At 34.7% G+C, this 106,602-nt stretch overlaps 9 protein-coding genes and 6 pseudogenes across 11 annotated transcripts; 8 read left to right on the forward strand and 7 right to left on the reverse strand.

Annotated features, from left to right (window-relative positions):
- Positions 1 to 9,709: 9,709 nt before the first annotated feature.
- LOC120181757 lies at positions 9,710 to 11,631 on the forward strand (annotated as a pseudogene).
- Positions 11,632 to 14,577: 2,946 nt separating this feature from the next.
- On the forward strand, positions 14,578 to 15,519 carry LOC120181649 (transcription factor bHLH131-like). The gene is made up of 2 exons (XM_039186735.1): positions 14,578 to 14,917; positions 15,041 to 15,519. The coding sequence occupies exons 1-2, from the start codon at positions 14,723 to 14,725 to the stop codon at positions 15,443 to 15,445; spliced, it is 600 nt and encodes a 199-aa protein (XP_039042666.1). The 5' UTR covers positions 14,578 to 14,722; the 3' UTR covers positions 15,446 to 15,519.
- Positions 15,520 to 16,937: 1,418 nt separating this feature from the next.
- On the reverse strand, positions 16,938 to 18,072 carry LOC120181758 (annotated as a pseudogene).
- Positions 18,073 to 20,562: 2,490 nt separating this feature from the next.
- Positions 20,563 to 21,078, forward strand: LOC120181759. Its single transcript, XM_039186827.1, has one exon. It carries the CDS (start codon positions 20,563 to 20,565, stop codon positions 21,076 to 21,078), a length of 516 nt encoding a protein of 171 aa, XP_039042758.1.
- A 2,193-nt stretch (positions 21,079 to 23,271) lies between these two features.
- Positions 23,272 to 25,406, forward strand: LOC120181650 (centromere-associated protein E-like). Its single transcript, XM_039186736.1, has 2 exons — positions 23,272 to 23,359; positions 23,482 to 25,406. Exon 2 carries the CDS (start codon positions 23,485 to 23,487, stop codon positions 25,384 to 25,386), a length of 1,902 nt encoding a protein of 633 aa, XP_039042667.1. The 5' UTR covers positions 23,272 to 23,359; positions 23,482 to 23,484; the 3' UTR covers positions 25,387 to 25,406.
- Positions 25,407 to 25,519: 113 nt separating this feature from the next.
- LOC120181760 (submandibular gland secretory Glx-rich protein CA-like) lies at positions 25,520 to 26,116 on the forward strand. The gene has a single exon (XM_039186828.1). It carries the CDS (start codon positions 25,520 to 25,522, stop codon positions 26,114 to 26,116), a length of 597 nt encoding a protein of 198 aa, XP_039042759.1.
- A 32,680-nt stretch (positions 26,117 to 58,796) lies between these two features.
- Positions 58,797 to 74,830, reverse strand: LOC120181780 (F-box protein FBW2-like). 3 transcript variants are annotated; one of them, XM_039186841.1, is made up of 5 exons: positions 74,827 to 74,830; positions 64,347 to 64,349; positions 60,954 to 61,069; positions 60,064 to 60,405; positions 58,797 to 59,727 (listed from the first exon to the last, which is right to left on the reverse strand). In XM_039186841.1, exons 4-5 carry the CDS (start codon positions 60,369 to 60,371, stop codon positions 59,073 to 59,075), a joined length of 963 nt encoding a protein of 320 aa, XP_039042772.1. In that variant the 5' UTR covers positions 60,372 to 60,405; positions 60,954 to 61,069; positions 64,347 to 64,349; positions 74,827 to 74,830; the 3' UTR covers positions 58,797 to 59,072. The 3 variants fall into 3 exon arrangements, with proteins under 3 accessions (XP_039042772.1, XP_039042771.1, XP_039042773.1); XM_039186840.1 differs by having other exon boundaries at positions 60,064 to 60,417; XM_039186842.1 differs by lacking the exon at positions 74,827 to 74,830 and having other exon boundaries at positions 60,064 to 60,394.
- On the forward strand, positions 72,278 to 73,995 carry LOC120181779 (linamarin synthase 1-like). Its single transcript, XM_039186839.1, has 2 exons — positions 72,278 to 72,857; positions 72,964 to 73,995. The coding sequence occupies exons 1-2, from the start codon at positions 72,353 to 72,355 to the stop codon at positions 73,896 to 73,898; spliced, it is 1,440 nt and encodes a 479-aa protein (XP_039042770.1). The 5' UTR covers positions 72,278 to 72,352; the 3' UTR covers positions 73,899 to 73,995.
- Positions 74,030 to 75,568, reverse strand: LOC120181783 (annotated as a pseudogene).
- A 372-nt stretch (positions 75,569 to 75,940) lies between these two features.
- On the reverse strand, positions 75,941 to 78,320 carry LOC120181777 (annotated as a pseudogene).
- A 4,763-nt stretch (positions 78,321 to 83,083) lies between these two features.
- On the forward strand, positions 83,084 to 87,862 carry LOC120181778 (probable LRR receptor-like serine/threonine-protein kinase At5g10290). The gene is made up of 11 exons (XM_039186838.1): positions 83,084 to 83,399; positions 84,564 to 84,704; positions 84,864 to 84,996; positions 85,145 to 85,216; positions 85,428 to 85,571; positions 85,668 to 85,739; positions 85,928 to 85,993; positions 86,140 to 86,210; positions 86,337 to 86,822; positions 86,992 to 87,386; positions 87,479 to 87,862. Exons 2-11 carry the CDS (start codon positions 84,638 to 84,640, stop codon positions 87,791 to 87,793), a joined length of 1,821 nt encoding a protein of 606 aa, XP_039042769.1. The 5' UTR covers positions 83,084 to 83,399; positions 84,564 to 84,637; the 3' UTR covers positions 87,794 to 87,862.
- Positions 87,863 to 88,050: 188 nt separating this feature from the next.
- LOC120181761 (protein SENSITIVE TO PROTON RHIZOTOXICITY 1-like) lies at positions 88,051 to 89,094 on the reverse strand. Its single transcript, XM_039186829.1, has one exon. The coding sequence runs from the start codon at positions 89,092 to 89,094 to the stop codon at positions 88,051 to 88,053; it is 1,044 nt and encodes a 347-aa protein (XP_039042760.1).
- Positions 89,095 to 91,311: 2,217 nt separating this feature from the next.
- LOC120181781 lies at positions 91,312 to 93,457 on the reverse strand (annotated as a pseudogene).
- Positions 93,458 to 94,725: 1,268 nt separating this feature from the next.
- On the reverse strand, positions 94,726 to 102,789 carry LOC120181782 (UDP-N-acetylglucosamine transporter ROCK1-like). The gene is made up of 7 exons (XM_039186843.1): positions 102,510 to 102,789; positions 101,844 to 101,892; positions 101,543 to 101,769; positions 101,034 to 101,232; positions 100,800 to 100,943; positions 95,504 to 95,578; positions 94,726 to 95,063 (listed from the first exon to the last, which is right to left on the reverse strand). The coding sequence occupies exons 1-7, from the start codon at positions 102,635 to 102,637 to the stop codon at positions 94,902 to 94,904; spliced, it is 984 nt and encodes a 327-aa protein (XP_039042774.1). The 5' UTR covers positions 102,638 to 102,789; the 3' UTR covers positions 94,726 to 94,901.
- A 2,616-nt stretch (positions 102,790 to 105,405) lies between these two features.
- The window catches only part of LOC120181634, a 1,304-nt pseudogene continuing 107 nt past the window's right edge, over positions 105,406 to 106,602 (forward strand).

The raw sequence follows: 106,602 nt of genomic DNA on the forward strand, positions 1-106,602 counted from the left end.
GTTCATTGATAACATGTTTATCTTCTTCTATCTGTACATCAAATTTTTTCCCCTTATCAACTGCAACCTTCTTCAAGACTCTTTAGGTGGATTAAGAGAATAACACCTACCACTTCTGGTAAAGTGTCCCACCTCATCTACTTCCTCATTCTTTTTTATTACATCTCTCATCTGGAAATCATATCTCCAAGGCACTTGTTTATTATCCCGATATGGGAATAGAGATGGAGGTGTAATAACCACTTTTGGAGCTACCTTTTCAGTCAATCGATCCTTGGGAGTAATGATTAGGGGATAACTAGCATTGTAAACCCCTTTAGATGATCCTTCTGAAGCGCAAACTTCCACTTCCTCTTCTTCAGCAATCTCTTTAAAGAACTCAATTTGTTTACTGTCCATCATGTCTTGTACCAAAGATAGGAAGTCGGGACATTGCTGAATACTGTGTCCTTCACTGTTATGATACTGACATACCTCTCCACTGTTAAACTGTTCACCCATCAAACTGGGCTTCAACAATCCTACCTTGACCATCTGGCACCACACCCAACTCATGGGTGATACCAACTCACTAATATTCCTTACAATTCTCTTTCATTTCTCTTTAGTAATCACGTTAACTCCTGCCCCTGCATGGCTTGGCAACGGATTCTGAGTTATATTTGGCTGCTCACTGTCACCAAAGTTGATGACATTCCTCGTTCTCAAAGCTTGGACAACCTTCTTAAAAGTAGTACAATTCTCAATGGAATGCCCAAGGTTCCCTGCATGGTATTCACACTCAGCACTAGTATCATACCATTTGGGAAAATGAGGTTGCATTGGTGTCACGTGATACGGCGAAACCACATGCCGATCATACAAAATCTGAAACAATTCCTTATAAGTCATCGGGATGGGGTCAAATTGAGGCCTCTCTCTCCTCTGGTCCCTTGCCCCTTGTCTATTATCATTTTGTGTTGACGACCCTGCTCCTTGAGGATGAGAAACAGTGATGTTATTAGAATCGTACTGCCTCACATTACTGACTTCGTTTTCCTTTTTCCTCGTTGGTGGCCTCTTACTAGACTCTCTTCCCTCGAGCTTCCCACTCTTAACAGCCATTTCAATCATTTCTCCCGCCGTAACTATATCAGCAAAACTTCGATAAGGATTACCGATAAGATGCGAGAAAAAAAGGAGCCCTTAAGGTATTGACAAAAAGCATATTTGTTTCATCCTCTTCCAATTGTAGGTGGACTTGCACTGCTACATCTCTCCATCTTTGAGCATATTGTCTAAAACTCTCGTTAGACTTCTTTTCCATTCCTTGCAACATCATCCTGTTGGGCCTAACATCTTTTGCATGTTTGTATTGCTCAAGAAAGGACTTAGCCAAGTCTTTCCATGATTTAATATTAGCTCTACTCAGCTGGTTATACCACCGGATTACCGAGCCAGTTAAGCTTTCCTGAAAGCAGTGTATCACAATTTATGTATTCGGTCATCTTCCTAAAAAACATTGTGATATGCACAGAGGGACACTTGGTACCATCAAACTTCTCAAAGTCAGGAACTTTGAACTTTGGAGGTAAAACCAAATCCAGAACTAGACTTAATTCCTTTGCGTCGAATCCATAGACACTAGTATCTTCCTTTATGGCTCTGACTTCTCTTTCTAGCTGTTTCCATTTCTCTTCCAACGGATTGTTTTGGTCCTTCTTGGCTTCTTCATCAAGGTCCGGAACTTGATGATATTTATGTTCTTCCTGATATGAACTAGATCCAGGCTGTACGTTAATAGAAACACCGACTGGATTAATGTGTACCTTCCCGATATGAACAGGGGTCACTTGAACGTTCTGAGATTGTTCTGGGGTTAACCCTGGATGATGAAGTGGGTCCTCAGTTACACCTTCTGGCATAGGGCTTTTCCCATGTTCTGGATTTCTTCCTTCCAACATACTCGTAAACTTGGCAAGCATCTCCTTTTGGGCATTCATCATATCTTCTTGCCTTTTCCTGATATTATCTTATAACTCCAACTGAGCCTTCTCAATTTGGGCAAGTTTATCCTCCATAACTTTCTTCCTGGTTCTGTAGATATGCTTGGGATTTTCCAGTATTACTCTGTCACAGAGTCATTTTGTTATCACTGATATTTATTAATGAATATGAAATATATGATTATGAATGAATAAAATGCGATGCAAAAATTTAAATGTATTAAAAATGCATATGTAAAATGTAGGGTGTTGATCCTGGAACGACTCCTTAGAACAACTCTTTATATTAGAACGACGTTCAATTACAAAGTTGAAACATATCACAAATAAATCTGCAACATCTCTCCTATTTACTGTACATGTGCTAGCAACTCCACGATCTTCTGGTTTTCTTCAGCCTCGGGATCCAGTTCTTTAGTCACATCAGCAGCTTCCTCGGATAAAATGATCAAATATTGAGCTATTCTCCGCGCGTGTCCTAGGTAACAAGCAATAAGATCTTCTCTTTGCTTAACTCTCGCCTGAGCTCGCTCCCATCGAAAACGCCATTGTATATCCCCCTCATAAGGAACTATCGATAGCTTACTTGTTTGCCTCTGAAAATCTTGAACCATGGCTTCAAGCTCACTCACTTGTTTTTTCAAACTCTCAACTTCCCCACGGCTTGAGCTACATTCCCTGTTTCGGTATTGTCGTAATGTAGTCTCTAAACTTGAAATCCTCTCATTCAAATTCTAATTATGGGCTTGACTCTCTTGTAACTGCTGCTCTAAAGAATCCTTTTCTTTTAATAAAATCTTCACTTGGTGCCTGCTTTATTTGAGCTCTTCTTGACTCTCTCCGGCTACTCTCTTGAGGCTCGTCACCTCTTGCCTCAATTCGAAAGACTTACTCGAGCTAGAACCTACCTGAGCTTTTACCATTCGCTGATAAGTTGATCGAAGATCGTCAAAATCTAGCCGAAGTTGCTTCTCTACTTTTTCAATTCGATCTGCTCTACTCTTCTGAATGTCAATCTCCAATCCCTTTTGATACACTTCATCTTCCAGCTTCTGCAAAGTCATTCTCCATTGTCTCTGTTCTGCTTCAAAATCGCGCTTAGCTAACTCTAATGGAGATGACACCACTCTCAACTGTTCCTCCACCGGCTGAATATTTTCAGGATTCACTATCGGGATGTTGTCATTTACTCGACCGCTTCTCCACTTCTCGTACTCTTGAGATAACTCGAGATCATAAGTGAACATATTCACACGACGAGTTTGCTTCCAGGCCTCAGCAACCCCTTTAACTTTACCCTTATATTGATCTCCTTTGAATGCAAAATCCGACCCTACCAAGTCCCATGTGGCTGGAATGAACTGTCTTGACCCATACTGTCTGGAAACTAATAGCGGTGCATACCCAACAGAACCCCATATACCTGGTAAAGGAACCCAATCTCGCTCTCCATATCGGTAAAGTATAGCCGAAGAGACATTCCACGAAGCTCGCCACAAAATATCACCGTCTCTGATATCCTTGAAGATGACCATCCATTTTTCTTCGGTGAAGCCCCCAGGCCATTCTTTAGAAAGAAAATCCTTCAAAGGCGAAAACCCCTCTAGAAACACTCATCCTGGTGCTCTTTCAACATGTTTGAAATGACTCAGAATCCACACTAGCAGCAAAGGCGCACATCCTATAAAGCATCATTCTCCCTCATGCCTACAAGAACTCAAAGACCGGAACGTCTCAACTAAAATGGTTGGAACATGATCCACGTGCTTGTCTAATCTTTCAAACATGTCAACGACTGATACGTCTGCATATCCTAGCACCTTTGGAAAAATAACAAGCCCATAAATCCCTAAAGCAAACAAGTCAAGCTTCTTTCTCTTATCAGGGTGATGATCAATTACTTCTTTCAAAGCAGCCCAAGAGATACACTCACTGTCTCCCTTCTTCTTAATGTTTCTGATTACCCAATCTTCACTCATTCCGGTCATCAATAGTAATTTCTTCTTAAACGAATGAGTGACTGGCAGCTTGGTATATACTCTATCCATCTGGGACCTCGAACAACAGACCAAAGCTTGATACTCCTCTATTGTTGGTGTTAGATCCACTCTACCAAATGTGAAACAGCTGTAAGCCGGATTCCAGAATTGCGCCAACGCTCTAAACATATTTCGGTCAATAGGAACATCCAGAAGATAAGGAATATCGTCGTACAATTGATAAAACATCTCCTTATCGGCTACTGTCCATCTTCCCCATATCTCCTTTAGCTCACTTAGATCATTCTGACGCACGTTGATGTGAGTATAACCAAATAACTCCGAAACATATCCAGGCATCACGTTGTCCCCATTGGTCAGTTGAGACTGTTCCGACCACCTCAAAACATCGGCATTGTCCTCAACCTCTTTCTAAACCGTTCATTCCATATTACTGGTCTTCTATATGGACATCGATCCCAAATCAACACCATGTAATGGATAGTGAAATACAAAACAGAAAAGAAACAAAGCAAAGATAACAAGAGATCGGTTAGCAAACATAAAGCAATTAAGTCGAGATAATAATTTGTTCAAGAATCCTACCCACACATGCTGGCTACCTAATCATGCTTTATCAGATCCTACCCAACATGATATCTACCCCCATGCTTTGTTATTCACAAAAATAAATCCTAACCGCATGATATCTAATTCGCATGCTTATTTAAAAAATAAACCTAACCGCATAATATCTAGTTTGCATGCTTATTCAAAAAACGAAAATAAATGACTCAAAAAATATTTTCCTTGTGTACCATCCTCACGGGATTCTTAAGGTTCGGGTTTGGCTCAACCTAAGTTTGGGCTCTATGTTCACTATATGATGGGTTCGGTTCTAAAGTAATAGGTTCTCGAATTGTCCTTACCGGTGCCCCCTTGGCTGCCGAACCCTCAATCCTGGCCCATCACAGGCTTTAGGGGATCGAGTTCAATTTCGAGGGAACACACCTCCTTATGTCCATGCGGAGGTGATTACCATCACGAGGACCATAAGGTGTGAGCTCCAGGAACGATCCACTATCCCATGCGGAGGTGAAAACCACACGAGGGCATAGTCTCTCACTCTTACTTAATTAGGACGGAGCGATGTTTTAGCTCATGTCATGAAAATGCAACTATGCAGTGTGTGAGGAAAAGCGAAAAAACACAATAAAAATACTCAAAATTTCCTAAATTCACACAATTAATCTGAAACCATTAGCAAACAAATTAGTACAACTATTTAATTGTTAATTGAATTAAAAAAAATCAAATTACAAGCAAAACTTATTAAAAACCAAACAATGGATCAAAAACCAAATTAAAACGAATTTGTAACTTTCAATTGCAAAAACACTTAATTAATCGACTATCGGCCTGACTCTCTAAAAAAAGTCCTCAGCGGAGTCGCCAAGCTGTCGAAACGATTTTTTTCTAAAAGGTGAAAAAGGTGAGATTTTGAAAACCACATTAATTCTTAATTATCTCTTTTTATTTTAAAAACATATGCGATTTAAAAGACCTCTCGTTTCAAAAAATTTTGAGTTTCCTTTACGATCGAAAAATACGGTTCGAAGAGTCGCCACCAATCTTTGATTAGGGTGTGATTAGGCACCCAAAAATGCTTTGTCATTTTAAATAAAAATTAATTTTAATTAAAACAACAAATTGAGGTCTGCGTTACCAAAATCCGAGTTCGGGAGTCGGTTACATGTGGGAAAGGATTAGCACCCCCACAACGCCCTAAATCGGTACCTAGTCGATTAATTAACGTCTTTGCAATGAACTTTACAAATTCGAATTTATTTTGATTTTTGATCCCATAAAATAAAATTGTAAATTTAAAACATTCAAAAACACTCAAACAAATTAAATTAAAATTACCAAGTCGTTTTAGAAAGATAAAGAATGTTCGATTATTTACAAATATCGAGACCAGATCTTAAAGATATAACAACATTTTCTCGATATATTTAAATAAGCGAACATTTCTTTTTCTCTCGTTCCCAAATTTTAGGTGACGAATAAATTTTTTTGTTTCACTTTCGGGATATACTTTTATTTTAAAATCATTAAAAGCGGACCTCAAATCAGTTATGACTGCCCACTTAAAACAATTTTAAATTAAAAATATATTACCCTTAATCCAATTATGAATATGTCGAGTTATGCAAGTGAGGCTATTATGCATATTATGCAAAATAATGTCATGTAAAACCTAATTAAATAATATCCTATATTCAAATGAACACCTAAGTCTAAAATAAAGTATGGTGATATGGTATATACATGCATACAACGACACTGGCATACATTAGCATAAAACAATATATACAATAAAACATACTATTAGTAACTCGATTTCATATTCAAAATTACCATGAAGGACCAGAATAAAATAAAATTAAACTAAGCATGCAAAGTAGGAATTAACCATTAAATTAAAAAAACATGCTAAGTGACTAAATTGTCAAACAACCAAAATTACAAATTACATTTCAAAAATAAAACATAAAAACATTTAAGGACTAACATGAAAAGTGTTCATAAATATGAAGACCAAATTAAGAAGGCGCAAAAGATTCGTTCAAGGACCAAAATGAAAGTTCCGTAAATTACACAACCAATGTAAAAACAGTGCAAAAATGGCCCTAACATGATTCTAGGCTAAGATATAAAACGCTTAAAATTAAGATACGAAATCAAAAACCCAATAAAATTCAATTTAAGGACCATAAAGAAGCAGGCCGAAAACGGAATGACCTATCACGCAATTAACCCACTATCCTAGAACACATAAGGTTCTAGCCTGATGAAACACCGCCGTTTTGGACCTGGCTAAACGACGCCGTTTGGACGTTCTGATATATGGGATTTTAGGGTAACATTTCTAACCCTAAATCATTCTCATCCTCTCCTAACATTCCCCAGCACCGTTCTCTCTACCCATTTCCCATCTACCTTCTTCTTCTACTTCTCTCCCTCAACACGACTGTGGCCCTTAACTCTTAATCCCGACCACTATAAACGGTGGTCCAATGACCTAAACCAATGATCTCGAACCCCTCACAGCTCTTGCCTCACCTTGCTAACCTCCAATCTAAAGTCTAAAACGCAAAAAACAAACTCTTTACAAACACAAATTGGCATTTCGACTTCACTTTCTCTTCAACGTCGTTCTCACCAACCCTCTTCATCTTTCGACCTCTAAGGCTTTCTACGCACCAGACGAACGCTGCTCAACCAACGAGTAAGGTAATAACAATAACTCATCTTCTCTATCTCTGCTTTGGTTTCAAAAAAATGTGAAGAAAAGTTGGCTATGGTCCGAAAGAAAATAAAAAAACTTTAGAAACTTTTGATGCTTGCACTACTTCACATGGATTCTATTTTTTAAAAGAATATTGTTTAACTTCCTCTAATTGTAACACAACACAAATGCACACGAAAAGAGATATATATATATATATAGAAAAATCGAAAAGAAAACCCAAAAAGAATACCTCGAAATTCCTCGTATTTCTTTTGCTTTCTCTGGTTTCGAATTATGAAGTTACACTATCGTTTCTTTTTGTATTCTTTTACAGTGTGAAATTGTTAATGACTAGTAGGGTTCTCGGCTGATAGTCCCTGATTATTGCTTCCTTCGTTTTTGGTTACCTTCTTCCTTTATTTCTGTGTTTTTCGTTCATTTTCTTTTCAATGGTTCTCTGATTCTTTTTTTTTTTCTCTGTATCTGGTCGTTTTTTGTGTTGATTGTGTTGCTCTCCCTTTTGTTTCTGGACCCCCCTTTTTTGTTCTCGTGTCCCCCTCTTTTAGCAATGATAATGGTTAATAAACCCCCCACTTACAAAACAGTTTACTAATGCAGTTTTCCTAATTAATTAAAAAACTGACCCGATAACTGCTTTTAGTCTTCTAGGGAGTATTCACGTGGACTTGAGTTGGGCCTTCAATTGCTCAGCTTTGGGTCTGTTCCGATCTGGCCCCGGACAAAACCGAGCATCTACAGTAAAAATCTCAAATTATACCCAAAAAAAAAATTATTTAACCCATCATTCTTATCAATCTTTTACATTGAAAGGTTTAACACAAATCATTTAACTAGTTATTGAGACAATCTCCTTGCAACCAAGTTTATAACAAGGAATAAGCACCGCGAAACCATCATCTTCATCACCACGAAAGCCGGCACCGTGAGGTTCTTCCCAACCAGTGCACCATTCTTGACCGTCCGATGGAACCACCACTATATCGAATTCTTCATCGATGGCACTCCTCTCTTCACTGCGTTCCCTCGTTCCTGTTCCATCGGTAACAGGCTGTTTCTCCTTATTTCCACCTCCCCAAAACCTCCATGGAAAAGGAACTTCCATCTCATTTTAGTGAACTTTTTGAAGTCAAGAATTGAACTTTAATAACGTAATTAGGTGGTAGTCCGTCGAGTTTACAGTCAATAGAAAAAGCCCTAAAGCTTATAGTCTCTCACTCAAACTCTATTTATTTCTTTACTTTGCAAGAGTTGGTCTCCTTGTGGAATGTATAGAACTATTCTTTAAAGAAGAAGAAAATAACAAGAAGTATTTTTTAAGCAGGAGTAAATGATTAAAGGGTTCTTCAGTTTGAATTTGACATGAAAACAAGTAGTCTTTAGGGCTATTTTTATTACAGGGTGTTTAATGTGGAGTCAAATTAGTCTATCTTGCTCTTTTAGCAGTTGTCGTTGACGCGTTCATATGGTAATTTATGATTTATAAATTATAATTCTTTAAAAAAAATAAGGGTAAACTACATAAACGATCATTAATGTTTGAGTAAATTTTCGTTTTCCTCGTCGAAGTTTTAAAAGTAATAAGATGATCACTAATGTTATAGTCTTATAACAAAAACGTTATCTTTTTAGAACAAAAAAGTCATTTGACTGTTAACCGTCGTCATCTATAATGTCACTATTTGTTCAGACATAAAAGCTTGAGACTAAAGCTGCTCTAAAATTTTAAATGGTACATATTTAAAAAAGTTTCAAATTTATTTCCAGTTTCTTTTATTCCTCGTTCAGAACGCTAGGTAGATGTCCAGGAAATAGGAGTTTTAGACCCCGAAGGAGATAAAGAAGTCAATGAAACCAATTTTCAAGCTCTCATTTAAAGCATAGACAGCTGCTTAATTGGTCATGTTCATCAGCTACTCATGTATATAGTTTATGTGAAGAGGCCATCCATGACATTTGATTTTAAACAACCATCTCCTTGTTAGTTTTTGGTGTTTTTTGTGCTTTTACCATTCTCAGCCAGTGCTCGAAGTTAGAGAAATAAAATTTTTGGGTTCATCCCTCATTGCACAGCAAGATAACTCTGGGTGGAAATCATCAGTTCAGCACCTAAACGTGCTAAATCAAATTTCTGTTACAGAGATAACAGACAAGTGACCGATTTGTTATAAAATGATAACATTAGTGACCAATTCGTTATGAAATGATAATATTAGTGACCATTTGTTACTTTTGAAAATTCAATGAGAAAAATGAAAATTTACTCAAGTATTAGTGATCATTTGTGTAGTTTATTATTTTTTATTTTTTAAAATTATTATCAATATTATATGGTTATTTAAATATTTTATGAACATTTTCACTTCTAAAATATTTGCACTTTGGTTACAAATAGGTGGAATTTGTTAACTGTATTATCGGGGGGGGGGGGAATGGGAAAGGAGAAGATTCCTGAAGAGGTAGAAGGAGTCGAAGTTGAGAATGAAAAGTTGAGGGAAGATTTCATGAGCAAAGTTGAATCATGTGAGCAATTGAAGAAAGTGCAGAATGAGCAGGTAACGAAGATCCGAGAAGCGACTTCGAAAATCGAGATGCTGATGCAACAACTTCTTGAAAAAGAAGAGGAAATCGCGTCAGTGAATCGATCAAATGAAGATCTGAAATGCAACCTGAATGAAAAAGAATGTAGTGTCAGGCATTTGAATGCAGCGAACGCTAAGCTGAGAGCTGAGCATGACGAGAGAAATCGGAACTCGGAGCAGGAAATTCGAAGGTTGGTCTTGGCTTTAGATGAGGCAAATGAGCTGAGTATAGATCAAGAACAAAATATCAATGTGCTCAAGGCAGAGATTGAAGGTCTCAAAGGGGACCCATCTGTTTCAAAGAAGAAGTGTTTAGAAGCCGAGAAGGCGGTAAAAAATCCAAGGGAGCTGAGGGAAAGAGATGATTTGTTGGTTCAGGTAGAGGAAGGTTGAATATCAGCTAAAATGGAAGAAAGAGCAGTTCAAACATTTAGAAGAAGCCCATGAGAAGCTTCGGGACTGGTTGAAGGCGAGTAAGAAGGAATGGGAGCAAGAAAAGTCTACATTGCTTGCTGAGATTTCTTTGCTGCAGACAACGTTAGATTCACAGATCCAAGTTGCTGGAGATCTTCAAAACCGGTTACAGATTTGCAATCAAGTCTTGGCTCACGAAGAAAACCAAAGTAAGTACCTAGAACTTGAAATTTTGGAGTTCAAACACTCTATGAAACCATTTTTTCTGAATGCCAGGATGCAAAATCACAACTGGACTGCTTGAATTCCCAGAGGGACAAAGAAGTTGCTTCTCTGAGACATAAATTGGGCACAAAGGAGTCAATTTATAGGGAAATGGAATATCGAGCTCTCAGTTACAGCGTAAAGATGCCGCTCTCAAAGTTCTCAAGATGGAACTTAGAGAAGTTTGTGATGCTTTAGAAACTGCAAAATCTGAACTGACTGAAGAACAAGAGAGAACAGATTCGCTGATGAGAAGGTCGAGTCTTTAGATCAGATAGAAGAGCGGTGGCTCCTGACACAGAAAGAGCGCGAGAGGCATCAAGAAAATGAATTCGGAGATAAACTTCATGAAGTTTGTGATGCTTTAGAAACTGCAAACGTTGAATTGGCTGAAGCACGAAAGAGAACAGCTACTTTAACGAAGAAGATTGAATCATCGGATCACTTGGAAGTTGGAAGAACAGTTAGCCCTGAGGCAGAAAGAACTTGAGAAATACAAGGGAACTGAAAGAAGTCCACAAAGCCCTGGAGAAAGCAAATTCTGAATTGGTTGAGAAAACTTGTGAAGGACATGAACTTGAATATGAATTGTGGATACGGGAATCTATCGCCGGCGGTTAAAAGTCGACCTCAGAGAAAGTCAGTCACTGCGTAAAGAATTAGAAGCTTCTCTTCTTGTGCAAGCGGAGGTTGAGGAAACTATCAATAAAGAGAAACATGAACTTGTCCGTGTAACCGAAGAGAAAGATGGGATAATTGTTAATCTCCGGCAGCAGGTAGCGTCACTAGTGCAAGAGCTCAAAGCAATGGAACTAGAAGCAGTGAATTCAGCAGAGGAAAACATTCATCAACTCACAAAAGAGCACGACAAGATCATAGAGGAGAAACTACTACTGGTGTCCGATTCGGAAGCAAGGCAGAGAACATCAGAGGCTTTGGTCGAAAACAACACGAAGTTGTCAACAGATCGGGAAAATCTGCTCGGATTCTTTATGAGCTTAGGTGACCGGACCAAAGAGCTGTCCAGCGAAGACAGTAAACTGATGGGAATCTTGGGGAGGATTGTGCAGTCTTTTGACAATGACACGACATGAAAGGTAAAGACGAACTCCATGACACAAGGAAAACAAGAAGAGACTTGTTTCTTCTCCAGCAACTAGAAACCCTTATTATCTTATTGAAGAAAGATCACCATTTAGAGAGCTCAACTTTAAATCAACCAAGTTTTTTTTCTGGAAAAAAATCCAGCTTTTGTATCCAAAAGCATGGATTTTATTTTCCTTTTCAGACTTTGTATGTGATAAATTCATGTGTACAGTTTTAGATACGGATATATATTTTTTCTTAAAAATATCATTTTTATGAAAATCCAGCTTAATTATGATTATTAATCAATAGCATTATTATTAAATCGTTACTTTTAAAAGATTAACAGGGAAAAGTAAAATTTACTCAAACACCAGTGATCATTTATCAAATTTCCCCAAATCATAAAGCATTGTATTTTAGGGTAAATTTGCGTTTAGTACCTAAATTATCAATTTTAGTTCATTTTAATCCCTGAACATTCTTTTTCCCCCAAAAATCATGCATAACGTTTAGTACCTAAATTATCAAATTTACCAGTCGTCCCGTTACAGTCGTCGACCGTCGCATCCATCGGTCGATGAAACCCAAACTTTTCAGCCCGCACCTTTTTGGCCCCCTGAGTGTGATTCTAACATCTGGTGCACCAAAAAATACCTCAATCTCCCCAAATCGATATGGATTCTTCGTCATTCTTTCATGGTCCACCGTTCGTTTGTACTTTAAGTTTTTAACGGTATGATACTAAAATGAAACAAAAATTATATGTCATCTATGGTTTTTAAAAAAATTTAAAGTTTAAGGACTAAAACTACGGTTTAGGTACTAAAACTATAGTTTATGTACTAAATATATAGTTTACGCTATATTTTAACCTCGGAAAGCAATTCTTCAGTATATCGGTTTCCCCTGTTTCTTTCTACTTCTCTCTCGCCGGCCGCGAAGAATCCGATCCGAATCATTCGAGATTTACCAAATCCTGGGCCCGCCGGTCGACCTTTTCTACGCTCCAGAGACTCTATTTCCAAAACCCGAGCCCTAATCCTAACTCAAATCCTCCATTATCTAAAAGCCTTAAACCCCAATGAGCGATAAATTCAATTTTAGTCAAAAAGTTGCTAACTCTGGTTTCAAATCACGGCAAAGTAATGGTCAAACCATCCGAAAAAAAGATTGCAGGCAACCAAAGGCGGGAAACCCATTATTTTAACATGGGCACAATTTGGACTGCATGTTCCTACTGCTATTACAAGTTCGAGTATGAGAAGAGGTATGAAGAGTGCCACTTGCGTTGCCGGAACTGTAGAAAAGGGTTTCATGCGGTGGCCGTGGCCGCGCCACCGGAACATTTATGGGTGAAATACGATTCCGGGAATAGTTCAATGGGTGATAAGAAAGGGTTCGGACGGCGAGATACTACGAAAAGACATGTTGTGGAGATTTCTGATAGTGATGATGAGAAGGAAATGGAAGTGAAAAATGAGGCTGGTGAAGTGAAAGCAGAAGGTTTCAACAATGGTGAAGCAAGGGTCTTGATGAAGAGAGTAAAATCTGTGGCAAGGAGTGCTAAGAAAATTGCAGGGAGAGGGGTGAAGATCAAGACAGTTTAGACTGGAAAAAATCAGTTGTGTTAAGGGATTTCCTCATTGTGCTTGTATGATTTTCAACAGTACAGGTTAACATGAAGCAAAAATTTTGTGTGTAGATGCTGGTGTGGCTGACATTGTGTTTTCTAGCCTCGCTGGTGGTAAAAAGATGCAGTAGTTATGGTACAGGTTCTTGAATCTTGATCAGCTTCTTGTTGTTTTGTTGTTATTATCAATGGAAACTGTGTTATGGTTCTTAATTGTGTGTTTTGATGTTATGTTCTTAATCGATAGTGTCGATCTCTGGTTCTTAAACCGGCTTTTGTAGGATTTAGTGGACATTTTATATTCACTCGTGTTTCAAGCTCTTCAAGTGCAAGCACAGTGTTGGCTCCTTTTGTTTTAGATGAAGATCAACCCTTTGATTAAAACTAAGACTATTCATTTTCCATGAAGTACACATATATGGCACATTTTCGATAAGAGTATGCAGAAAGGAAAAAAGAAAATAGAGCATACCAATGATGAACATGTACCTTTGTCCAACACTCACATTTGAATATTAGGATTGAATTGTCTATTGGTCAAAATAGAATGAATTCGTGGATACTTGGGAGTGATGACCTAGACACTGTTATTGTTGTCTCACAGACATTTCTTACGAGCTTCGGACACTGTCTTCCGGGGGGGGGGGTATAGAGTTTGATATTCCTAGGTGGTGAAATTATCATTTTGCCATGTTAAGCTCTTCTGCATTTATCTATGGTCTGTCTCTTTCTGAAGCTAACCTTGATTCTAGCTTATCTTGCTAATGTTGTCAGGGCTGCGAGAACGTAAACATTTTTATAATTTTTTGCCTGCTTATAATTTTGTATAAATTTTTGCTAGTTCTGTCAAACGAAGCACATTCAGTCAGGCCCATGTTTGATGTGTCTAGGTGCTCTTTCAAGGGTATACAACCAAAAAGAACCCGCCTAATTTAAGTTCTCTTCAATATCTTTAATTTGTAACCTTTATTATTAGCTATTCCTTTGCTAGTAAGAGGATGGGGATAATGGCAAATTCTCCACGTTCAACTACAAGACATGAAATCATAAGAAAATCATGCATATCATAATCAACATTCAACAATCCCAGTCCCAGTATCTCGAGAAGTTAATGTTTAGATTGTATCGAATATTTCATGAAATCAGCCCATGCTTCATACATTAACTCTCATTTATTAGCTTTGATATCTCTTGTTCTTCACCTCTTTACTGCATGCATATGCCATTTATTAATAAACTTTAAAAGGATATTACCTTGGTCAAAGATCATTTAATCTTCGATCAAAATCACTTTCCTACTCTATGATCTATCTCTCTACGGAACAAGTTCTACCGGAGAAAACCGAAGCTCCCCCAATGGTTCGTCTGAAAAAGGTAACAGTTCACTGTTTTCACTATATTCTTATTCCTTGATCGAGCATTCTTCCTATAAATCATCTGCTTTGTACCTGTGGTTAGAACAGGATATGCAACAACATGTTCACTACGGTTCAGTTTCAGCGATTGATTTCAGCTTCCAAAGTCTGACAAAGAAGTCTAAATCAAAGGCTGAGGCCAAGGTAGCCAATGCCCTGAAACACAGAATTGCTGAGAGGGATCGAAGAAAGCGGATCAGTCAACAGTTTGACATGCTCCGAACCATCCTACCGAACTTGATCAAAGTAAGTGAAGATAAATTTAATTACCATTACATTTCAATGGTAACATAATTGATGATCCTAAGTTGAGGCCTCCTTTATAAAGAAAAAGGGTACTCGGTTAAACTTTTCATTTCAAGTGAACAGATGGACAAGGCATCGGTGTTAGGCGAGACAGTGAGGCTGGTAAAGGAGCTGAAAAAGAGAGTAAGAGAAATGAAAGGAGGTTGTAATGGAAGCTTGGAGCGTGTGCTCCCTGGCGAGTCAAACAACTTGAGTTTGGGTTATCATCAAAAGGATGGGAGTATGGTGAAGGCAACATTCAGTTGTGACGACAGGCCGGAGCTGATACATGATCTCACACGAGAAATTAGGAAGGCAAACGGGACGGTCGTGAGGGCGGAGATGGTGTTTATAGGGGGGAGGAATAAAAGCGTGTTGTGGATCAAAGGGTTAAGTGGAAATGAAGGGATAGGTATGCTTAAGAGAGCTTTGAAAATGGCGATAGCTAGACCCAAGAAGAAAATTGAGAAGCCTCGTGTCACTCTCTGAACAGTTATTCACGTGTCAGAATTATGTACTTTAAATACAATCATGATTATCGTTTCAATTGATTCAAATCATAGAATCTGTAATTTTTTTTTCTCAAGATGGAGATTGAGCCGGCGACGGCGATGAATTTGCTCTTCTTTATTTTATTAATCAATTCAATTCAACTTTTTCTTTTTTAATTTTATTTAACCGATAGCGACATCGATTTTGATGTTGGTTGTCGTACACTAATTGCCTTTATTTTAGTTTTTTTAATAAAAATATTTATATCTTTGTGACATGTTCTTTTTGTGGCACGTTTTTCTCTACCTTTTGGTAGTTTACGATCTTTTGTTGTTGTCTTCGTTTATCCTTTTTCTCAGGGTTAGATTTGATATCGTCACGACTGATCACACTTATTTGTTATCATGATCTTTCCTGCTTTGGACCCTGGATTGATTTAAATACGCGTTTTACGTTCGTAGATAGTTTTCTCACGTCGCTTGACTGTGATTTGCGATTTGTAGGTGGTCTTCAGTAATTTCATTCCCTTTTGTGATTCGTTTGTTAATGCAGTTAGATTTATTCGTATCTTTATTTTGTTCGAGCATTAATTTTTTTAATCTTTTTTTTTTTTCTTTGATCATTGTGTGATCTAGGTGACTAGTTTTTGTGTTAATATTTATAGGAAAATGTCCTAATTATAATTTAGTTTATGTTTATGTGTATGCTTGAAAATATTCATTGAAATTCTGTATATTTTATATTTTAAATAAAAACTAACGGCTTTTTATTAAAAAAACTATTAATCATTAATAAAATTAGTGGGTTTCAATAAAAAAAATATCAATCATTAATCTTAAGAGGGTGTATATTTTTTTGATTCCGATCGGATCAGGTGAATGATGTATAATTTTCGACTCGGGTCTGATTAACCGAAACAAACCCGTGCCCATCCCTAGAATGTTGTATCTAATATCTGTATTTTACTAAAATATTTTAATAATAAAATAATATATGTTTAAAATTTTATTTTAATTGATTGATAATATACATAATATGGTTACACAATTATTTGAACTTTAGATTCTTTACTATGAGTGACATCTTAACTTAAAATTTTAGGATTAACGAATTATTTTAAACATTATATTAATATTTTTAGTGTTAAGAGGATATTAATATTTTTTTAGTGTTTTTTTTAAAATCTGAAAAGAGGATTACAGTTGCAAATGGGAGCTTCCCACTTCAGAACAGCATGTGTTTGGGTTTTGTTGAGAGTGAAGGTGGAGTATTTCAGCACATTGCACCTTTTGGCCGACACGTCATTTGAAAATTCGGTGCCATCTGCTGCTTCTTTGTTACTTGTTAATTACACACGATTCCATCATAACGCAAAACGTATTAAAGAAATAAATCTAAATTTTCCATTGATCCAAACACTTTATGAGTTAATAGTATATCAAACAATAATCTTATGTATATATCGCAAGTAAAAAATTAATCCTGAAGCTTAGAAAGAAAACCTTGTTGAAGAGAACTTGACTGAGTCAGCAAGCTTCAGAACTCGCTCCCCATACCGGAATGACTAGCTAACCCTGTTCTTACTGCTCCCCACACTCAACCGTCTTCCTCCTCCGCAAACTTTATCGTTCCCAATTTGATCCTTGATTTCACTTATCGAATGCCAAACGGTCTCAAACGACACATTCTTCATCTGCGAAAGTGCTGACAATCTCTCTTTACAATCTTCCGATCTCTCCAAAGCAAGCACCAACTCAACCGAGTCAAAAAAGCTCAAACGACTCGGTCTCTCTCTAATCTCACCGACTCGGATTGAAACCTCGTTGATCGATGAGAGATAATCCTCACCCACCAACCTCGAAACCTCTTCCACCAACAAGTTACCGTCGGCGTGAAAAGAATGGGGCATTCTCGAAATCTGTTCGAGCAAATTCACCAGAGTTTGTTTCATTAAGCAACTGGCTATTTATAAGCGATGACACTTTCTCTTCTTGTTCTTCATCTTTATCTACACTGTTTGAAGTAGAACTTAGAAAGAAGCACAGAATCCTTGACGTTTGTAACAGATTTTCAAGGTATAAAGCATACCTGCAAATTGTTTCCGTTGAATATTTGCTCTAAATTAGATATTGGAACCACATATTTTCCCCGGGGGGAATAATGGTCGAAAACATACCATCTAACCCACGAGGAAAGTTCCCAGGTTAACGACGTGGTGTTATCTCTGAAATTGGAAAGTTTAATGTGGTTCCGGCCGCCATTGGAAGGTAAACGGAGAGCTGATCTTGAAGAATGAAGCTGCCGCGTTTAACGATGTGATGGGCTGTGATGAGGCACTTGAGGGCAACGGAGGCGTCACGGGTAGTCTGGAGACGGTCCATGAGGGCCTCGACGACGGTGGAAACGGTGGCCCGTGAGGTATAACCGGAGCCGAGTAAAGCGTCCAAGTGTTTCGGGTCGGGTGGAGTGAAAGGGTCGTCGGTCGTGGCTCTTAGTAAGGCTAAGTGGAGGGATAGGGTTTTGGTATCGGAAAGCATAGCTGCCTTGCTTTGAGAAGCACTGTCTTTGATGAATCCGATGATGTCCATGAGGATTGGAATCTGCCCCATTGAAGAACAAATGAAAATGGAAATGAAAAATCGAAAAAGGTAAAGTGTGCATTTATTGTGAAAATATCATATACCAATTTGAGTAAAATACAAAGTTAAGGGACTAAATAAAAAAGAGTACATTTTTAGTAAAAAAAAGTATGAATCAAAGTTATATAGATATTCTAGTATGGTATATGAGCACATAATTCAAATTTGATAAAAAATAGACTTAAGATAAATGATGAATTGGCAAAATAAGGATAAAAAATTAATGTGTTAAATTGAAAAATATAAAATTTGTTATCAAAAAGAGGAATTGAAAGCCTGAGTTTCAAATTTGGTAAAATTAAACTTAAAATGAATAATGGATTGAAAGAATAATGAAAGCAGTGACTAAATCGTAAAATTATCAAAATAATTTGTTAAATTTTTTATTTTTTGAGTAACTCGAAATTTCAAAATTTCAATTCGACTCGAACTCCAAAACCAAATTAATAATTTGGATTGACTCGAATAACTCGACTTGAATAATTTGAAATTGAAAAAAATATATTTGATTTTTTGAGTCGAGTCGAGATTTGTTCACCCCTAATATAAAATATAATCAAAATTAAGTTTGTATACGTGTTCATATGCTTGATAATTTCAATTCGTGTCGGAAAATTGTATAATATAGTACTTAATTTATGGAACGAGCATTTGACTAGCATATTATTTGATAAGGTATGTATTTATGTATTTTGTTAAAAAATTATAATACTATGATATATTCAAGCATGCTAGCATATGTATTTGTTACACATGTTACTAAATCGATTTTCGATTAGAATTGATTAAAAAATGAAACACGTGTTATTAGTAACATGTGTCGTCGTATGATTGAAGGATTAAATTTATTAAATTATATTAAATTTATGATCAAATTGATATAATATATAAATAATGAATCTCAATTGTTAATTATATCAAATTTGTTAACCATCAAATCAACTGGAAAGTTAAATGTTGTCGATAGATGATTGATTCGCATTATTTACATTTTTAAATTGTCTAATTGATATGTAATGACACATGTCACTATATTATTTAGAGGATTAAATTTATTAAATTAGATTCAAATTAAGATCAAATTGTTAAAATATGTAAGTAATGAAAAACATGTGTACGATTATACCATTTTTATTATCTATTACATTAACTCCATCAAATGTTATTGAACAGATGATTTGATTAATATCATTTAAATAATTAAGGGTATGTTTGTTTCACTGAATTTTTTTTTTGAAAAATATTTTCGTAAAATGAATTACATTTTCTGAAAAACGTTTTTCAAAAAATATTTTACGATGTTTGGAATAGGTTGTGTAAATCATTTTTCACTAGATGATGAATAATTTAGAAATTATTAAAATAAAAATATATTGTTTTATATTATATTATTATAATATTAATACTATTATATTATTAAATATATTTTAAATATTTTAGTAAATAACATTTTGATCAAAATTATATTAATATTAAATATCTAAAATAAAATTATTTGATTATTTATTATTTAAAGTAAAAAGTTTAAAAAATAACTTTCAGAGAATCATACCGTAAGTCATTTTTCAAAAAATGTAAAAGAAATTATGTTCATCAAAAAAATGTTTTATATTGACCAATAAGTTTTCCTCCAACCAAATACTGAAGAATGAGGAAAACGTTTTACAAAAAAAAAATATTTTACGCAAAACAAACATATCGTAAGTAAATTGATTGATAAAATTAAAAAAAACTATTATTAAATTATAATAACTCATAGTTAAATGGTCACGGTTGTGATATACCCATTTATTTTTAAGTTTAAATGGTGTTCAGAATTTGGTGGGCCCACTGCACGTGAGAGTGCGAAAGCTTAAGTCGCTGTCTTAATTTTGAAAATATTTCATCAAATATCATGATCTCTTAAATGATCCAACGGCGATGACCACCACATTGATCTAAAAGATCCTAACTCAAAGATACGTTCTTGCACATATTACATTACGCGTTTAATATTTAAATTATTATTTTTTATTCATTTTAGTATTTAGATTTTTTAAAATATTTAATATCATATATAAAATTTATTTATTTTTGTTTTATTTCGGTACTTCATCGATAGAAACTTTAGTTTCTGTTTTATTTTAGTACAATGATCAAAATTTAATATTAAATTTTAAAAAAATTAAAAGTTTAATTTTAAAATAGATTAAAACTAATAATTTAAATATTAAACACGTTAAGTTTTTCATCGCTGAGTGTTAAAATGATATAAAAAATAAACGTTATATATAATTTTGAAGAAAATTAAAAATTTAAGTATTAAATATACTAAATCTGAGAATTTAAGTATTAAACGCATAGATTACACTTTTGCATACGACCATGTGCGCTGAACGTTCTAGGAAGCATAGTGCGTGTATATACACACATACACAGAGCAACAAAGAGATCGAACAGTTTGAGTTTGATTTTATTTTATTTTTTAATTCTGGGATGGGTTTCCCTGAAAGATGTAAGAACCACCAAAATCACAATGAAAAGCAAGGGGTTTGCGCTTCGTGTTTAAGAGAGAGATTATCTCTTCTTTCTTCCGCTTCATACAATGAAGTTAATTCCATACTTTTCGCTTCTTCCTCTCCGTCGCCGTATTTTTCTCCCGCCGACGACTCTTCTCTTCCGACTTCGACCACCGCTTCCTCCGCCGTCTCTCAACATCGCAAGCGGGATGGTTTCGGCGGGACGGGAATAAAGGGGCTGTTTCCATCGTCTTCATTGTCAACGACTTCGTCGTCGTCGATCATGGTGAAGCTCGGTAGTATTAAGGGTTTGAAGAAGAGCAGATCGGTTGTGTTGGTGACAAGGAACGCGGAGGAAGAAGATGCTCTGAACGAGAAGAACAAGAGAAAAGGGTTTTGGTCTAAGCTGCTGAGTTTCAAAGGGAAGAAGAATCCTCTCACGCATTCAAGGAGTATGAGATTAATGATTGGTAGAGTTAATCAAATTTTCTAGGGTTTCATTTTCAACGATGAATTTACTCTTCTTCTTTCTTATATAATTGTTGTATGGGAACGAAAGTTTTCACTCTTAATATCAGCTCAAATCCTTACTTATATACAATATATAAATCGTAGTAATTGTTTTAAATTTGATTTTATCGAATATCATTTATCAAATATAATTAAAACTAATAAGATTGGTTTTAATGATAAATAACTTAATATTGTTTAAGCAATATTTCATGTTCCAGTCCTTTTATATATAGAAAACTCATATTAAAAGATTTATCTATTAAAATCAGATGTACGACCCGAATCGATCATCTTTTGTAATTATTTTTCAAATAAGAAAGGGTGTGGTTCAAGATTCCTAGTATAACAAGTAATTGGACGTTGAATTAGGTTTAGGTCATTCAATCTTTTTCCTAAGCTTATGACATCGCTATTGTTCATGCATATCAAGAATGTTGACTTTTGATCATAAATATCACTGCCCAAAAATAGAATTATATTACTTTAAGTTCAAAGAGTCGTGATTTGTCTTACTGCACCATTTTATGGTGCATCACATTTTTTTCCAGTCCGATTTTATGATTTCGTCATAATTAATTCGGATCGATTTATATTGAATGTCTAATTTAATGGGTGACAGAGTGAGTGTTCAACATAAATTTTCTACATATAGAAAAAATCAAAATCGAGATCTGTTTAAGTAATATCAATCTGTTTACCATTTGAACCAATATATGGATTACCCGTTAAATCTTTTTTATTCTAAACTTGGTTCTAAAAGTCCCATTGTTTTCAATATAAAAATTGAAGTAAATTTGAAAGTAGAAGATTCGTGTGAGATTTCAAAGTGTAGTGGACCGCAAGAATCAGATAGATGTAAATGAAATTAATGGAAGTCGTATAAATATGGATCCCATAGAACCCGTGATCCTGATCCCCCGTTTCCTTCTCATCGTTCTCATATTGTATCCTCCATCATTATGGTCCGATATAAACAGTGATTATAATGTGACATAGATTTTGTCTCTTGAGTGGAGATCCGTTGGGTTATTAATTGTTGGATTTTATTTTATTTTATTTTATTTTATTTTCGATTTTTTCCCTTATTTTGGTTTAGAATTTATTATATGAAATTTGATTCATATGAGTTAATTTAATTGGATTGAATCCTTCTATTGAGCGACCTCAGTGATAGATGAGAGTGTTATTATTTTTAGAGGGTTTGAATTTAAATAAATTGAGTTTGTACATAGAGTGTGTATGGTGTAATCTACTAATGTGTTTTATTTAGGGTTGAATCAAAACATTTTGAATTATATAAATTAAATTAAACACGTATGAATCAAGCAACCTCGATGGTAAATGAATTATTATTATTCCTTGAAGTCTTAGGTTGAGCTTCAGTTTTGGTCTATTTTAATACATAAACTACCAGTTTTGATCTATTTTATTACCTAAACTTTTGTTATTTTTTTAAAATCATATATGAGGTTTAGTTTTGTTTCATTTTAGTAACACTGGTTTTATAGTCTTTGATCGTCGCATCCCATCAATTGTTGAAGCCTAAACTTACACCTTCTCAACCCCTTAACGCGATTTCGACCTTTATTTCATCGGAAAACGCCTCAATGTCCCCAAATCAAAGATGAACTCTTCGATTTCTTAATCCTTCGATCTATACGGTCCATCGTTTGATGGGCCTGAAACTGGAGTATGTTGGTTGACTCGTCATTCTCTAGTGGTCTACCATTCGAATTAGTTGTACAACCACCGGAGCTATGCCACATCAACCATTCCATTAAATTTTTAACGATGATGTACTAAAATAAAACAAAAACTAAATATTATGTATGATTTAAAAAAAACAAAAATTTATATATCAAAATAGACTAGACCTGATAGTTTAGATACTATTTACCCTAAATTTTATCCATTAGAGGTGTACTTATCCTATTTTAACCTTCTATTTACACGTGTATATAGATTTATTAAATTATCCAATTTACTTAATTCGGCTTCGTATTTTTCTCCTGCTTATATCTTTTAATTAGATTTTGTGGCCATATTTTTCTCCAACATGACTTTTCTTGCTTCTATTTCTACATGTCATTAGAAAATATAGTTAATATTTATCCCCATCATTAAATCTTTATTATTTTTAGAACCCATTGCTTGTTAATTAATTGTGTTTTTCTTATTTTCCGTCAAACGTTTGTCAAGGCTAAGGAAATCTCCCCACATTATCGCGGAAATCAATCCCAAGTCTTTCCAATCCAATCAAGGTATAACATCTTCTTAGCATTTCATGTTTTCCGATTCAATTTAGGGTTCAACACGACGAATTTCTATGTAATTTCCCCATCGGATCTTGACCTAGTTTTCGTGGGATTGAATTTTGCGGCAGAAAATGAGTTTGCTAAGCATCTGGCAGTACGAGGAAGATTCGAACAAGGAATCCATCGAATCGTTGAAAAAGGAGCTCGAAGAATCCAAAGAATCCGAGAGGAAACTGCAGGATTTGTTGTTGGTTCAGACCAAAGAGTTGGAGAAAACCAAGGTTTCGCTCGAGGAATCGAGGATAGAAATCAAGTCCTTGCTGGAGAAACACGAGAGCTCGTCCGAGATCGCCTCCCAGGGCTCCACCAGCGATGATCACTCTCCGGTCGAATCCCTCGAACACGAGCTTCGAGTCACGAAATCAAACTTGGCTAAAACGCAGGAGAAGGCCAAGAGTCTGGCCGAAGAGGTGATGATGTGGAAGAACGAGCTGCGACGCACAATCGAAGCCGAGGATAACAACAAGAAAGCCATGGACGGTTTGGCTTCGGCATTGCAGGAAGTGATAATCGAATCGAATCAAACCAAGGACAAGCTCTCTTCAACAGAGGAAGAGCTGAAGAAGACCAAAAAGGAAGTGGAGGAATTGAAGGTGATGCTGAAGAAAGTCAAGGATCAATGCGTGGACGAACGAAGAGAAGCCGATCGACAAAAGAACATCGCCGAGAGATTAAGGGCAGAAGCCGAAGAATCGATCATCGCATGGAGTGAACAACAGAAAGGGTTCGTCGAATGCATTAAAAAGGGTGAATTCGAAAAGAATGCTGCACGAGAAGAGTGCAAAACATTGAAGGATTCACTCAAAGAAGCAGAGGAAGCCAACAATAAATCCAGGGATGAGATTCATAAACTAAGGGACATAATGAGACAGGCTTTAACTGAAGCAAATGTAGCCAAAGAAGCGGCTATTGCTGCTAAGGAAGAAATTTCCAAACTCAAAGACGCACTTGCTCAAAAGGAAGAAGCTTTGAAATTGCTTAACCAAGAAAACGAAAGGCGTGCGAGAAGCAAAGCAAGCGCGCGGTCGAAATCACCGGCGAGAAGGACCGCGTTGATGACGATGAAGCAATACTCCGAAATGGACGATTCCGAGCAGTGTAAGGAACATATCGATCATGATAAAGGAAGCGAACAACCTACACTAAGACCAAGAAGATCGCCATCACCGTTACCGGTGCTGAGGAGGACTGCATTGTTAACAGTGAGGCAGTGCTCGGAAATGGATAATTCCGAGCACGGTAAGGAACATAATGATCATGATCACGAAGGCGAACATCCAACACTACCAAAAAGACCACCATCACCGTCGGTTGCGAGGAGGACCGCATTGTTAACGATTAAGCAGTACCCTGAAATGGAGAATTTCGAGCAGGGTAAGGAACATAACGATCATGATAAAGAGGTCGAGCAGCCCACACTAGGACCAAAAAGACCACCATCACCGATACGGACGATGAGAAAGGCCATGTTGATGACGATGAAGCATTACAAGGAACATAATGACCATGACAAAGAAAACGAACAATCTGCACCAAGGCCATCGAGATCAACATTAGTGTTACCAACGGCAACGCCGAAGGTGAGAATGAGCGTGTCGATGACGAATTTGAAGTTGTGCTCGGAATTGGAGGATTCCGAACATGGTAAGAAACAAAAACCAACGGATTCAACACAGGAACATAGTGATCATGATAAAGAAATCGATCAATCCACACCAAGACTATCAAGATCAATACCAGCATTACCAGCAACAATGACGGCGGTGAGAATGAGCACGTCGATGACGAATTTGAAGTTGTGCTCGGAAATGGAGGATTCTGAGCAAGGTAAGAAACAGAAACCAATGGATTCAACACGTCATGACAAGGAACGTAAAGACCATGATAAAAGAAAGCAAACAATGTGCACCCGGATCACCACCGTTACCAGCAACAAAGACAACAATGAAATGTTCAGAAATGGAGGATTCTGACCAAGGTGAGGAAAAGGAACCAACGGATTCAACACATGATTACAACGAACATAAAGATGATGATAAAGAAAGTGAAAAACCCGAGCCAAGGCCATCAGGATCACCATCACCGTTACCAGCGACAACGACAACAATGGAATGTTCAGAAATGGAGGATTCCAATCAAGGTGAGAAAAAGGAACCAACGGATTCAACACATTATGAAAAGGAACATAAAGATGATCATGAAGAAAGTGAACAACCCGCACCAGGATCACCATCACCGCTATCAGCAACAACGAGCTCGGAAATGGAGGATAATGAGCAAGGTAAGAAACAGGAACCAACGGATTCAACACATGATAAAGAAAGTGAACAACCGGCGCCAGGATCACCATCTCCGTTACCGGAAACAACGAAGATAGAGGAGAGCTTGGAAAAGGAGGACCATGAGCAAGGTAAGAAACAGGAAGCAACGGATTCAGCACATGATAAAGAAAGTGAACAACCGGCGCCAAGATCACCATCAACGTTACGGGCAACAACGACGATATACGAGTGCTTGGAAACGGAGGACCATGAGCAAGGTAAGAAACAGGAACCGACGGATTCAACACAACATTACAAGGAGCATAAAGATCAAGATAAAGAAAAGCGAGCAACCCGCGCCAAGATCATTAAGATCGCTATCAGTATCACCGTTACCAACAATGAGGAGGTTGAGGAAGGCGATATCGATGACGATGCATGAGTTCTTGAAAATGGAAGATGATGAAACAAATAAGTTACAAAAACCAACGAGTCCAACACTTAATGATAAAGAAAACGAACGACCCGCACCATTACCGACTACGAGGATGTCGATGTCGATGACGATGAAAGAGTTCTTGCCGATGGAGGATGATGAGATCAATAAGATGAAAAATCCGGACTCAAGGTCAGATAAACCATTAATGGACTCAAGCTCAATACAACTTTCCAAAGAACAAAAAGATCAAGATAAAGAATTTGCTAAGAAACTAACTCCTTTTATACCCACCAACTCTCGTTTGATTAAAAAATTCCCACTTAAACACAAGTACCCAGAAGAAGAGCCACCCAAAGAATCTAATGATGATTCGGACTATGAAGACTTCGACCCGCTTAAGGGCTCCATCTTCGACATAGCTGAAACCCCAAAAACTGAAGCAGAATCCACAAATCAATCGAAGAATGCTGATGATGAATCAACTAACGTTGAGGAGGTTAATCACCTTCACCCTGATTCAACCCATGTTGATGAAGAAGGTGATAGAACGAGAACAAGGAGATTGTTTTCAAAACTTGGTGGTCTTATAGGAGTGAGAAATCTTTACAGGAGAGAACAACCTCCTGTAGAATGATAAAATGTATACCTAACAAAATCTGCTGTATCTTACAATAAGATTCATTCTATTTATTTATTTTATTATTTTTCTTAGTTTTTAGATAAGATCTTATATTACAAACTCATTAAGCTCCTTTAATGATTTAAAAAAGATAAAATAATCTCAGTGACAAAAAATCTCATATAATATACGATTTTAATCAATTTTTTTCGGATTTGCTAAAATGACCAACAAAACCGCAATGCGATCGCTAATTCGCAACGCGATCTCCATTATCGCAAATCAGTTTCCAGATTCGCAATGCGATTTTCCTAATTCGCAATGCGAATAAGTAAATCGCAATGCGAATTTGGAAAATTGCAATGCGAATTTGGAAAATCGCAACGCGATACTGACTATCGCAACGCGATAATACAAAATCGCAACTCGATACTGACTTTCGCAACTCGATACTTAATTTCGCAACTCAATACTGACTTTCGCAACGAGATAATACATAATCGCAATGCGATTTTCAAAGCGCCATTAGTATGCAAAGCGTATTTATTTTCAAAATCCAAACGAATAAATATTGAAACACTGAACCGTCCACAGTATATCCCGTAATCGCAACTCATAACCTAAAATCACAACTCAGTCTCATCTCCATCTCTCACTCTCTCACCCATCTCCGACGAAATCCGTCTCCATCTCCGGCGAAATCCGTCTATCTCCATCTCTCAGAGCCACCCTCACAATCAGAAATGGAAAATCAACCAAATCAACCACCGAGGGTTAGTTTTTTTAATTATTTTATTTTTGAAATTTTTGCATTATTATTAGGTTTTTCATATTGAAATTGATGATAAGTTTACTGGTAATTTCAATAATAGATTAACCATTTCACTTAGATTGCTTATTAAATCACCGACAATCGCAACGCAATGAAAATCGCAACGCGATTTTATCTCCTCGTGCGATAGTCAAATTCGCGTTGCGATTGTCATTTTCGGTTGCGATTTCATTTTCAGAAACTATTCTTCTTCTGCAAATTGAAACTTGAATGAATTGCATTACTTCAACCAAAAACAAAGACAAATAAGAAATTCACAGTGTTGCAAATTTAAGTTTGAAGAAACTACTACCTTTATGTTTATTATTGTTTTTTGGTATATCTTCACAGTGTAGTTTTTGGTATATCTAACTTAGTATGTTTATTATTTTTGTAGAACTTTTATTCGGCTCAATTGACCTTAAGAATAAAGTCACCTGGCCAAAATTGCGTCGAAGCTTTCACCTGCACAAAGAAAAATGTTTGAGGATACTTGCTTCGTGCCATGGCTGAAAGTACAACATCCCGGTGGAGATGCGATGTTGACACACCTGTTTCTTCAAACCATGACTAGGGATCTACCAGATACTATACAACGTCGTAATGAAGAGATATGGTTTGATTTTCCACCGGCATATACGTGTTTTGGGCGGGAGGAGTTTTGCTTAATCTCCGGTCTACGCTTCGGACACGATGATGTAGGTCGGTACACTAGACACATTACCCGCCCATCATGGTTATCCCGGGTTTTTCCTGAGCTGGAGAGGCCGAATCTACACGTGAAAGACCTGGCGATATTATTGAATAAGAAAGATGGTTTTACTCGGATGGATGACGTCGATGTTGTCCGAGTATGCCTTCTAATACTTTTGCATGCCGACTTTTTAGGCAGAGAGGCCAGACAACCTATTCCGAATGATCTAATCAAATTGGTAGAAGACCTAAATGCGTGGAACCTGTTTCCGTGGGGCTCGTATTTATGGAAAGCTACATGGAATAAGTTATCGTCTGCCTTGGATGATCGAAAAAGTTTGCATGGCGATGGTTCCAAATACACTTTGACAGGCTTTATTTGGGCCTTTAAGGTAGAATTTATATAATGTTTCCAAAATTATAAGTAATTATTTAACAATTACTAATGTTTGTTATATATTGTTTGTAGATTTGGATATTTGAGGCCTTTCCCGCCATGAAGACATATGCAATAAAAACTTCAAATGATATTCCCAAGGCTATTTCCTGGAAGAGGAAACGGACCTTGCAATGGGAAGATTTACTACGGTATACGATAATAAATAATGTAAGTTAACATAAATACTACCATATGTTTATAAACAAGTTATTACTAGTACACGTTTAACTTTGTTTGAGCTTTTATATTGTTAGGAGGCCAACACTCCATTACAGAGACTGACACCCACGGAATCTGAGCTTGCACTGATTGGTGGCAAGTTAGTAAGCGTTTTTTTTGATGGCACGGATGATGAGCAGCCTCCACTTCGGAGTATCACCTCACCCAGAGCTATCACCTCACCCCGCCATCACCTGATCGACCCGACTATACACCTCCACAACGACAGCAATCACCTATTCTATCACATCATCGAGCCTCTTCTCCACCATCACCGCAAGATAGGCGACTGGCAAAGATGTCACGACGTTTATCTCCCGGTTTTCCACCTCCACCTCCACAGGATGAGTTAGGAGAGTTACGTGATGAGGTCAATGCCTTGCGTGAGGAGGTCGGTACTTTACGCAAAGACGAGGTGCATGGCGTGTTGAGGTCTACTTTACGCGTGAGGTAGCCGCTCTACGTGAGATGGTCGTTGCAGAATGAGGTTCATACTCTACGCAACGAGGTAAGTTTAAGATTTTTCATATTAACTTGATGATAAATTTACTCGTAATTTCACTTAGATTACCATTTCACTTAGATTGCTTATAAATTCATTCGGTTGCTGCCAATACTGCTAAACTGTTTTTGTTAGTATTTGTTTTTGGTTTGTTTTTGTCTTTTGGTTGAAGTAATGCAATCCATTCAAGTTTCAATTTGCAGAAGAAGATAGTTTACTTTCGCAACACGAAAATGACTATCGCAACGCGGAAATGGCTATCGCAATGTGAAATGAAAATCGCAACGACAAAATCGCAACGCGAAATGAAAATCGCAATGCGATTTGTGTTTCGCGTTGCGATTTTGTCGTTGCGATTTTCATTTCGCATTGCGATAGCCATTTCCGCGTTGCGATAGTCATTTCCGCGTTGCGAAAGTAAACTATTCTTCTTCTTGAATGTTTATATATGTTGTCCTTTTAAATGTTTATATAAGTGCTTACTTCTGGAATGTTATCTGATGCATTTTGTGAACTATGATAGAATAATGACTTGGGTGAATACAATGCAAGTTTGAAACATATTTGTCTTTGTTTAATATCATGTCTGTTTATTTACTGATTTATGTATTAATTTTTTTTAGCGGCCCGATAAGGTGGATGCTTTACGTCGGGTTTTCCTTGCATGACGGAGTTCACGCATCAGACGGCGTGCACATGCTATTACGTCTCCGTTCACCCCAATGGTGCGAAGACTCCGCAAGAAGAAGCCCGACTAACCTGTCATCCCTCAAGAGTCCCCTCCAATCATTCAAGAGGCCCCTATCATCCCTCAAGAGTCCCCCCCACCGTTCAAGAGGCCACTGTCATCGTTGAAGAGGTCACTCCCACCATTCCAGAGCCCGATTCACATGGGGTAATATATCGAATTATTGAGAAACCCCCACCGTTGCCGGACATGATGGATGAGAGTTGGCTCTCGTATGAGTTACCGGCTAGTACCCTTCCGGTATCTGAAGTGGAGAGGAGACAACTACCGGAAACAATTCTGGATAATACACCTTTTGGGCTAAGACCGCAGTTGATTTTTATCTACATGAGCGGAGCCAAGGGTGTTACACTGACATAAGCAAACTCAACGATGAGATGTATTTGTTGCTTAATCGGTCTTGGTGGGGTGTGTTATTAGGGGTTGAAGACAGTGGCTATTTCGATGGGGAGGTAAGTCTTATATTTGTCTTATATATGATTTTGATTAATTTTTTTAAAAATTAATGTAATTCACTAATATATGTCTTTTTTTTTGTAAAATAGCATATCAATGCGTGGGTGTCACGTCTTCTAATAATAAGGAAGCTTAGGAAAAATAAAAAAAAATCGCGATATACAATAATGCCGGCGGCTTTTCACGCAGTTCACTTGAAGAATCAACGAGATGAATCATTTTCGTTGGGCAATGGACAAGCTAAACTTTATCCTACATGGTGGGAGGTCGATAAGGTTAGTGTTTATTTTTTAAATTTTTTGAAGGTGTTCATAAATAAGTGCGCAAATAAATGAATTATTACTTATGATTGCAGGTGTTTATCCCTGTTTTGGAACGTCATCATTGGCTTCTCGTCCAACTTCAGCTCCCATCCCTGAGGATAATAGTATATGACAGCATGATAAATTACATATCACTGTCTGATTTGAGAGATATTAACAAGGGATGGAGCTCTCATTTGGCTAAATTCTTGGATGTGATTAATTATTGGACTCATTCTGGACACAAGAAGCCAAAGAAGTTCAATGTCACAGTTGTCAGAGACGAGACCGTGCCACAACAATCACCGGGAGCCAGAGGGGATTGTGGTCCTCTCGTATGCATGTGCTTGGCGCGTTTGACGACGAGAAGCACAGAGTTTCTACCTCCCACCAATAGAGATAGAGCTGCAGTAGGCTTGTGGTTTCGGCATTATATGGCTAGAGCGATATATTCGAGACGTTGCCTACCTGCATCCGCGTTATGAAAGTATCCATTGTTAATTGGTAAGTCAAATGCAAGTTTTGTTAACATATATACTCCTTTTGATTTGAAAATGTTTGGTTAAGTACCTAGAATTCAATAATTTGTTGTTTGTAGGTTTTAGATGTGTAGGAAGTCTTGTTTGAGCAAATGTTTAGTTTTTGCAGGTTAATCCTTAAGCGAGCTGCGTGAAATGGATGTACGGGTGCAAAAGTTGATTCATTGATTCAATAATTGATGAGGAAATAAGAATTATTATTATTTTTCGATTGTTTAATTGATTTGTAAAAAATGATTTGTAAATGTTGATTTGTTTAATTGGTGTGTACATAATTCTTATTTGTGCTTGTTTAATTGATTGAAATGTAATAGTTGATTTGTTGATTTTCAATCTGCATTATGTTGAAGGCAAAACAGACTATCGCAACACGAAACTGACTATCGCAACGAGAAAATCGCAATGCGAAATGAAAATCGCAACGAGAAAACCGCAATGCAATTTTCATTTCGCATTGCGATATTCTAGTTGCGATAGCCATTTTCGCGTTGCGATTTTTCATTTCGCATTGCGATAGCCATTTTAGCGTTGCGATAGCCATTTTTGCGTTGCGATTTCCCCGTTACGATAGTCAAATGAATGTCTAATAAGTGATCACAAATGAACAGATCATAGCAATGTTCAAACTCAAGTTACTAATACATGCCTAACTGAAAATGTTAAAAGTGCACACATAAAATACACATAATACAACGTTTGCATTTAAAAATCATCTAAGTTAACAGTCCCAAAAGGTGAAGCCGGTTGTGATTGGGATTTTGAAGATGATTGCGATTTTCAGAATCTCGTTGCGAAAGTCAGAATCTCGTTGCGATTTTGTATTATCTCGTTGCGATAGTCAGTATCGCATTGCGATTTTTCAAATTCGCATTGCGATTTACTTATTCGCATTGTGAATTAGGAAAATCGCAACGCGATACTTACTTTCGCAACGCGATAATACAGAATCGCAATGCGATTTTCAAAGTTCGCAATAGGTTTTAGTTTCGCAACACAAATATTTTGTGTATATATCTACGCAGCAGCAACAACTCATAACCTAAATCCCTAAATCGCAACTCATTACATCTCCATCTATCACTCTCTCCGGCGACATCCGTTCCTACATCCTTCCCCATCCGGCAACATGTCTTAGTTTCGCAGCTCGTTTGTTTAGTAAATTAATTTACAAACATGAAATCATCTAATGTTGATCATATTTGGATAGATTTGTGTTTTGGAGGGTCATGGGAGAATGTTCATGGTGTTTTACAATATATGTCTTTACCCATGAATCTTCAACTAAAACTGTCATTAAAAAAGTTAACTTATGAAACTCTAATGTTATGTGTTTCAAAGAAATTGAATTTAGAGCCCCTAAGTGGATTTAGGCTATCTTATCAGAGAAATGATAAAGTTTATTTGTTAACCGACAATGAAGATGTTGAACGATTCATTGCTTACATTAGTGTTTCAAGTGATGATGTTACATTGTATGTTGTTGAACCTAGAAGTAGTATTGTTGGGTCAGTAGCGGGTAGTAATCAACTAAGTTTTTCTTAAAACCACAACCTTTCTCTAATCCAAATCCCAATCAACTTTCAGCACCAAATTCCGGTTTTCGTATTGGCCAATTAGACGATGATGAGTCAACATAAAAAATTGTGAGTACTAGTCAGTATTCGAAATTTGATCTTGGTCAATACCCGGACTTTGATATTGGTCAATACTCGGATTTTGATGATGTTTCAGAAGAAACAGACCCTGCGTGTAATGATTTTGATATTGGTCAATACCCGAATTTTGATGATGAAACAACCGTTATCGAGGAAGATGTTGTTGATGATAATGAGGAGGAAGTTACGACTGTGAATGAACATGTTGAACATCCATTCTGTAATTCATATAATCCTGAAGAAGAAAAAGAAGAAGGAAAAGAAGAAGAAAAAGTCCCCGAAGAAAAGAAAATGCACGGGAGTATAACTGGAATATGCCAGAATTACTTTAGATATCGGAAGAAGAGTTGGTAAAGAAAGCAGTTGATTGTTACACAAAACTTATTCGTATCAAGAAAGATGATTGTTTTGATACAAATGAAGACTTGAAGATAGCTTTGTATACGAAATGTGTGGAAGATGGCTATCAACTAAAAGTTAACAAATCAAGCAAAGATCGTTTCGAAACAAGGTGTATGATTGACAAAAACTGTACGTGGCATATGATTGCAAAGAGGATAAAAGATTGTGAAATGTTACAAGTTAGGACTTTTATTGATAAACATACATGTTCAGGAACCCAAGTTTTTCCTCACCATAGACAGGCAAACAAAAAGGTGTTGGGTGGTTTTCTGGCTGAGTTAATGTTTTTGAATGGCAGGGTATATCGGGGACATGAAATTATGACTGACATGAATGCTCGGTTCAAGATTAGTATATCATATTCTCAAGCTTGGAGAGCCAAATGTTATGCCTTGGAATTGTTGAGGGGGTCGCCAGAAGCATCGTTTGCCCAACTGTCGGCTTATTATCACAATTTAAAGCTGAAAAATCATGGGTCGGTAACTCATATCAAAACAGATAGAGATGGACGCTTTGAGTTGCTGTTTATCGCCATTGGTGCTACGGTTAGTAAATCAATATAATTCTGTTGACTCATTTTTTTTAGTTACATGCATTTCACATTTAAATGATTATATTTATTGTGTATATTATTTTGTAGATTCGTTCGTTTATTACTTGCATGCGCCCAGTTATTATAGTTGACGGAGCACATTTGAAAGGTCGATACCTTGGAGTAAACTTATTAGCAGTAGCCATGGATGCTAACAATGGGATATTGCCAATAGCTTACGGGGTTGGCAAAACTGAAACTTCTGATTCATAGACATGGTTTATGGGGCATCTTAGGGATTGCATAGGTACTATTAGCAATCTGAAAATCATATCCGATAGGGCAAACTCAATTGACAACGCTGTTAGAAGGTGTTTCCCAGATGCTTTTCATGGACTTTGTGGTGTTCATTTGTATAGAAATCTAAAATCAAGGTCTGGTATAAAAAAGCACAAAATGGACATACTAGAAGGCTGTAAAAGCTTATCGGAAGTGGATTTCAATAAGCATATAAACTGTTTAAGACGTGTTTTGCCTCAGTGTGCTCAAACACTAGAAGATGTCGGGTTTGAAAGATGGTCAAGAGTACATCAACTTGGAGTAAGATATGGTTTCATGACGTCTAATAGTGCAGAATCAATCAACGCTCTAAGTCGTCATTCCCGGAAATTACCCATTACTATGTTAATGGAGTTTTTTCGAGCCTCTATTCAACAGTGGTACTACAAGAAAAGAAACCATGCAAGTATTATTTCTTTGAATTCGTAACTTATCATATATTTTACTAAGTATTATTTATTTAAATTTAAGGAACATTGGAACATCGTGTTACACCATGGACTGAAAAAAAGATAACGAAAAGTGTTGTGAAGTCAACGTCATGGAGAGTTGAACCATGTTCAAACACTTTGTTTGAAGTACTGGATAATAACTTAAATGGGTTTGTCGATCTAAATGCAAGGACGTGTAGTTGTATGAAATGGCAAACATCTGGTTATCCGTGTGGCCATGTTATAAAAGTTGCTCTTCATCTAAACCAGATGATTCAAGCACATACGCTATGGATTGCTACACTACAGAAGTATATCGACAGACTTATACCGAGATTGTCTACCCTATTCCACATCCTTCTGAGTGGGACATACCAGATGACTTACAAACAGTTTTGCCACCAGCCATGGACAGAAGGCTACCTGGCCGACCAAAAAGTCACGATCGTACCGCTAGGGGGAAGGGTGAAGAAGAGATCGACATGTAGTCGGTGCAAGGAAAGTGGTACAAGGTTGACATGTGGATAACCAGTGCCATCACAATCACTTTTCCTCTACCAAAAATATGGATCATCATCAAAATCCAAAGCTCATATGGTGTCAAGAAAAAGGCAATCAAAATCGCAATCATCTTTAAAATCTCAATCACTACTGGCTTCACCTTTTGGGACTGTTAACTTAGGTGATTTTTAAATGCAAACGTTGTATTATGTAGATTTTATGTGTGAACTTTTAACATTTTCAGTTAGGCATGTATTAGTAACTTGAGTTTGAAAATTGATATGATCTGTTCAGTTGTTATCACTTAATAGGCAATCATTTGACTATCGCAACACGGAAATGACATTCGCAATCATCTTAATGTCTATCGCAACGCGGAAATTACTATCGCAATGCGAAATGAAAATCGCAACGAGATAATCGCAATGCGAAATGAAAATCGCAACGAGAGAATCGCAATGCGAAATGAAAATCGCAACGAGGGAATCGCAAAGCGAAATGAAAATCACAACGCGAATTTAGTTTCGTGTTGCGATTTTAGTTTCGCGTTGCGATTTTCATTTCGCATTGCGATTCTCTCGTTGCGATTTTCATTTCGCATTGCGATTATATCGTTGCGATTTTCATTTCGCATTGCGATAGTAATTTTTTCCTTCAACATAATGCAGATTGAAATCAACAAATCAACCTTACATTTCAATCAATAAACAAGCACAAATAAAAATTATGTTAATATCAATTAACAAATCACCTTTTACAAATCAATTAAACAACAAAAAATAAGCAATAATTTTATTTCCTCATCTACTATTGAAATAACTTTTGCAGCCATACATCATTTTCACGCAGCTCACTTATGAGATTAACCTGCATAAACCAAACCTTTTGTTCAAACAACACTTTCTACACATCTAAAACCTACAAACAGCAATTATTGAATTCTAGGTACTTAACCAAACATTTTCAAACCACAAGCCTATAAACATACCAATTGTTTATGGACATTTTTATAACGCGGATGCAGGTAGGCAGCGTCTCGTATATATCGATCTAGCCATATAATGCCGAACACCACAAGCCTACTGCAGCTCTATCTCTATCGGTGGGAGGTAGATACTTTATACTTCCTGTGATCAAACGGTCCAACGCCAAGCATACGAGAGAACCACAATCCCTCTGGGTCCTTTCGTTTGTTGTGGTGCGGTCTCGTCTCTGCTAAATGTAATATTGAGCTTCTTTGGCTTCTTGTTTCCAGAACGAGTCCAATAATTTATCGCATCCAAGAATTTAGCCAAATGAGAGCTCCATCCCTTAATAATATCTCTTAAATCAGCCAATGATATGTAATTTATCATGCTGTCATATACTATTGCCTTAAGGGATAGGATCTGAAGCTCGACGAGAAGCCAATGTTTACGTTCCAAAACAGGGATAAAACCTGCAATCATAAGTAATAATTCATTCATTTGCGCACTTATTATGAATACTTTAAACTCAATCTAAAATAAACACTAACCTTATCGACCTTCCACCATGCAGGATAAAGTTTAGCTTGTTCATTGCCCAACGCAATGATTCATCTCGTTGATTCTTCAAGTGAACGGCGTTAAAAGACGTCGGCATAATTGTATATCGTGTATTTCTTTTATTTTCCTTAAGTTTCCTAATTATTAGAAGACGTGACACCCATGTATCGATATGCTGTTTTACAAAAAAAGACATATATTAGTAACTTACATAAATTTTAAAAAAAAAATAATCAAATTAAAATATAAGAAAAATATAAGACTTACCCCTCCATCGAAATAGCCATTGTCTCGACCCCATATACGCCCACCAAGATCGATAAGCAACAAATAGATATCATCGTTGAGCTTGCATATATCAGTGAAACACCCCTGGCTCCGCTCATGTAGATAAAAATCAACTGCGGTCTTAGCCCAAAGGGTGTTATCCAGAATTGTGTCCGGTAGTTGTTTCCTCTCAACTTCAGATACCGGTATGGTACTGGCCGGTAAATCATACGAGAGCCAACTTGAATCCATCATGTCCGGCACGTCAGAGGGTTTCTCAAGAATCCTACATATGACGCCATGTGAATCGGGCTCTTGAATGGTGGGAGGGACCTCTTCAACGATGACAGTGGCCTCTTGAACGGTGGGAGGGGACTCTCGAGGAATGATAGGGGCCTCTTCAACGATAGGAGTAGACTCTTGAGGGATGACAGGCGAGTTGGGCTTTTTCTTGCGGTGTCTTCGCACTATTGGGGTGTATGGAGACTTAATAGCACGTGCACGCCGTCTGATGCGTGAACTCTGTCGTGCAAGAAAAACCCTACGTAAAGCATCCACCTTATCGGTCCGCTAAATAATTAAATAAAAATATCAGTAAATAAACAGACATGATATTTAAACAGTGAAAACAAAGACAAATATATTTCAAACTTTCAACCAAAAGACAAAACAAAGACAAATACTAACTTCACAGTGTTAAAGAATACACAGTTTAGCAGAATTGGCAGCAACCGAATAAATTTTCTTCAACCAAAAGACAAAACAAAAAGACAAATACTAACTTCACAGTGTTAATAAACAGTTTAGCAGTATTGGCAGCAACCGAATAAATTTACTAAGCAATCTAAGTGAAATGGTTAATTTAAGTGAAATTACGAGTAAATTTATCATCAAGTTAAATATGGAAAATCTTAAACTTACCTCGTTGCGTAGAGTATGAACCTCATTCTGCAACGATACTACCATATCACGTAGAGCGGCAACCTCACCACGTAAAGTAGACACCTTCACACGCCATGCACCATCGTTATCGCGTAGAGTACCGATCTCCTCACGCAAGGTATTGACCTCATCACGTAACTCCCTTGACTCATCCCGTGGAGGTAGAGAACAGGGAGATAGAAGTCGTGGCATCTTTGCCGGTCGCCTATCATGAGGTGATGGTGGAGAAGAGGCTCGATGATGTGACGGGATAGGTGATGGCTCGTTGTAGAGGTGTATAGTCGGGTCGATCAGGTGATGCTCTGGGTGAGGTGATGGCTCTCGAAGTGGAGGAAGTGGAGGCTGCTCATCATTCGTGCCATCAAGAAAACGCTGACTAGCTTGCCACCAATCAGTGGGAAGCTCAGCCTCCGTGGGTGTCAGTCTCATTAATGGAATGTTGGCCTCCTAAAAATATAAAAACTCAAACAAAGTTAAACGTATACTATTAATAACTTGTTTATATATGATAGTATTTGTGTTAACTTACATTATTTATTGTCGCATATGGTATTAAGTCTTCCCAATCCAACAGACGTTTCCTCTTCTAGGAAATAGCCCTAGGAATATCATTTGAGGTTTTTAATGCATATGTCTGCATGCTGGGGAAAGCCTCGAATATCCAAATCTACAAACAATATAATAACAAACATTAGTAATTGTTAAATAATTAATTATAATTTTGAAAACATCATATAGAAATTCTTACCTTAAAGGCCCAAACAAAGCCTGACAAAGTGTATTTCGACCCATCGCCCCGCAAACTTTTGCGGTCATCAAAGGCAGACGACAACTTAGTCCAGGTAGCTTTCCATATATACGAACCCCACCGAAACAGATTCCATGCATTTAGGTCCTCTACCAATAATATTAGCTCCTGAGGAATAGGTTGTCTGTCCTCTCTGCCTAAAAAGCCGGCATACAAAAGTAGTAGAAGACATACTCGGACAACATCGACGTCATTCATCCGAGTAAAACCATATTTCTTATTAAACAATTTCTTCATGTCGTCGACGTATAAGTTCGGCTTCTCTATTGACTCATCAGGAAAAACCCTGGATAACCATGATGGGCGGGTGATATGACGAGTGTACCGGCCTACATCATCGTGTCCGAATCGTAGACCAGTGATTAAGCAGAACTCCTTCCGCCCAAAACAAGTATACCAGTGGAAAATGAAACCATATCTCTTCCTCACCACGTTGTATACTGTCGGGTAGATCGCTAGTCATGGTCTGAAGCCACAAATGGGTCAAATTAGCATCTCCACCCGGATGCTGTACTCTCAGCCATGGCCCGAAGCAGGTTCCCTCAAACAATTTTCTTTGTGCATGTGAAAGCTTCGAAGCAATTGTAATGGCTAGGCTAACTTTATTCCTTAATGTCAATGAAGCCGAAAAAAATTTCTACAAAAACAATAAACATACCAAGTTAGATATACCAAAAACTACACTGTGAAGATATACCAAAAACAATAAACATAAATAGTAGTTTATTCTTGAAACTAAAATTTGCAACACTGTTTTGTATTTTGGTTGAAATGAAAATCGCAACGAGATAATGAAAATCGTAACGCGGAAATGACTATCGCAACGAGAGAATCGCAAAGTGAAATGACTATCGCAACGCGAAACGAAAATCGCAACGAGAGAATCGCAACGCGAAATGAAAATCGCAATGCGATTTTGGTTTCGCGTTGCGATTTTCATTTCGCGTTGCGATCTCTCGTTGCGATAGTTATTTCCGCGTTGCGATTTTCATTCTCGAAACTATTCTTCTTCTGCATTACTTCAACCAAAAGACAAAACAAAGACAAATACTAACTTCACAGGCTAAACGGTTTAACAGTATTGGCAGCAATCGAATGAATTTAATAAGAAATCTAAGTGAAATGGTTAATCTATTATTGAAATTACCAGTAAACTTATCATCAATCTCAATATGAAAAACCTAAAATAATGCAAAAATTTCAAAATAAAAAAAAAAACTAACCCTCAGAGGTTGATTTTTCATTTCTGAATGATTGTGAGGGATTTCTGACCGTGAATGGTTGTGAGGGATTTCGCCGGCGATGGGGACGGAAATCTTCGGAGATGGGGACGGATTTCACCGTAGAGAGTGAGAGATGGAGATGGGACTGAGTGTTGTGATTTTAGATTTGAGGTTATGAGTTGCATTGCGATTTTCCTAATTCGCATTGCGCGATTTACTTAATCGCGTGTGATTTACTTCGCGTTGCGATTTATGAAATCGCAACGCGAATCGTAAATCGCAATGCGAATTAGGAAAATTGCATTGCGATAGTCAGTATCGCATTGCGATTTTCCAAATTCGCATTGCGATTTACTTATTCGCATTGCGAATTGGGAAAATCGCAACGCGAAATTGGAAAATCGCATTGCGATTGTCATAATCGCGTTGCGAATCTGGAAACTGATTTGCGATAATGGAGATCGCGTTGCGAATTAGCGATCGCATTGCGATTTTGTTGGTCATTTTGGCAAATCTGGAAAAAGTTGGTTAAAATCGTATATTATATGGGATTTTTGGTAACTGAGGTTATTTTCTCTTTAAAAAATTATTATTATATTTTGAAGTTTTAGGTTTGATTAATTGGTTTGAAAGGCGCATGTTATCGATAGTTAAAAAATATTATAAAAATATTATCTTATAATTATCTTAGAAAATTTAAAAAATAAAATCTTATATTTTATTTAAAATTAAAAACAATTTTCGATTTATAACATAAAAGAATCTAATTGTAACAAATTTCATGACCAACTAAATGACAATTTATGGTTGATAGATGCATTTATTTTTGTATGCCTAAAAATCTTATATCCTTTCTACCTTTCTATCTATTATCTTATATTATCGTTTGTTTAAAGAATTAAATTTATTAAGGGTAAAGTATACAAATAGTCCTTTAATTATATGATACTCTTTTATTAAGTATTTTGACGGTTAAAAGTTATAAAATTATTCTCCAAATATATAATGTTGTTTTATTAAGTCTCTCGACTATTAAAAGTTATAAAATGGTCATATGACTATTTATTATGTTTCAAACTCGTCATTTGCCGTTAAAAAATTGACGATTGTCTAAATTGAACATTAACATATGACTAAGATATGATAATCGTTTGAGACTTGCGATCATATTTTATCATATCACAATCAATATGTTAATGTTCAACTAAGAATATTGTCAATTTTTTAACAGAAAAAGACGAGTTTAGAACATAATAAATAATTGAGTGATCATTTTATAATTTTTAATAATTAAGAAATTCAACAAAATACTCTATAATCAAATAATCAATTTATAATTTTTTAATAACCAATCACTTAATAAAACAGTAACGTACCGTCGGACCATTTGTGTACAAAAGTGTGCAACTTGTTCGGTATCTGCTTCCAAATTCCAACCACTAATTATAGCCCACGTGTAGTTTTGCCCCTTCTTTTGTCCCTCTGCCGTTGACAGTTGACACCGATTTTCAGTCTCCATTTCAATAAAATTACCTCTTGCCTTTGCTATCAGCTATGCGGCTGTGCCACAAACTCATATTCGAGAGGGGGAAAATGGAAAATCATCGGGATTCTCCTGTTCTAATCACCACCACATATATTTTTTTAGATCGACGTTCCTCAACCTCTAAAACCATATATTACATCATAAACAGAATCCCAAACATGTGGTGTATATATAGATTTTTGTTCTCTTTCTGGGATTTGGTTTGGGAAAATGGATAGTTACGAGGTACTGAAAGATATCGGTTCAGGGAACTTTGGTGTTGCAAAGCTGGTTAGGGAGAAATGGAGCGGCGAGCTTTATGCTGTCAAGTGTATTGAAAGAGATGACCCAAGGTGTCTGCTTTTATTATTCATAGACTCATCTGGGTTTTTTTTTTTTTTTTGGATTGATTTTTTTGAGGGGTTTGCTTGGTTATGCAGATCGATGAACGTGCTCAAAGGGAGATTATGAACCATAGGTCTTTGAAGCATCCAAATATAATTAGATTCAAAGAGTTTCCAGGGACACCCAGAGTTTCTTTGAGCTTAACAGGCTTTAAAATGGTTCATCTTTTGTTTTCTTGCTTATTTTTTTACTTGCAGGTGCTGTTAACACCAACTCATCTTGCCATAGTCATGGAGTATGCTGCTGGTGGAGAACTTTTTCAAAGGATTTGCAATGCTGGTAGATTTAGTGAGGATGGGGGTGTGTATATATATATATATATATATATATATATATGTATCATTTTTATAATTGAATTTCATTGATCATTTCATTTTCATTTAAGAATTTTTATTACTTTACTGCTTCGGACAAGGTTTTTCTTACAACAACTGACACCAGGGAGTGAGTTATTGCCATGCAATGGTATACGTACTAATGGATCCCTCTAATTCTGAAAATAGTTTGCCATTTCTACCAAAATCTTAAGCAAAATCGGCCTTTATTTTCCCTGTTCATGCAGCAAATTTGTCACAGAGATCTTAAGCTGGAGAACACACCATTAGATGGGAGCACTGCACAAGATATGCGACTTTGGCTACTCTAAGGTCAGCATCAATCTGTTTACTAGAAGAATAAAGCTAAGTTACTCGACTCGGATGTACGTGTCAGATACGGATATATGTTCTTTAAGAATTGTATACATAATGCCTGTATAGGAAAAATTCGAGCAACATAGTCCTAAAGCTAAGGGTCTGTTTGTTTCACTGAAAATGTTTTTCGAAAAATATTTTTCGTAAAATGAATTACATTTTCTTAAAAACATATTTTAGAAAAAAATTTACGATGTTTGGAATATGTTGTTTAAACATTTTTCTACTAGTTGATGAATTTTTTTAAAAAATATTTATTACAAATATTAAATATAATAAATAATATTATTTATCATAAAACATAATATTATTATTTTTTAAAATACTAAAATAATTTATTTATTATTAAAATATTTTTTATAATTTTATTAATAAAAATATTAATATTGATATATTTTTATTGAAATAAAAATATTATAAATTATATTAATTATTTATTAAAGTAAAAGTGTTGTATTATATTTTAAAAATATTAATTAGTATATTTTAAATATATTTATTAAAATATTATTATATTAATATTAAATATATAAATAATATTATTCATTATTAATAATTTAATAATATTATTTCTATTAAATTAATAAATAATATAAATTTTATTATTAATGTATTATATATTATTAAAATAAAAATATAATATCTTATATTATTATATTATAATTGATTATTTTATTATAATATTAAAAATATAATATTATATTATTAGAAATATTAATAAATATATTTTAAATATTTTAATAATTAATATTTTGATTAAAATGATATTAAAATATTGTATTAATATTAAATTCATAAAATAAAATTATTTTGAGTATTTATTCTTTAAAGTGAAAAGTTCAGAAAATGACTTACGGAAAATCAGACTGTAAGTCATTTTCCATAAAACACAAAGGAAATTCTGTTTATTAAGAAAATGTTTTACGTTGACCAACCAATTTTCTTCCAACCAAACACAGGAAAATGAGAAAAACATTTTTCGAAAAACGTTTTACGTGAAACAAATGGACCCTAAACCACACCTATTACCCAAATAAATGAAAAAGACGAGATTTAGAAGGGAAAATTGGATAGTTGTGAGTTGTGACGTTCATGGTCCAGGCTGGGCTAAAACTCGTTTTGGAAAAAAATCAAGGTTCAGTCCCGAGCTCAGCCCGATTAATCCAAACGTTCATCATCTTTTTTATAATCAAATTATAAATGCCTTTAGCCGGCTTAATTCTTGGAATCTAATTGGAGCAAACCAACCTATAATTTTTTTTTTCAAATAAATTTGGAAATTTTATAATAATTGCTATATCCTATAACTGATCTCTGAAAATTATGAGTTTTTTTTGTCGGTCGAAAATTTTAGATAAATTTTTCGTTCGTATGAAATGTTAAAGGATCTATAATTTTCGTGAGTGATAGAACCGTTAATCCTCGAATAAATTACAACGTATATAACTTTTAGACACTTTTGATAGACTCGCATGATTTACTAGAGTAGAATTTAAGATCTAATTACTAGATATATCTTCTTTGTCGACCTACGAGTAATCATCTAAAACCATTATAAAATACCTCTCTCGTCCACAATCGAACAGAGTAAGGACTTTTTCCTTGACTATTCCCCCTTTATGCCTTTAACTCTCTTATAACAATCGTTCATTGTTGTTGTTAAAAGATTCATAATTTAAGCGTGTGGTGAGGTGCTTCACTTTATCAATCTATTTTAATTACTTAGAGTGAAGGGTTGAACTCAATAGGCTACACAGAGACAAAAGATTAAGTGGAATATTTAATTTAAGTCACTTATCTTCAAATTATGTACACTTTGGGATCTAGTCAAGAAGGTGAACACGCAATTAAATTATGAAATCTTTTATCAAAACCATCCAAAGGATAAATGGAAGGTTAATTATGAAATAATTATTTCTTCTTCTTCTTCTCAATACAATATTTCATTGACCGATAAAATAAACTTCGACAGGACAGAGGGACCAGGTATGTAGTTTTCCCAACTCAAAACATGCAATTAAATTAGGCTCTTACTGTTCATAAGGTTTCGATAATAAATAGTATCGGTCGGCATAGTTATAGATTTACGCATCCATATTAGCGGCGGATGCACTAAATCCCATGAGATCAAATGCATCTCTATTATTTTAAAAAATTAATTAAATTTAGATTAATATATTAAGGAAAAAAGGAAAAAATATTATTTTTGCATACCCATTATTTTTAAGAAAATAAAATTAAAATTTTGAACTCTTATTCTTAAATTTTTAGATCTGTCATTGATCTATATCTGTATCTGTATACAAATATGGTAAGGCAAAAGAACCACTAAAACAAATTAAAATTAATAATTTAAATACTAAGTAGATATTTTATCATATTTCGTATAAAAATAGCTAGTCTTTTCATAGATTGTAAATTAACAGCGAAAATGACCTTATCAGAAAATTCTCATTCAAAAAAGACATCCTTTTTAGATAAGGAAGAACTCGACCGCATGTTCCGGTAAGTTTGTCTCTTTAGTTAGTCACTGTTCTTTATCAACCGCCATCACTGGTGACTTGACTTGACTTCACTACCAAAAGATTTTTCATCTTTTCCAAGGCTGATTTCTTTATTTTTTTTGCAACCGCATTCACACTTCTACTCGTGTTTGTTATATATTTAGAATAAACTATATATTTAATCAGTCGTCTATTTTTAGTATTACTTACATTCATGATTTTCGGAATTGGACAGGTTAGCGAATCAGTTATATTATTGGTTTATTAGTTTAATCGGTTGAATTTATTCGATCGGTCGAAAAAATTGAGCGACGTCATAATTATTTAAAAAATTAAATAAAAATATCAAAAATATTTAATAAAAAATAATTTTTTATATCACAAGTCATATTCAAAGCAAGTCATAACATATATAAGTTAAAAACCATAAAATCAAGTTAAACAAAATGATTCAAATTAACTACAACATAATATTTAAAGTAAAACATATTAAATAATAAATATAATTATATAACTATAATTAAAAAATAAATTTGGGATTAAAAAAATCATAACAAAATGATATTGTTTGGTTTAATTTATATCACATGTCTAAAAAACATAGAAGAGCATCCCAAAAGTCTAAAGAGTAAAAATATGAGAACAAAACAATCTCACATTGCTAAGAAACATAGAAGCGCATAACAACTAACTTCTATAAATAATAGAGGTAATTTGACATTCAAAATCATAGAGTCTTTTGGTGAGCATTGAGTGAACTATTTTTTCACTTCAATCAAGCTCGAATTTTAGGCTTCAATCGAGCTTCTAATTTTTTTTTGAGTTCAAGCATTTTTGAGTTAAAGTTTCAATATTATATTTCGAGTTTGAGTTGAACTTGATAATTTTTAGCTTGTGAGTTTGAGTTGAGTTGAGCTTACTTTTAAAGTTTTCAAGTTCGAGTCGAGCTCAGCAATACTCGAGTTCGACTTGGCTCATTTAACAAACGAGTTTGACTTGGCTCATTTAACAAACGACGTTGTTTGGTTTAATTTTTTAAAAAAAACAAAAATCCCGATTTTTTCCTTTTTTCAGTCGGTCCGGTTCGAACGGTTCAGCGGTTCTGGCCGATTCACTAATAGCGGTTCAACCGGTTTAGATTGAACCGGACTAAGCAACGGTTCCCGATTGAACCGGTTGAACCGGCAGATCCGGTCCGGTTTTCAAAACAGAGCTTACATTTGAATTTAATAATTTTTTCTCACTCGATGAAAAAATACTATTTTATTTTCGTTTTATTTTAATTAAGACGTTGTCACTGAATATTAATATTCGTTAAAACTTTAGCGGTTTGCTGAATCGGCATGATAAACATATACAATTAAAACTATATCATTTCTTAATATGTGTATTAAGTTTTGATTAATTTCCTTTTATATTTGTATGCTTCTGCTCATCAAATTCAAAAAACATATGTGGACGTTGAATACCGTTATATTGATGACGTGACATGTTAGTAAAATGATTATAATTTTATTTTAACCTCTAAAGTTTAAATAAAATTCTGATTATGGGTCTGTTTGAAAATTCAAATTAGTTTAAGGATAGTATTTTAATTTATTCATTTTTTTAATATTTTGTCTCTCCAATTCCTAATATTGCTAGTTTTCTCCTCGTTTCTTTTTCAGACATCTCAGCTCTATTGCAGTAGTCTTTTTGTTTCTAATTATTATTTCTAAATTTTTGAAGTCAAGTTAGGTGACTTCACCATTAAATCTCTAAAAATATTCACCATCAAGCATCATCGTCTCGAGTCAAGAAAATTAGAGCTTCTTCAATGATGATGTTATTGACGATACAATACCAGGTTTCCATCTCCAACGCTTTGTTAAACAACGAAATCCCCGTGATGCAAAAGATCTCCGAAAACATTTCGTCGAATCCGAATGTGATCAACCTCCACGATGTTTGCGAAGATCAAAGCGGCGTTCACTTATGACTGGAGCTCTACTCCAGCAATGCATTGTTTGATCGGATCGTCGTAAAAATGAGGCACTCGAAGGTCGGTGCGGTGGTGATGGTGTGACAGATCGCATAAACAGCAAAATTAACGATGATTCATAAGGTGAACATGGCTCATAGGGATCTATAATTGAAAATATGCTTTTTTTAGCAAAAACAAAGATTTGGCGTAAAAGATCATAGATCTCAGATTTAATTTAGTAGATGAATTCACGGATTCAATTATTGGGTTGTTTAGATCAATTGATTATGTTTCACCGGATGCGTTTTCTCAAGGAAAAATCACAATGAATAGTGATATTCAGTTATCAGGTTATTTAGATTCATTGACTCGTCTTCATGTTCTTTGTTGAATTTGACATTCTATAATCTCAATATTTGAATATTGAATTTTAGTTTGTATAACTAAGATTACCCAACTTCATTTTATCTCTAGATGTCTATGTTGAGTTAATCGATTGACGGAATCGGCCAAGAGGGGGGTGAATTGGCAATTAAAATTTTTGTGGAAGCTTTTGCAGAAAATTGAAAGTAATTGCACAGCGATTTACAGTGGTTCGACTTTCTCAAATAAAGTCTACGTCCACTACCTTAGCTATCCACACTAAGGATTTTCCAACAAATTCACTAATTTGTTCTTTCTTTAAAGGCCAAAGAGATAACCTTACAATTCCCTCAAGAGTATACCCCAACTCTTGAGAACACTCTTTTTCCCAAAGAGAAGATTACAAATTTGCAAACTTACAAGAAAACCTCACAAGGTAAGATGTTTGCACAATTCTAGAACAAGAAAAGAACACTCAAAGAAAATTACAAATGAGCACAATAAGTGTTCTTTGAAAGCAAAATGAATATTGAATGAAAATTGGCTTGAATTGCACAAACTTTGTGTTTGATGCTTTCTCTCTTGTTTCTCTATGATTTCTTACTGATCAAGGGCTTCAGAACTTGTTTAAATACACATTGAATCACTTCTGAACGTTGGGGATAATTAATGAAGATAATATAGCCGTTTTAGTGTGAAAACAATTAATAAAACAGCTTAGAGCGTGGGGGGAATCGGTTCCTCCTTATAGGGAATCGGTTCCCTAAGTGTAAAATTCAAATATTTCGACCGTTGAACAGGGGGGAATCGGTACCCCCTATGGAGGAATCGGTTCCCTCCGAGCATTCTGGAAATCTCAGAGTCAAACCATTCAGGGGGAATCGGTACCCCCTATGGGAGGGAATCGGTTCCCTCTGAGCAATCTGGAAATTTTGGGTTTGAAATGGTTCGAAATACTTTGAAAGATTATTTTGAAATTGTTTTAAGATTAAAACTTAATTTTACACTTAAGTAAAGATTAAAAATGATTTTTGAAATATTTGGAGTAATGTTTTTATATTCGAATAAATTTATCGAACATACTTTAGAAAATCATTTTGGAAAATCTTAAAATTCATTTAACTTAATTTGTTATATCGAAATATCAAAATGTTTTCAACAATCTCCCCCTTTTTGATATAACAAAACATTTTAGTAATTTTAAGATTTTGAAATCAAGTTTTGAAATTACTCCCACTTACTTTAACACTTCTCCCATTTATCATTTTAAAAACACACACTTAAACACACTTCTTCTCCCCCTTTTTGTTAAATCAAAAAGATTCAAATAAACGTAAAAAATATTAAGCCATTTGATTAGGTATATGTATGCATAAGCTGCTAAGATCACAATTAAGAGAAACATTAGCCATTAGTTCCGTAATCAATATTCATAAATAATGTGATATGGCAAAATTGGTCATATTGCTAATAATGATGTAAATGATGCAATAACGAATAAAACACACCAAACATATAAGTTCACACTATCAATAAATCCAAAATCCAACAATCCACAAAATCAAACAATTCAAAATGTTGAAACAATATTCATTTTGTTCAAAATTGTAAAGCTAAACACAAAATCAAGCATTCGGATTGGTAGGAGGAAAACGGGCTCGCATAGCAGCCATTTCATGAGTTAGTTCATTAATACGAGCATTGGTTGCTTCATTGTTTGCACGCATCTCCTGAAGAATCTCTAATTGTTGAGCTCCCATTGTGGATAAATGAGACTCTATAGAGGAAAAGCGCGAATCCATTGTCGCATAACGGAAATCAAATATCTCCATAAAGGATTGAAAATATGGAGGCATTTGAGTCGATTGTTGTGCATGCTCCTCGGGTTGTTCAAGTTCTTCTTCAGCTTCATCGATATCCCTCATTAATTGTTCAAACTCGGGATCTTCGTCAGCTTCGGGTGGAGCTTGTGAAGAACTAGCTCCCGGAGTAGAAGATCGAACCCATGCACCGGTTTCCTTATTTTTGACCCATCCCGCTCTTGTTAAAGAAAGAAGATTGATTTGTTTCTTAAGAGGAAATGAGGCATCTAGACCAACTCGGAGTTCGGCTTTAGAAAATAGATTACTAAGGATACAACCGTAAACTAGTGAAGAACAGAGTTTCTTATTTGGCACTAAGTTAACGGTTTCAACGATCTCAGCAAAGATAATCTCGGAAAGGTTTATTTTTATATTGTTTTCAAAATAATGCAACCACCAAAGGTCTAAAGCTCTAAGAGTAGAATAACGACCCCCGGATGGTCGAAACCACCAAGTGATCATAAGATGAAGAAAACGCTCATGGAGATCTAAAACACTTGCACTATCATTCCGTTTATATCGTGAGCCTAAAACTTGTTTTTCGTTTGATAAACCTTCATTATCCAAGCCTAAGGCATTGGCTATGTAATCAGGATCAAGATGGAAATATTGACCTAGGAGGTAGGAACGCACTCCTATGGTTTTGGTTTTGTCACGATTTTTGATACAAACGGCATTACAGTAGAAGATACGAACAAGTTGATGATAGACAATGGGTTCAAGTTCGAAAAGTTTATCAAATTTCATTCGTGCAAGATAGGGAGATATTTAAAGTTAATATCAACCATAGTTTGAAGAGATGGGATACGTTCTTCCCTAATCTTATATGAGTCAAAATATTGGTAAAACCAATAACGATAATCTTTAGGACCCGGTTGATTGAAACAAGAATTTTGGATAGTCAAATTAGGATCAAGATTTGGAATAGGATTTTGAGGAATAGGAGGAGGTTTTGTTTGACGACTAGAACGACTAGATGAAAACCTAGCACGTTTAGGATTGGACATGGTTTAGGAAATCGGAATAGAATTGATAACCTGCAATTTTAAAAACAAATGTATGCAATTCAATTAATCCCAAAACTCAAATGAGTCCTCAATATTTCAAGGTTCTCTAAATCAATCCTAATGGGCAAAGTTTTTGAAAAACTTTTGAAAAATATGGTTTTGAGAAACAATATATGTATAGTTTTTATAACAACAACATAATTTAATCAAAACACAATAATTTGAAAATTAACATTTTTTTTATTTCGAAAAATTAAAAATTTTTGGAAAATTCTTGTGTTTTTTATGAAATTAGTTGTAACATCTAGTTTCTAATCACTAAATAATCAATGCCCGATCACTATTTCAACCTAGAACTAATTAAAACTAATCCTATGTTCAAAATCAATGAAATAGAGAGTTTAGAAAAATTTACCTTGAAAGATGAAGATTGAGGGGATTTAGATGTTGTTTGCACGATTTTAATGATGATTGCAAGTTTAGGAGATGATATTTGAAGTGATTTCCGATTAAAATCAATGATTTGAGGCAAGAATGGAGATTTGAGTGCTTAGAGGGTGAGAAACGGCGGAAGAAGAAGAAAAATGAGGGTTTTGGGGTTTTTGAGGTGTTCTGCCCGATTTAACAGAACCCCAGGGGGGTATCGATTCCCCTGTGGGGGGAATCGGTTCCCCTTCAAAGGGGGAATCGGTTCCCTCATGGGGGATCGATTCCCTCTGCACAAAAATGCTAAAATCCGACTTTTAAGCACATAAAATGCTAAATTAATCTTCTCTAGTGGTATAGGCAACTCATATTTGAAAAATAATTATGTTCAAACAATTAAATTAATCTTTAAACATTATTTGAACATAAAATTAATTTTCATTAAGAATCATAAACTCCCCCTAACTAATAGCAAGAATGCAATTAAAAATTATTATTATAAGCATTTTTCAGTATTTATTAAAAGTGCTAAATTATTTTAAACACTAAGTAAAGATAGGTTAGTTAAACCTAATTCTCTTCTAAGTGTCCAAAACCTTTCCTTGTCTAAGGGTTTTGTAAAGATATCCGCTAATTGATGCAAAGTATCAACATATTCTAAAACTATATCTTCCTTAGTGACATGGTCTCTAATGAAGTGATGTCTTATTTCAATGTGCTTAGTTCTAGAGTGTTGGATGGGATTTTTAGTGAGACAAATAGCACTAGTATTGTCACACTTGATAGGAATGGTACCTACTTCAATTCCATAATCAAAAAGTTGTTGTTTCATCCATAAAACTTGTGCACAACAACTACCGGCTGAAATGTATTCCGCTTCAGTGGTAGATAATGCAACACAATTTTGTTTCTTTGAAAACCAAGAAATTAGCATATTTCCAAGGAATTGGCAAGTACCGGAGGTGCTTTTCCTATCTAATTTGCATCCTCCATAATCCGCATCAGAAAAGGCATGCAAGCTAAAGCTAGAGTCTCTAGGATACCAAAGTCCTAAACTATGAGTGTCCTTAAGGTATCTAAAGATTCTCTTAACAGCTAGTAAATGTGATTCTTTAGGACATGATTGAAACCTAGCACACAAGCAAACACTAAACATAATATCCGGTCTACTTGCGGTTAGATAAAGCAATGAGCCAATCATGGATCTATATAATTTAACATCCACACATTTACCTCCTTCATCTAAGTCAAGCTTTGTTGAAGAGCTCATTGGAGTGTTATGAGGTTTCCCATTTTTCAGTCCAAACTTCTTGAGCATATCTTTGACATACTTAGCTTGATTAATGAAGATGCCATCTTTTCTTTGCTTGATTTGGAGTCCCAAGAAAAATGAGAGCTCCCCCATCATGCTCATCTCAAACTCACTTTGCATTAGCTTAGAAAATTCTTGGCAAAGAACATCATTAGTAGAACCAAATATTATATCATCAACATAAATTTGAATTACTAATAAATCTTTACCTTTTCTCTTTAAAAGCAATGTAGTGTCAACCTTTCCTTTTAAAAAACCTTTTTCAATTAAAAAATTTGACAATCTTTCATACCAAGCTCTAGGAGCTTGTTTTAAACCATAAAGAGCTTTTGTCAATTTTAAAACATGATCCGAAAAATTTGAATCTTCAAAACCTGGAGGTTGTTACACGTACACTTCTTCTTTTATAAAACCATTTAAAAATGCACTTTTAACATCCATTTGATATAATTTAAATTCATTGAAACATGCAAATGCTAATAACATTCTAATTGCTTCCATCCTAGCTACGGGAGCGTATGTTTCATCATAGTCTATGCCTTCTTCTTGAGTATAGCCTTGAGGAACAAGTCTAGCCTTGTTCCTCACTATAATACCACTTTCATCAAGTTTATTTCTAAAAACCCATCTAGTACCTACAGTAGATTTATTACTAGGCCTTTCAACTAATGTTCATACTTTACTTCTCTCAAATTGATTTAATTCTTCTTGCATAGCCATAATCCAATGTTCATATTTTAATGCTTATTTGATGTTCTTAGGCTCTATGCATGAAATAAATGCAACATAATTACAGATATTTCTAAGAGAAGATCGAGTAGTTACCCCTTTTGATGGATCACCTATAATTTCACCATCCTTGACATAGTTGTACTCTCTTGGAAAAGATACTTCCCTTTCTTCAATGGTTGGATTGCTTGTACAATACCTACATCATCATTAACAGAAGAATCCTTCCTCGGAAGGGGATTATCATCGAAAACAACATGTATAGACTCTTCTACAACTAAAGTTCTTTTATTAAATACACGATAAGCTTTAGAATTTAAGGAATAACCCAGAAAAATTCCTTCATCACTTTTAGCATCAAATTTGCCAAGATTTTTCTTTACCGTTGTTTAAAACAAAACATTTACATCCAAAAGGATGAAAATAGCTAATGTTAGGCTTTTTATTTTTGAGAATTTCATATGGAGTTTTCTTTAAAATTGGCCTAATCATTACTCGATTTACAACATAACAAGCGATATTTGTGGCTTCCGCCCAAAAATATTTTGGCAAATTATTTTCATAAAGCATGGTTCTAGCCATTTCTTCTAAAGTTCTATTTTTCCTCTCAACAACTCCATTTTGTTGAGGGGTTCTAGGTGCTGAAAAATTATGGCTAATACCATTAGAATTACAAAACTCAATGAATCCAAGATTTTCAAAATTCAGTTCCATGATCACTTCTAACACTAGTGATAGAGTAACCTTTTTCATTTTGGATTATTTTTGAAAATGTGATGAAATTTTCTAATGCTTCATCTTTAGTACTTAAGAATAGAACCCAAGTGTATCTAGAATAGTCATCTACCAAGACAAAAGCATATTGTTTTCCTCCCAAGCTAGTAGTTCTAGTTGGCCCAAAAAGATATAAATGGATCAATTGTAATACTCTACTAGTTGATACATCATTAATAGATTTAAAAGAAACTCGTTTTTGTTTTCCTTTAGCACAAGCATCACAGATTTTATCATTATCAAATTTAAGCTTAGGCAACCCTCTTACTAAGTCTCCTTGAATTAACCGTTGCAAAACACTCATACTAGCATGACCTAGTCTCCTATGCCATAACCAACTATCATGCTCACCTTAGCAACTAGGCATAAATTAGTCATATCAATAGAATCTAAATGCACCATGTAAATGTTTCCTATTCTATGACCAATAAGCATAATCCGATTAGATGCAATGTCAATAACTTTACAATCATTAATTTCAAATAAGACATTGAATCCTTTATCGCATAATTGACTAATACTCAAAAGATTATGCTTTAATCCATTCACATATAAAACATTCTTAATTTGTATGGAAGAGGTATTACCTATTGTACCAATACCTTCAATGTGACCTTTTGAATTGTCTCCAAAAGTCACTTCTCCTCCATTTTTGGCGTTAAGCTCAATGAACCGGCTTTTGTCTCCGGTCATATGTCTTGAGCATCCACTATCAAGGTACCATGAGTTTGAATTTGTTTCCCGTGCCTTGTAGCAATGCTCATTTCCCTACAAACATAGATTAATTTTTGATTTTTGGTACCCAAATTCTTTTGGGTCCATATTCATTAGTTTCCAAAATCCTAGTCCCCTTAGGTATCCATTTGTGTAGGATATTTTTATCTTTAGTAGTAATGAGTTCTTTAGGAACCCACATACTTCTAATGATTTTTCCATTAGAGGTTCTTTGGGGACCTCTATGATTGTAGTTTCTAAAACTTTTTCTAACAAAGTTGGATTTTGAATTTCCACCTCTTTCAAAATGTTTTGTTCCAACTTTATCAAAAGAAGTTTTAAGATCATCAATTTTCTTTTGATGATCATCATTGATCTTTGAAAGTAAATTTTACAAATCTAAATTTTTCTTTTCAAACTCTTCTAGTTTGATTTGCAAATCTTTGATTTTACTTTCAAGATCGTTGTTGGTTTTGGATATGAGTTTGTTTTCATTTTTCAATTTTGAAACATCATTTTTATATTTTAAAAATAATTTCTCAGAATCCGAAGCCAACCCATTGTACTCCTCAAATAACTCATCATAAGATAAATCATCAAAATCGGATGAGTTAGAGGTTACCTTAGAATCTTCCCCGAATGCCATCAAGCACAAGTTTGCTACTTCTTGTTCCTCTTCATCGGAACTTTCTTCATCGCTCCATGTAGCCACATGAGCCTTGTGCTTATTCTTTGATTGACCCTTTTTCTTCAATTGTGGGCAATCATATTTGACATGCCCCGGCTTTTTGCATTCATAGCAAATGATTGGATCATTCTCTTTTGGTTCATTTTTGAGTCCTTCGTTTCGTTTGAATTTTCTTCCTTGGTAAGGTCTCATCATTTTTCTGAACCGTTTGGCAAACAATGCCATTTCCTCGTCATCATCATCATTATTAGAATCACTCTCATCTTTTGTGGATTTGAGAGCAACTCCAATATTTTTCTTCTTCTCCTTTTCCTTTGGTGTCTCTTCAACTTTATCAAGGTCCACCTCATCTTCGAGCATCATCTCATGAGTGAGGAGTGAGCCGATAAGTTCTTCAAGAGTTAAGGACGATAGGTCCTTAGACTCGATGATTGTCGTCTTCTTTGATTGCCATGATTTTGGGAGGGAGTAGACTAACTTCCTCACAAGCTTTTCATTTGAGATGATCTCTCCATATGATTTGAGACCATTGACAATCGTTGAAAATCTATCCGTCATAGCTTTGATGTCTTCATTTGGTTTCATCCTGAAATTTTTATATCTATGCGTTAGAATACTAATTTTTGATTTCTTTACCTCATCTGTACCTTCATGTGTGACTTGAAGTTTGTCCCATATTTCTTTGGCGGTTGTACACGATGAAACTCTTCCGTATTCATCTGGTCCAAGAGCACAAAAAATAATATGGATGGCTTTGGAGTTGAGCTGGAACATTTTTGTCTCTCCTTCACTCCACAACCTTGGATGAGTGAGAGGTTTGATGTATCCTTCTTCTACAGCATTCCATGCTCCCATGTCACTTGTTTGAATGAAGTACATCATTCTATTCTTCCAATAGGCATAGTTAGCTCCATTGAAGAAAGGAGGCTTGTTGACGGGCATCGAATCGAGACCGGAGTCGAAGTTTGAAGCGGAGGCCATTGATGACTTTAATAATCGATATAACTCTTCCCGAATCGACTCAAGAGGCGATAAAACCTTCAAATGAGTTAGGCTCTGATACCAATTGTTGAGTTAATCGATTGACGGAATCGGCCAAGAGGGGGGTGAATTGGTAATTAAAATTTTTGTGGAAGCTTTTGCAGAAAATTGAAAGTAATTGCACAGCGATTTACAGTGGTTCGACTTTCTCAAATAAAGTCTACGTCCACTACCTTAGCTATCCACACTAAGGATTTTCCAACAAATTCACTAATTTGTTCTTTCTTTTGAGGCCAAAGAGATAACCTTACAATTCCCTCAAGAGTATACCCCAACTCTTGAGAACACTCTTTTTCCCAAAGAGAAGATTACAAATTTGCAAACTTACAAGAAAACCTCGCAAGGTAAGATGTTTGCACAATTCTAGAACAAGAAAAGAACACTCAAAGAAAATTACAAATGAGCACAATAAGTGTTCTTTGAAAGCAAAATGAATATTGAATGAAAATTGGCTTGAATTGCACAAACTTTGTGTTTGATGCTTTCTCTCTTGTTTCTCTATGATTTCTTACTGATCAAGGGCTTCAGAACTTGTTTAAATACACATTGAATCACTTCTGAACGTTGGGGACAATTAATGAAGATAATATAGCCATTTTAGTGTGAAAACAATTAATAAAACAGCTTGGAGCGTGGGGGGAATCGGTTCCTCCTTATAGGGAATCGGTTCCCTAAGTGTAAAATTCAAATATTTCGACCGTTGAACAGGGGGGAATCGGTACCCCCTATGGGGGAATCGGTTCCCTCCGAGCATTCTGGAAATCTCGGAGTCAAACCATTCAGGGGGGAATCGGTACCCCCTATGGGAGGGAATCGGTTCCCTCTGAGCAATCTGGAAATTTTGGGTTTGAAATGGTTCGAAATACTTTGAAAGATTATTTTGAAATTGTTTTAAGATTAAAACTTAATTTTACACTTAAGTAAGGATTAAAAATGATTTTTGAAATATTTGGAGTAATGTTTTTATATTCGAATAAATTTATCGAACATACTTTAGAAAATCATTTTGGAAAATCTTAAAATTCATTTAACTTAATTTGTTATATCGAAATATCAAAATGTTTTCAACAGTCTACCTTCTCATTTTTCTCTAAACCTGTGGTGTTATTATTAGTTACCGCCTTACCGGAAGTTTGAAATCTTGCATTATTCTTTAAATGCAACACGAGTCATTGAAAGAAGGCAAATGGAGCAATGGAGCAAAGATGTTTAAAGAAGAAACAGAGAGAAGATGAACAACAATAGGGTTAGAAAGAAAAACCTATTAAAAATGGATAAATTGAACTGTTGCTCGTAAACTAATTTGACTTTACAAAAAGAGACATTATTAGTATTTTGTCTAAAGTGTAGGGATTGAAATAAAAATTAAATCATTTTAATGACGGGCAACATCGTCAAACTAAAGGCATTCAATGTCCAAGTGACCAAAACTTTATGAAACTATAACGTAAGTGATCAAAACTTAATAAAACGATAATGTAAGTAACCAAAACTTAATAAAACGATAATGTAAGTAATCAAAACTTATGTTTTTTAAATATAGTGAGCAAAAATGTACAAATATGAAAGAAAATCAACCAAAACTTAATCCATATATTATCTACGTGGAAGTGATGTAATTTTAATATTATATATTTGTCGTATCACGATAGCAAACCGTTAAAAGTTTAATGACTGTTAACATTCAATGACCACATCTTAATTAAAGCTAAACGAAAGTGACCATACATTATGTTTTTTGAATTCAATGAGAAAAGATTTATAAAACTTAAATGAAAGTAACCAATTATGTATTTTACCCGTTTACATAATTCTATTTTGATCATTTAATTATTTTTTAAATCTTTTAAATTATATTTAATATTATATTTTTATTATATTTTGACCAAATATTACCTTTTTATTTTACTAAGAAAAGGTAATGTATGGTTATACAATAATAATAATAATAATAATAATAATAATAATAATAATAATAATAATAATAAATAATAATAATAATAATAATAATAATAATTTAACTTCAAATACCCTAACGACGTACTCCACAGTAGCAACAGAGAGACAATTCGAGTTTACATGAATATTAATATAATTTTAAGTTTTATAATAAAATTAATACAATTTTCAGCATCTAATTTTTATATTTACATGTAATGTATTATTCGATTTTTTTGTACGGTTATACAAAAACGCTCCGATACACGAAGAAAAAAAAAACATACAAACAAACCGAATCGGTTTAAGTGGTAAGTAGCTCGATATCGCTTAATCAAGTTTTAGATTCGAGTCTTTATGTATGCAAAAAAATCTCCGCCGGAAGATTTAACCACAAAAATCATATGTACGATTTGAGTCAATCTAGATTAGTTAAGACGAAACCTTGGAACTGGAGAGGACAACAAACAAAAACTTAGAGAAACGAACATATACGCCCTCACCATCCATCCAAAATGAGTTTTTCTTTTACTGGTAAATCATGGCATTTTTAAATGAAGGGATTATAATGAGTACAAGAGTGGCAAGCTTTCTTCTTTAAGTTGAAGATATGGGGACACTGGTTTCGCTTAATAATGAAGCATTGACCAAAAACAGGCTCAAACAATCCTCAAAACATTCACCTTTTCAAGCTCTTCTCTTCATTAAAAACGTAAAGCATCCACACAAGTCAAAAAGATTAAAGTAAAAGAAGGAAAAAGAAAGGAAGGCAAATCCTTCTCTCTTTCCGTCACAATCTGATCATTTTCTTTGATATTTCCATGGAAGTCGGCAAACACGTCAATCTCTACAATCCCACATCGAAATTGTATCAATTATTGTAGGGGCATTACTTGAACATTAAAAGGAAAAGAACCTTTTTGGCTACAGATCACTGGTTTTTATTACAGACACTCGTGGAAAAGCTTTGTTCATACTCGATAATGGAGGTCTAGCATTGGTGGAAATGCTTTGACACAGTTTGTCGATGCCAATTATGAAATATGATTAGGGGGGAAAGGTTTAAGGGGAGAGGGGCCAATCGAATGCAGTGTCGTCTAAATCAAAACCGTCGTAGAACCTCATTTCCACGTCTTCTATGCTTTGGTCATCTTCCCAATCCCCATCTGATATCTCATCGTCGTAATCAGAACCTACGTTCCCGGCAACAAAGTCCCAGGCCAAGTAACCGGATGAGCCTGAATAATTTGAACAATCGTCGCAGCCTTTCATCCCCAAATAATCGACAACAAGAGGTCCGACAACTCTCAGTCGAGAGAATTTCTTGATGAAATTATCGTCTAGCTTCACATTCCAACATCCTCGGATATCCATTAATTCAAGCTGGGGGCAGTTTTCGAGTACCTTAAGCGCACCTTCTGTGCTAATGAGCAGGTATGCCACCTCAAGTTGCTTGAGCTTCGGCATCGTTGTAGCAATGGCAATGGCCTCATCATCTTGAGACACCTTGTCGATTACCTCTAAGGGGTGCATTGTTCTTCTCAACCCCGTTAGTAACTTACAGTGCTTGCCGATTGCTTCGAGGGCTGGAGCTCCAATGTTCCTGCAGTAACTAACATCCAAGAAAGTTACTGAAGAAAGCCGCCCGGCAACCTGTTCCACTATCGAATTGCTTATTTCGCTTCTCGGCAGCCGTAAAGTTTGAAGAGATTTGGCACTGCAAGCAAAGGAAGAACAAACATATAACGGCGGCAATAATCGAATTTACAACATCCGCAATGAAGAAGCTAAACAATGCAGAATTCGACCACTGTCCACTGATAGTACAATCCTATTCTAATTCATCACCACTACGATCGATATTATTCGAGATTCGGAACTTCGATAAGCAGTTTCATCCAACTATGTATTAGTTCAGTCTAGTGTTAGTTGCCTATGCTAATAAATGCCAGCATTTTCTCATTAAACCAAGTGTTTTCCGGTGCAGAAGCAATGGAATTCATGCCAAAGCGATGTAAATAAAACAAATTGCGACCGGAAGGTATGCCCTTACTTATCCGCGATGAATGAAAAGCTCTGGTCATTAGCTAGACCAATAACACAAAACTTCCGGAGTGAACCGGAGCTTCTAGTTATCAGCATTTGAACCATGCGATCAAGGGTTTCCGGCCGGCATTGGTAGCTCCATTGTTCGATGTCGACGTCCTGCCAGCAGTACGGTCCGGTAACCGCCCTCCGCCATGATTTGCACACCGTCGGGACAACGGTAAGTATTTCCTGAAGCGAAAGATTCTTGAAAATCAGCCCCAAGGCATCCGGAATCAATTCGCCCCAGCATCTGAAATCGCCACTCTCTTCCATCAAATCCCTGTTTTCCCTTCCTGCTAAAGCATCACTAAACATGAAACTGCAAGCAGTAAATAAATAACTAAAATAGAAGATAACATAAGCTAATTGGTAATCAAAAACTAATTAATATGGGGCCTGAATAATTACCAATTGAAGTTCTAAATTATAACCATTTTTTAGCACACGAAGAGCTTTCAGAATCACTAAAATCTGAGATTCCTATTGCAAGAGACCAGCTCTGAACAGATACATGATTGAAGATGAACTTCAGAAACCTAAATCAGAGCACCTCGTAAAAGTTCAAATGTGAAAAATAAAACATACACCGAAAGAAAGAAAGAAAAACAGCTAAAATAAACCGATTATGGCAGTAAAAAAAGCATCAAAACAGGTAGAAAAATTCATCCAATAAACCAAGAACATCGACATCACTGTTCAGACAAACGAGTAACACTGTAAAAATGTAAACAAAATATCATCTTTAACAAAAAAATAAGAAGGAACTGACATAGAAGAAATAAACATTTATGTACAGAGTTCACACACCTTACAGATAAAAAGAAAAAAGATAAAGAAAGAATAAGAAGAATTTACCAGAAGATGGGTAATTTTGTTTTCCCGGATCTGCAAAGACCCCGGTTTATCCGCCAGAAACAAAGGTTAGAGAGAGAGAAACCTGAAAGAAATATAACAAAGAGGGGGAGAGAGAGCTTAAGTGGCAGTAGAAGACTACAGAAAGAACAAGGGGGTAAAAAAAGCAACTCCAAACAAATAAAGCAATGGAATTATGGAAATAGAGAGAGAAACGTGAAGAAATGTGGGATTTTTGGTTGTTTGGGTTTGGGGTAAAAACACTGTAAAAATGGGGTTTTGATTCTCCACTCTGACCCCAACTTGAATATTGATTCCATCCAATCTGATTAAATTTTTATCATAAACAATTCATATCTCAATCCGGAACAGGGAAAACGAAATCTGATTCCAGATGGCGCAGGCAATAAAATTTACAAGGTTAATAATTTTTATGAAGATTTTAATATTGTTTAAGAAAACTTTATATCTAAAAAAGAAAGTACTATATAGGAATATATATTTTTTTATTAAGTTAGAGTGGTTATAAAATATTATATGTTTTAAATAGTCTTAATTTGAAAATAAATGTTTCAAATTTGTCTCGAAAATATTTTAGTTCATAAATAATTTTTAGTTAAAATTATGTGCCTAATGTTTTCCTATGAGCACTTTTAAGTGTCTAGACCGTAACAGGCGTTAAATTTAACTGTTAAATGACACGTGTCGAGTCTTTATAATTTTAAAATTTTATTTTAAAATTTTTTAAAAATATAAATATTTATTATTATTAAAAAAATCTCCCTCGCAGCAGGCTCCCCACCCCACCCTTTTCTTACCCCCTTTCCATAATCGTTGGTTGGTCGACTGTAACTATCATTGTCACTGTCGTTAGCACCGACATCGACTTCATTGGACTTTCGCCGTAAGCGGCTACCATTTGTCTGGAGAATCGTTCAAAAATTCGTCGGATATTAATCTACCATCGTTATTTTTTGTTGATTCCGATCGATCTCGATATTCATAAGCCACGACGTTACCACCATTCGAACCATTGTACAATTCCGCTCAAAACTCTATCATCGTCGTCGCTCCATCAGTGCTCCTACGACGTTCTACGGTTGGTAATAGAGTTGAAATTAGAGATTTTAGTTTTTAAAGTTTTTTTATAATTTCATTAAATTTTGGGTTTTTTTGTAAATAAATTAAGTTTTTATTTTCTTTTTTTCTTTTTTTTTAAATTAATATTTCTATTATTAAAAAATAAAAAAAAAATTATAATGGTGGGTACCTATAAGTATAATTGAGAAAACATTAGACATCAATTTTTAACGAAAAATTCTTTAAGCACCAAATTATTTTTCGATGTAAAGTTTATGCACTTATTTTTATATTAAGCCTTATAAATACTCTCAATCATTTGACAATAAAACGTTAAATCACTCTGCTGCAGTCGTTAGTGTTCAAATCTTTGACCTCTAAAAATAATAATAATTATTTTAATCATCGAGGTAAATTGATTCTTTTGAATTATATAATATTTTAAAAACTATTCTAACAACTATTTTAGTATTATTTTTTTGGTAAAGATGAATAAATTATGAGTTAGGCCGATGTATAAGAGAATTTGGGAGTCAAACTTCGATTAGCTCACCTCTAGAATAGATTGAATTTATTTTGATTAAATAGTGCCATAGAACTTCATAGATGGTTTTACGTGTGAACTAATTTTTTTCGGTAGTTAAACAAATTATTGTTTATAAAAATTATGATTTTAAGTATTTATTATTAAATTATTAAAAATATTTTAAATAAATATTATTTTATAAATATTAAATTACTAATTTATTTATTTTATCATTTTAAATAAGGTTTATAATTTATAGTAATTTATAATTTTAGAATTAAAGACTTAAAATGAATGCATTTTATACGTTATGTGAATCGAATAATATTTTTTCTTAAAATAAATTACGTATTTAGTCACTTATCTATTCACGCGATTTTATTTTTATCATCTAAATATATTTTTTAAATTATACTTAATATTTATTTTGTCACCACCGTTAGAAATTAAAGGTAATGTTGGTGTATCACCATAAGGCAATACCACATCATAATTGAAAAAATTAAAAAATATATATATAACACGTCAACATTTATATTTATTTTTTAATGATGAATGATTAAAATAAAAATAAAATAAAATATTATATATAATTTATTTTAAAAATACAATTAAAAATCAAAATAAAATTACGAAAAATAAATAAACTACATAAGTTATCCTTTATATAATTATATACTTTATGAAAAAATTACTCAATTGTAATTTTTTAATTAAATTAAAATATGAAAAACTTTGAATTCAAATTTTAAATCCTTTATCTTACCATAAATTATATAGATTTTTTCTCGTGTTTATTTTGCATCATATGTATTCAATATATTAATCGAAACCTATATATTTTCTTCTTTTCTTATCTATTTTGTATTATCGAGACTAATTCAAGTGATGAACATTTTAATATTATTTAAGTAAAATCTCATATTTAAATCATTTTGTATGAAAAAAAACTTTATCAAAAGATTCATTTATTAAAATTAAATGTGTAACGTGAATTTATTTGAATTAATCAGAATAAAGTCATGAAACGAAAACGACAACGAAAGAAAATACTGTCCATAGGATGGTAATGGAATGTTACCTCATTGGTAGAAGACGAGGTAAGGTTGTTGGCAGAACAAAATCAAGGACAGACTACAATCTTGAAGAATATCTTATTTGTACATCTTTAGTCACCAAGACACGAGTAAAGTTAGTAAGACATTGTTTTGTGTTACATTTTTCTTTTAAGAATATCTTATTTTAATACTGTTGTTTTCATCGATTTCACCGAATAATTTTCTTTAGGCTAAAGATCGTTTTCAGAACCGTTAATCTTCTACGTTTATCAACACCAACAAATTTTAAGTCAATTAATATTACTTACGTAGCTTGATGATGACGTGACGTATATTGAAAAAACAAATGATAAAATATTTACTAAATACAATAGTAAAAAACAAATGATCATCCAGTTCAGTTGGTAAAGCACAAAGTTTTTAACCTTGAGGTCGTGGGATCGAGTCTCACGGAGGGCATTTCATAATTCGGAGGTCTCTTACGGAAGCTGTTCTCAACCTGGTGTTGGGGGTAACATACTATCTTACCTCCCCTTACCCCATATATATGGGAAAAAGGGACAACCAATAGTAAAAAATCCCCATAAATTTGACCTAATTTCTTAATCTTACTGAAATAAATAATAAAATATTAGAAATTTGTTATAATTATTGTATTAATTAATATTTTAACTTAATCCCTTAATCAACACACGTAAAAAACTCGTAGTTTTATTACTCAAAACGGTTAACAGACTTCAAAAGTTAAGATAAATGCTCTAAATAACTTTTAGGGTTAAATTGACGTGAAAATATAGGGAAATTCGATAGATTAGGTTTACTAGTCGGCAAAATTGACCCTTAATCCTTTTCTTTAATTTATCTTGTCTTTTATCAAACAAAAAATTATCTTGTCTTATGCAACCATATTTTCATAATACAAATATGATTTATTATTTATAATCATTCCAAATATTAAAATCACAAGTAATTGTGATTAAATGCACTTTAATTTATAAAATAAATCAATCTAATTAAAATTCAGAGCATAAATATTAGTTTTAAATTTTAATTCTCTTACTAATTTAATTTTAGATTATCATTTTAAAATTTGTAAATGAGATTTATGGTACTTGAATCCTTCATTTATTTGGAATTAATAAATGGGATTTATGGCAATTTGAAGATTCGTTTACTTTGAATTGTCTGTCGTTGGCGGACATAAATACATGTGCCCAACTCTTTGAATACGCTATACATGAGCCGTTGTCACCTACCTACGTGCCTAAGTAAAGAAGGTATTTACATTCCAATATTCCTAAACAAATGATATATTTTTTTCTACAATTATAAAGATTAGTAATATTTTTTTAGAAAAGTATGTATTTTGTGATGGATTCCTCGCCCATATATGGTAGTCGGAAAAAAAATATTTTCCCACGTAGGACATTTATCGTATTATTTCTTAAACTAAGGTCTTTGTTACAGTTTTAAGTGAAAGAAGTAAAGAATATCACGCGACTTCGTTTTTTTCCGACGAAAGACACATGGATTACTATGAATCTTCAACTTTGTAAAATAAAAAAGATGGTTAGTGAATTTGAAGACGTGCAATAATCTTGAAAATTTCTAAATTTATTGTACAAAATACCATAGTCTAGGACATGATTGATAGAGTGAACTATTTGGAGACTTTTTTTTCAAACACAATATTTCAACCATTTCTCCATTTTGTGATTTTGATAAAAAAAAAGTTAACAAATTTAAGCATAGACAAAATTTATCAGGGTAAATTACACAATTTTTCGCTAAACTATATTCTTTATACTACTATTTTGTTCACCGTACTTTTAGTTTTCATAATTTACTTATTGAACTTTCAAATTGTTCTTGTTTCGATAACTCCAAATTATTTTATTATTAATTTCGTATGATATGGTATCATTATTTAATATAAAATAATTAAAAATATAAAATAAAAACATAAAGTAATTAGACACCATAATTGACCATCGTCGACCGCCATAGATGATGGTCGCTCAATCCAAAATTCCATGGGTTACTTCACCTCGACACTGTAAGTCCGACTCCGACTTCTATTTTGTCGGAACTTGCTCCGAAGTCCATAAATTAAAGATTGACTATGGGGTAGAAACGAACCGACCCATAAAATTTAGGACTAAACGACCACCGTCTACAATGTCCAGTTGTGGCGTCCGACCACCTTCTGTTTATATTTTATATTTTTAATTATTTTATATTAAATAATAATATTAAATACCATGTCATATCAGAATAACAATAAAATAATTAGGAATGATTAAAACAAGAGCATTCAAAAGTTAAGATAGTAAATTAGAAAAACTAAAAGTACGATAATTAAAATATGAGAGAGAATATAGTTGAGCAAAAAATAATAATGCAATTTACCTAATTTATAAAGAGAAAATGAAAATAAAGTTGGAAAACAAGACCGTTAAATGAAGGGGAGAATATATAAAGACATTGGACTAAACTTTTATTGTAGAAATCGTATTCTCTTACGTAATCTCATATGACAAGTCTTCTGACGCTACAGTAACCAGCACTTGTCCAGTTGTCCCTATTAACCATCTGCTTATACAAATAATAAAAAATACTATTCTTAATATAGTTTTTGTTTTTAATTGAAATGTGATCATACATATTTTGTAACGCTTTGTTTTATTAATTTTAAAGTATATATTTTAAATTATTAAAAATAAAAACATTTTAATTTTAAGAATGCTAATTTTTTCCGAGTATAAATAAATAATTCATAAGATAAAAGTGAAAAAAATGAAAATAAATACCTCTAATAAGAATGGTCAAAATACTAGAACCCAACGAATCTCAACCTGACCTTATAACGGCAGTTTCTTTTAAATTTAAGGAGTCAGGCGGGACGGAGCTGGGTTTAAGGTGAAAAAAATCAACCCGACCCAATCCGGTATAAATTTATTACAGCCAGCCATTTGGTGTCTGGCATGGATAAATATATATTTTTTAGTAAAAATATATGATAAATATATATTTTGTTGTTGTTTTAATCAAAGTTTTAATCATCATTACTGCCTGATTGGTACAACTAGAACCACATGAACCGGCAAGTGCACCAGCAAATTCCAAAAAGGCAACGTATCCTTGTGGAATATATGGATTATGGAATCCACACAAAATGTGCTTTTAAAGTCAAAAGAAGTGAAAGATGTTTACTTATCCAGAGTGTGGTTAGACTAACTATTAAAATTTGGGTAAACTACGTATTTAGTATATAAACTATTAGTTTTAATCCATTCTAGTATATAAACTTTTATTGTTTTTCAAAATCATACCTAAAATTTAGTTTCTGTTTCATTTTTGTGTCTCGCTCTTAAAAACTTCATGCGTTTAATATATAAACTATCAATTTTGGTTCGTTTTAGTACCGAAACTTTTATTTTTTCAAAAACTTGACATTAAATTTTGAACGGTAGTATTAAAATAAAACAAAAACTAAACGCATAATTTACCCTAAAATTTCCTAAACACATAATTTTAAATATTTTATATTAAATACCATGTCATACCAAAATAATAATAAAATAATTATGAGAGATTAAAACGGGAGCATTCAAAAGTTCAGTGAGTAAATTAGAAAAACTAAAAGTACAACAAGCAAAATAGAAAAGAGAGTATAGTTTAGTGAAGAATGATTTAATTTACCCAATTTATAAAGAGAAAATGAAAATAAAATTGGGAAACAAGACCGTTAAATGAGGCTTTTTTATTGAAATATAATCCTTATAAGTAATAATTACCTTTTAGGCACCTTTTCTTTAAATTTTATCGATTTAGCACCATTTCTTCCAAGCTTTGCAGGATTTTGTCCGAGCTGGCACCACGTCATGAAAGCATCCGCGCCTTATCCGAGCTGGCGCCACATAGAGACATGCCAGATCACCATCTGCGCCTTAGCATTTATAAAAATATACTTTAAAAAATTAAAAAAATAAAATTATAGGAACTAACATCGTAATTAAATACATATTAATTCCATGAGTTGAAGATTTTAATGAGGTAAGCTTATATAGGCATATTAGAGTATTTATGTTATGTTTTTTGACAATGCAAGATAAAAGCTAAAAACTAAAAGGGAAAGAAAGGATGAGTTCAACGTTAAAGCGAACACTAAAGATTCTTTTGTTGCAGTTATGGGTGGTCTTATGGTGTTTTTTTGCGCTTTGATCACAAAAATTCCATGTAAAGCTTTTTTCTTCTTCTTCTTCTTTTGGTTGGTTTGTTTTTGCAATATTCACTTGATATTTGTTTTGTTCTTTCTTTCTTTTTTTCACCATGTTCTAGTTGCTAAAGCATGCATGAATGTTTCAATTCGGAAAACAAGTTTTCTTTGCTTTGAAATTTTTCTAAGTGGAAGATTATGGTAAAAACAATAACAGTGAAAAATTATGGTAAAATTGTTTTCAGAGGTTCATTTAATTTCGAAACAATAATAGTAAATTTGGAGTTATCACAAGATATCTAACAGGGCTATTAAGCTAACCCTAATATCTCACATTATCAAAAAATATAACTAAAACATTTCAATATGTCTGTATAAGCTAATCTCATTAAACTCTTTAACTCATGAAACTAATATGTATTAAATTACAATGTTAGTCCCTATAATTTTATTCTTTTGACTTTTTAAAGCATGTTTTTTTAAATGCTAAGGCGCGGACGACGATCCGCGCCTTCCCTTAAGTGGAGCCAGCTCTGACAAAACCCCGCTAAGGCGCGGATGTTGATTCGTGCCTATCACTACGTGGCGCTAACTCAGAGAAGGCGCCAACTTAGAGAAGGCGTAGATGACCATTCACGCCTTTCATGAAGTGGTGCTAGCTCGTACTAATAGCTAGTACACGAAAGTGCATACCATGATTCTTCTGTCTATCAATAATTGTGTGCATTGTGCGGTGGATGTGAAGAAGTAAACCGTTATCTCGACAATAATGAGCCAAGCTAGTATTTGCAGTGAACCCACCTATTAAGTAGTCATGCATTACGATAGGAACTCCTAATTCTCTGGCACACATGACCCTTTTCATCATTTATTCACACTTTATCTGAGCTGGCGTCAGCTCAAATAAGATACGAATGATGATTTGCGTCTTGTCAAAAAAAATATTATATTGATAAAATTTAAAAAAAAGTGTTTGATAAGTAATTATTATTTGAATTGTCAGGATAATATTTAGGTAAAAAAACCGTTAAATGAAGGTGATAATCTGATATAAAGACACTTGAACTATTCTTTTATTGGGAAAGTTCTACAATGCAATACCTTAATATAAAGCTAAAATAAGACATTACTGGTTTTATTATTATTTAAATAACAAAACGGATAAAAAAAATTACCTAAAACATTATTATTTTTATCTAAAACGTTAATTTTTTTAACATTTCCGGTAAAAGTGCCCGACAATAACAAAATCAATAGAAAAATTAATAAAACCGATAACGCTTTACCAAATCCGATAAAGTGCACAATAATAACAAAACCAATAGAAATAATAATGTTTCCGATTAAATAATAACAAAATCGATAATATTTTTTTATTCGTATATTAATTTCGCCGGCATTTTCACTTTTATTGTAGAAATCGTATTCTCTTACGTAATCTCATATGACAAGTCTTCTGACGCTGTAGTAACCGACACTTGCCTAATGGCCCCCATTAACCACCTGCTTATACAAATAATAAAAAATATTATTCTTAATATAGATTTTGTTTTTAATTGAAATGTGATCATACATATTTTGTAACATTTTGTTTTATTAATTTTAAAGTATATATTTTAAATTGTTAAAAATAAAAACATTTTAATTTTAGGAATGCTAGTTTTTTTCGAGTATAAATAAATAATTCATAAGATAAAAGTGAAAAAAACAAAAATAAATACCTCTAATAAGAATGGTCAAAAACTCGAACCCAACGAATCTCGACCCGACCTTATAAGGGCAGTTTCTTTTAAATATTGGAGATCCAGGTGGGACGGAACCAGGTTTATAGCGAAAAAAATAACCCGACCCAACCTGTATAAATTATTATTCTATCTTTATATATATATACATATATAATATTTAAAATTGCTCGATCCTGCCGTTTGTCTATGAAACAGTACCCACGTGACGATAACACTCCATTTTGAAATCCAAAGGATTGTGTCATCAGCAGACTCCAATCTGGCTTACATTCTGACACTTCATTACAGCCAGTCATCTAGTGTTTGGTCTAGATAATTCTGTTTTCTAAAAAATAACTGATAAATAAATATATTTTAATAGTCGAATATTATCTTATAACTTTTAAATTTAAATAAAATAAAATAATATTCTATAATTAAAATATATTTTATAACTTTTAATAATTCGAATATTTAAATATGAAATACATAAAAATTATCCTATGATTTGTCAGCCATCCACTCTAAAATCATTAAAACTTTATTGGATTGCGGATATTAAAAAGTAATTTTATTATTATTTTTTAAAATAAAAATAAAAATAAAAATATATAAACCTTAAACGTGACAAATTTATGTATATGCCTATGAAACAATACCCACATGATGATGCCATCTTATTACAGCCAGTCATTTGGTGTCTGGCATGGATAAATCTATTTTGTTTAACAAAAATATCTGATAAATAGATATTTTGTTGTTTTAATCAAAGTTTTAATCATCATTAGTCTCTGATTGGTACAACTAGAACCACATGACCGGCAAGTGCACCATCAAATTCCAATCGGCGACGTAACCTTGTGGAAGATATGCATTATGGAATCCACAAAAAATGTGCTTTTAAAGTCAAATAAAGTGAAAGATGTTTACTTTTCCCTACTTATCGGTTAGTGTGGTCAGACTAACTATTAAAATTTGGGTAAACTACTAATTTAGTATGTAAACTATCAGTTTTGATTCATTTAAGTATCTGAACTTTTATTTTTTTAAAAATCATACATAAAATTTAGTTTTTGTTTCATTTTAGTGTCTCGATGTTAAAAACTTTACGCGTTTAGTATATAAACTATCAATTTTGGTCCGTTTTAATAACCGAACTTTCATTTTTTTTTCAAAAACTTAGAGTGCGTTTGGTTCACGGAATGTAAGATTATCAGTGAGAATAAAAAATTACCAGGGAATAGGATTATTGAGAATGTTGTATTTTGTGTTTGGTTGATTTAGCAGGAATGTAAGATTACCGTGTTTGGTTAAATGAATAAAAGGTTATTGGAATGTATATTTGACCAAATTGTCCTTATTATATATTTGTTTTTTAACAAGTTGGAAAATATTTATATATTTTCTTTAAAAAATTTAAATTCATAAAATTTATATAATTTTTTTACAAAATTTAAAATATAAAAAAGTTTAATGAAAGGTTAAAATTTTATTTTAACCCTTGAACTTCATATAAAATTTTAATTATAGATTTTTTTGTAAATCTAAAATAATTTAAGGAGAAATTTGTAATTTAACATTCGTAAAATTTTTATTATTCAATGACATAATAAGGATATTTTTGAAATAATTTTTTTTAAGGGCATTTTAGTCCAAAACGTCGGTAATCCAACAATACCTAAGGAAAGTGAGATAATGACATTCCCGATAATATACTCCAAAAAATTCACTATTGGTAATATAAGATTACCGGGAATGACATTCCCGACCAACCAAACATTGGAATATGGATTCTATTCCCATGAGAATCTCACATTCCCCAAACCATTCCCATGGGAATCTCACATTCCCCAAACCATTCCCATGAGAATCTCACATTCCCCAAACCAAACACTAATAGTTATGGATGAAAATAATTAGATTGGAAAGATTGTTTCTTATTGGACACTAATAGTTATACAAAATATAAAAACTCAAAATACAAAATTAATTTGAAAAAAAAGGCTTAAATGCATCATTGCCCCCTAAAGTATACCTTTTGTATCGAGTTGTCCCCAAAGTATTTTTCGAGACGTTTTATCCCCTAATGTTTAAATTGTTACATCGTTTGCTTCAAAGGCGAGGACAACCCCAAGTTGTTGCCTTGTCTACCACAGTTGGCTATTGTTGCTGAGTTCGCTGTTCTTGGTTGACCTGGAGTTGAGAACTTCAAAACATGAACTCGAAGGGGGGCTTGGTGTTGAAAACTCTGCTTCTGCTTCTTCACCAGTTCACACAGTCTTGTTCAAAGCATTCCACCACCAAATGCTCTCCTGGGAACTTCAATGAACAATTTTAAGGGAGAACACCAAAAAACAAAAGCTTTCTAATATTATTATATTTTATGTGCTAATTTTACATATTACAAGTTTATAAAATAAATTGAATCGGGTTAGGTGAGTAAAACGGAATAAAAATTTAAGATTAGTGATGATTTTGAAAAACAAAATAATAAAGGACCAAAAACAGAACTGTTAGAATGATTGAATGACTAAATTTATAATTTACCCTTGCTATTTTTAACGGAGTTCACTGTTTAGAGCAGACGAAGAACGATTTAAACTTTAGGGGTAATGATGTATTTAAGCCAAAAAAAAATGAATAATAATAGTACACCCACGCATTTTTTTCTTGTCCTCAATTATTGGAGCTTATAAATCTTGAACTAGGAAGTTTGCTTATAAAACTTAAACTAGGAAGTTTACTTACGAGCTTAAGTTATAAGCTTTGATTCGTTCTCATACTATTCGACAAAGATGGGTTCAACTGAAGCACAAAAACCCCATGTTGTTTGTATTCCATTTCCTGCTCAAGGCCATGTTAACCCAATGATGCAGTTAGCTAAGCTCATACACTCTAGAGGCTTCCACATAACCTTCGTCAACACCGAGTTCAACCACAGACGCCTGGTTCGATCCAAAGGTGCCGAAGCCATGAAAGGTTTGCCGGATTTCAGGTTCGAATCGATACCCGACGGTCTACCGCAGTCCGAACGAGACGCGACTCAGGACGTCCCCTCGTTATGCGATTCGACGAGGAAGAATTGCTTGGCGCCGTTTTTGGAGCTTTTGGCTAAGTTGAACTCTTCGGACGTACCGCCTGTTGGTTGCATCATCGCGGATGGCATTATGGGGTTTGCTATTGAAGCTGGTCGATTGCTTGGGATACCTGAGTTCCACTTTTGGACTGCCTCGGCTTGTGGTTTCATGGGTTATTTGCAGTATAGTGAACTGCTTCAAAGAGGCATTGTTCCATTCGAAGGTGACATATCCCTAAATTCGTATATTTTTATCATGTGACGATCGAAAGATCATTAAACATTTGCATATTTATATCATATTCACGTGATATGAGATTTCTTTTCCAGACGAAAATTTCATCAACGATGGCACTCTAGACACACCGATAGATTGGATCCCTGGTATGAGTAACATGAGGCTCAAGGATATCCCAAGCTTTATAAGAACAACGGATCCCAATGATATAATGTTTGATTTCTTGGGGTCCGAAGCTCGAAACTGCTTTAAATCTTCAACGATCATCTTCAACACATTCGATGAGTTAGAACACGAGGTGTTGGACGCCATTGTTGCCAAATTCCCACGTATTTATACCTTGGGTCCATTGAATTTGCTTAGCAGACATGTCCCTGAAAGCCGATTAATCTCTCTGAGTTCGAGCTTGTGGAAAGAAGACAGCAACTGCATCGAATGGTTGAATCAAAGGGAACCAAAATCCGTGGTTTATGTGAATTATGGGAGTATAACTGTGATGTCCGATTATCATTTCAAAGAGTTCGCTTGGGGGCTCGCAAACAGCAAGCACCCTTTTTTATGGATCGTGAGACCTGATGTTGTGATGGGGGAATCAGCTGTTCTTCCTAAAGAGTTCTTCGAGGAGGTTAAGGACCGAGGGTTCATCGGGAGCTGGTGTCCTCAAGATCTCGTGTTGTCCCATCGATCCGTTGCGGCTTTTCTCACGCACTGCGGATGGAACTCGACGCTGGAATCCATTTCGAGAGGTGTGCCTGTGATTTGTTGGCCCTTCTTTGCCGAACAACAAACGAATTGTCGATTTGCATGCACCACGTGGGGCATTGGCATGGAAGTTAACCCTGATGTGAACCGGAACGATGTTGAGGCTCTTGTGAAAGAAATGATAGGAGGTGAAAACGGGAAGAAGATGAAGGACAAGGCCCTGGATTGGAAGAACAAAGCTGAAGTTGCCACCGATGTCGCAGGATCTTCTTACAATAATTTCGACAAATTCATCGAACAAGTTCTCTGTGCATGTCTCGATTAAGAAGAATCATGCGTGATTGTCGGATTTAAACAAATCCATAATTTCACTTTATATCATTACGTCGCCATATCTTAGTACTCGTGTTCGAATCTATCAAATAAATGTATCTTAGAGGGAAAAATAGCCCGAGTAATAATAGTACTTTGTAAGTTTGTTTCCTACATAATAAAACCAGCAATTGGTGGATTATATTTAGTTTTTTGCGTACCTTTCAATCTGTTTTGCTGCCTGTGCGGTAGCGTCCCGGTTTAGCCGGAGAGATCGGATCAATAAGGGCGGATATCAAAGGCTTGTGTAGCTCTTTGGGTTTCTCGACATTGACGGCATGCCCTGCATTCTTTATGATCACTAGTTCTGCATTCTCTCCCAGATGCCTGCGTTACACGGCCATTATAGGAAGTCGATTTTTAGCTATGTTACTCGGATTTTCAGAACGTTTTATCTCTATACCAAGGTTCAGATATGTTCCGAATCGAATACGGGTTAAAAACAGAGATATTGAGGTTTTGATGCTTGTATAGTACTCGAGAATGAGAATGCCTGACCTTTTCAATCTGTATCCCAACTCCGAAGGGAATATCTGGTCGTGTTCTCCCCAGATAATCACCGCTGGCTGCACAATACAACAATATATGTAGAGGCTCAAATAAAGATGGTAATCATGTTCAGATATGTGTTAAATAATCACCAATATTTCAAGAAACAATAACCTGGGTTATGTTTGGAAGATCTGAAAATTTTGTCCTTGTGTAGTACTAGGATCAATTCTTTTCTCTCTTCATAGTGCTCTGTACACATGACCTGCGGTTCGATCGACAGAATTAGAAATTGATGAACTGATGGGTTCAAATGAATTCGGGTAATTTGACTCACATGGATGAAGTCCTTTAGAAAGCAGGAGGGAAGTCTTTGAGTAGGCTTGTGAAACGAGATCTTCATCAACTCTCTAAGCTTATCTGGCTTTTGGGCCAACAGAATATCAACAGCTTCATCCACGTTCTCCACTTTGAACATCCCTTCTTCTATGTCTTTATCTTCCAAACACACCCCACGCAGCATAGCACCAGCTTCTCGATCCTGTCGTTAAACTGCGCCGCCATGCTGTAACCCACGAACCCGCCATAGCTGATCCCGACGACGTTCATCGCGGTGACAACACCGAGGGCCTCCATGACCCGGATCACGCACCGGGCCTGGAATTGCTCCGACCTTTCGGGTCGGGTCGTGTAGGAGCCGCTGAAGAAGAGGAGGTCCGGGACGTAGACTTTGAAGCGGGAGATGATGGGTGAAACGAAGTCGTTCCATTGCCACATTGCGTTGACTCCAAAGCCGTGGATGAGGGCTAAAGTCGGCTTGGACTGGGAATGGGATTTCAGGACCCAGACGTGCATGACGGTTCCGTCACCGAGGACCGTCGTCGATGATCGGAGACTGACGTTGGAGAAGCTGTAGGGGAAGCACGAATCCCGCGTTGCGGTGAAGCTGAAACACTTGACCATATTATGAAGTTATCGCTTGCTCCTGGGTTTCGGTTTGTAGGACATAATCATGGAAGGGAATGAATGAACTCCATTCTTTTTTACTGGGTGAGAAAATCTATAAATTGAAGAGTCGGTTGGTGGTTTAGCGTTTGCAGGCGGACCACTGAAAGGTTTTTCTGGATATGGGAAGTAAATGTCAAAAATGTTGGTTTCAATCCACGATGTTTGTGTTCTGTTTATTTATTTATTTTTAAATATTTTATCAAAATCCTTTATATAATATGAGTTGGTCACCTTCTTGTTTGTTTTTTTAAATATTTTCCCAAAAACAAGATTCTTGCACTTGTCCTGTGAGTCAATACCCAAATGATGCAAGGATGTATCAAAATCATATTCTAAAAATTGTATTAGTTCATACTAGAAATCTCTCAATTGTTATTATAAACCAAAAACGAACCCATTAATATTATTTTTTTATAAAGAATGCATGTGTATCATGTAGGATGTATACACGTTGTCAATATCTTAAAATTTTTTTTGAACAGATAGTAAATCGATATATTATATTGCACTCCAACCAGCTTTTTTCCCAACACCCCTTTCCTTCATCATTTCTCTGATCCGCTGTGCTTCCTCCCACCATCCCATAGAACTAAACATGTTCGAAATCAATATATAGTACCCATCGTTTTCGGGATCAGAATCAATTACTCGCTTTGCTATCCTTATTGCCATCTCACTTTCATTGTGAAAAACACAAGCACTTAACAGAGCTCCCCATACACCCCCATCAGGAGAGAGGGGCATTGACATAACCAGGGCTTCAGCTTCCTGAAGATTACCCGATCTGCCGAGAAGGTCCGTCATGCAAGCATAATGCTTCAAATTCGGCTTTACGGAATAATGTTCCATTCTGCTGAATAAAAACTTCCCTTCTTCAACAAGGCCCGCATGAGCACAAGCATTGAGAAGAGAAAGGTAAGATCATTCGGTTTAGCATTCGATTCTTCCATCCGCTGGAAAATCTGTAGTGCTGATTTCGCATCTCCGTGCATTGCGTAACCTGAGATCATCACATTCCAAGAAACTACATCCTTCTCCTTCATTGAGGGGAACAACTCTCTCGATTTCTCTATTTGCCCACACTTTGCATACATGTCAATCAGTGCAGTAGCAAGAGATTGACAGAGCCTGTAGCCTCCTTCCTTGATGTAACAATGGATCCTTTCCCATTTCTCCCAGGATGCGAGATGAGAACAAGCTGAAAGCACGGTTAACAATGTTGCCAAATCGGGCAACGAATTTCCCGAAAGCATTTGATCAAATAAAACAATAACCTCAGAAAAATGTCCAGAACGAGTACAGGCTGACATCATTGTGTTCCATGTGATAACATCTCTCTGTGTTTGATTAAAGATCCTCCATGCAACGGTTAAGTTCCCACTCTTCCCATACATATCTATGAGAGAATTAGCTACCGAAATGTTGTCAGCCATGTAAATTTTAACTATCTGGCAATGAAGTTAGCGGCCAATACGGATTGCTCTGAGTCGAGAACACGAAAAGATAATGTAGACCAAACTGTTTGAATCAAAAACAATTCTATAGCTTTTGCTTCTTGTCCCGTCTTACAGTAACCATGAACCATTATGTTCCATGACTCTTTGCTCTTGTTGCCTATTATGTTGAAGAGCTTCTCTGCGGTAGATAGGAGTCTAAACTTGCAGTACATGGATAAAAGTGCATTATGAACCAGCTGATCTAACAGAAGATTCCTCCTTATGATCAATCCATGAAATACCTTTCCTTCACATACACTCATGAAATTTCCGAAACCTTGAACTAATCAAAATTCCATAGGCACTTAAGCGATCAACTTGCATTTCCCAAAACATATCTAAGCATTCCTTCATAAGCCCAAATCTAGCATTCACACTGATAATCGATGTCCATGAGATGATATCTTTATCAACAACTTCACAAAATCAAGCAAATGAATCCCCAACACTCCCACACCTAGAATACATAGACAAAATCGAAGACTGAACAAGAGGATAAGCCCCAAGTCCAGTTTTCACCACAAAACCATGTAAACACTTACCCTCGTCCGAAGCACACAAATTCCCACAAGCCTGAAGACCACCTTCCAATGTCCTGGAATTTGGCCTCGTTTCACCATCGTTGCCGATTCTATGCATGTCGCAAAGACATTCCAAACCTTTCTTACTCTCCCCATTTTGTACATACCCAATTAGAAGAGCCGTCCACGCAACCACGTCTTTAACAATCATTTCGTCGAACACAAGACGGGCATCCCCCGTCGAACCACATTTCGCATACATAAACACAAGAGAGGACTCAACCGCGGAATCCACCACGAAAAGACCAGATTTGGAGACCAACCCATGAACATATCTCCCACAAAAGTCCCACCCCCAGCTCAGCACAATCGGAAACAACCACGGGAATAGTGAAATCATTAGGAAGAGTACTGGACAATCTCATTTTAAGATAGTACACAAAAGATTCAGAGTAGTTCCCGTTGAAGAAATGGGATTTAATGACCGAATTCCAAAGGAAAACATCCTCTTTCGAGACGGGGATCGAATCATAAAACCCTGGTGGAACAATGGGGTTTGTTGAAAAAGGCGTACAAAGAGATGAGCTTTGAGGATATGAAAACGTTGTCGTTTGAGTTGCCGCTGGCGATGATGAGGGGCATGGGATTGAAGAAGGGATCGGAGAGTTGAAGAAGAAGCGCTGGAGGAGAGGAAGGAGTCCAAGTGACGGTTAAGGTAGTTGGAAGTTGAATAAGACAACAACTGATGATGAGAAGAGGCAAAGCGTTGTTTCAACAACTGTGTTGGTTTGAGTTTCAGCATCTGTTTTCCAGTGTGGAAAAAGATGGGATTAACTCCATTTTCGTACTCAGCTACTTGGGGGAAAAAATTGTTACTCCATTATTCAACGATTTTGTTAGGGAAAACTATCTCGGAGACCACTTAATTATAGTAATTTTTTTATTTTGACATTATTTTTGATTTTTTATTAATCAGACCATCAAACTATTTAAATACATTTAATCAGGTCATTTGCAGTTAACAGTTAACAGAAGTGTTAGTGAAATTGGTATAATTATGCATTTAGTCTCTATTACTTATGTATCTATCGATTTAGTCCTAATTTTAATTTAATTTAAAAAATTCACTCTCTAACATGTCAACGGATCATTATTACACATTTCTTTAATAAGACCATCACCACTTGATTGGATAAATTTTTCTAAGTCAATTTTAATATTTCAATTAAATAAATTTTTCAATCAATTAGATAGTGACATGTGTCACCCCATTTTTAATGAAAAATAAATCAAACCAATTTGGCATTTGAGTGAATCAAACCAACACCCAAATGCATTTCAATCGACGCCTCAACCACCGGTGCAAAGCCTACGCCTGTTATGTGATTTCAAAATATTTTATATATTGCGGTTTAGATTATTGCTCGCTGAAGATGAAAAAGTTTTGATGCAAATTCAAAATACATATTTGAAAAAACTTATATATACTTAATCTGCTAATATTTTTTTTAAATATGTTAATGGCAAATATTTAAAGTAAATGTATTTAAGATTTATATATTTAAATTATCTTTTTTTTTTATCTTTTTATGATTTTTTTTAAATGATTATAGATTTAAATAAAATTAGAAATAATTTTAAAAATCTTTTGAAGACTATAATTTAATATATGAATTACAAATTTATCTTGTCATTTAAGTTGTGCTCGTAACTTTAAGTTTAAAATTTTAATATAATTTTATTTTTAAAAAGAAAATAATTTAATTTTACAATTATAAAAATATAAAAAATGAAAAAAAAATTGGTCCAACAAATTTTAATGTTTTTTTTATATTCTTATAATTATTTTTAAATGATTATAAATTTATTTTTCCCCACTAATAACAGATATTTAATGTTATATAAATTAATAATGTAATTACTTTTCAAAAGTTTTATTTGTTCCGATGATTAAGGTGCACCCATTTTAAGTTAAAATCCTCATGTTTGAGTTCTTTTAATTCCCTTTTATAGTCTTTGTGACATGTTATATGTCTTATGACACGTTTATTTTTATCTTTGTGATACGTTTTTCTCTGTCTTCTGGTAGTTTACAATTTTTTTATTTTTTCGTTTATCTTTTTTCACATGATTGATTTGATATCGTCACGATTAATCAAGATGACGCTTATTTGTTATATTTTTGATCTTCCATGTTTTGGACCCTCGAATTGATTTGGATACGCGTTTTGCGCTCGTGGATAGTTTTCTCATGTTGCTTGACTCTTATTTGCGATTTATCGATGATCTTTCAGTAGGTTCATCCCCTATTGTAATGCATTCATATTTGTTCGTATCTTTATTTTATTCGAGCATTTGTTAAGTTTTTTAACTTTTTCATTTTATGATTCTTGTGTGATATAGGTGCCTAGTTTTTGTGTTAATAGTTATAGAAAAATATCATAATTATAATTTAGTTTACAGTTATGCTAAATCTTTATTGTAGTTATGAATATTTTATATTTTTAATAAAACTAATCGTTTTATATAAAAAAACACCTTTTATTTTATTCTTTCTGCCATAATATAAAACATAATATATAAACTTTTTGCAATCAAATTCCCAAAAATGGGGTTTACCCCAGTGGCTTAGGCGCTCGTTGAATTGCACGTTACCCTGTGATCGATTCCTTCCATTTGCAATTTAAATTTGTTGCTTTCCATTAAATCAGGTGGTGCATGTGTCACTTGATTTGTGAATGTATTATTTAATTAAAATAAATTTTAAATATTGAAACATGATAATGCCTGATTCAAGATTATTTTTTGAATTAAACTAAAAAAAATATGACTAAATTGATAGAATATATAAGTAATAGGGACTAAATGTATAATTATACTAATTTTATTAATTCGTTAACTATTAAGACAAGTGGTTTAATTGAATATATTTAAATAGTTGGGTGGTCTGATTGATAATAATTCAAAAATTGTAATCAAAATAAGAAGGGACTATAATTGGGTGGTCTCTAGTATAGATTACCCATTTTGTTATTAATAAGTTTTAGAGTAAAGAACGCAAATGGTCTATGTCAGTACTATTTTATTAAGTTATTTGATTATTAAAAATTATAAAATGATCATTCGACTATGGAGTGTTACTTTGTTGAGTCATTTGACTATTAAAAGTTATAAAATTGTCACTCGACTATTTATTATGTTCCAAACTCATCTTTTTCCGTTAAAAAATGAAAAAAATGATCTCAAAATCTCAAACGACTATCATATCACAGTCATCATGTTAACATATAGCTTAAACAAATGTCAAATTTTTAACGAAAAAAGATAAGTTTGAGACATAATAAATAGTCAGATAATCATTTTGTAACTTTTAATGGTCAAGGGACTTAACAAAACAACACTCCATAGTCGAATGACCATTTTGTAACTTTTAATAGTCGATGTATTTTATAAAGCAATACACTATAGTTGGGGACCATTTGTGTTCTTTACCCTAAGTTTTAATTATTTGTTGTTGTTTTTTCATCTTAATTTTCGTTACTTGGCTATTTATTGAGAAAAAATATGCAAAAAAAAGTTATTAATTTTATTAAAAAAATAAACATATTTATAATCATAAGTGTAAACTAAATATATACTTGTAATATTTATTATAAACGATTGACTCTAAAAAGCTAGTCATTCGAGTTTATATAAAAACAATTAAAAATCCATCTACAAAATTTGAATATAAATATATATACGAACAAGTCTAATTACAATAACCAAAGAACCAGGGGCGGATGCACTAAGTCCCATAGGGGTCAAGTACATCCTATTATTTAAAAAAAAATTAATATAATATGTTAAAGAAAAATGGAAAAATAAAAAAAAAATTAGACCCCATTATTTTAAAAAAAAAGGAATTAAAATTTTTGACCCCATTTATAAATTTTCGGATCCGCCACTGCAATGAAATATAACAAACGATCAAATTATGTATAAATTATCGACAATCATAAATCGAAATCAATATTAAATATAGCATTTGAGAAAATATAGTTAACTGATTGATTAAACTATTTATCTTTTTTCCTTCGTATTCTTTTAAATTATTGATTTTGAATTTATTAAAAGTACTTTTTTTTCTTGTAAATGAATTTTTTTTCTCACTTCTTTGTATAAAATTAGAATTAAAAAATATAAAAAATGTCATAGTAGCAATTAGATTCAAAATCGAAATGGAATTATAAATTTAATATGTTGACCATGCCCAATTAAGTGGTGGAGGGACCATTATATTATGAGGTTTGACCTTGACTGACTAGGACACCATTAAAGCTTCAATAAGAAGCTCACTACACATGCTTCACCCCTTTCATTGCTCCTAACCGCCTTTCCCTTCACTTTTGTTTTAATATTAATATTATTATTATTACCACATGTTTTGACCATTTTTTCTCTCCCAATTTTTAAAATTTCATATTGATTAATTATGATTTACTCGAGTCAAACATTTAATTTTAGTGGATGAGTCTTTTGACGGAGATTTTTTTGTATATATAAACACTCAAACTCGAAATTTACTTAAATAATATCAAATTACTTACAACTTGAACCAACCTCGGTTAATTTTGACCAATTTTAGTTGTAACTCAAATCTAAGTTCGATATCCTCCCTTGATGTAGTTTCATATACTTTATTTAAAAGATTATTATTTAATATATAAATTATTTATTTTACTTCTAAATCTTGAAAATTTAAAATTTAAAATTTAACATTATAAATCATGAGATCTAAAATTATAACCCTAAATTAAAGATTTTAAACATTAAACCCTATAAATAACATATGTTATTATAAGTAAATTATGTGTAATAAACTTTCACAAATTATGTATTAAAAATTAAAATTATCATTACGTAAAAAAACTTATAGTGTTGGGTGGTTGAAATCCTTTTAAATTTCTCTATCATGGTATTGATAATTATGATTCTCAAGATTTGTGTGCAATTCAGATCTAACAACCACTGGACCAACAAGAAAACAGAACATTCAATTATTCAAATAACATTTATATGTACTTTAAACAACAATAATTTCAACTCAAACAGCAATTTTCATATACTATATGATATACTCAGCAGGTAGGCGACCCAGTTAATATTATCATTCTTAAAAATAATCATTTGATAGATTTGGGGGGGAAAAAGTAGATAGAAAAAGTTTGGTAGTCATTTTTAGAAAATAATTTTATAAAATAAATACAAAAAATAAGTTTGTAGGCTCCCTTAATATTCTATATATTTTTATTAATATAAGATGATTATAAGTAATAGTATCATTTAAGTAAGGTTTATGATTCGAGTGGTAAACAACTTGAAATCGTTTAAGTAAAGTCTTAGTTCGAATATTTATTTATGTAAAAAATCCCTACATAAATACTCATCTAAAAAAACCCAGATTAATACAGTTGACTTACCTTAATCTCTGAATTTACAAAATTAATCCTATCAAATCATATTTGGGAGAAAATTATCATCCCTACCATTACTAATTTGTATCCTATAAAGTAAAATAAGACATATATATATATATATATATATATATATATATATATATATATGCATTGTCAGATTCTATTCTAAAAAGAAAAAGAAATTAATAATTGCAGAGTTAGAAAATCAAGACAATAAATGAGGAGAAGACTGAGAAGAGGAGCAGAAAGCAAAAAGACTGAAGTTTCTTCTTTGATTTTTGTTCTTCAGAAAGAAAGAGAGAGAGAAAAAAAAAACTCGAATGAGTACTCTGTCTCCTTTCACTAAGCCAGCTCATTCCTTCTAATTTACAGATTAAAAGAGACTCGAAGCTTGATTCTTTCACTCTTGAAGTTTCATGACCCGTCTCAAATGAAAAAACCCATCTTTTTCTTCTTCTCCAAATTGACGCCTTTCTCAAAGGTAAGCAACTTTCTTCAAAACCCTTTTTTTATTTTTTAGTTTCTTGAGATTCTAAGATTTGGGTACTGTCGAGGGACTAAATTCTTGTAGTTTTCTCATTGGCTTTCGGTCAAGTTCTTTTTTTTTGGGTGTTGGGTTTTGATATTTTTAGCTTGTAAACCATTTTAGCTGCTGTTTTTCGTGTTGTTGTTTGAATTGGAATTCCTTGGTTAGTTCTTCATTTATTTCCCTCGTAATGAATGTTAAAATCTGCATTTACTGCTTTACACTCTGGAAGGGGGGGGGGCTTTTGAGCATTTTGGACTATTGTTTGGGTTTGATGGAGAAGTTGTTGCTAGTTTATATTTATTACAGTTCATTAGTAACTTCATATTTTAGTTGAATTCACAATTATACTGACATTAAGTTGTAATTATATGAAGATTTTTTTCTCTAAATCTCCGGTGCATCATAGCTTAATATTGAGCTTTCCCTTTCATGCATCTTGAATCAAATTGGATCTGATCAGAGTGATTTTTCCTTGTGAAGTTTTTTGTTCATGAAACAGATTAATGAAAATGATGATTGTGAAGTTTTGTAAAATAAAAAAATGGCTGTCCCTTGTTCCCATATGTAATGGGGTAAGGGGAGGTAAGATAGTAGGCTGCCTCCAACACTAGGTTGAGAGCAGCTTCCGTAGGAGACCTCCGAATTATGAAATGCCTTCCGTGGGACTCGATCCACGACCTCAAGGTTAAGAACCTTGTGCTCTATCAACTGAGCACCAACTAAGCACCAACTAAGCACGATAGTCATCTCTGAAGTTTTGTAAAATAGTCACTGAAATTTAAGTCAAAATTTCTGGCGGTTTCCTCCCTCCCCACCGAAGGTTATAGAAAGTGCTAGAAATGATGTAAAATAATTGATGCAAGTCAAAGGGGCAAGGGGTGGTGCTCCAAGGTATCTAGTTTTCGCCTTTGGGTGCTTGTTCATATGGGAGTCTTTTTCTTTTGATTTATATCTTTAGCAATCAAGTTGTTTTGTGATAGAAAATCGATACCGTACCTGTTTTCAGGTGTCAGATATGTGTTTGATTTAAGTACATTAGGAAAATCAAAGGTCGGAGAAACATAGCTGACCGATATGCTAACAGCGGTCTGCCTTTGTGCTTGATTGTTTTTGCAGAGTCGGAAGTCACTTTTATGCTCGTAAGATTTTATATTGCATGGCATTGATCATTGGGGCTGACTTCGCTGAAGATGGAATTATTTCGTGGTTTTCTTATATTGACTTGCTTTCTTTCTTTTGTATCTGCTAATTTACAAGGTGCGCAGTTATTCCTTGTTTGACCTTTTCTATTTTCATCGAACTTATGGATTTCTATGCATGTGTGAGCGGAATGGGAGATAATATTTAGGCCTGGTTTGGCCTGAGGGGGTTATTTCTTCTTAATTGGATCATGACTATTAGTATCTTCTCTTTCAGGAGACGCTTTGTTTGCATTGAAGACTTCACTCCATGCCTCACCTGATGAGTTGAGAGATTGGAATCCCGATCAAGTTAACCCTTGTACCTGGTCAAATGTTATGTGTGATTCTAGTAATAATGTCATTTCTGTGTAAGTAATTAGTGTAACTTTTTCCCTTCCTTGACTATGAGTCTATGATTCATAGTCGCAACTCGCAAATGTACGCATACATGATTCAATTGTTTATGTACTTATATAAATATGTTGTTGTCCTTATATATCATAATTGTGCATTCAGGACGTTGTCATCCTTGAACTTCTCCGGCACATTGTCCCCTAAAATAGGAGCTCTGACGACTCTTTCATCACTGTAAGTATTAAACATGTAAATATTCAATCAAATAGTTGATTTCTATAATTAATGTTTTTCATTCGTAGACATTTTCGGAGGTCATTTTCTTGATTTCCTCATTCAAAACTATTTATTCCCGATGCTGCACTTGAGTGTACAGTTCATTATAGCAACGGGGTGAATCTTTTTGTGTTAACACATCAACGTATTCTGTGTGTTCATCATACAGTACATTGAAAGGAAATGGTATAACTGGTGAGATTCCAAAAGAGATAGGGCACTTGTTGAGCTTGACCAGCTTGGATTTGGAAAGTAATCGTTTAACTGGAGAGATACCTCCTTCTCTCGGTAACCTTAAGAATCTCCAATTCCTGTAAGCAACTCCGTTTATGTTATTTCGTTTGAGGTTTTTATTTATTTCTACCTGTCTTGTGTTCATTGTAAGGCATTCGCTCTTTCATGCAAGCAGGACACTGAGTAAGAACAATCTTACTGGGACTATCCCTTCGTCGATTTCAAATCTTCCAAAGTTGATCAATCTGTAAGTATTAAATGCCGACTGCTATCTGATTGCATAGGAAAACAACACTTCATTGACTACACCTTGAGTTTTGGATGAAATGGTCAATGAATTCCAAGTTAGTAAAGTTTCAAACTTGAACATATGAGGAGCTGTTTCTCTTCATGTTTTTTAATGTCACTGATGGCTTGGTTAAACTGTTTCTGCAGCCTGCTCGATTCAAATGATCTTAGCGGTCAAGTTCCAGATGATTTATTCCACATTCCGATTTACAAGTATGGGTGTCTTTGATTAGTTTGTTTCATTTCTGATTTTAATACAAAGAAATAAAAATATCGTGAATGGCCGTTCACCATACGCCCCCCATTCACAAATATTTATCTGCAGTGAATTGAAGCTAACACTGTTTTATTTATTTCAGTTTTACAGGAAACAGATTAAATTGTGCTGGAAATTTCCCGCAGAGTTGTGTATCGAATGGAAATGATTCAGGTAATTGGATTAACTATTTCAAGTGAATTACATTGTTTTTATAGTGTTCATCGGTTTCAAAGATACCCCTTTTAAAAATACTTGCCACTTTGATCAGCTATCTCAGAGACTTCTCTTCTTTTGCAGGTTCTTCGGGGAAGTCGAAGGTTGGAATTATAGTTGGAATCCTTGGCGGGTTTATAATTCTTCTTATCTTTGGTGGTTTGCTGTTTTTCCTGTGCAAGGGTCGCCGGAAAGGCTACAGGAGCGATGTATTTGTAGATGTTGCAGGTGAAGTCGACCGAAGAATTGCTTTTGGTCAACTGAAAAGGTTTGCATGGAGGGAATTACAATTGGCTACTGACAGCTTCAGCGAAAAAAATATCCTTGGACAAGGAGGTTTCGGGAAGGTTTATAAAGGTGTTCTTTCTGATAACACAAAAGTTGCAGTTAAGAGATTAACTGATTTTGAAAGTCCCGGAGGAGATGCGGCTTTTCAACGTGAGGTCGAGATGATAAGCGTAGCTGTTCACAAGAATCTATTAAGGCTGATTGGCTTTTGCACGACACCAACTGAACGCCTTTTGGTCTATCCATTTATGGAGAACTTAAGCGTGGCCTATCGCCTTAGAGGTACTCGATATTCAAAATTTTTATTCAACATGATTTTGTTACAGATAATTAAGCTCTTGATCTTGAGATTTCTGAAGAAACTAGTTGTTCAACACTTCATTTATACCGCCCTTCGTACAATGTGTGAATAATATATATATATATATATATATACACGGAATTGCTGTAGAGCTCAAACCCGGCGAACCTGTTTTAGATTGGCCTACAAGGAAAAGAATAGCCTTGGGTGCAGCACGAGGGCTGGAATATCTTCACGAACATTGCAATCCGAAGATCATTCATCGGGATGTCAAGGCAGCTAATGTATTATTGGATGAAGACTTTGAAGCCGTTGTTGGTGACTTTGGCCTTGCAAAGTTGGTGGATGTGAGGCGGACAAATGTTACGACTCAAGTTCGTGGAACAATGGGTCACATAGCACCCGAGTACTTGTCCACGGGGAAGTCATCAGAAAGGACAGATGTATTTGGTTACGGGATTACGCTTCTAGAGCTTGTAACAGGTCAACGTGCGATCGACTTTTCACGCTTGGAAGAAGAAGATGATGTTTTGCTGCTTGATCATGTAAGATAACTCGAAATCTATTACCGTGTTTTCTTTTGTATATGCCTAAGTGCACGCCTTGACAGAGAACAACTCGATGTTTGTTTGTGAAGGTCAAGAAGCTTGAAAGGGAGAAAAAGCTGGATGCTATTGTAGATCGGAACCTTAATAAAAACTACAACATCGAGGAGGTCGAGGCAATGATCCAAGTTGCATTGCTCTGTACCCAATCTTCACCCGAGGAGCGTCCGGCAATGTCGGAGGTGGTAAGGATGTTGGAAGGAGAGGGGCTGGCCGAGAGATGGGAAGAATGGCAGCATGTCGAAGTTACCCGTAGGCAAGAGTACGAAAGACTTCAAAGGAGATTCGAATGGGGAGAAGATTCATTATATAATCAGGACGCGATCGAGTTATCGGGCGGAAGATGAGGTAAAGATTTCCTTGGAAAGTATGCCGAACATTTAGGGGCATCAGTGTTTTTATATATCAGATGCATTTTTTGTTATTGTAATTCTCTCCTTTCTTGGCATGTTTAATTCGACGATTTCTTGTTCGTGTTCATATATCGTCTTGTTCGTGTTTATTGAATCGAAGAACGAAATAAAAGAATGGGTATGATCTTGTTTTCCGGTTAATTTTTATCCAAATCTCAACAAGTAGCTAACACTGTAATATGTTACAAAGTTTATTGCAAAAGTTGAAACCAAGTACTGTAATTCTCAAAAGACCCAAACTCACGAAGCAAATCATCAAATAAACTATCTTCCAAACAATCTTCCTTCTCCATCAAGTCATCTTCATCTTCCTCCATAGTCAACACACCTTTCAATTTCCGATTCTCTGCTGCTGCCACGATCGCTGGCTCCTCCTCGACCACTGGCATATGTCCTTCGAACAACGATATATGTCCGAAGAGCTTATTTTTCCTGTTGAACCCGTCCCCGCAACTACACTTCCACTTCTTGACCTCTTCGTCGGCGCCACAGTGCTTCAAATGAGCCTTCAAATCGGCCAATACAGAGAAACTCTTCTTATGACACCCATTGCAGCTATACATTTTCGGGCAATGGCTTCTCTTGAAATGATTCCTCACGCAGATAACCGATTTCAACGGCCGGAACTTGAGATGCTTCTTGTTCCTATTGCACCCGTCGTACGGGCACGAAAACCGGGTACTCCGACCTGGATTCTTCGCTTCCGATTTCTTCGACAGCGCTTCCGTAGTTTTGTACTGATCTCCGTGAGCCCTCATGTGCATCCGTAGATTCGCGTCGCGTTTGAAGCCTTTGCCGCAAATTTCGCAGAAATGTAAATGTTCCGCGAGCAATTCGACGGCGTCTAGCTCGATTATCTCGGAATCTCCTCCGTCGTAGTCGTCGAACTTGAGTTTCAGCGGTTCAGGAGACGGGTTTGGAACCGGAGCTGGATCCGGGAAATGGAACTTTTTGGCGCAAGAGAGGAGAGCGGCACCGTTGACGATGATTTGGTGGACGGAGGCGGTGATTTCGGAGGAGACGAGATCCATTTGATGTTTGGAGATCAAAGTGTTGGTGTTGACCGATTGAGAGAGGAAATCTTGTAAAGAGTCCATCCTCATTTTGACCGTCGACAGGTTTTCGAGCGGGACACGTAGACCGGCATCGAACATCAGAGCTTGTTGTCGGAGAGAGGGTGCTCTGGTGACGGGAGATTCCGACGATATTCGAAAGGGGTCTCCGGGATTCGACATATTTTGTTCTCGGGGAACTGAAAGTTTTGCTAAGCTTGTGCTGGGATGGAAATCGATAGATATCTGACAGACAGTTATTAATTATTTAGATACTTTTTGGATAAAAACGCCGGGAGGGAGTCAAGACAAACTTAACTGATAAAGGCTTTTATCTTTTTTATTTATCATTTAACTTTGAAAAAAAAACACGAAGAAGCAAGTCGAAAAAAATGTTATATTATATTTTTATATTTTTTTTAAATTATATTATTAAAAATATATTATTGACAATTATACATTTTTAGAAATATATTTTTAAATATAATATAAGATTTTTATAGGTTTAAATTTAATTTTGAGTTCGAGTTTGAATCGAGTTTGAACTTGAATCGAGCTCAGAATCGAGCTTCAATCGAGCTCGAGTCTCGATCTTCAATCGAGCTCCTGAATTTTTTTGAGTTTGAGCCTTTTCGAGTTCGAGTCTAGTTTCAATATTATATTTTGAGTTCGAGTTGAGTTTTATAATTTTTAACTCGCGAGTTTTTGAGTCGAGTCGAGCATAATTTTAAACTTTTCGAGTTCGAGTCGAGTTCAGTAATACTCAAACTCGGCTCGACTCGACTCGTTTACAGCCCTAATGGGCACCATATTTAGTCACCAACCTATGAGTTGTTTTTTTGGTTAATTTTAATCATTTATATTTTTAAAATATTATAAAATAATTAATAAATTTATAAAAAAAAGAATCTATAAATTTATAAAAATATATTTTAATCATTTAATCCTCAATTATCAACCCACGTTACTCTAGCAATGTCTCATTTGATCTTGTAATTCTAATTAAAATTTAATTTCATATATTTTAAATAATAATTTTAAAATATTGTAAAAGTTATAAAATATAAAAATATAAAATCAGTTTTTAATTATAATTATATTAATAATTTTCTAAAATTATACAAAACTAAAAAAGTATTTAAAATTCTAATTAACAATAATACTAATTATCGCAATCGATTGTAATATAATAGTATAAAATTCAAACATTTCAGTAGAACCAACTAAATTGATTATGTATATTGATTTTTTATCATTAACAATGCGTCAATGCCCATGTGTAATAATTGATCTGTAATTAATCCTCCTTAGTTTTCAGTGATATAAAATATGACAGATCATTGTCAATTATTTTATTTGCATTGGTCAAGGATTCTTAAAATTTTTATTTGCATTGATATAGAATATGACACATTTCACAATAAAGGCTAAATTTGAAAGGTCAGATTTAAAGTGTCAGCCAAATCCAATCTGCAGAGAGGTCGGCGGCGCCAGTAGCCGCCGTCAGGTGATTTTCCAAGAACCTCAGCATCTGTCCTTAATATCATATAGACAAACTAAAGATCCATCATGTAAGTAAGCCCTAAGATATTGTTATTAAAAAAACCAGCTTAGACAATTTCATTTTAAAGGCTTAATACAAAAATAAATATCTAAATTATGTCTCAAAATACATTTTAATGTTTAAATTTTTTTTTATTGAAAATATGTATACTATTTTTTCGTTATAATTTTATATGCATATTGATATATTTTAAATTTTTAATAATAAAAATATTATTTTTTCAAAAAAGAAAAATCAAATCAAATTTTCCCTCGTTATCCTTCTCCCTCCTGTTGCCCTACCTCTGACGAAGAACGGTCACCATAGGTCGGGTTTTGTTTGAAACACAATGGCGACGAACATGTAACGTATGAACAGCTGTAGGCATCAAAATCACCAGAAAACTTAAATGAAAAACTAAAAATCCAATGACCCTTCACGGCATTATTTACGATAATCTGCGTAGTTTCACGGTAGATGGGGCCGACCAACGACAACAAATATAAAATATGGTATTTTTCATTTTTTTTAATTATAATATATTTTTTAAATAAAAATAATTTTTGAAATTTTATATGTGTGACACGTGTCATATAACAACAAAATTTAACTGTTACGATCTAGACACCTAAAAGTGTAACGTTGAAAACTTTAGGAATATATTTTTAGCGAAAAATTCTTTAGGTACCAAATCGTATATAGAGGTATAATTTAGACATTTGTTTTTTTATTAAGCCAATTTTAAAATTATATTATGCAAGTAAACTATAACTTTCTTTGTGTAAATGAAATATAAAGAGTTTATTTTGGTGAAATGAAACTTACCTAAGTGCTAAGCTGGTAGTAAATACATTATCTTCTTTAAAAAGGACAGCCCCCTCCTTGTTGGTCTGGATTTTGAGATGAATTCCCACTGGATTTCAAGTTTACATCAACCATGTATTCCTCTTTTGTTGAAGAAAGAGTTCACATTCCAGGTAACGCAGTAGCTATCTTGCGGAACAGAGGCTGCAATTTAACATTATTCAGTCTTCAAACTACAAGTTAACAAACCGAGAAAAAGGTAAGCACTACCATAACCTCTACATTTATATCAAACACACACACACACACACAGAGACCATGATATACTAGGTCAAGCATGTTAATGTACAAGTAGATCAACAACACATACATGTAATCCTACAACGAGTGAGGATAAGTATTGGATATGTATTTGGATACAATTGTTATATACATAGAGGGGGAATAGGATCCAATTATACAGTGTAAAATAAAAATATTTTATACTAATTTAGGATCACTAGATTAGTGAAAATAGACAACTGATATTAACAATAAGAAATGTGAAAGATATTCAATGAAAAGAAAAATAAGGAAACAATCTCAACCGTATAGTTTCACTAATCCAACGAGTCTATTTTCGTTCATCCAATGATCCTAAATCAGAGTAAAACTAACAGTCTTTTATATTTTGTAAGTGGATCCTAACCCATATATATATATACACACATATTTGTATTTTTCACCTTGATATTGAATCCTGCTTTTGCACTGGTTTCTATGAACATGACTTCAAATTCTTTAGCATTGCTATCTCCTTCCTCTATAGAAACCTGCCTGTTTAGTCAAATAAGGGCAGGCAAATACGATCAGTAAACTCCAGTAATATGGAAACCCAATCTAAAGAGTTCAACTGCATTTCCTACTCATCACTAACCTTTTATCAACGAGATCGGTTTTATTCCCAACGAGGACAGTAATGATATCGCTGCCTCGTTCTGTTCGTACCTCTTCAACCCACTTTGAAGTATTCATAAATTATTGTCTATCTGCAAATAGATAAACCAAATAAGGGATGCACATGTAAGGTTAACGCGTACGTCAAACTAATGACAATGGTTATCAAGGGAGTGTTCGATTAATAAAACATAATAATTATATATGTGTGATATAAAGTACTTGGGTTGGCTGATACTCACTAGCTACATCATAGGCAATTACTGCAACAGAAGAATCTCTGATATAACTTGGAATAAGACCCCCTAAATCTTTCCTGCCCTGCAGTATCCCTGCGGAATCATAACATAAAGCTCAAACACAGACAAGATAATTGGAAAATTGAAAAGTATATGTACCATGAAAACCAAAAGTTATTTTTAAAGAGAATGAAGTAAACAACAGAAATGAACTAGTTCCTATTTCCAAAAGTTGTCCACTACTTCAAACATTCATCGCTGACAGGTGATAACAAATATGTACAGCTCTATTTGGAGCTAATTTGGTGACTAAAATCTAAAAAGTTATAAGATGAAAGCAAATTTGCTTACAATCATTCAACATTTATCAAAATGGACCGAAGCAAACTAAAATTAGCGCTAACCAGAGTTATCCAAGGCTACATTGTTCAGAAAAGAGTGGGTGGGAGGAAGAGAGCGTATTACCAAAGCAGCAATCGAACCGTCCGATCTTCAAGATACATAGTTTTTGACAAAAAATCAATTCCTATTGTGGCCTGCAATTGATTTATATCAAGAAATCATGAGACAATTCTTCTTGTTCAAGGAAAATATGCTTACAAACTATCGATTCAAAATATAAATTAATCATACAAAATTCATAATTCCCTGTACCCTAAATATCAAGTGTTTTTAAAACTAAAATCATTTTGGCCAAGATCAACAACATAAACAACAAGGCTATTTTGATCGGTGACTAATACTCCCGATCATCTAACGGAGATGCAATAAATCGAATACAGAACAAAAGTACGCGCGAAACAGATGAATTTAAGAAACGGTAAAACCTTAATCAGAAAAACCACCTCGAATTGTTTAAGAAAAAAAAGAATGAAAAAATCGACCTGATAAGCGGTGTCGAATTTATCGTACATGAAGCGGGTGATAATGCTGGTTTTGCCGACGGATTGATCGCCTAAGAATACCAGCTTGTATTTCGCCAGAGGAGACACTGTAGCCATTTTTCAATTTCTTCTCTCTTTTTATATAGTAAGCACGAGAAACCACCAACTATCGAGAGTCAAAATCTTTGCGCTGCTTTCTCCTTTCCTATTTTATCCATCCCCCTACATTTTACTTTCGTTCAATTTGCCCCTTTTGAGTTTGAGTTCAGTTATACTGTTTTCTTTTATAAAAAAATCTAAAATGAGAATTAAAAATTTATTACAGGGTTAATGAGAAATACTTTCCCAGCTTACTAGAAAAGTATTAACATAAAGAAACAATTTAATTCTTACATGGATTTTAAAATAAAAAATAATTAATATACGTAAAAGGCAAAAGGTCATCGTTGTCTTATTGTAAATCCAATTTATCATTTTCGTCCATATCATTTTTATATCAATTTAACTTTCGAAGTTGTTTATGATATTCATCTTAGCCCTCGAAATCCGTTTTGACTAACAAAACCAAATCTTATGCATTTTTCAACACTAGTAATTTCCAGATCAACCAAATATTATTGACGTGGCTTGATGATGACGTGATATTTATTAAAAAATAAATAATTAAATAATTAAAATATTTACTAAATACAACGGTTAGAAAAAATCTCAAAAATTTGACCTAATCTCTTAATCTCACTGAAATAAATAATAAAATTTTGAAAATTTATCCTAAGTAGTGTGTTTAATAAATATTTAACATAATCCCTTAATCCACAAACACAGAAGACTCATAATTATGATATTAAAAAATAGTCAATGGACTTCGAGGTTTCTAATGAACACTATAGACAATTTCGAGAGCTAAATTGATGGAAAAAATAGGGACGAAAATGATAAATTGTGTTTATAACATAAGTAACAGTGGCCCTTAAGCCTAAGAAAAATAATTAATGTAATAGTCTAGGTCATCTCCTTCATTAAAATAGATAATTTACCTTGCTTGTCTGAAACTGGTGTTATAATATGAGTAAATTCTCTCTAATAGTTTCTTCCCGTTCGAAATCTCGGAGGCTGTTAAAATTGGTTTTACACAACACCGATGCAGAAGGGTCTCTTGGAAGCCTTCTACAGTGTCAAATTGTTTGATCGGAATTCGCCGTCAGAGATATCCGACGAAGTTGCGCCGAGGATGCTGTTTTTAACGATTGATAAAGATATTACATCTCTAGTAGTTACTAAAACTTCCAATGAAGTTATTTTTGAAGACAATGGCATTTACGCCAACGGTTATTGTCAACCTGATCGGAACGAATTCGATTGCGGGGGTAATTCATACAATTTTGCACTGTTCCAAAATGTCAGACTAACACCAAAGCCTTGCTTCTTTATATTCACAATTCTAAGCACATATAATATGTATTCTTCATTTGCACGCATCTTAAAATGACTGTCAACCCTTTCATTAAAACATGAGAAAAACGAATGGAAACTATAATGATGGGGGCCACTCTGAGAAATCTCCTTACCTGCTTGCAGGTGTTATTAGGCTCCCTTATTTTTGAGTCGGTATGGATATTTCTGGTATATCGAAACGCTACTGATAACAAGTGGAAGAGCCAGGAGACTATACGTCGTCGGTGGTTTTCCTTCGAAAAGGAACTGCAGCATCGCCGTTACAAGAAGTGCTGAAACGACGACAAACCCCTGCTCGCATTTGAGGCAAAATTACCAGCATAAGTGTTCTTGAGAAAATAGTATGTGGCATGGAAACTAAATTCAAACAATAAAATGAAGAGTGGTTTTCACTTTTAAAGATCTCACGAAAACGATCTTTTGAAATCTCTGTTCATAGAAGGTGGATAAGTTTCATCTCTGCATCAGTGCCCCCTCACTCCCAGAGGAGATGTTCAAAGATTTCAAGGCACTTTGCCTACATTACCCACCATCCCTCTTTGATTTCAATACATGGACTTGTAAAATTAAGGAGGTCGATGTCTTGAAACTCGGTATTTTGTTTACTTGATGATTTAAATGCAAACAATTAAACAGCCCCCATATCAACATGCACCTATTTAATCATCAATGTCCCCTTCAATGCCTCATCCTGAGTTTTGACTGTATTAATTTGATGTAGTAAGGCTTACCTTCGTCACACCACCTGCAAGGCTGGTGATAAGGCCAACAAGAATCCCACCAAGAGCATTGGTTACAATCGGAATCTGAAAAGGCAATGAAAATAGTCTTGTTTAAACTTCAGCTTGCATGTACCATGCAAGTTAAAACATAGAAGTATCGATGACTTTTATTGTTGAGGATGTCTACGTGCAGTTTTAGAGTCTGGATTTTGTCTCCCGACCCTTAAGGACATTCTTTAGGGAGATAAAATCCCAGGACTAAAACCACATATGGGCACCACGAGAAGACAAAACCTTCAGGTTGTTGAGGGTTCCGACGGGCAAACGAGATGTGTTGAAAATTCAACAGCACATGCGCTGCTTGAAAAAAAAAGTTGGGAGCTGAATTTTGTTGAATTTTTGGCATGGGAACATTATTTTTAATCATTGGACTTTAGGGTATTTACAAAGATTAGTCCTTAAGCTTCAACTATAAATACCCTTACTCATTTAGCTTCAAAATCATCCCAAATCATTTCTTTCTCCCAATACTAGAGAGTTTTCTTGTGAGTAGTGAGTGTTTTGTAAACACCTGGAAATTTTCTCTCTTAGTAAAAGATCTGCAGCAGTCTGGAGATGTAGGTATAATTGACTGAACTCCGTTATCAATTTCGGGTATTATTTTTTCCGCTTTTATTTCGCATTCTCACTAATCTGGTTATAGGGAAATTACTCGTTCTCGTTTATTTCCCAACAACTGGTAATCAGAGCTTTTGGTTGTGAATTTTGTCAATTTTTTGCGAGGTTACTATTTATTACTATTTACGTGAATAGTGAATTTCGTGAATAGTAAAAATTTTATCGGCGATACGAGTTTGTCGACGGAGGTGTTATAATACATGGCGGTTCGCAGAAATTGTCAGAAACGATCCAAAGAAGCCTGATTCGAGTGGGAGCGATGGCTGCAGACGAAGTGAATGTGAAAATTGAGAAGTTCGATGGTGCAGACTTTGGCTTTTGGAAGATGCAGATTAAAGATTTTATGTACCAGAAAAATCTATATCAACATCTCAGGAAAGCAACCAGAGGGCATGAAGAATGAAGACTGGGCTCTTCTCGACATACAAGCCCTTAGAGTTATCCGATTGACGTTATCCCGCAATGTTGCTTTCAACATAGCAAAGGAAAAGACTACGGCGGGTCTTATGGCGGCTTTCTCCAGTATGTATGAGAAGTCATCGGCCTCAAACAAAGTTCACTTGATGAGACGATTATTCAATTTGCGGATGGCGGAAGGGGCATCAGTGGCTCAACATCTGAATGAACTCAACACAAGCACAACCCAGTTGAGTTTCGTGCAAATTGAATTCGATGATGAAGTTCGAGCTTTAATTTTCTTATCATCTCTACCAGACAGTTGGAATGCTACTGTTACATCAGTCAGTAGCTCGTCGGGAAACATCAAATTAAAATTCGACGATGTTCGGAATCTGGTATTGAGTGAAGAAATTCGACGGAGAGAATCGGGTGAAGCATCAAGCTCCTCAGCCTTGCATACGAAGTCTAGAGGGAGAACTTCATAAAGAAATTCAAATCGTGGCAGATCGAAATCGAGAAGTGAAAAATCAAGAACGGGAAAGAAAGATTTTACCTGTTATAATTGTGGCAAGAATGGTCAATTTAAAAGAGATTGCCGAGCACTGAAGAAAGATACCGTCGCACAGGAATCTGCCAACATGACATAAGAGACAGGTGATGCCATGATTCTAAGCATCAACAGTCCGATTGAATCATGGATCTTGGATTCAGGGGCATCTTTCCACTGCACCCTATGCCAAGAAATCATGGAGAACTATGTCAGTGGTGATTTTGGGAAGGTTCATCTAGCTGATGATGAAACCTTGAAGATCGTTGGAAAATGAGACATCTGATTAAAGTTGCCAAACCAGACCACCTGGAAGGAGCACTCGTCATTGCTCGTGGTAAGAAGACTGGTACTCTCTATGTAACCTCAAATTTAGAGAATATCATTGCAGTAGCAAATGCTGATGGAAAATCAAACATATGGCACCAAAGGCTTGGCCATATGAGCGAGAAAGGGATGAAGACATTTATGTCAAAAGGGAAGCTGTCGGATCTAAAGATGTAGATGTCGGACTATGTGAGGATTGCATCTTTGGAAAACAAAAAAAAGTATGTTTTGCAAAGATTGGCAAGACACCCAAGGCAGAAAAGTTAGAGTTGGTTTATACTGATGTATGGGGACCATCTCCAGTTTCATCTCTTGCGGGCTCACTATATTATGTCACCTTTATCGATGATTCTACAAGGAAGGTGTGGTTTATTTTCTGAAGAAAAAAATAGAAGTCTTTGATACATTCAGAAAATTGAAGGCCATGGTGGAAATGAGACTGGTTTGAAAGTCAAGCGGTTGAGGTCAGACAATGGAGGAGAGTACATAAACAATAGATTCAAAGATTTCTGCGCAAACGATGGGATCAAGATAGCGACAACAGTTCCCATGACATCGCAGCAGAATGACGTAGCAGAGCGCATGAACAGAACTCTAAATGAACGTGCCAGAAGTATGAGGATACATGCCGAATTCCCCAAATTGTTATGGGCTGAAGCTCTCAACACTGTAACTTACCTGATCAATCGTGGGCCCTCAGTTCCTTTGGATGATAGAATACCAGAGGAAGTTTGGAGCAAGAAAGAAATAAACCTTTCACACTTAAAAGTGTTTGGTTGTATTTCTTATGTACACATAAATTCTGCTAAAAGAAGTAAACTTGATGCCAAGTCCAACAAATGTGTCTTTCTTGGTTATGGTGGTGATGAGTTCGGTTACAGGTTTTGGGACTATTAAAATCGGAATATCATCAGAAACAGAGATGTCGTTTTCAATAAGAATGTGATGTACAAAGACAGGTCAACTATAAAATCAAGTAGCTCCAATATCGAAGCTGAAACAAAGGAATTTACTGAGTTTGAGGATATTTCTGGAAATGATGTTCATATCAGTCCTGAAGCAGTTCAAGAAGAACCAGGCACACCAGAACTGGGACGCTCCTCTAGAATTCCTAAACCAACCCAGCGTTATTCATCTTCTTTGCACTACTTGTTGCTGACTGACAATGGTGAACCAGAGTGTTATGATGAAGCAATGCAGGTGGAGGATTCAGTCAAGTGGGAGTCTTCCATGAAAGATGAGATGGACTCGCTTATGTCAAATCAGACGTGGGAATTAGCTGAATTACCACCAGGCAAGAAAGCGCTCCATAACAAGTGGATTTACAGGATTAAAGAAGAGCACGATGGGAGCAAACGCTACAAAGCAAGATTGGTTGTCAAAGGTTTTTAGCAAAAAGAAGGTATTGACTACAATGAAATTTTCTCTCCAGTCGTAAAACTATCTACAATCAGATTGGTGTTGAAAATTATAGCTACAGAGAATTTACATCTTGAGCAGTTAGATGTGAAGACAGCTTTCCTTCAAGGTGATTTGGAGAAAGAAATCTATATGAGGCATCCAGAAGGCTTCATAGAAGCAGACAGAAGGCTTCATAGAAGCAGACAAGAAAAATTTGGTATGCAGGTTGAAGAAGAGCTTGTATGGTTTAAAACAAGCTCCAAGACAGTGATACAAGAAGTTCGATAGTTTCATGAGTAGCAGTGGTTTTACTAGATGTCAAGCAGATCATTGTTGCTACATCAAAAAGTTCGACAATAACTTCATTATTTTATTGTTGTACGTTGATGACAAGCTCGTTGCAGGTTCAGATATGCAAAAGATTATAAACTTAAAGTAAAAACTATCGAAGCAGTTTGCAATGAAAGATCTGGGCGTTGCAAAGCAGATTCTTGGGATGAGGATCAAGAGAGACACAAAGTCAGTGACTTTGATGTTATCACAGGCTGAGTACATCAACAAAGTACTTTTCAGGTTTAACATGCAAGATACTAAACCAGTAAGTACACTTTTAGGTGTTCATTTTAGACTCTTCTAAGAAAAGTTACCAAAGACGGAGAAAGAACGTGCACAGATGGTGAATGTGCCGTATGCCTCAGCAATTGGAAGTCTGATGTATGTCATGGTTTGTACCAGACCAGATATTGCTCAAGCAGTGGGAGCTGTTAGCAGGCACATGAATATTCCGGGCAAAGTACACTGGGAAGCAGTCAAATAGATCCTCAGATATCTGCGGGGTACTACAAACAAAACACTTTGTTTCAAAGGTGGAGATACGATACTGACAGACTATGTAGATGTTGACTTAGCCGGAAATATTAATATCAGAAGAAGCACTACAGGGTATGTCTATACTCTATGAGGTACTGCAGTGAGTTGGATTTCTCAACTACAGAAGATAGTTGCTCTCTCCACAACTGAAGTAGAATACGTCGTTGTTATGGAAGCCAATAAGGAGATGTTTGGCTCCAAAGTTTCTTGGAAGAGTTAGGCAAGAAACAAGAAAACAATGTCTTGTATTGCGATAGTCAAAGGGCTATCCATCTAGCAAAGAATCTGTCTTTTCATTCCAGGACGAAGCACATATAATTGCGATATCATTCTATCCGGTCTCTTCTGGAAGATGAGATTTTAAAACTTGAAAAGATTAGTGGAGCTCAAAATCCGGCAGACATGTTGACAAAGACGATGATTACGGACAAACTGAAGTTGTGTTCAACTTCAGTTGGTATGCTAAAATAAAAGACTAGAAATATTGCTGCATTGATCAATGTGTGAAGACAGATTAAAATCGGTCTTCAAGTGGGAGATTTTAAAATAAAAGACAAAAAAATTGGGGGGCTAAATTTTGTTGAATTTTTGGCATGAAAAAAATATTTTTAGTCATTGGATTTTAGGGTATTTACAAAGATTAGTCCTTAAGCTTCAACTATAAATACCCTTACCCATTTAGCTTCAACTATAAATACTCTTACCCATTTAGCTTCAAAATCATCCCAAATCATTTCTTTCTCTTAATACTAAAGAGTTTTCTTGTAAGTAGTGAGTGTTTTATAAACACTTGGAAATTTTCTCTCTTAGTAAAAGATTTGCTGCAGTTCGGAGACGTAGGTATAATTGGCTGAACTCCGTTATCAATTTCGGGTATTATTTTTTCCGCTTTTATTTCACATTCTCACTAATCTGGTTATAGGAAAATTACTCATTCTCGTTTATTTCCCAATAAGATATACCTCAACCAAAAAGGTAAAAGTCTAACTTGTAAAGATCCCTACCCAGTCTTACATTATTCCTTTCCATATTCCTAAACCCAAGATCATCCCTAATTTTCTCTAAATAAAATAAGATAATTACCAAAGTTAGTGGAGTCCAACCATGAAAAAACCCATTACGTCTAATAGCTTCTCCATCTGGAGACTTGGAGGTACTAGCCAGTAAGCACAAGCTTCCAACAAAAGACATTTCTACGGTCATCAAGTATGCTGAGTGCTTCTTGACCTATAATAAAGAAAATATTAAGAAAATGAAAGAAGATAGGCAAGCCTAGATAACTTGTTGATTTAAAATAGAAAATAAGCTACTTCTTACCTGAGAAGCCCATTGACATAATGCAGAAGCCAGACCGGAAAGTACAGAAGCAACTAAAACAGGGATAATTCCGTAAAATAGAATTTGCTCGGGATCAGCACTGCTAGGAGCTTTGCTAGAACCTTCACCGATGCTTAGAAGAACAGCTGCCATGATCAACAAAAACAGAGCCCCAATTTGTTGAATTGACTGCCTCTGCCTGCATAGAAATGTCTCAAATTAAGCCAAATAAACTCACATATATCCCATATATCATTATTAAAATAAAAATATTACAATAATGCTTCCTATTGAAATATTTGCAATGAAAGCAGAGTCATCAGAACAATCAAATCCAGAAAAATACTAGCCAAATTAATCATTTGAAACAAAAAAGGAGACCAACATATGGATGAGCTTCAGTGAGTGAAATATACAAACATCAACCTAGTTCCTATATTTAAAACGAACCAATTGACAATACTAAAGAAGAAAAATGATGGATAAAGTACCTGTTTTAGGAAAGATACCTTAGTATGATAAATGTAAATAAGGCAGTGAAAATTATTTTTGTCTGGTTCAGCATCGATAAAGTAAGTGAATCGAGATTCCTATAAGATATCTGCAACAAAATGTTTTGAAGTGCATAAATCGTGGCAGGAAAACCGGATGCAGCGAGTGAACCCATCAAAGTCCATTCTTTCACCAGTTTCATTAAACTGCCTTCTTTCGCCATGAGAATAACAGCAAATACAACCTAGTAAACATAAAGGGGATCTCATAAACCTACACGCTAAAATAACCGAAAGTACATATTATTTGTAGGTGTACCTTGGCTATCTCACATGTCAAGACTGATGAAGTTACAATTACTTCCCGACTGAAAGAAAAGAAAAACAAGAAGAACATTATCATGAAAGAAAAGAAAAACGAGAAGATCATTATCATGAATTAAAAGAACTTGGAAAGAAATTTTGTTCAAACGTACTCCAGCTGGTATACAAACAAAGAAGTTGGGTGTCACTGATGATCCATATACATGCTATGCTACTCGAATTCGAGTTTGAAAATCGGGTACATGTATGTGCTTGACACGGATATGTTGGACTGTTTACAGAATTTCTGTCTTTGAAGGATTCTTAAAAGATCATATCTCTATACAGATATCCAAATATGTGACTGACGCAGATACTTTTAGGAAAATGAAAAGACGAAGAATGCATGTGTGCACTGAACAAGCGCTTGGATATTTACCATCATAAACTGAACTTACATCATCCTAGCATTGCAAACTTTAAAAGATGGTGGCATTACATTAAGCAATTGATGCCGATGAGGATATCCAACTACTAATGGCATAAATTTAAGAAGAGAAAAAAAGAACTAGGAAAAATCACTCAACAAATTAAATCAAATTATATAAAATCATGCAAGTAATTGATTACAATCCACGGCACATAATTAAATATTAGAATTTCGAAGGAAAATATTTGTTACCTGGTGAGGCGTTTGGAGATGAGAGGCTGCATGCCGTATTGAATAATGAGCACAAAGGAGTAAAACCAAATGTGTGGACTCATTTGGCCTGGAATCGGAGCAGAAGCTTCGGGCTTCGTTGCCGCCATTAGTGGCGTCCTTCAGGAAGAATCTCAACGGGAGATTTTTCTCGTTCAGCGTCGCAAAGGTCGGTCCTCGCCTTGCTAATCCAATGGTCTTGCTGCCGAATTACTGAGATGAGATCGGAGAATGGCTCTACCTTTTTCCTTTTTTTTGTTTCGAGTTACTCTTTCGAGCCTTCGGCTCTCTGCTGAAGTAAACGACTTTGTTTTCTTTCGGGTTCCTCGGTTTTAACCGGATTGAAGATTTTAGGTCAAATCATGAAATTAGTCCCTGTATCATATACAAATTGTACATTATATCTTTACATTTTGATTTGATCAATTGTAATCTATATATTTTTAGTTTTGAAATTTTAGTCCTAATCTGAAACATGACAATTTAAATTGATCTAATTAATAAAAATTAAATTTATAACTCACGTATTATATAATGATGAATAATATTATTTAATTTAATGAATTTCAAAACTATTATTGAAGTCATAATAAAAATTTTAAAAATATAAAAACTAAAATTAATTTGTTCATCTGATGTGATTGTAACCTTTAATCTGCTTGAGTACAGTGGTTTGGTAACAACGGGTGTTCTTCCCGACTGTATATACTCTTTTACCCCAATTAAATTTGCGAGGTTTTTAACGAGGCATATAATTAAAGTTTTGATATTTATAAATAAATAAATTATTATCGAAAAAAATTATCATATTAAGGTACGTATATTAAATTTATAATTTTTACATAGCACAATAACTAAGTATAGAACTTGACATCGAACTCGATAATTTATTTTTAAATTAATATTCAATATCTTTAAGCAAAAATAATAATTAGATGCTAAATTTGGGTTGTTTTAATATTAATTAAAACTAAATATATTAAAGTTAATTTGATGAAAAGATCTCTTCTGTTCTTCTCGATTTTAATGGGATATATTCACTAAATCATTATTACAAACAATTTACTGTGCTGCTAAGAATTCTCTTACATATAATAATAAATATAATCATCGATATACATATTGTTTTATTAATTTATAAAATTAACTGTCAATCTTTCTGTTTTAAGTTTAATTTGTAATTTTAATGGGAATAATAATTAGATTATTATTTTTATAATAATAATATAGTAGCTTGCATATACTTTATTGTTAATATATATCATTATTTTATTAACGTAGTTGTCTATGTTATTTTATATTGTTTTATAATAAATTAATATAAATACTTTATTATTAAAATGTTATTTCATTAATGTAACTGTATGTAATTTATATTATTTTATAATACATTAGATTTTTAGATATTTTTAAGATGAGATATTATGTCATATTTAAGATGTGCATTGGTCGGGTTAAATTTTCGGCCCACCTGACTCTAAAATTATAAGTCTTAATCCGACTTAAAAATATACACCTTTCACCCAATCCGAGCCCAACCCGAAAATAGAAATCTTCCACTCGACCCGAACCCGACCCACTTTTTTGAGATAAAATTCAAGCCCGACACGACCTAATATGAAATAATATATTTTTTAAAATATCATTTTTATTCAATAAAAATAAGTATATAATTGAAAGAAAAAAATATAGAGGGGCATTTTGCAATTATCCCTAAGGGTGCGTTTGGTTCACGGAATGTAAGATTACCAGTGGGACTAAAATATTACCAGGAAATAGGATTACTGGGAATGTTGTATTTTGTGTTTGGTTGGTTTAGTAGGAATGTAAGATTACCGTGTTTGGTTAAAGGAATAAAATATTATTGGAATGTATATTTGATCAAATTGTCCTTATTATATATTCGTATAATATTACAAATTGTAAAATATTTATATATTTTCTTTAAAAAATTAAATCCATAATATTTATATAATTTTTTTTACAAAATTAAAAATATAAAAAATGTTTATTGAAAGGGTAACATTTTTTGTAACCCCTGAACTTCAAATAAAATTTTAATTATAGACTTTTTTTTTGTAAATCTAAAATAATTTAAGGATAAATTTGTAATTTAACCTTCGTATAATTTTTATTATTCAATGACAGAAGAAGGATATTTTTGAAAAAAATAAAAATTTAAGGGCATTTTAGTCCAAAACGCCGATAATGTTACAATACCTAAGGGAAGGGAGATAATGACATTCCCGGTAATATACGTCAAAAAATCTATTATTGGTAATAAAACATTACCAGGAATGAGATTCCCGGCCAACCAAACATGGGAATGTGGGATTCCCACAATCCTTGAACCAAACACCCCCTAAATATATAAGATAAAATTATATTTTTTCAGGTAGAGTCAGATATTTTTTTATCATAAACCTGACCCGATTGAACATAACCTTAAAAAAACTCGATTCGACCCAATCCAACCCAAAGATTTTTTAAAAAAAATCTACCCAATCAGGCCAGGTTCGGGTCACATGCCCATCCCTAGTCATATTAACATTAAAATACGTGTGCATTGTTATATGAATCACCGTATTAGTAATGAAATACTTGGCTCAAAATCTATTAGTGTTAAAGTTCAAACCTATCAATGTGTCAACTTAATTTTTAGAAGAGAAACAATTTTGGTGAAAGGAGTGGACGAACTTTGCATGTAGACTAAAATAGTAATATCTTGTTCTCTGAAAATACGAACGGATATTTGCATGGGAATGCTTGATTACCATATAATGCTCTTAATCTTGAAGTTCGAGTCCATGCCAAAAACCAGAAAGGAGATTTAATTGCCACATTTTTCCATTGCAAAAGAAACGCAGAGAGAGTTTCAATGGCAACCCTTAAAGTCCCAGCCCATGCTCCTCCTCCTTCCGAGGATTCCGAGCAGCTTCGTAAAGCTTTTGAAGGTGTTTATTGAATCATACAATTAAGCAGATGCTTCCGGTTGATGTTTGTTTAAACTGAAAGAACAGACATACCATGATGATGAGCTGTTTTCGATGTTCTTTTTTGCAGGCTGGGGCACGAACGAGCAAATGATCATCGACATATTGGCTTACAGGAATGCAGCACAGCGCATTTCGATCAGGAAAGCTTACCATGAAGCTTATGGTGAAGATCTCCTCAAGTCTTTGGAGAAGGAACTTACTCGTGACTTCGAGGTCCCATTTTCGACATGCCTGATCTCTGTGTTTATTTCTCTATAATTTCTGTAGCTTATCAGGGATTTTTGTTCCGTTTCGCCGTTCGGCAGCGGGTTGTCCTGCTGTTTACACTTTACACTGGACCTTGCTGAACGAGATGCACTTCTGGTTAATGAAGCCACAGAGAAGCCCTCATCAAGAAGTTGGGTCATCATGGAAGTAGCTTGCGCTAGGTCTTCAAAGGAACTACACTATGCCAAAAAGTACTATCACTCTCGTTATAAGAAATCGCTCGAAAAAGACGACGCGCACCACTTCAGCGGAGATTACCGCAAGGTTCCGGCTCGGGTTTCTTCTCCCGTGCTTCGATCATTCTCGTGTTTGAATGTTTTGTTCATGATGCTTTCTTGATGCAGTTTTTGGTCCCTCTCGTTAGCGCATACCGCTACGAGGGCGACGAGGTGAACTTGCCGTTGGCGAAATCCGAGGCTAAGATACTTCACGAAAAGATTAAGGACAAGCATTACAATGATGAGGAGGTGATCAGGATTCTATCAACAAGGAGCAGGGCACAGCTAAATCAACTTTCAATCAGTACAATTCTTCAGTCGGCAATGCCATCAGCAAGGTCCGGTTTATCTACAAAATATATTCAAATATTTCTTGCTATGTTCTAATTCAAACTGGATTGCAGGATCTGAAGCCTGAGTCCAAGGATGAATTCCTCAAATTAATGAGAGATGCTATCAAGTGCTTGACTACCCCTGAGGACTATTTCGAGAAGGTTTTACGTCAAGCCATCAATCGAATCGGATCCGATGATTCGGCTATTATCCGATTCGTGGCAACGCGGGCAGAGGTAGACATGGTACAAATCAAGGAAG

The sequence above is a fragment of the Hibiscus syriacus genome, unplaced genomic scaffold, assembly GCF_006381635.1.
Source record: "Hibiscus syriacus cultivar Baekdansim isolate YM2019G1 unplaced genomic scaffold, ASM638163v2 tig00112530_pilon, whole genome shotgun sequence".
Taxonomy (NCBI): Eukaryota; Viridiplantae; Streptophyta; class Magnoliopsida; order Malvales; family Malvaceae; genus Hibiscus; species Hibiscus syriacus.

Coding starts and splice junctions, on each gene's coding strand:
- LOC120181649 (XM_039186735.1), top strand. CDS start 14,723: ATGCAACAACATGTTCACTACGGTTCAGTTTCAGCGATTGATTTCAGC. Junction 14,918..15,040: donor TCCTACCGAACTTGATCAAA/GTAAGTGAAGAT, acceptor TCAAGTGAACAG/ATGGACAAGGCATCGGTGTT.
- LOC120181759 (XM_039186827.1), top strand. CDS start 20,563: ATGGGTTTCCCTGAAAGATGTAAGAACCACCAAAATCACAATGAAAAG.
- LOC120181650 (XM_039186736.1), top strand. CDS start 23,485: ATGAGTTTGCTAAGCATCTGGCAGTACGAGGAAGATTCGAACAAGGAA.
- LOC120181760 (XM_039186828.1), top strand. CDS start 25,520: ATGGAATGTTCAGAAATGGAGGATTCCAATCAAGGTGAGAAAAAGGAA.
- LOC120181780 (XM_039186840.1), bottom strand. CDS start 60,413: ATGTTTAGTGATGCTTTAGCAGGAAGGGAAAACAGGGATTTGATGGAA. Junction 59,728..60,063: donor TTTTCATTCATCGCGGATAA/GTAAGGGCATAC, acceptor CTTTGCTTGCAG/TGCCAAATCTCTTCAAACTT.
- LOC120181779 (XM_039186839.1), top strand. CDS start 72,353: ATGGGTTCAACTGAAGCACAAAAACCCCATGTTGTTTGTATTCCATTT. Junction 72,858..72,963: donor AGGCATTGTTCCATTCGAAG/GTGACATATCCC, acceptor TTTCTTTTCCAG/ACGAAAATTTCATCAACGAT.
- LOC120181778 (XM_039186838.1), top strand. CDS start 84,638: ATGGAATTATTTCGTGGTTTTCTTATATTGACTTGCTTTCTTTCTTTT. Junction 85,994..86,139: donor TTCCACATTCCGATTTACAA/GTATGGGTGTCT, acceptor TATTTATTTCAG/TTTTACAGGAAACAGATTAA. Junction 86,211..86,336: donor ATCGAATGGAAATGATTCAG/GTAATTGGATTA, acceptor CTTCTTTTGCAG/GTTCTTCGGGGAAGTCGAAG.
- LOC120181761 (XM_039186829.1), bottom strand. CDS start 89,094: ATGTCGAATCCCGGAGACCCCTTTCGAATATCGTCGGAATCTCCCGTC.
- LOC120181782 (XM_039186843.1), bottom strand. CDS start 102,637: ATGGCGGCAACGAAGCCCGAAGCTTCTGCTCCGATTCCAGGCCAAATG. Junction 101,893..102,509: donor ATCTCCAAACGCCTCACCAG/GTAACAAATATT, acceptor CTTTTCTTTCAG/TCGGGAAGTAATTGTAACTT. Junction 101,233..101,542: donor TTTACATTTATCATACTAAG/GTATCTTTCCTA, acceptor ATTTCTATGCAG/GCAGAGGCAGTCAATTCAAC.